General features: G+C 48.7%; 1 protein-coding gene, 2 long non-coding RNA genes and 2 pseudogenes across 3 annotated transcripts; 3 read left to right on the top strand and 2 right to left on the bottom strand.

Moving 5' to 3' along the window:
* The first annotated feature begins 9,345 nt into the window (after positions 1 to 9,345).
* On the top strand, positions 9,346 to 73,424 carry Tfcp2l1 (transcription factor CP2 like 1). Its single transcript, XM_040738224.1, has 15 exons — positions 9,346 to 9,490; positions 13,806 to 13,957; positions 39,269 to 39,345; positions 39,810 to 39,915; positions 41,044 to 41,150; positions 44,022 to 44,174; positions 47,929 to 48,039; positions 50,636 to 50,727; positions 53,024 to 53,072; positions 53,157 to 53,250; positions 55,333 to 55,423; positions 57,814 to 57,917; positions 58,501 to 58,643; positions 64,209 to 64,260; positions 65,927 to 73,424. The coding sequence occupies exons 1-15, from the start codon at positions 9,429 to 9,431 to the stop codon at positions 65,971 to 65,973; spliced, it is 1,440 nt and encodes a 479-aa protein (XP_040594158.1). The 5' UTR covers positions 9,346 to 9,428; the 3' UTR covers positions 65,974 to 73,424.
* Positions 20,808 to 28,943, bottom strand: LOC106021142 (annotated as a pseudogene).
* On the bottom strand, positions 47,624 to 49,975 carry LOC121136833. The gene is made up of 2 exons (XR_005873991.1): positions 49,894 to 49,975; positions 47,624 to 47,938 (listed from the first exon to the last, which is right to left on the bottom strand). It is a non-coding gene; the product is annotated as an uncharacterized LOC121136833 (long non-coding RNA).
* Positions 70,053 to 70,186, top strand: LOC121137379 (annotated as a pseudogene).
* A 3,696-nt stretch (positions 73,425 to 77,120) lies between the features above and the next one.
* Positions 77,121 to 105,451, top strand: LOC121137175. The gene is made up of 3 exons (XR_005874409.1): positions 77,121 to 77,455; positions 104,202 to 104,376; positions 104,931 to 105,451. It is a non-coding gene; the product is annotated as an uncharacterized LOC121137175 (long non-coding RNA).
* The last annotated feature ends 25,434 nt before the right edge of the window (positions 105,452 to 130,885 follow it).

Genomic DNA, 130,885 nt, shown 5'->3' with positions numbered 1-130,885 from the left:
ATTTAAAGTACAACTGGAGTCAATGGTCATGTTGTATCTTTTATGTTTCCCTTCCAAACAAAAAAACCAACAACTACAAGGGTCATCTTGAGCTATTTCCTGCCCTAACTTCTGCAAAGGCACTGGCCAATTTGTGCTCAGGGCCACGGGCACCTGCAGAGAGTAGGGTCAGGTTCAGGGCCCAGGCAGAGCCAAGAGTGACTTCTTCCCCTGCAGACAGTCTCTATGTGTTGTGTGAAAGCTAAGATTTTCTACCAATGTGCCCATACCCTAATTCCAAATGTGCATTTCAGGTGTGATTGTGTGTATTTCAGGTGTGATTGTGTGTATTTCAGATGTGATTGTGTGTATTTCAGGGTGTGATTGTGTGTATTTCAGGTGTGATTGTGTGTATTTCAGATGTGATTGTGTGTATTTCAGGGTGTGATTGTGTGTATTTCAGGGTGTGATTGTATATATTCCAGGTGTGATTGTACATATTTCAGGGTACAATTGTATATGTTGCAGGGTATGGTCGTGTGTATTTCAGGTGTGGTTGTGTGTATTCCAGGGTGTGATTGTGTGTACTTCAGGTATTCCAGGGTGTGATTGTGTGTACTTCAGGTATTCCAGGGTATGATTGTGTGTACTTCAGGTATGATTATATGTATTCCAGGTGTGATTATATGTATTCCAGGGTGTGATTGTGTGTATTCCAGGTGTGATTGTGTATACTTCAGGTGTGATTGTGTGTATTCCAGGGTCTGATTTTTTTGTGTATTTCATGTTTGATTATGTGTATTCTAGGTATGATTGTATTATTCCAGGGTGTGATTTTTGTGTATTTCAGGTGTAATTGTGTGTATTTTAGGGTATGATTTTGTTTGTAAAACTTCTTCCCTGAATACATGCCTAATGGGTGCAATGAACAAAAATATGGTGAACTATAGTAACCCATACAGTGCCCGTGAGGGAGGGCCCTGGCTTTGGAGGACACACTGAGTCAGCTCACCTTTGGTGGGATTTTCCCATAACCTCCACCACCCATGACATGGAGGTCAGAATTGCCTTCTATACTTACCTGGCTATGACAGGGTCTGGGAAATGTAGTTTTGGTCTTTTACTTTTTTAATCTCAGTGAATATTGCTTACATCCCAAGAAGATCAGGATTTTCAACTGAGGATGTAGCTCTGTGGTAGAAGACTTGTTTATCAGGGACCAGGCCTTGGGTTCCATCTCCAGCACTATCCACATGGCAGGCATTCCTTCCTGGGAAGACATGACATCTACATCCACTCCGTAAGGTCATAAAATCAAACCAAAGTACAATCCCAACAGAAGTCACCCTGGGGAACAATGCATTTATTGGTTGTATTTACGAGCATATGTGGGTTGCCAACATGAGTGGGTTCCCAAGACAGTTCCACTGGAAAGTTTTCACCGAGTATGGTGATGACTTTCCCACAGCTGCACACAAGGACTCAGTTCAGTCAACCTTCCCTGCCTACATACCCTAACCTCCCAAGACCTCAGGCTAAATAGGGCAAAACTGCATACAAATGGTTAGGCTAGGAGGAGTGACAAGAATCTCAAGTGAGAGTCCAATGACTGTCCCCACCCCACCCCCTTCTATGAGGGAATGTAAACAAGTCCCCAAGTCTGATTAGGATGGACTCTTTGGGGGTTGCACAGCTGACTTTTTTTGGAGAGAGGTCCTTGTTATATAACAACACCCCAAAGAAAAATCAATGCAGGGAAAGGATAAAAAAGAAACCAACAAGGGAGAGGTCTTCTGTAGGCACCTCTAACCTTTCCCCAAGGACTTCATCTCCCAAAGAATTTCTAGAAGGAGAAAGAGGGTCTGGCAGGGAAGCCAGGGAGCTTCTCTCTGTCAAGGAGAAAGAGAAATGTAGTGGGTTTGTTTTTGGTTTTTGTTTGTTTTATTTTTTGCTTCTTGTTGTTTTCATTTATTCTGAAATTCAGATTGAGGATATAACCCAGTTGGTAGTGATCACCTAGTAGTTTCAAAGTCTTGGATTCACTGCATACATCAGACATGGTGGTACAACCTATAATCCCAGCATTCGGGAGGTGGACAGAGGAGAATCCAGAGTCCAAGGTTGTTGTCAGCTACATAATGAGTTTGAGGCAAACCCAAGATACATGAGACCCTGTAAAACAAACTCTACCTCTATGGAGGGGGGCACCCCTCCACCTACACACACACACACACACACACACACACACACACACACACACACAAATTGTGTGGAGTTAGTATATCTCATTGATTCTCAGATATGAGTTTTTTTTCCTACATGTCCTATCTCCACAGTGCAGATGCTGCTGACAGTTGGTGTAACTTGTTTGGTGGACTGTTTGTTATGAAAGCATTCTGTCCAGCTGGTCCTGTGGCCCTTGAGCCCCAAATAAACACACGGATGCTATATTAATTATAAATCTATTGGCCAGTGACTAGGGCTTCTTATTGGCTAGCTCTGTCTTAAATATTAACCCATTTATATTAATCTAAGTGTATCTACAGGGTCTTATCTTACCAGAGAAGGGTCCGGACCATTAACTCCTTTGATGGCTCACATGGCGACTGTCTCTCATGGGTCCTCTCTGCCTACCTTTCACAGAATTCTCCTCGTCCTAGTCCCGCCCATCTTCCTGTCACAGTGTTTTATTCATCGACCAATAAGAGAAACATATACATAGAAGGAAATCTCCCATCAGCTGTTTTGTGATATTCTTGGTATTGTTTGAAGCTCTTAAATTTCCTTGGAAGATGGAGAGAGTCCATACTGAGTAATGAGGAGGAAGGATAGTATCGTTGACTTCAAAGAAACTTTTAGCAGTAACCGAAGCCAACAGTTAAGCTCTGTCTATGAGTGATGGCCATACATGGCTCTTTTGGAGGGTTGGTGGTTGAGATGACCAGTAAGGACTGGAGATCCTCCTGCCTCAGCTTACCGAATGCTAAGCTGTGTTGGTATCCTATCCCGTGACCTATTTTAAAAGGAATGGTTTTTGCTTTTAGAATATGGTTTACTTATTAGTTGACACTTTCATGCCTGCATGTAAGGCATATGAACCTTACCACCCCCAAATTCCCTTCCACTCTCATGCTCCCCTAGTACCAACCCCTTCAGATCCTTGAGTCCAGTTGGTGCTGCCTGCTGGGATGCTGATTAAGCTGACTGGCTGGATCCAGTGATAGTAATAATAACTGCAGGGAGTTCACGTGTGCAGTGGGCATGGAGTCCAAAAGAGCATTTCACGCCGGGCGTTGGTGGCGCACACCTTTAATCCCAGCACTCGGGAGGCAGAGGCAGGAGGATCTTTGTGAGTTCGAGGCCAGCCTGGTCTACAGAGCGAGTTCCAGGACAGCCTCCAAAGCCACAGAGAAACCCTGTCTCGAAAAACCAAAAAAAAAAAAAAAAAAAAAAAAAAAAGAGCATTTCACAGCCTTCCTCCCATCTTCTGGCTCCTACATCCTCTCTGCCTCCTCTTCCAAAATGTTGTCTCCCCTGAGGCTGGGAGAGGGTGTTCTTCCAGTTTAGGGCTGAACATGTAACAGTCATTTGCTCTTAGCACTTTGGCCAATTAAGAGTCTCTGTATCCACTGCTGTTCAGTGCACCTCGTGGTTTTTGTTGTCTTGTTTTTGGAGAGGGGTCTTATTTAGCCCTGGGTGTCCTCTAATGTAACTCAACTTCATTATATTGTAGCCAAAGCTAGCCTTAGACTTCTGACACTTCCACCCCTCAAGTGCTGGGGTCTCAGGAGTGTGCCTTCGTGTCTGTCTCTTCTTTCCTTTTCCTGCTTCTCATTCTTTCTTTCTTTGCTGAGATACAGGGTCTCACTCTGTGGTCCAGGCAAGGCTGAACCCACAGTGAGCTCCGTGCCTCAGCATCCTAAATGCTGGGATGACAAGCATGAGCCACCACACTTGGTTCCCCCAAATGCTCTTGATGGCCCAAAGCACAGCCCAGCTTATAAAACCAGCAACCTGCACAAACTGCATTAAACAGGGACTGGGGAGAACAGGGCACTAATCTGCACTTGGGCCCTCTGGAAGAGCTGCAAATGCCCTTAACCATTGAGCTATCTCTGTAGCCCCTAAATGGTACCTTTTTATAAGAACAAGATGGCTGGGATGGGCAAGCCTCTCAGTGGGTGGAGTGCTTGCTCAGCCTGCACCAAGCCCTGGGTTTCATCTTCAACACTGTGTAAAAGTGAGAGGATCAGATGTTCAAAGTCATCCTTGGCTATACAATAGAGTTCAAGGACAGTTTGAGCTCAGGCTGAGATAAGTGAGAACCCACGGCAGGGGAATGAGGGGGAGAAGATCCACAATTAATAAGAAAGTGTCTTTATGGCCCTCAAGCCTTACAGGTTTGGAAAGCTGTCCAGCCTCAGAGCTTGGGATTTCTCATCAGTGATGTGGGCCTCAGGTGTGTGAGGGGTTACTTCTGCCTTCTCAAACTTCCCTCCCACCGCTCCCCGTTCCTGTGAAAGAGGTCCTGCTCATGGTCCCTCCTAGAGGCTGGCACTTGCAACTAGGGACATTTGCAAAAGGAGGTGTGAAGCTGATAACAGGTCCTTGTTTGGCCCCAGAGGGAAGGCAGCATGCCAAAGTACAAGTGGCCAACTCCACCCAGGACTATTTGCTGGGTCTGCCCCGGAAGGCGTGGCAGCCCTGTGAGAATGAGGAGGTCCGGGGCTGAGGGTGATGCTCAGCTGCTGAAGTACCAATCTTGTACGCTGGAGGCCTGGGTGTCGTCCCCACTCCCGAAGCTTGAGCGGTGACAGTTGTCTGTATCCCAGTGGGAGGTGGAGGCGGGAGGATCAGAAGTTCAAGACAATCAGGCTGTATGAGAATTCAAGGCGAGCCTAGGCTACATGAGACCCTTTTTCAAAAAATAACCGTCTCTTACACAGTTGGTATATGAGTTATTAACAGGTTATGGCATAGTTTTGTGTTTCTTGGTTTGTCCTGCTTTTGTCAGACTGGGGATGGACCCGGGGCCTTGTACATTCTAAGATCACACTATCCAATTGAGCTACATCCTCAGCCCACTTCTTCATACACATATTCGCAGTTAGTGTGTAAGCCTTTGTCCTTTCTGAGGTAGTGCCTCACATATCCCAGGAAGGCCTCAAACTCTCTGAGGATGACCTTGAACTTCTGATCCTCCTGCTCGCACCCCAGGGTGCTGGGATTATAGCCATGCATCACTGTGACTGGGTTTTTTTTTTTTTTTTTTGGTTTTTCGAGACAGGGTTTCTCTGTATTGTTTTGGAGGCTGTCCTGGAACTCACTCTGTAGACCAGGCTGGCCTCGAATTCACAGAGATCCGCCTGCCTCTGCCTCCCGAGTGCTGGGATTAAAGGCTCACTGTGACTGGTTTTATGGAATTCTGAGGATTGAATCCAGGGCTTCTTCACGCTAGGCAAGTACCCTACCAGCTGTGCTATGTTGCACTTGTAAGTAAGTATAACGCAGTAAGTCCCTGTTTTGTACACAAATAAGTCTCTTACACTTACTTATGGTTTCGTTTTTATTCCATTTTATGATTTATTGTGTGTGTGTATATGTGCTGGTGTGTGTACTCATGGCATGTGGTAGTCAGAGGACAGGTGGCATGAGTCAGTTTTCTCCTTCTACCTTGTGGGTCCCAGGGATAGAACTCAGATGGTCAGGCTTGGCAACAAGCACCTTTATCTTCTGAGCTATCTTGCCTGCCCTTATTTTGGGTTTCTGTTCCTTGCAACAGAAAATAACAGTAATCAGCTCATGAGGAGCTACCCTGGTGACAGCTGCTGAAGTAACCAGACCAGGGCTTAGAGGTGCGCAGAAGAGGAGCCTCTAGCAAAGTTCACTCTACTTCACACATGCACCTCTACCCAAAGACACTCGACCCCTCCCACAGGCTTCAGCATTCTTCTCAAAAGTGATGACTCCAAGTTCAGAGGGCATGGCAGGTGCCAACATGTCCAGTCGACTGATGTGCCTCATCCAGGGCAGGGCACTTGGTGCCCTGGTGCCATTTGGTCTCTGGAGTCCCTGAGGCATCCCCCGGGAGGCCTTGTGGCTTGACTGGACCCCCTGCCCACTGCTTCCCTGACTCCTTCACAGCTGCCGGCCCTTGAACACCTGATACCTCCATTAAAATGCTTACAGTCTTCTTCCCATCAAATCCCAGCTCTCCCCGCCCCCCCCCGCCCCAGGCCGCCATGTGCTCATTCACCCATTCAAATAATATTCTTAGAGGACAGGCTCTGAGTCATGGTGGTGTCCAAGAAAAACTGGGAGACCCTTGTGAACTGTTAAATGGGTGGCTCCTGGGGACTCTGAAGGAATGGAGGCTCTATTTTTGTTCTTGAAGGACCCTGGGGATGAGTCCTGGGGCAGAAACACATGTTGATGAAGCTTTTTCCAGTACCAGGTGAGGGCATGAGGACAGGGACTGTGGTCATCAAACAGCAGGGCCCTGGGTGCACAGACTAGACCCAAGTCCCTATGGTGTCCGCCCCCTGAACCTCACTCCTTATAAGATGGGAGAATGTATCAAGAAGATCCCAGCCACTGGGCTGGTGAGGTGGCTCAATGAGTAGGGTGCCTGCCTCCAAGCCTGACAACCTAGGCTAGATCCCTGGCACCCACAGACTGAAAGGAGAGAACCCACTCTGTACAAGTTGTCCTATGACAGCCACGGGAAGGCTGTGTCATGCCCCCTCCTGCAAATACATTAATTTTTAAAAAGCAATAAAAAGTCAATATTCTGGTCATATGCAAATCACATACATTTACAAAATAAAGACAGGAAAAGATGGCTTATCTGCATATCTGTCCTCTCTATCACAGACTAATTGTGTCCCAAAAGACTGAAAAGTCAAAGCTCAGAAATTCATCCCTATCCTCCCAGCAGGAATCAAAAGGCTGCCTCTGCCCTCCGGAGAGAGGTTTTTGCGGTCACTTGCCACACACTTGGGCAATAGCATCTGTATTTCCTTTTCCCTCAAGCTTGTTACAGCCCAGAAAGTAAGACATTTTTAGGTTCTCAGAGCCAATATTCAACAAGCCACCTCCACTTGCTGTTTGGAAGGTGTTCCCACTGATCTTTGTGCTTGCTGGAGCACTGAGGGTCTGGGTTGCCTGAAGGCAGGTGAGTGCCCCCTCTCTGATGGAATACTTACTGTTATTTCAGAGTTGGAGCACAGGGAGAAGCCTCACAGAACCTAGGGACAAATCTCAAGGAGCCAGTTGGAGGGGAAGGGGAGAGAGCCCATAGAGAAGCGTGATACAAACAATCTGGGGTAAATTGGCCCCACACAGGTCACACCTGACAGCTCATCAGTGACATCTGAGCCCCTGCCACGTGCCTGCCTTTGTGGACTCCCTTTCTCTAAGCATTAGCACGTGGTGCAAGCTCACTCGGAAGCCTTCCTCTGTTCGTGGATACTACAGTTGCTGTGCTGCCACCTACCCATGTCCTGGAAACCTCCAAAGTCATGTTGTCTCCCCATCCCCCACCGTTCCCATAATAGTTTTTATTTCTTCGGGTTTTGTCTGTTTGTATTTCTCAACAGGGTTTCTCCATGTAGCCCTGGCTGTCCTAGAACTTGCTCTGTAAACCAGGCTGGCCTCGAACTCACCTGCCTGTGCCTCCTAAGTGCTGGGATTAAAGGCCTGAACCACCACATCTGACCAGTTTTTACTTATTCAGTGATATTGGCTAGTGTTACTGCTCACCCACTGGTCATGCTAGAATGGTAGGAGCCTCTGGAAGAGCTGGGTCGTTGGCGTTCTAGGTGCTCTCTCCTTGAACACACATACCTGTCATGGTCCCTAAGGGAAGCTTAGTGGTCAGGACGTTCATTACAGAGTTCTTTAGCGTCAACATCGGGGAGAGAGGGAAGGATAGACAGGTGATTGCTTCTTCCAGTTTCTCCATGGGATCTCTGGGGCTAAGATGGCCTCTGCATTGTCACACATCCAAAGAGATGGGTGTGATAGCCACAGGAATGTTGACTTGGAGACATGTGACTTCCAGGAACATCCAGTGCAGCAGAGGTGGTCCCTGAAGAGGCAGACAGGGAGTGACACAATGGTTCCTCACAGAGCGGCAACTTGCAGCTGGAGAGATAGCAGAGCCAGCGTGGAAAGGAGGACTTGTGTATCTGTGCAGTCTTCTCCAAAGACTAATTCAGTTACTTCCCATAAGCAGAAGGGATGCCTTACTGAGGTCCGAGGGCAGCCATCACTTGTGGGTCCAGCTTCCTACCTGCCAGTGCCCACTGTTCACACTCAGCCACACTCACCTTTCCAAAAGCAAATTATAAACAATGTCAAAACCTTAAAGGGCCAGAAAGACGGCACATCGGTGGCAGTACTTGCTGCCTATCCGGAAGACGTTAGTTTGTGCCTCAGACCGGCATGGTGGAAGAAATGACACCTGCAAGTTGCCCTCTGAACTTCACACACACCAAGGTACAATGTACCCCCAGGAGACTGGGGAGGGAGAGAGAGAACTGTAAACTAAAAAATCCTAGGGAAGCAAGTGGGGAAGACAGTGGAAAGGCCCCGTCACCTGTGCTTCTGTTGTCCTGGCCACTACTTCACCCCATTTCCTAAGCTCTTCCGTAGGTCCCACAAGCCCAGCTTGTCAAAGCAGGGTTGTCACAAGCATTGTGGTCTCCGTAGCTGATTTCTTTTCAGATGCTTCTTAGGCACATCTGGACTCCAACTAAGTACTGCCTGGGCTCTGAGTAACAGGGCCAGGAGTCTTTATTTGATTTTATTGAAAGGTCTGCATTTCCGTGACTTAATGTGTAGCAGAAAATGACCTTGAACTTGTGATCTTTCTGCCTCCACCCAAGCTAGGATTACAGGTCTGTTCCATCGCACCTGGGTTTAGAACCTAGGGCTTTGTGTATGTTAGGCGAGCAGTGAACTGCATAAACACCTACCCATGGAATTAAAGAAAAAAACACTGGAGAGAAAAAGACCATAACATCAATGTTTAGTGCACGGAAAAACAAAAGCAACGTTAAGGGGACCCAGAGTGCCTAGGTACTCCGGCTACTGACAACCTCCCCGTGGCTCTGGGATCTGCCCTGGGCTCAGCGTTGGGGCTGAGAGGCGAGCAGGCCGCAGAAAGAGTGGCCATGTCCCCAGGGTCAGCGGCCAGGAGCTAGCTCCCGGAAAGGCAGGGGAAGGCTCAGCCAGGTGCGGCCCAGCGCCGCCCTCCTGCCGCTAGCCGTGGGGGCGGACCTGCAATAACCACGCCCCAGAATGCCACGCCCACCTGGGGCCCATAAAAGGCACCGCCCGTTGGCAGCTCGGGTTCGAGTGCTGCTTTGGGGGTGGACTGCTGGCAGCCAGCGTCGCCGCGGTCAGCTCGGTGCCACGCCCCGGCCGGTGCTGCGGGAGCCCCAGCCATGCTGTTCTGGCACACGCAGCCCGAACACTACAACCAGCACAACTCTGGCAGCTACCTGCGGTAAGACCGGACAGCACCTGCCTGCGATCGGATCGGGGTCAGGGCGCCGAGGACCAGTGCGGCCTCCAGGGAGGGACCCTCCGGGAAACCCCAGTGGGGTTAATCGGGGAGGCGGCGCGCTGGTGCCGGAGGGGCGACTCTCCGAGGTCTCCCTGACGCTCGTAGCGTCCCCGGCCCGGTCCTGCAGCCTACCCTCTCCCTTCTCCAGTTGGAGAAATAAACTTGCTACATCCATCAGGAGCTCGTGTGTCCCGGGAAGCCAGGCCCCGCTCCTTGCTCTTCGTGGCCGGCGGGCCCACAGGTGGGTGGCGGGAGCCGGTCTGCGCTGCAACCTTGCGGGCCCGGGCTTCTGGAGGCTGGCCGTCCCTGTCATGGTGAGCTTGGTGTGGCCCCCGGGTCCCGGCTTCACCGAAATCTGTTGCGGGGATTTCTCTAGCGCGCTTCAAGGGAAAAAGGTTCCGCAGAGGGTCCCGCGGGTTTCCCAAAGTTCTCTGAACTCCCTATTTCTGGAAGTAGACCCCACCCCCACCTCCTTGGCTTCGGTGACTACGGGATTCTTTTTTCCACCCTTGGTGCAGCTGACTGGAGGGCTAATAGGCAGGCATTTCATTTTCTGAACTCGCTAAAACCAGCTTCAACCTGCCTTTATTCCATCCAAGTCACAGTTTATTATATGTGCCTTACTTAACCAAAAAGGTGTTGGACATGGGCTCAGGAAAAAGTAAACTGGCAAGCAAGCAGAAGTCAGCCCCAACTACAGAACCTTAATTGCGTCTTTGGACCCCCCCAAATGTCCCTGCTTGGATTTTCTGTTATTTGTACTTCCTGGCTTCTAATTTATGTATGTCCAGAACTCTGGGAAGACATCCCCTTCTTAGAAAGCCGAGGGCTGACCAGGTTTCCCTGGTGTATGTTCAGCTTTTGTTTGTTCTAACGCTAAGTCATAGAAAGTGGCAATCAATGGGGTTTTGACTGTGTTAAGGGTTATGCAAAGCCCACAGTTAAAATGCTACAGAATAAATACCTACTAACCGCACAACACTCCAGCGGCACTTGCAGCTTCTTTTGAATTGTTGTGAATGGCCATTAGGTATCTCATCCTGTCTTAAAAATGAATTTGAAGGTGACCTTGAGCTGCAGTAAGCGTATTCGAAACCTGGATGCATGATCCTGTTAGGGGTCAGTTTTACGGGAGAAGAGGTGTGCTTTTTGCATCTGTGCCTGAGATGGTAGTTTGTAAGCCAACCCTGATACTTTTAGGATTTGGACTTTGCATGGGAGGAGGAAGGCAAACATTGGGCTGAGAGCCGCTGCAAACCGCACTGGCTCCTTTGAGGAAGCGATGGGTGAAGACAGTTCATACTCCCCTCTTGGAAGCTGGTTCATTATTTTTTTCTTTTTACTTCCAAATAGTTTGACCTCCTTGAAGGCCTGCGCCCCCATGCTAAAGTGAGGATATTTTTCTTTGTTTTGCTTTTCTTTCTCTTTAAAACTTTTTAAAATTTAATGTTTTTTTACAGTGTGGGATGAACCCTAGGACTTACACTTGTTCTTCTGTTTTGATAACTTCCGGTCCTCCTTTTTATTATTATTATTATCATTGTTCTACGAAGTTCTGCAAGCCATCTGACTTCACCAAACAGCTAGTGAGTGGCCTTCAAGTCCCTCCCTCTCCTTTCTGTTTGATGTTCTGGTAACTTTTATTCCTTGGCAAATAAGGACACCAGGCCAGAAACAAGTTAGTGTTGAGTGACAGTTCTTAACAAATCCCCCCCCCCTCTTTTTTTAATTTAAAAGTAACAGTGCATGGATTATTAACTTAACATGGTCTGGACAAACATGAAATTATGCAATTCCTAGGTGAGCAGGACGGCTTGCTCCTTCCTGAGCTCCTTAATAACTGCCCGGGCTCCTCTCTCTCTCTCTCTCTCTCTCTCTCTCTCTCTCTCTCTCTCTCTCTCTCTCTCTCTCTCTCTCTCTCTCTCTCGTGTGTGTGTGTGTGTGTGTGTGTGTGTGTGTGTGTGTGTGTGTGTGTGTGTGTGTGTCGGTCTCTGTCTCTCTCTGTCTCTCTTTCTGGGCAGCAGACAGGAATAGCAGAAGAACCCACGCTGGGAAGGTTTCCCAGGTGTGCCCAAAGGCAGGCTTTCTGAGGGTTTGTTGGACACTGTTGGGGTGTGTGCTGGTTTATATTTTGTGAACACTCATTTATGATGCTGTACAGGGAACACATAGTACTGGTAACTGTGCAGTGAAGTGAGGTCAGCTGATCTGATTCATAGCCCAGACCCATGGAGGGAGGAGGGTTATCAAATAGGGCGGGACACCTTTCCGTAGCTGTTTCTGTGGCAACATAGTTTAGAATCTTTAAGCAGGTCTTGCCTGCCTGCTGGTCATTCTGATCCTCAGAGATTTCATTGTTCCTTGCAGACTGAGGTAAGACAGTTCCTTGAGTCTGGGAGTTCAAGGTTAGCCTGGCAACGTACCGATACCTTCCTGAAAAGTCTAGAAACAAGTTTCTCTGTCACAGGGTAATTGGAGGCTGATGTGTACATGTATGCTCATGTGTGTAGGGACCAGAGGATTACCTTCAGTATTGCTTTGTTTTTGTTTTTGTTTTTTTTTTTTTTTGAGACAGCATCTTACTGTCCTTACTGTAGCTCTAGCTGTCCTGTAACTCTCTATGTAGATCAGGCTGGCCTTGAACTCAGTGTTCTCCTGAGTGCTGTGATTAAAGGTGTGGGTCACTCTGGCCAACTGGTCTTTAGTGATGTTCCTCATGTACCATGCACTTTGTTTTTTGAGGCTGGGTCCCCTACTGGTCTGAAACTTGGCAAATAGGCTAAGCTGGCTGGCCGGTGAGCCTTGGGGATCATCCTGTCCCATCTCCCCAGCACTGGGATTACTAGTGTGAGCTACTACACTCAGCTTTTGTAGGCTGTGGGCTATGGGACTGATTTTATAGGTCTTCATGCTTGCATGCTTTTCTGACTGAGAGCTCTCCCCAGGCCTGGGCTAATGTTTTTGGTGGAGGGAACATTATTTAGAGGTGAAGGAAACAATTGTGAGGTTTTTGGTTTTTGGGTTTTTTTTTTTTTGGTTGTTTGTTTTGGATTTTCTTTTTCTTTTTTTTTTTTTTTTTTTGAGACAGGGTTTCTCTGTGTAGCTTTGGAGACTGTCCTGGCACTCACTCTGTAGACCAGGCTGACCTCGAACTCACAGGGATCTGCCTGCTTCTGCCTCCGGAGTGTTGGGATTAAAGGCATGTACCACCACCGCCTACCTCAACTCTGAGTATTTTAAGATTTGCTGCTTGGGTAAGAAAACTGAAATCAAGGTTTTCTATCGTCATAGTACTTTGGAGAGACCATTCTGAGCTTTAAAACAGGGACTGTGGGCTGGCAACATGGCTTAGCAGGTAAAGGTGCTTGCTACCAAGCCTAAAGACCTGAGTTCAATTCCAGGAGTCCATCCCTGTGGTAGAGGGAGAGAACCAACTCCCCTCAAATCCTCCCTTGATCTTGGTGTTAGCACACGCCGTGCACTTGCTCACATGCGCATACGCCGGTGGGAATACACACATTTACAAATAACTAACTTACTAAATAAACACATGTCAAAAATAAAAAAAAAACACACGTAGAAAATTTAAAAGAAGCCAACAGACAACAACAAAAGCCTAAAACCCCAAGTGCAGTGCACGCCTTTAATCCCAGCACTCAGGAGACAGAGGCAGTTGGAGCTCTGTGAGTTTGAGGCCAGCCTGGTCTACAGAGGGAGTTCCAGGACAGCCAGGGCTGTTGTAGTCTCCTACCCTGTAATTAAATAAATTTAATGTAAAAAAAATAGATGACTGTTCTCAAAGATGTTTGAGTGAGTACTTACAGATAGAAAAGAAGCAGGTGCCCCTGTTGGAGCTACAGCTCAGTGGTACAGCACTTGTTTAACACGGACATGGTTCTGGGTTCAGCCCCTGAGCACTGTAACCCTCCCCCCAGAAGAAAGGAGAAAAACAAAGAAGTAGCTTTCTAAGAGAAAAAGAAAGAAATAGCTGCCGGTTTCTGTTGCTTAGTTTTCAGACACTTTCCCTTCTCCAGGCCTTGGGTGACTGGATCTCATGAGGGCCATTGAGTGGGGCCAGGACCATGCGGTAGTGGTTGCATCTGAGATTTGGGCCACGCGGGTGAGGAGCTAGGTCAGCTTGTCTCACCCTGGATTCTGAAGTCATCTTTGGTACCATGGCCTGCATCCATCTCGCCTGACATTGCTCTGAGTTCCTGGGCTTTGCTTCTGACCACCTGCTTCCTGTGTTTTACAGCGATGTGCTGGCTCTGCCCATCTTCAAGCAGGAGGAGCCACAGCTGTCTCCTGAGAATGGGGCCCGCCTGCCGCCCCTACAGTATGTGCTCTGTGCCGCCACCTCTCCTGCAGTGAAGCTACATGAAGAGACCTTGACGTACCTCAATCAAGGTAGAGGCCTCCACAGGGATGGAGCCTGGTGGGTGGACAAGTGGGGGTAGTTAGCAGATGGTGTGTAAGACCCTGTTGGGCCTCTTTTAGCTGTGACATGGGAAGGAGCACAGACTTAGGGGTCAGGCACAGGTTCCGACTCTGTAGCGTAGCTGTGTTGTGTGGCTTCCCACACAGGACTGCCATGACTTCACTGGGTAAATGGAAATATTGCAAACTGAGCTAGGAGTAGTGACATGAGTCTGTAGTCCATAGGCAGCGGCAGCCTGAACTCCATGGGCAGAGACAGAGGCAGCCTGAACTCCATGGGCAGAGGCAGCCTGAACAACAGAATTAGACTCCTGAAAAGGAGGGAAGTAAGAGAAGGCCAAGTGCGGGTCATCTTGTAACATCCCTTCTCAAGATTGCTATTACTGTTTGGTGCTTTTGTTAGCTTTTGGCACCTGGTCTGCTGTCCTTTTCATGGGTGGTCCACATCCTCCTCAGCTCAGGGTCTGGCTTCCACCCACTGGAGAGCAGTTGTCCTTGGCTGCCCAGGTCACCATGACGCCAGCACCTATTTCTTATTCTCAGTAGTGATCTCTTTTTTTATTTTTTTTATTTTGAGATAGGATTTCTTTTTGTAACCCTGGCGGATCTGGAACTTTCTCTGTAGACCAGGTTGGCCTCTAACTCACAGAGATCTGCCTGACTCTGCCTCCTAAGTGCTGGGATTAAAGGCATGTGCCACGACCACCTATCCCTCAGTAATTTCTTGTGTAAAATAAGGAAGTTTAGTTTGGGGGGTGGTGTTTAAAAGAGTGAAGGTAAGCCGGGCGTTGGTGGCGCACGCCTTTAATCCCAGCACTTGGGAGGCAGAGGCAGGCAGATCTCTGTGAGTTCGAGACCAGCCTGGTCTATAAGAGCTAGTTCCAGGACAGCCTCCAAAGCCACAGAGGAACCCTGCCTTGAAAAACCAAAAAAAAAAAAAAAAAAAAGAGTGAAGGTAAGTGATCTGTATGATGGCAGTCACTAGTCCTTCCGGTTTTTGTTTGTTGTCTTTCAAGTTGGAGTCTTCCTGTGTAGCCCAGGCTAGTCTGGGACTCAAGATCCTCCTGCCTCAACCTCCTATGTGCAGAGACTGTGGATAGGCTTGTACTCTGTGTCTAGCTTTCAATACGCCTTTAAAGTTTTTTCATTTCCTTTATGTGTGTGTGATTACATTATATATGTGTATAAGTGTATGTGATTACATTATATGTATATATATGTGTGTGATTACTTTATGTATGTGTATAATATGTGTGTGATTACATTTATGTATATGTATAACTGTATGTGATTGTGATTACATTATGTGTGTGTGATTACGTTTTTGTATATTTGTGTGTGTGTGTGTGTGTGTGTGTGTTTTGAGGAGCTTGTTCTCTTTAACCATGAGGAACTCAGGTCATCGACTTGGCAGCAGAGGCCTTTGCCCAATCAGCCATCTCACCACCCCCATGTTCCCAGTTTTGAGTGTTTCGTTTGTCAGACACAGGAGCCGAGTCCTGGTGAATAGGGTTTTACTGGTCCCTGTCTTGATGACAGGACTGTATTTAGCACTGCCTCCTGGATTGCCTCAGAATGAATCTGGTTGCCATCACCCAGTGCACTGGTTCCTCTTCTGCTGTGAGCTGGAATCTGGGAGAGGCAGGCCTGAGCCCTGGTAGAAAGCTCTCTCCTGGGCAGAGTTGCCTCTTGGGTTTGACCTTGCCCACGTCCCTAGCTCACAATGAATGGAAGTGACTGGGCTACTTCTGCATGGAATCTGCCCATTATTGCTGGTGTGTCCCCGAGGAAGGCAGGGTTCACCCCTGTGGGCCGAACACTCACTACTCCATCAGTGGTGGCTGATGGCCATTGATGGCAGGTGACAAGCCAGTTGGAAGCAGTCCCTTGTGTGTTTGCACACTGGCTTCTGTCATTGTCCTTTCTTACTTGTTGAAGGTTAAATGCTGCCAACTTCTCTCTGAGTAGTTTCTTTCCTCATCAGTCCCCCCGCCCCTTGCTTAAACTTGAGAGTGAAGGAATGAGGCCACTGAGCTGATGTGGGTCTTGTTTGGGGCCATGCCCCATGTGAGCTGATGAGTGAGCAGTGTGAGGTCTTGCTGCCGAACAGGGACATTGTGTGTTTGTCCCCTGCCCCCATTTTAAGGCCTTTCTTTGGTTGTGTTCATTGTGCCCCTCCCTATTATTTAGTGAACAGTAAAAAGTGTTTGATAGCATACAGGTCTTCCTAACAAGTTTAAAAGAGAACATCTTCTCCATCATAGATGTTAAAGGGCCCATCCCATGGTTCCATCTGCCTGCCTGTGTTAACTTGGTATATTTCCTATGGACATTTACAGATCTATTTATTATTTTACAGCAATGGGAGTTGAGTCCAGGACCCGCTGTACAATAGGCTAGTGCTCTAGCACAGAACCATGCTCCCTCGTTCCCTGCATATGTGAAGCTATGCATTCTTTAATATTATGAGAAAGAGTGTACTTGTGGACCTCCTGTCTAGACTGATGAGTAATGTAATAGATGCTCATTACAGAAATGTTCACTGTTCAGAAGATAAAACTGTTCAGAAGGGCTGGGACCCAGCACAGTTGCTTGAGTGCCTGCCTGGCAAGAAGAAAGCCCTGCTTCTGACCCCCAGCACCTCATAAACCAAGTGTGGTGGTACACACTTGTAATCCCAGCTCTCTGAGATGCAGGAGATTCAGAAGTTCAAGGTCATCCTCGGCTACATAGAGAGTGAGGATAGCTGGGGGAGGCTTGAGACCCTGTCTTTAAAAAGAAAGAAACGAAGAAAGGGAAGAAATTCTTAGAATTATAGTTTTTAAAATGAGTTATTTGGGCTTGGTGTAGTGGCGCATGCCTTCAGAGTTTGAGACCAGCCTGGTCTACATTGTGAGTTCTGGGCCAGCCAGAATTACATAGAAACCCTGTCTTTAAGCCGGGCGGTGGTGGCGCATGTCTTTAATCCCAGCACTCAGGAGGCAGAGGCAGGCAAATCTCTGTGAGTTTGAGACCAGCCTGGTCTACAAGAGCTAGTTCCAGGATAGCCTCCAAAGCCACAGAGAAACCCTGCCTCGAAAAACCAAAAAAGAAAAAAAAAAGAAAAGAAAAGAAAAAAAGAAACCCTGTCTTTAAAGAAGTGACTATTCACATTCTGTGCTTTCATCTTTGTAGTAACTGCAATATAACAATATCCATACAATATGCTTTGCTGCTAATTTGCATGTTTCTGCCAAATTAAAATAGTATCCAACTGAAATTCAAGTAACTGGAAAACAAGAGCAAACGGCAGAAAATTTTTAAAAATGAAATAAAACTTAAGTCCTCTCTAACATCCCTTTTGTGTGTGTGTTTATTTAACCCATGTATTTAGTATGGGGGCACTTTCTTGCTATGGCACACACACTGAGGTCAGAGGGCAGCTTTCAGAGGTCAGTTTTCTCCTACCACATGGGTTCTGGTGGTGGGAATGGTCGGACTGAGCTATCTTGCCAGCCTAGCCACTAATCATCTATGGTTTTTTGTTTGTTTTGGTTTTGGTTTTTTTAATTTTTATTTTTTTTTCAGGGCAGGATTTCTCTGTGTGACAACCCTAGCTGTCCTGGAACTAGCTCTGTAAACCAGGTTGGACTCAAACACACAGATATCCACCTGCCTTTGCCTCCCAAGTGCCTGGGATTAAAACCGTGTGCCTCCACTGCCTGGCTGTCTATGTATTTTATATATGCATCTTTTAAAATTGGAATAATATGTTATGTCAGTTTTATATTGTTGTTGTTGTGTCAGAAATTGGACATCGAAGGGCAATGAGATGACTCAACAGTAAGGACACTTGCCACCAAGACCACCCTGCGTTCAATCCCCAAGCCCCACACAGTGGAAGGAGAGAACTGGTTCTGAAAGGTTGTCCTCTGACATGGCATGAGCATGTGCACACACACATACAAATAAATGTGGTTTGTTTTTGTTTGTTTTTTCAAGACAGGGTTTCCCTGTACAGCTTTGGAGCTTGTTGTAGAACTAGCTCTTGTAGACCAGGCTGGCCTCGAGCTCACGGAGATCTGTAAAGGCATGTACCACCACTGCCTAGCATAAATGTAATAATTTTTTAAAAATTATCTTTGAGGACTGGGGATAAGGCTCAGTGGGAGAACACTTGTCTAGAAATTAAACATTGATAAACATTCTAGTGTGTACGGCTTGATTTTTTTAAGTTATAAGTAACAAATAGAAATATAGCATTAAAATGTTATACATTATCTTCTTGGCAGACTGTCTCATATGCTACCCAGCCCTGTGTATCTCATGGTCTCTCCCAAAGTCAGGTGTTGCCAATTTTCACGTGAGATTTTGGCTTTTTATTTTTTTAAATAAAAGTCATTGTGTAGTACCTTAGTTCTGTTGCTGTGAAGAGACACCATCAACAAGACAACTCTTGTAAAAGAAAGCATTAATTAGGGCTTGCTTAGCATGTTCAGGACCCTCAGACCTTACAGGCTACACTCCATTATCCTCATGGAGAGCATGGCAGTCCGCATGGCTAGCCTGGTGCTGGAGTTGAGTGCTACATCCTAATCTGCAGGCAGAGAGACATTGGCTTGGCATGGGCTTTTGAAACATCAAAGTTCAACCCCAGTGACCCGCTTCCTCCAACAAGGCCACACCTCCTGATCCTTCTGATCCTTTTAAACAGGGCCACTCCCTGGTGACTAAGCATTCAAATATATGAGCCTATAGGGGTCACTCTTATCCAACTTCCCCAGCTCTCCCACCTACACATACAACAACACTGGGTGACTGATCTCACCTTCTATCTTGTTTGAGACAGGGTCTCAGTTGTTTGCCATAAGCTTCTGGGATTCTCCTGTCTCCGTTTCCCATCCACCATAGAAGAATTGAAGTTACAGATCCTACTGCTGCCCTGCTTTATGTGGGTTCTGGGGATCCAAACTCAGGTCCTCTTGCTTGCATGGCAAGAGCAAGTGAAGTGCCCATAGAGGGTTGTAGGCGTCAGATACCCAGGAGATGGTGTCATGGGTGGCTGTGAACTGCCTGATGTTGGTACCGGGAACTGAATGGGGGTCCTGATGTTGGTACCAGGAACTGAATGCAGGTCCTCTGTAAGCACAGTAAGTGCTCTTTACCTCCGAGCTGTGTTGACTCCAGCCCTCAAAATGTTAGCATTCTTTTTTAAATTTTATTTTTTATTACTTTTTTTGGGGGGGCAGCTTCAAGACAGGGTTTCTCTGTGTAGCAATCCTATCTTGGAACTCCCTTTGTAGACTAGGCTGGTCTCAGACTCACTGAGATCCCCCTGCCTCTGCCTCCTGAGAGTTGAGTGTTGGGATTAAAGAGGTGCACCACCATCGCCTGGCTTTTTTGCTGTTGTTGTTGTTTTAAAGCTGTGGTCCCAGTCTTTATGGGTCCTAGACTGGCCTCAAACTTGTGATCCTCCTGTCTCAGCTTCCAGAGTATAGGTGAATACCAGCTTGCTTATTCTATGCTTTAATGACTCACATGATGAAATGCCTAATGTGAAGCATTTAGTGGCATATGCTGTGATATTTAGCTGTCAGTCATTTAGCTGTATTTTGTGATAATTACATTCATGGTGTGTGGCCTGTAAGGTCTGAGGGTCCTGGACATACTAAGCAAGCCCTCTACCACTGGACCTACACTCCCAGACCAATGATTACATTTTTGTTGTTGTTGTTTTTGTTTTTTGAGACAGTGTTTCTCTGTATTGTTTTGGAGTCTGTCCTGGAACTCGCTCTGTAGACCAGGCTGTCCTCAAACTCACAGAGATCTGCCTGCCTCTGCCTTCCGAGTACTGGGATTAAAGGCATGCGCCACCAACGCCTGGCACTAATGATTAAATTTTATTATTGCATTTATTTATTTGTTAATCTACCTATTTGTTTGTGTGAGTGTATGCAAACCATGCATATAAGTGGAGATCAGAGGAGACTTGGGCATTCTGTCTTTCAATTGTGTGCATCCTGGGGGTCAGCACAGGTTGTCAGGCTTGGCGGCAGGTGGCCTTACCTGCTTAGTAATCTTGCCTACCCATGGCTTATCTGTCTGTCTGTCTGTCTACTTGGTGCCTTATGGTATGTGAGCAATAATTAGAGAACTTATGGATCTTTTTCTTTTGCTCTAATTAATGACACTATAGTAGGTGTTTTCAGTACAGTTTCCAAGGACTTAACCAGGACCTGCCTTGACTAGTTTGAGATCAGATAAGATGGAGCACCTTCTGGGTTAATCAGTATTACATCTGTAATCTCAGCACTGAACTGAGGCAGGAGGATCATGAGTTGGAGGCCAGCTTAAAAAAACATGTCATTATTGTCAACGGCATGTCATTCAAGACCCTTTTAGTCCATTGGAAGCTTTTCTCCAGTTATATCTATTGTGTTGGCCCTATAATATTTATTGCTCCCCCTCCCCTCCTTGATGGTACTGAGAAGAAACCAGGGCCTCGTGTGTGCTAGGTAAGAGTGTGCTAGGTAAGCGCGCTATCTTTGAACTATGTTTTCAGTTCCTCGCTGTTTCCTGTGTGAAGCCATCCATGTGTTTAAAGTTCTCTGAGAACAACAACAAAAACTCCACACTATGTATATCCAAATCTCTTACTGAATCACTGGACCACCTTTTCCTGGAGTGCCTTGGCAGTAGGAGTACTCCGGTAGTCATGTCATGCTACACAGGGGTGTCCTGTCACCAAGCCTGGTGGCTGGTTTTAGATGTGGGGAAAATGGTTTGAAAACAAGTGCCTCTTCTGAGAAAAGTCTTGTAAAGGAGCGGAATAGACTGAGGTCTACAAGTTCCTGTTGGGGTCAAAGGTCCCTGAGGACACAGCTTTCCTGATACCCCTAAGGGGAGGGAGGAGGTTCAGAGGTAGTGGAGGTCAGCCCCAGGTGCCTCAGGCCTGGAGATAAGAGGCTCTTTTCTGAGTGCTTGCTGAGGAGAAGGCTTTGGTATTTTCCACCCAAACAACTCTTAATGGTTTTTTCTTTATTACATTTATTTATTTCTGTGCTTCTGAGATCAGACAAGGGGGAACTAATGAGGGGGAGGGCAGACTTTTGTGTGCCCACAGGTGGGGGTCAGAGGGCAACCTGCTGGGGCTGGTTCTCTGCTGCCGTGAGGGGGTCCCAGGATTGAATTCAGATCATCAGGCTCAGCAGCCTCAAAACAACCTTGAATCTAGTGACAAAATGCCACTAGAGCCTTGATTTCATCCACCCAGGAACTAAAGCCAACGGGGGTCGAAGGTTCTGGGAAGAAAAACTGAAGGAGGGCAAGAATGGAGGGCCAGAGAGGCTGACACACCTGTCTTCCAGGAAGTCATGGAAGCTCTCTCCCCATGATTTACCTTAAACTGGACAAAGAAAATCTCCACACCTAGGTGCTCCCAGGGCGATACATGGAGCCGGGGATTGCAGAGCTTGAAGCCGGGCGCCTGGCTCCCAAAAGCCCGTTACTGTTTATACAGAGGAAATGCGGGCTGGTGAGTTGGCTCAGCTGGGAAAGTATTTCCTGCTAAACATGGCAGGATCAGGATCAGGCCTCCCGTCCTGCTCTGATACTCTCTTTAGGTACACTCTAAAATAAATTGTTCTCGGTTTTCTTCAGGTGATGGCTTGATAGGTGTCTTTAAACTCCCTACTCTCCTCACCTGGCCAGACAGGAGTCTGGGGAGTGATGGATCTAGAGTGGGTCATGAAGAAGAACTTTCTGGAAGGGGAAGGAGTCATTTGGGAGTCATTTGTTTTGGGAGGGTCTAGGCCCTGCACTTTCTGTAGCCTCTGAGGAACTGTAGGAAAAATATCTCCAGGGAAAGAAGAAGCACCCTCCCTTCGGGCAGGGAGATTAGAGTGTGCCTGCTAGTAAAATGGAGTTTAGTTTTTTTTTCTCTAGCCCCTGGGAACTCCTTTAATCTCTGGGCTCCTGGCTGTCCTCTCCAGGACAACCTCCCCTGCCTGAAGAATTAAGTGTTCACAAATGTCTGGTTGCACTTTCCCTTCTTCTCAAGTCTCTCAGTGACTGGATTTAAAGAGTGATGTGGGATTATCCCCTCTGTTTGCTTTCCTTCAAAGCTGAGGTTTTTTTCTTTTCAGATTAATTTTTAGCTCAAAGTTTGGGAATAATATAAACTACAGAAGACAAAATGACCCTGAAGTACATTGCTTAAAAACATAAAAAAAAAATGCTTTTCCTCACGCTTACCATAACAGAGCAGAGAGTCATGCCTGCTCTAGAAAATGTGAAAATGTTCCAGTCTCCTGTCTTCCTGGCTTTTTTTCTTGGTCACACTGGCATGGGCGTATGTATATGTGTTTGTTTTTGTTTTTGAGACTTTTTTTTTTTTTTTTTTTGGTTTTTTTCGAGACAGGGTTTCTCTGTGGCTTTGGAGGCTGTCCTGGAACTCGCTTGGTAGTCCAACCTGGTCTCGAACTCACAGAGATCCGCCTGCCTCTGCCTCCCGAGTGCTGGGATTAAAGGCATGCGCCACCAACGCCCGGCAGTCTTAGTATGTAGTCCTGGCTAGCCTGGAACTCACTATGTAGACCAGGCTGGCCTCAAACTCTTGGAGATCTGCCTGCTTTACCTTCCAGAGTGCTGAGATTAAAATCAAACAGATCACTACATCTGAATGTCTGGATCATTTATAATTTCTTACGATGTAAGCCCCCCTCCTTTCAAAACAGGGTTTTCTTTGAGTAATCCTGGCTGTCCTGTAGCTTACTCTGTAGACCAGACTGGCCTCAGACAGATCTACCTGCCTTAGCCTCCTAAGTGCTGGAATTAAAGGAGTGCATTAGCACCGCCTGGCTTGAGCTTTTTCCTTTAGAAGATAAATGAGGTTATGTTATAAATACCACCTGAAAAAGTGCAAACCACCAAACATTCCCTTTCGTAAGGGTACACCATTGGCTAGAGGTATGGATCTGTGACCATTTGCCTTCAATGCTCAATCAGAAATTTGATGATCAAATCCTCTCACTTATTATATAGTATTTAAATCTCTGCTTAATTAATTAATTTACTTTAAACAATTTTATTTCTTATTTATTTATTGGTTTTTGGTTTTTCAAGACAGGGTTTCTTTGTGTAGCCACTCTGGCTGTCCTGGAACTCATTCTGTAGACCAGGCTGAGGCACTCACAGAAATCCACCTGCCTCTGCCTCCTAAGTACTGGTATTAAAGACCTGCGCCACCACCACATGCTACTTTTTAAATTTATTTATTTTTAAAGATTTCTTTATTTATTATGTATACACACACCAGAGAAGAAAGTATCAGATCCCATTATAGATGGTTGTGGGCCACCATGTGGTTGCTGGGAATTGAACTCAGGTCCTCTGGAAGAGCAGCCACTGCTTTTAACCTCTGAGCCATCTCTCCAGCCCCTAAACTTATGTATTTTCTTAATGTGCATTAGTGTTTGCCGTGGGTTTCAGGTCCCTTGGAACTGGAGTTACAGACAAGTGAGAGCTGCCCTGTGGGTGCTGGGAGTTGAACCTGGGTCCTCTAGAAAAGCAGCCAGTGCTCTTAACCACTGAGCCATCTCTCTAGCCCCTATACTTTCTTAATTTTTAAAAATTACACAGCGTACTATGATGCCACTATGGAGGTTTGAGACAACTTAGACGAATTGGTTCTCTCCTTCTACAATTGGGTCTCCAGGATGGAAATCGGGTCACCAGGGCTTGTTGGGAGGCTCCTCTCACCAGCCTGTCTCTCACTAGCCTCTGCGTTTTTGAGACAGGGTCTCATGTAGTCCATGATTGCCTTGAACCTGCTAGTAGCTGAATCTGTCATTAACTCCAGGTCTGCTCGCCTCTGTCTCCAAGAGCTGGAGGTACAGGAGTGCACCACCATGCCCTTCTCTGTTCATTTATTATATCTGTCCAGTTAATGTCTTTGAACTCACTGTGTAGCTAAGGATGATTTTAAGCTCCTCCTCTTTCTGCCTCTCCCTCCTAAGTGCTGGGATTGCACCAGGCTCGGTTACTATGGTTCTGGGGATCAAACCTAGTTCAATATGTGTGCTAAGCAGGCACCTCACAGCTGACCTTCATCCCCGGTCCCCTCCACAGGCCTTTAATTTTAAGGCATTCATTTATGTGTGTGTGGAGTGAGTGTGTGCATGCCTGTGTGAGTACAGGTGCCCATGGGGGCTGTAAGAGGGAGACCGATGCCCTAGAGGTGGTTGTGAGCCACCTGATGTAGGTGATGGGAACTGAACTCTGGTCTTCTGGAAGAGCAGCAAGTGCCCTTAACCACTAAGTTATCTCTCCAGCTGCTTCTGCATATCTTCAAATAGGAAAGACCTCTGAGTAACTTGAGGGCCACTTCTCCCATCTAATTGATGGGAAAACTGAGGCCTGGAGGGGGAATAACACTTTTCAACATACACAGTGTGAGTACAGCCCTGGTTTCTCTTTGGGACTCAAGGGTGGCATTCATGTGGCACCTAGAGTGTGAGCCTCGGACAGAAGGCTAGGGATCTGCCTTTGCAGTACGGGCTAGAATGAAGTAGAGAAGATGGGATTGAGTACACATGGGTCTGTTGTCTCCTTGCTGGCTGAAGACCACTCTGTGCTCAGAGCTCTCTGTGCCTGATAGAACCTGGGGTGTTCTTGATCTGCCATTCTCCAGCTTGTTACCAAGGATCCTGTGGATCCAGAATGGGAGGGGGAGGCCGGGTACTCTAGGAATCCAGAGTCGAACATTAGAACTCTCCACCCTCAAGCACAGGACGTTTGTACTACCTTGCTTTCAAAATGCCTGTGCACCAGTGTCCCTACAGAAAAATGCAGAGTCCTGGGTGTCTGGCACCAGGACAACTGATCGGATTGCTGGCGATTAGAACTGTATCCAGATTACAGAAGCATGAGCTAGCCCTTCACCTCAGCTGTCCGTTTCATAGTGGGCAAACCAGGCTTAGAGAGGCTGCATGACTTGCCCCAGAACACGCGGTGGTACCCTTCCCTTCCCTTTCCTTCCTCCTGTACCTCTTACTTCCTCCCCTTCTTTCTCCAGGTCTCTCTCCCCTTTTCTAGGACCTCATATAGGCCAGGCTAAGGGATGGCCTTGAACTGCTGATCTTCCCAAGTGCTGGGATTACAGACATGCACACAGGCCACACCCACTTTTATGAGTTTCTGGAGATTATAGGCATGCTCCACCGAACCTGGCTTTTGTTTGTCTTTTTTTTTTTGAGATTTATCTTTACAATATTTTACACTATGTCTCAGCCAGTGTTCTATTGCTGTGAAGAGACACCATGACCAAGACAACTCTTATAAAAGAAGGCATTTAACTGGAGGCTAGCTTACAGTTAGAGGGTGTTAATCCATGAATCACGGCAGGAAGCAGACAGGCATGGTGCTGTGGAAGTAGCTGCGAGCTTTACAGCCTGATCGAGAGAGAGAGAGAGAGAGAGAGAGAGAGAGAGAGAGAGAGAGAGAGAGAGAGAGAGAGAGAGAGACAGACAGACAGACAGACAGAGAGACAGAGAGACAGAGAGACAGAGAGACAGAGAGAGAGATAGAGAGAGACACAGAGAGAGACAGAGAGAGAGAGAGAGAGAGAGAGAGAGAGACAGAGAGACAGAGAGACAGAGAGACAGAGAGACAGAGACAGAGAGAGACAGAGAGAGAGACAGAGAGAGAGAGAGAGAGAGACAGAGTTTCAAAGCCCATGTCCAGTGTCACACCTCCTCTAACAAGGCCACGCCTCCTAATCCTTCCCCAAAGTTCCACTGACTGGGGACAGATCATTCAAACATGAGCCTATGGGGGCCATTCTCATCCCGACCACCACCCTGGTTTGTATGTGCACCACACCCTGAGTGTCTGTTCACTCACCATGTGTGTGCCTGGTGCTGGCGGAGGGCAGAAGAGGGCATCAAATCCATTGGAACTAGAGGTAGAGATGGCTATGAGCTGCCTCATGGGTGAAACCAAGTTCAGTTCTCTGTAAGAACAGCAAGCTCTCTGAACTACTGAGCCGTCTTTCTAGCCCTTGGACTGCCTTTTAAAAGTATTCTTAGAAAACAGCTTTATTGGAATGTAATTTCTACAACATGCAAACCACCCATTTAAAGTGTACAATTCAGTTAGGTGTGGTGGCAAGTCTCAACTTGTCACTGTGTCCCAGCATGTCACTCCCAGTACAGGGAAAGCAGAGGCAGCAGGATTTCCAGTCTGAGACTATCTAAAAAAGGCAATTTAATGTTTTTTTATATAATCTACTAAATATACCAACATCATTTTGATTAATTTTAGAACACCTTTGTCCTTGGCATCCATGAGCAGTCATCACCACCCCCAACCCTTCTGAAGTACCCAGTGCCCAGCTGTCCAACTCCCCTCCTCCCTCTGATAGATTTTTTTGTGGGAAATGATAGTGCTAGGGACGGAACCTAAGGCTTTGAACTGTTTGCTTGTTTGCATTTGTTTTTGAGACAGGGCTTCTTTGTGTAGCCCTGGCTGTCCTGGACACTTGCTCTGTAGATCAGGCTGGCCTAGAACTTTCACAGACCTGCCTGCCTCTTCCTCCTGGGTGCTGGGATTAGAGGTGTGCACCACCAATGCCTGGCTGGTTTCAAACATGTTTAGCACATCCTCTCCTACTGCTCTCCCAGCTTCCTCTGAGGTTTTCTATGCATCTGTGTGTGCCATGTACGTGAATGTGGAAACCAGAGGACACCTGTGGATGCCCTTCCTCCAAGCACCTTCCACTTGCTTTTTGACTTATGGTCTAACTCTTCCTCCGGAACTCACACAGTCAGTTGGGCTAGCCAGCAAGCACCAAGGACTCTGTGTCTTGTTGTTTTGTTGGTTGTTTTGTTTTCTTTTGGGGTTGTAGTCTCTTTGTACAGCCCTGGCACCTGGAACTCTCACAGAGCTACAGAGCTGCCTCCTTACTGTTGAGTTTAACGGTGTGTGTATTCAAACTATGGCCTCCATGCCTCCCCCCACACACACCCTTTTTTTAAACAAAACATTGATTCCAGGAATCAAACTCAGGCCCTCATGCTTGCACAGCAAGTACTTAATTCACTGAACCATCTCCTGAATCCCTCTGAGTTTTGTAGGATGACATTTAGACTCTGTATTTCTGGCCCGAGTGTCATGGAAGCCACAAGTGCTTTAGCAGGGCATATCACTGGGAATCACCTTACTGTGTTTCTTAGGGCTAGTGATGTTAGCCTCGAAGACTGAATTAAGACAGTGTGTTGGGTTTCTGTGCAGTTACTTGTCACCCCTACGTAGCTGATAAATACCTTGAGCTGAGGAAGCTGCTTAGGCTGTGCTGATAGCTTGACCCCCTTTCTGCCTGTTGTGGAGCAAACGATTGCTGCTGTAGTTGCCTGATAGTGCTTTCCTATTTATTTCCTTCTGCCTACACTGTATTAGGAATGCTCTGTAAGGAGTTTTCTCCGTCTGGGGAGATACGATAGTGCACTCAGTAAAAAGCTTGTCAAACAAGTGTGAGGACCCAAGTTCAATCCCCAACACCCATGGGAAAAAAAAATTCAGGCGAGTTCTCGTATACTTTCAATCCCAGTGTTGGGAAGATAAAGACAAATGATTCCCAAGAGCTCACTGGCCAGTCAGCCTCCCCAAATCAGTGAGCTCCGGTTCAGTGAGAGACCTTGTCTCAAAACAACTGGAGAATGATAGAGGACAACACCTGACATTGACCTCTGGCCACATAGGTCATGGACCTTCTGGGTGAGGACTTGGGTCCCTGGTCAGAAAGGCCTTTGTCCCCGAGTGTGCTCTCTCCTTGACTGAGTATACTCCATCATGGTCATGGGTGCTCGAGTGGTGTCATATGCACTGGGTGACAAGACAGATTACCCATGCCAGACTGCATGGCCGCCTCCTCACTGTGCTTTTCCTTCTCTGCCTTATTTTGTTTTTTGTTTTTTGTTTTTTTCCCCGAGACAAGCTTTCCTTTTTATTTATTTATTTTTGTTTTTTGAGTCAGGGTTTCTCTGTATTGTTTTGGAGTCTGTCCTGGAAATCTCTCTGTAGACCAGGCTGGCCTCAAACTCACGGAAATCCACCTGCCTCTGCCTTCCAAGAGCTGGGATTAAAGACATGCGACACCACTGCCCAGAACCTTCTCTGTCATTTTTTTTAATAAGAAGTCATAACTTTATTAGTGACAGAAATAGTACAAATTTCAAACCATGCTGTAGTTCTACTATTGAAACACCAAAAAGGGGGTGGGGGTGGGAGAAGGGGAGTGTCCTTGCTGTCAAATAGTTGCATTGTTAATTCCATAGCACTTACCATATCATTACTGTTGGTTTTCAGGGCTCTGACTGCCTTTGCTCTTGACACATTTCCTTGTCACATGACCAATTCTGTGTCCTTAACCTGGTTCACCAACCTCTTCCTCCTCGGTCATCGGAGTCTGCGTGTTTTCCTGAATGTTTGAAATGGCTTCACCTTGAACTTTGAATGTCCCGTAGCTGTTAACTGTGCTTACTGAGACGAATCTTGGCTTCTCCAAAGACTATGCTGGTGTCTGAAGCTGGACTCTTGTAGACGCTTGGTTTTGTGATGATGAAGAGGATGTTTTTGGATTTCCGGATAGTGACTCTAGTAACCCCTGGAACCTGTTGAAGACCCACTTTGGACCTAGACTTCCTTGCCTTCTTTTCACTCCGACTCCGTTTTGCTTTACTGACCGGGTTCTTCATCTGTTCCAGCTGTTGCCGCAGCTGGCCTTGTTGTGTGGTTGTCTGTGTGAAGTTTTGTTCTGCTCCTGACTCTGTCTCAGCCTGAGGCTGTGGCAACTCCCCTGCTCTGTAGCGGGGGCGGTTTCTGGGGCTTCACCAGGGGTTCTGTGCAGAGGACTCGGAACCAAGATGGTGGCGGGTGAGAGGGTGACCTCTCTGTCATTCTTATAGGACTCTTGGCACATTGCCCTTCTTTCTCTGGGGTGATAATGGCCTCTTATAGTTTACGTGGCATTCATTACCCAAACCAGCAACTGTTGGAAAGTAAACAATCTGTAAATCTTGGCTGACCCAGGTAATTGACTCCTGTTCTTGGGAACATGGTGATCTGGGCAGAAGGCCCTGCTCTGGGTTCTGCCCATTGGATAGAGCTATTCTAGTTTTGTATGCCATTTTTGCAAAGGCACCTGCTAGGCTCTGCCCAGTGGAGGCCAGCTGGGATAGGCTGCTCTGGGCAGCACTGTGCACATAGGAGTTGGCCTCCGGGAGACACTTGGGCTGCCCGTTGGAGTCCCAAGTTCTGGGGATGGTTCTCTGCTAGGCTGCCTCCTGGCTTAGTGACCTTGAGTGATGGATCATTTGTTGTATAGGGTGGTGATGCTGCAGGAACGTTCATTTGTGCAGTTTAGAGTGACTAGCAGAGGGGCGGGGCAGGTAAGGAAAGTGCAGCCCTTACCTTGCTGGTGTGGTCATGGAGAATGCTCACAGAAGTACTGCGGACCATATTGTGCAGGTGTTAAGAAAGAGACACAGGGAGGTTGAAGACTTGCCTTTGGAAGCTGGGGAGACGGCTCAATGGGTAAAATGCTTACTGGGCCAACGTGAGGACCAGAGTTCAGATCCCCAGCCCACAGGTAAAATGATGGGTGTGATTGACTACTTGTATCAGTAACCCCAGGGCTGTAAGAGGTGGAGACAGGAGGATACCTGGGGCTTGCTGGCCGCCAGCCTAGCTCCAGATGAGATCCTGCTTCAAGGGAATAAGACAGAGTGATAGAGCCGAACACCCAGTGTCCTTTGTGTCCTCTGCGTGGTACCCAGGAACCTGTACACACTTGTTTTTTTTTTGTTTGTTTGTTTGTTTTTTTGTTTTTTCGAGACAGGGTTTCTCTATGGCTTTGGAGGCTGTCCTGGAACTAGCTCTTGTAGACCCTGTACACACTTGTATATGCAACACATATACATTTAAACTCTCTCTCTCCCTCCCTCCCTCTCTCTCTCCCCACAAACTTGCCTGAGAGACTAGGGGTGTAGTTCGGTGGTAGATGACTTGCCTAAGACACACCAGAACTCTGGTTCTATCACACCAAAAAAAATCAAAACCCAAACCAGAAATTTCTTGGTCACATAGAACAAACTTGGGAGGGTCTGGACTCAACTCGGGTGTCTGCCCAGATCCTGTCTTCTTGTTTTGGTCTAGGCTTCGGGCTGATGAGTCTGCCACTGACCTACAATAGACCTCAGCCTTGGGCATGTTAGCACCCCCCTGGACTCCTGTCACATTGCACTGTGGACTCTGGTTTTCAAGACAGGGTCTCAGGGGTCCCAGGTCCACTTACTACACTGTAGTCTGAAAGGATCTTGAACATGAGCTCCTGATCCTCATGCCTCTCCTAACTTCTGGGAAGATTACAGGTGTGCACCTCTGCCCTATTTGTACGGTGCTGAGTTGCAAACCCAGGGCCTCATGCACACTAGGTGAGTAGTTGACCAACTGAGCTATTGCATCTCCTGCTGCTGTATTTCCTGCAGCTGCACTGGTAGAGTCTTAGCTCCTTGGGCGGGAGCTTCCTTCTGTTTGCTTGATATGACTCGACCACATTCTGTACCTTTTAGTTGGTTCTCTTCTCTCAAATGCCCACCTGTCTGATGAGCCTTGGGGTACCATCTTGACCCTGAAAGAATAAATAGCAGCCACTGTTGTCTTGAGCATCACCTGTGACCTGGAATCGAGGCACTTGCCAGGCTTCTCGGCTTGTGTTTCTTCAGATTTACTCATAATATACTCCAATTTTGTATGTTCTTACTGCTTTCTTCAGGCATTTGGAATTTTAGTATTTTATTTATTCTTAGTGTGCATAGATTTGTATGTGTCTGGGTGTATGTGCATGCTGGTGACAAATGGAGGTCAGAAGACAGCTTGTGTGAGTCTATCTGTATGTTTATCTGCCTCTGCATCTATAATAGGTAGGTGTGTGTGTGTGTGTTTGGGTATGTGACAGTGCGTGTCAACATGTGTGCGCCTGTGTGTGAAGACCAAAGGCTGATGTCAAATGTCTTTCTTGAATCATTTTGGAGTTTTCATTAATGCAACATAACCTTTATTTCCATTTACCATACATTTCCTGAGAACAAGGACTTTTTTTACATTTTAGAAATTTACTTATTTATGTGTGTATGCATATACATGTGCGGGTCAGTCAACAACCAGTGGGTTGTTGGTTCTGTCCTCCTACCCTGTGAGTCCCAAACTTGGAACTCAGGTGTTCAGGGTTAGTGGCAGGCATCTTTACCAGCTGAGCCATCCTGATGCCCCCAAGGATATTAATTTATATCCCCAAACTGGGGCAGTTTAGCACAGATACTATAGCAGCACCTGCCGTATGCCTCAACCGTGTTGAGAAGGTCCTGGCATGGTGGTGCACACCTTTAAGTCCAGCGCTCAAGAGGCAAAGACTGGTGGATGTTTGTGAGCTGGAGGCCAGCCAGGGCTGCATAGTGAGACCCTGCCCTGCCACTGCTGGGAATCAAACCCAGGGTCTTAATCATGCTAGGTGAGGATTCTTTCACAGGGCCACACCCCAGCCCTTGGTAGTATCTTGTTTTAATCGGGTTTCTGGCCTGATTGAAGGTTCCTTGAGGGATGAGGCTTTGTATTCAGCTGCTTAGCTTGTACCTGTTTTGATCTCCCCCGTCTACCATTATACTAAAGGATGCTTACTCCATTTAGGTTTGCCTCCTCTGTGCCCAGATGATGTCACCTTGGGCCGAAGTGAATGTGTGTGCCTGTTCTCTGCTTCTCTGTTACAGTTTCCTGGGAACACAGTGGTGGATCATTTTAGTATGTTTCCAGGGTTTAGCTATCAGTACTGCTGCTCAATGCAGCCGTGTGCAAGTGTTTTCCTTTTGCGTTGTTTTTTGTTTGCTTGTGTTTGTGTGTGCATGTGTTCATATGTGTATGTATGTGTTTGTGTATATGGGTGTGTGTTTGCATGTGTGTGTATTATATGTATGTGTATTATGTATGTATTATATGTTTATGAGTATATTGTGTGTATTATGTGTACACGTATTATGTGTGTATATTGTGTGTATGTGTGTGTTCTGTCTATGTATTGTGTGTATATTATGTATGTGTGTGTATTGTGTGTATGTGTGTTTGTGTATATGGTTGTGTGTGTGCATGTGTGTGTATTATGTGTATATATCTATGTATTATGTGTGAGTGTAGTGTGTGTATTATGTGTATGTGTATTGTGTGTATGTGTGTGTTCTGTGTATGTATTGTGGGGGTGGGGGTGTGTATTTATAGATGTCCAAGGCAGACTGAGGTTCAGTCAGTACCTTCCTTTACCGTGTCCCACCTCACTGAACCTGAGTTTGAGGCTCGGTTGTTTTTGACTCACCAGCTTGCTCCAGGGTCGGCACCTCTCACGAGTTGAGATACAGACGGGCTTCCATGCCTACCTGGGTTCTACACGAGCAAGCACTTTACCTGCTGAGCCGTCTCCCTAGCCCTGTGCAAATATTTTTAAGCACCAATGTGCACCCTGTAAACTGTGTGCGTGGTGGTGGGGTATCTGAGGCCATTAGTTACTTGTCTTGTTGCTGTGACAAAATGCCCGGTAAGAGCAGCTTATGGGAAGAAGGGTTGTTTTGGCTCCCAGTCCATCACGGCAGGGAAGGCACAGTGGTAGGAGGGTGAGGCAGCTGGGCACGCTGCCAGGAGGCAGGGACAGATGTCACCGGAGCTCAGCAAACCCTGTACTTGGAATTCACTTAGACCCCTGCCCGTGGAATGGTGCTGTCCACATTAGGTTAGGCCTTCCCACCCTAGTTAACCTAACTTAGACAGTTCCTCACAGACATGCCCAAAGATTTGCCTCCTGGGTGATTCTAGATACTGATCAATCTTCCTGTAATGTGGTAAGATAATGACCTGTTCCTCCTATCTGTGTCTTGTGGACTATCAGCAGTCTGCTGTGTTTGTTTACTTACTGATAACCTGATGTGAACCAGGTTATCAAATGTTATTTTTCCTTAGCATTTTTAAATCTTCTTGGTTCCGGTCACCAACTCCAGCTCCTTTATTTGCGTTAGGTGTGTTACGGTAGAATTGACTATTAACAGGAAACTCGGGAAAGCTGCTGAGGAGAGCTGGTAGACTTTTCCGGGGATAGCTGCCACTAGGACCTGTGACTTCACCGTGATTCAGGACTGGCAAAATGGCCAAGAAATGGAGAGAAGAGTGTCTACAGGAAGGATGTAGGATTCTATGAAAGTCCACAGTGCTGAGACCAGGAGGGTGCCTCAGCAGGTACAGGCTCTGGTTGACCTGAGTTCAGTCCCACAACCTACACGGGAGAGGGAGAACCTAGTCCTTCAGGTTAACTTCTGACCGCCACTGGGACGCCTCTAAAATTTTTTGTTGAAACTCAGTCTTGACCTTTCTCTACCTGCATGGTCCTGCGCTGCACCCTCCTCCCAACGGCAGGGTCCTAGCCACTGTGACTTGACTATCTAGCTGTATTCCCTGATGGCCTCAGGCCGCCCCTGTTAAAATGTCATTTGAGAACTACTTCTTTAAGGAAAAGAAGAAAATAAGATTTATGTAGCTGGGGGATAGGGGCCACCACCCTTCCACCACCTGTCCTCAAGTGGATCACGTGAGGAGAGGAAAGGGAAAGGGGGCCAGCAGGCAGCACCAACCGAATCTGGAAACGTCCTTGCCCGTTCTGGTGGCCCAGGCCCCTTTGGGCATGTTCCAAGCTATCCCTCTGAGGTAGAGGTGAAGTCAGACTGAACTTCAGTTACTCTAGGGATCCCTACCCTCCTTTGGGAGGAACAGTACTGCTTAGAGCTCTGAGATTGAAGAAGGAAGGGGGTCACTGTTTGAGTGGGCGTGAGTCCTGCCTCAGTTCCTGCCACTCCCAGGTCACCTTGGCTCCCTCCCTGGGTTGGGCTGGGAACCACCTGCCAAGGGCTAGTTTACATCACAAAGTGACCTGGAGCTCTTTCCCCCTGTCCTTTGGCAGGCCTTTAACAATTGCAAAAGTGGAGGGCTGGGCTGGGTCTTCCCAAGGAGTTTCCTTGAAGCTTCTTGCTGGTGTAGCCTGCCTGTCTGTTTTTCAATATATTTCCTCCTATAGAATATTTGAGTTAGAGGCTCAACCGCCAGGCTGGGACCCTCAGCGCTCCCAGCACCAGATTCCCTGCTGGATACACTTTGCACAAGTTAAATGTAAGTGTTGTCACATTTGAGAGTGCAGAGACCAGAATGGGGAGGTAGGCTCCCTGAGACCCCACAAGAACAATGGTTCCCCATGATTATTTTTCTATGGTGCATGATTATGAGTTTGTTTTGTTTTTGCCTTTTAAGACAGGGTTTCTCTGTGTAGCCCTGACTGTCCTGGAACTCACTCTGTAGACCAGACTGGCCTTGAACTCAGATATCTGCCTGTCTCTGCTTCCTGAGTGTTGGGACTAAAGGTGTGCACCACTTCCCGCTGATTAAGATTTCTTATGTGAAGATGTGATATGTGCTTTAAAATATTGATTCAGGTTTAAAGTAATGAGTGACTGAGGATGTAATTTGGTTGGTTGAGTGTTCACCTAACATGAACAAAGCCTGGTGACTGACCCCAGTGCCCCATAACCCTATGCATGGAGGGTAATGGTGCATCTATAAACTGTAATCTCATTGCTCTGGAGGTGGAGGCAGGCTCAAGGTCATTCTCAGTTATCTGGGAACCCTGTGACAGAAACAAACAAAACAGCACAAGAACCCCTCTGATTCGTAACTCTGAGATCAAAACTCCCATTTCCTGTAAGGATTCTTTCCTCTTCTCCATTCTCAATTAATTGCTTAGGATGTTGGAAAAGATCTTAACTTGGCAGAAGGATGTTGTAGGATGCTTGGGGTAGCCTTAAGCACATGCCTTCCAGATAGCAACAGTTGAAAGAGAATCACACACAGCTGCCTGGCTTGTCCTGGGAACCTCTGTGGGCCTCTGCTTCTATCCAATGGGACTCCTGCCTGATCCAGAGTGCTGCTATTGGCTAGTTGCCACACCTTGGCAAATCTTTATCCCAGGAGTCTGTGCCACCGGTATGCTCCCTGAGTGAAGTTGTTGGTCCTCATTCTCCAGAGGAAACCCCCATGCCTGCTGTACTTCTCCTTGGAGTCTGTGTGGGATTCGTTCCTTCCCCTGACATCCCAGACACCCTGCCTGCTCTTCATAGTCCTCTCCTGTGCTAACTGCATGCTCCAGTCTCGTTTCGCATGCCCTGTCCATCTTCAGGACGAGTGCACCCAGCCTTCCCATCTCCTTGCTTCTGAAGGAGTTAATCAAATTCTGTTTCATCTCCCTTTCCATGCAGATGTACCTGGGACATTACAAACCTTTGGGGGCAGGAGTGTGTTAAACCCTTTGCAAAACCCCGTAGTTGTAGCATAGAAGAGCATTGTAAAGAATTTGAAGTTGGGGCTGGGGAAGTGGCTTGATTGGTAGGATGTTTGCTGTGCAAGCATGAGGATTTTAGTGGGACCCCCTAGGACCCACATAACAAGCTGGGCATGATGGGGCTGGAGAGATGACTCTGGCTATAAGCACCTGATACTCTTTCTGAGGACCCAGCATCTGCACCAGGAGGCTCACAACTGGCAGTGAATCTGACATGCTTTATTGCCCTCTACAGACACACATAAGCAAAAATTTAAGCTAAATCTTAAAAAAGAATGAACAAAGAGCTGGTGCTGCTCTTCCCGGTACTGAGAAGGTGGAGACAGGTGGCCCCCAGGGCATGTTTACCAGCCTAGCAGAATTGCTCAACTCCCAAGTTCAGTGAGAGACTCTTGTCTCAAAAGAGGTGGGGAAGCCGGGCGTTGGTGGCGCACGCCTTTAATCCCAGCACTTGGGAGGCAGAGGCAGGCGGAGCTCTGTGAGTTCGAGGCCAGCCTGGTCTACAAGAGCTAGTTCCAGGACAGCCTCCAAAGCCACAGAGAAACCCTGTCTCGAAAAACCAAAAAAAAAAAAAAAAAAAAAAAAAATGTGGGGAAGAAACAGGTGTCATAGCACATTCATTTCATCCCAGAATTTGAGAGAGAGACAGGCAGATCTCGGTGAGTTCAAGCCCAGCCTGCTCTGTATAGGAAGTCACAAGAGAGTCAGAGCTAAATAGAGAGACCCTGTCTCAGAGAAACCAATACCAACCAACCAGCCAGTCAAACAAACAAAAACCAAACCAGTCAAAAAGATAAGGTGGGGAGTGATTGACAGGGAGGACACCATCTAGCCTCCATGTATGTGCACTCATTTGCACATAAGAAAACTATGCGTATACGCACTAGTTTATGAAACCACACTGAAGCTTTTGTACAGCACCTACTGTGCGTCAAGTAGTGCAAAAGAAAACAGCAGTTAGGCTGGGTGGTGGTGGCACGAACCTGGGGAGACAGAGGCAGGAGAATCTCTGAGTTTGAGGCCAGCCTGGCCTACGGAGTAGTAGTACAAGGATGGCCAGGGCAAGGCAGAGAAACCCTGTCTCAAAAAAGCAACCCTTCCCCCAAAACAAGCACCCCAAAAATTACACACAGAGACCCCCAGATATGGTCCAGGCCTTCAGAGATCCAGTTCCCTTCCTCGCATGCAAGTACAAGAATGGTACAAAATAGCACCCAAGGTGAATTTGGTCTGTGTGACCATGCTCATCCAGTCTGGTTCTGTGTGCTAGTCTTGAGGCACCATGGGCAGGGCAGCTGCTGAGGAAGGATAGGATGACTCCGGAGGGGCAGGTGGGTAGAAAGCATCCTTGGCATGTATGTTTGAGAGAGGGAGGATCAGGGAGACTGCATGGGAAGTGCATAGGCTAGATTCCCCTTGTGATGGAGAAACTCACCTTGTGATCCTGGCCATCAAACCACACAAAGGGTCTGACCTGCCAGTGCTGCCTCCTGGTGCAGACTTGAAACTAATTCTCTATCTGGCAGGAGTGGCCTCTGCTTGGCCTGCGTAGAGGTCACCCTGCCAGAGCCCGGGGCCAGTGCTAATTGCCCCCCTGGGGCTCCTGTAAACTCATGTAATGACCACTTGGGCCTTGGGCTTCTGCCAACACCTTTTACATTCTTCAGCAAGGGGAAGGACACTGGAAAAACCAGTTAGGGTGTGGAAGGCTCTTAGTGTGTCCAGGCCTAGGGAGTGCGGGACTCCTGTTTCACGGGCCTAGAAGCAGACAGAGCTCTGAAAAGTCTTAGTTGTTGAGAACATACCTCAGCCAATAAAAATGCTTCGTGCTAAGTTTGGTTCCCAGTCCTCGCATTAAAAAGCTGGGCGTTAAAAAGCTCTAGGGAGGCAAAGACAGGTGGATCCCTGGGACTCTCTGGCCAGCCAATCTAGTCAGCTTGACAAGCCACAGGTCAGCGAGAGACTCTCGAAACACGTTGGCTGATGCCGGAGGGAGGGCGGCTGTTGTCCTCTGGCCTCCACACTTCAGTGCGTACACCGCACTTCTGTGCTACGAATACTGAAGAGCACCCACACTCACAGACACGCCCCCCACAGGCACACAGCAGTGAATAGAGAAGGGTGCGTGACTGTGCACAGCCAGCTTCGGGTCCAGGTCCAGAGGCTGTGGTCAGGAAACTCTGTGGTCCACATGTGGCGGGGGCCCTTCCACTTACTCTCAAGATCCCAGGGTTTGCAGAGTGCTCCCTGTGTAGTTGCTACTCAGCAAATATTTGCACCAAATGGGTTGATTTCCAGTTCTTTGCCCATTCTGGAATCCTTGCTTTGGCTTGTTTCCTTGGCAGCTGGTTCTCGAAGCTTTGAAGACTGGAAGAGAAGAGTCACAGGGCTGGGCACCTATGGGAGGTGCCACTGTTGGCCATCCACCTCTGGTGTCTCCAGGCAGTTCTTGGCCATATCAGTTTTCTCCACCTCTGACCCTCTCTGCCACTCCTGTGTGTCCCTGTGCATGCCGCTGAATTTGGGGCCCAGGGCTTTTTCTCTGATTGTCCCCTTATCCTTAGTTTAATTGTCTGCTGCGACTGTCTGTCCTGCTTAAGGCCACATTTCCAGTTTTCATAACTGGATGAAGGACATGTAGGTATTTCTCTAACTGGTTGCCTCTTTTGTTTAAAATGGTGCGTGCGTGTGTGCGTGCGTGCGTGCGTGTGTGTGTGTGTGTGTGTGTGTGTGTGTGTGTGAAGGTCAGAAGACAGTTTGTGGGAGTCTGTTCTTTCCTTCTTCCATCTCACCAGCTCCTTGTTTTCTTTTTTGACTAAGAATCTCACTACATGAGCTGTCAGTCCTCCTGCCCCAGCTTTCCCTACACTGGGATTCTAGGCTGCATCACCCTTCTCTGCTAGTAAAAATAGCTGCTTGGAAAGCCGTCCAGTGGTCACTGGGCTTGCCGTCCCTGCTTTGTTCTGGGATTAGGTTCACATTTATATACATGTGGCTTTAGAGCCATGTCACCTCTTTGTCTTTGACTTCGGGTTGGGAAAGTCTTTCCCTGGTAAGCAGCTTATAGCAGCTTCTTGTGTTAAAATAAGGCCTTGAGAAATGGATTGTTTATTCTGAGACAGGATCTTACCCTGGCTGGCTTGCAACTCATAGTGGTCTACCTGCCTTTGTCTCCCAAGTGCCAACATGCCTGGCCTGGCTGAGAATTTGAGTTTTAATTTTTAAAAATTATTTTATGTGCCAGGCAGTGGTAATGCATGCCTTTCATCCCAGCACTCAAGAGACAGAGTGAGTTCTCTGTGAGTTCCAGACTGCCTGGTCTACATAGTGAGTTCCAGGACAGCCAGGGCTGTCACACTGAAAAACCCTATCTCAAAAAACAAAACAAAAATTTTTTATTTTATGTGCATGGGTGTTCTGGCTGCATGTGTCTGCACACCACACATGTACCGGGTGTCTTCAGGGTCTAGATCTTCTGGAACTGTAGTTATAGATGGTTATGAGCCACCATATAAGAGCTGGGAATTGAACTGAGGTCCTTTGAATAAGCAGTCAGTGCTCTTAACTGCTGAGCCATTTCTCTGGCTCTGAGAGATTGAATTTTTTAAAATTGCATGTGTAAAGTCTTTGGAAGCATGTGAACCGGGCTCTGGCCCTGGAACCCGTGAGTAAACTGGATGTGGTTTGCAGGCAGAAGCAGGAGGGTTGGGAGTTCACAGTCCTCCTTAGCTACCCAGCAAGTTGGAGGCCAGCTCAGGCTACATGAGATCCTGTTTCAAAATAAAATTACAGAAAGACATGAAAAAATGTACTGCCCTTTCCCCCAGGTCAGTCATATGAAATCCGGCTGCTGGAGAACCGGAAGCTAGGGGACTTCCAAGATCTGAACACAAAGTATGTGAAGGTGAGTGAGTCTTTACTTCACTTGCTGGAGGAGGAGTACTGTGGGGTTTGAGTGCCTGGTAGGAAGGAATTCAAGGAAGAGGCAGCTTCCTTTTCATCCCTGAACTACAGTCCCATCCCAGTTTCTGGAGTGCACTGTCCCTTGAGATGGTAGGCAGTGGGTCAGGATAGAGTGGCTTCTGTTGGTGGTGTGTGCTCTGGGTTACCTAATTTTGTCCTCAATTGGGCCTTTCTTACCTGTACAGAACAGCACATTAGTTAGACATGTATGTGAAGCTGTTCATAACACTGGAAGTCATGGAAAGCGATACCCTTTTCATCATTGCCCATGTTCTTGGGGTTCTGAGGAAAGGAAGCCTCAAAAAGAGGAGCAGAGGTTTTCCCTGGCTAGGGACAGGGATGCACTCTTTTCTTGGGGTACCCCAATCCGTACACACAACCATCTCCAACATCTGTCTTTCACAGAGTATCATCCGTGTAGTTTTCCATGACCGCCGGCTGCAGTACACAGAGCACCAGCAGTTGGAGGGTTGGCGGTGGAGCAGGCCTGGGGACCGTATCCTGGACATTGGTGAGTCTCCTTAGCCAGTACCAACCCTGAACACTTGGGCCATCGGGGGTACAGTTCTTTGTGGATGTCACTTAGATTTATGCACACAGGGAAGCCCAGCATGATGGCACATGCATGCAGTCCAGTGTTGGAGATGCACAGGCAGAGACATCGAGGTTGAGGCCATGCTGGTCTGTATATAGTGAGTCCGAAAGAAAAAGGACTGACGAGATAGCTCAGCTGGTAAAATGCAAGCATGAGGACCTGAGTTCAATCCCTAGATCATACTTAAAAAGAAACCACGTGTGGTGGTGAGCTCTTGTAATCCCAGCTATGGGGACACAGAAACAGGCCGATCCCTAGTGCTTGTTGGCCAGCTAGCTGGGCTGAGTTGATGAGCTTCAGGTACAATGAAAGACCCTGTTCTGAAAACCATGGTGAAGAATGACAACCAAGGTTTACCTCTGACCTTCCTGTATGTGCACATACAAACAAATGCCCGGGCATGAGTACCCCATACACACATGGAAGGGAGGGAGAGAGGGAAGGAAGGAAGAAAGGACGGAAAGAAAGAAGGAAGGAAATATCATGAGAGCTGTCAGTGGTGACTCAAGCCACTGGGTCCTACCTTTAGGGAGTTCTCTGTAGAAGAGTGCAGAGCTTTAAAGGGTGATGAAACCGGCTAGTTTGAAACTCTATGTAGACCATGATGAATTCAAACTCACAGAAATCCCCCTGCCTCTGCCTCCTGAGTGTATCATGTGCCATCATGCCTGGATCCTTCAAGGGTTTTGATAAGTGGTTAGGGAAGGGTGGGCATATCACAGAGCTGGGGGGCTCAGGTACTGACTTTGCCCACAGTCCTCAGTTGTGCATGGGAAAAGCTAAGGTGATGATAGGGTATGCATACCAGGACATCAGCCTGTCCTTCTAGATGGAAACCAAGGGAAACTTTTCATAAGAAAGGATAAAGACAGCAAGCAATTCACAGCAGTTCCTCCCAGACTATCTGCTAGCAGAGAGGGCAAAGCATACTTTGAGAACAGCTGTGGTTTCACACTCCAGGAGTTTGGGCCCATGTCTGGGATCCTTCCCCTCAGTATTTGGGAGAGGCTGACGGTCGCACTTTGTGTGTGTATCTGTGTGCAGATATTCCACTATCTGTTGGTATCTTGGACCCCAGGGCCAGCCCAACCCAACTGAATGCCGTGGAGTTTTTGTGGGATCCAGCAAAAAGGGCATCTGCGTTCATTCAGGTGAGCAGACATGAGAGCTTCGGGGAGTAGACCATTGGCCAGCCAAGATGACTACCTGTTGAACGGAAAGTAGCTGAGGGAGAACAAAGGATGGGTGGTCTTGGGTCAGGAGAGTTGAAGCAAGGACTTGGAATGTTGTAGAATTATGTTTGGGTTCTTGCTTATAGATTGCTGTGAAGTTAAGATCTGGTATTTCCAAGGCTAGGGGGATTGCTCAGTCTGTAAAATACTAGTCACAAAAGCTTGAGGACTTGAGTTCAATCCTCCACATAAGAAAGACTAGAATGGTGATGCACTGGGCTGGGGGCGGGGGCGGGGGCCCCCCGCTGGTGAAAGCAGGTAGACCAGTTAGCCTTGTTCAATTAGTGAGTCCCAGGCCAGTGAGAGACCCTAGCTCCAAAAGCCAAGGAAGACTGCATCTGAGGGATCACACCTGAGGCTGACCTTTGATCTCTGTGGATACACACAAGCACACACATGCACCACCCCATTAAAACATAAATCAGGGTTTTAGAGCCTGGAGATGATTTGAGGTAAAGGCACCTGGTGCTAAGCCTGATGACCTAAATGGTGAGAGGATTGAACCGACTCCCAAAAGCTCCAGTGATCTTCTGCATGGGCCATTTACACACACACACACACACACACACACACACACACACACACACACACACACACACACACACACACACACACAGAGAGAATAAAAATGTAACGAGTTGGGGTTTTTGTTTTGTTTTTTGAGATAGTGTCTCTATGAAGCCCTGACTGTCCTGGAATACTCCGTCAGTGGTTCTTAACCTATGGGTCACAATTCTTTTTGTAACAAGCCTCTATCTCCAAAGATATTTACATTAAGATTCATTACAGTAGGAAAATTACAGTTATGAAATATCAAGGAAAATAATTTTATGGTTGACAGTCACTACAACCTGAATAACTATATTAAAGGGTCACAACATTAGGAAGGTTGAGAACCACCGTTCTAAGTAGACCAAGCTGGCCTCAAACTCACAGAGATCCACCTACCCCTGCCTCCCAAGTGCTGGGATGAAAGATGTGTGCCGCTATGCCTAGCAACAACAAAAGTTTTTAAAGTCAGTGTTTGCTGGTGTGAATAACTGGGAGAGGAACATCCATCCCCCATTCTAGTTGTTGAGTTCATTTTTTGCACCTGATGTGGCTTCTGCCTTGTGTTACCTACTGTCTGGGTTCAGATGGCCAAGGGCATGACCATGGTCTATTATGGCTCTGGGCTAGCCTGGCTATATGGTTTTTTTATACAAGCTTTTCCCCCCATTATTTGTTTGTTTTTGAGACAAGGTCTTTCTATGGAGATTCAAGCTGGCCTTGAACACATACTAGCTGCCTCAGTTTCCTGAATGCTAGGTGTGTGCCAGCACACTTTGCCTCCCCATTTTAAGTCTTAGATAGTCCATGTGTTTTATAAAGTACATAAAAAATATTCCAGGTCCGTAAGAATAGCTCAAGGAAAACTAGTGACAGTTGGTAAAATGCTTTCTGTGTGTACATGAGGGTTTGAATTTGATGCTCAGCATGTAAAAGCTGGACACAGCCACGTATGCCTGACCCCAGTGCTGAAGTGGAGAGATAACAGGATTCATAGGGCTTGACCACCAGCTAGCCTATCCAAATCTAGGTTCAGGGAGAGACCCTGGCTTCAAAAATTAAGTGGAAGCCGGGCGTTGGTGGCGCACGCCTTTAATCCCAGCACTCGGGAGGCAGAGACAGGCGGATCTTTGTGAGTTCGAGACCAGCCTGGTCTATAAGAGCTAGTTCCAGGACAGCCTCCAAAGCCACAGAGGAACCCTGTCTCGAAAAAACAAGAAAAACAAAAACAAAAACAAAAAAGTTAAGTGGAGTCCCGCATGGTGGGCCTTTATCATCCCATGCCTTTAATCCCAGCACTCAGGAGATGGAGATAGGTGGAACTCTGAGTTTGAGACCAGCTTAGTCTGCATAGTGAGTCCCAGGACTGCCATAGCTATCAGTCTCAAACAACAACAAAACAAAAACAGACACCCCCGCCCCCACTGAAACAATAGGTATAAAAAGTCGAGTGGAGAGCAACTGACGAAGACACACATGTTAACATGTCTTCCAGGTGCACATGCACATGCGTGCACACATACATTGGCGCACACTGACACGGCTTTTAAGAACAAATAGTAGCCAGGCCGTGGTGGCACACATCTTTAATCCCAGCAGAGGCAGGCAGATCTCTGTGAGTTCGAGGTCAGCTTGCCTGGTCTGCAGAGTGAATTCCAGGACAGCCAGAACTGTTTCACAGAGAAACAACCAACCAAACCAAACCAAACTAAACCAAAACAAAATAACAAATAATATTCTTGTTGCAAAATTTAGTTATATGTATTTCAGTAATACTGTATTTTAAAACATTGCAGTATTAGAACAATGCATAGCTATCCAGCTCCTTCTCTGTAGGATGTGCTCAGAAATAGCAGAGATGAGTTTGGCATTCTGTCTGTGGCTCCAGACTTGTTCAGTAGCCATGATACCAGGATTTCAGAGCGTAACAAGACTTGCTCATCTGCCCTGCAAGTCTAGAATTTACCAAGGGAGTGGTGATGCTGTGGCTGCTATGTTTAGTGGCCTAAAACAATCTAAATAAGGATTTAACTGATCAGACAAAGCCCCAAATAAAGGGAAAGAGGTGTGTTCTGTGACTAGATGGCTGGGAGGCCTTGTTTGGCCTGATGTGGGGTTAAGCAGAGCAGGGAATTGAAGCAGGGATGGTCACCTCCTTGGGGGAGAGGAGCCCTAGGGCCATTCAGACTCCCTTCTCCTAGCTGACTTTGGGTCTCACCCCTTCTCCTGCTCCCCTCGCAGGTGCACTGTATCAGCACAGAATTCACCCCCAGGAAGCATGGGGGCGAGAAGGGAGTGCCTTTTCGGGTGCAGATCGACACATTTAAGCAGAACGAGAATGGGGAATACACGGAGCATCTACACTCTGCCAGCTGCCAGATCAAAGTGTTCAAGGTAGGCTGCACCACACAGCCAACCCTGGTCAAACCCGCCTGCAAACGACCCTTCACCGTTCTTGACCCAGCTGGGTGTGTGGCCTCCTGGGCTTCTCTTTGGATTCCAGTTCACGGACCTGGGCCTGTCCCTGCCCTGCCTGCTGTAGTCACTCACAAGTGTTGGAAGGGGTGTCTCCCCATACCAATGCGAGGCTCTGCTTTTGTAAGAATGACTGACTTTGTTTAGAGTTGTATTTTCCCAGACTCCAAGCATTTTACAGGCATTCATATGTTCTCCTATGCAGTGTCTCCTTAAACATGAGGGCAAATGTAGGAGTGCCAGTGTCTTTAATTCCAGGCAGAGGCAAGTGGATCTCTGCGCGTTTCAGCCCAGCCTGGTCTGCAAAGTGAGCAAAGTGAGCTCCAGGCCAGCCAGGGCAACAAACAAAAAAGAAGTAAACATGAGGTCTAGGGGGCCATTCTTGGAGGTCTAGCTCAAGGCCATTTTTCTCTTCATTGGTTGGCTGTGTGTGTGTGTGTGTGTGTGTGTGTGAGAGAGAGAGAGAGAGAGAGAGAGAGAGAGAGAGAGAGAGAGAGAGAGAGAGAGAGGGAGGGAGGGAGGGAGGGAGGGAGGGAGGGGGGAGAGAGGGAGAGGGGGAGGGACAGAGAGAGAGGGAGGAACAGAGACAGAGAGAGGGAGGGACAGAGACAGAGAGAGAGAGACTGCACAATTATAGATGTCAGAGGATAGAAATCAGCTCTCTCCCTCGTAAGTCCTGGGGATTGTACCCAATATCAGGCTTTGTCTCTCTACCCACTGAGCAATATCACCAGTTCATTGTCTGCCTTAGATTTTGAGACAGCTGGCTAAAATAGTATGACTAGCTGACCACTGAGCTCCAGGGATCCTCCTGTCTCTGCCTCCTCAGCACCAGTATTCTGGTGTGTGTCACCATGCCTGGAGTTTTCTGTGGGTGTTGGTTCTATATTAGGCTCTCACACTTGTATGATGGGCACTCTATAAGAACTCTACCATTGAGAAGACCCTCAGGCCGGCTTTCTTTTCAAAAAGAAGGTTGTGTGGCTCAGTGATAGATTGGCTCTAGTCAGGCTGTGGCGACCCACACCTTTAATCCCAGCACTCAGGAGGCAGAAGCAGGCAGATCTCTGTGAGTTCGAGACCAGCCTGGTCTACAAGAGCTAGTTCCAGGACAGCCTCCAAAGCCACAGAGAAACCCTGTCTTGAAACCGCCCCCACCCCCCACCCTGTCTCCCCAAAAGAGAAGAAGATTCCCTCTAATGCGTAAGGAGGTCCTGAGTTCTGTCTCAAGTACCAGGAAAACAAATTCATCATAGAGAAAGAAACATCTTCAGAAGTCTACTCAGACTCTTGCTATCCTGATTCATGCAGCAGTCTCTCACTGCTGGTTCTTATCTCCTCAATCTGGATTGATTATTTCCTGAAGATTATGCACTGTCCCTATATCCTCAGGCCCTCAGGGACATGGAAGGTGCAGCAGATTCGTGTCAGTAACTTTTTTTTTAGGATGGGGTTTCTCTGTGCAACAACCCTAGATGTCCTGGAACTCACTCTGTAGACCAGGCTGGCCTTGAACTCACAGAGATCTGCCTGCCTCTGACTCCTGAGTGCTGGGATTAAAGGTGTGTGCCACCACTGCCTGTCTGTGTCATTCTTAAGAGCATGAGGCTAGCCCATGACCAGCAGGCTAAACTTCTGTCCATCTGTAGAATATTGGAGCCCCTCCCATCAGGGGTCACTTTGGGACCAGCCTTCTTCGTACCCAGGTGAATTTGGAACCTGCTGGAAACATCTGCTGGCACTGGAGACCAGGGGAGAGTCTATTTCAGATCGGGATGTATTAGAGGGACCGCAGGGTCATGCTGATCTTCCCGAACAGGGATAGGCAGCAACTAAATATTCATAGGTATAACCACAGACCTGGAGACTGGGCAGTTGAGGCTGCCCCCCCAACTGGCTTTGTGCCCCCAGAAAGCAAGACTGCCTCTGCCCACTGTGTGGCCTGGAATTTTGAGTTCATGGCAGGCATGTTACCTATAGGATATTTTCTCTCTTTGTATAAGGGGTGTTTGTATGTGTATGTGAGGGCTGAGTATACTTGTGTAGCATGTGGAGGTCAGGGGTCAACCTTAGGTTCCCCAGGAGTCCTCTACCCTATTTTTGATATAGGTTCTCTCACTGAATGTGGAACTGACCGATTAGGCTAAAGGATCTACTGGTCTGCTTCCTCTCCTCTGGAATTATGTGTTTGTCACTGTGCCCTGTTTTTTACATATTTTCAGGGGGATCAAGTTCAGGTTCTTTTTTTTTTTTTTTTTTCGAGACAGGGTTTCTCTGTATTGTTTTGGAGGCTATCCTGGAACTCGCTCTGTAGACCAGGCTGGCCTTGAACTCACAGAGATCTTCCTGCCTCTGCCTCCCAAGTGCTGGGATTAAAGGCGTGCACCACCAACGCCTGGCTCAAATTCAGGTTCTTGAAGTGTCAGGTTTCTGAAAGAAAAAAAGCTAGTGTGTTCTGACCAGCCAGTCTCTTGAAGGGCATGAGGTGGAGAGCTTTACCCCACAAGCATACTAGTTGATGGTCCGGCTGTACCTACCTCACCTATGGCCTCTGAGGCAGGGCGGAGAGGCTGAGACTTTAGTACTAGAGCAGGAGGCTACATGGGGCTGCCATGACCCTAACAGTTTCTTTCTTTTTTTTTTAAAGATTTATTTATTTATTACATATACACCAGATTGAATTGTAGATGGTTGTCAGCCACCATGTGGTTGCTGGGAATTGAACTCAAGACCTCTGGAAGAGCAGTCAGTGCTCTTAACCTCTGAGCCATCTCTCCAGCCCCCAGACCCTAACAGTTTCTTTGGTGCTCACATTGAACACTGTGCCTGCTGTTAAGTGTCCCTGTGAGGCTCACTGCAAGCTTATCTTGATCTGAGATTGGTGTCACCCTGAATGAGGCTTCCCTAACAGCCCTTGAGCAGGGAACCATAAGGCATCCCCCGAGGAAGGCACACACTGGAATGAAAGTTCTGTGGGGCCACTAGACCTGAACTAATTGTTAGTATTTGCGCATCGCAGGTGGGTAATAAAATTGCTCAGCGCCGAGGGGCTCTGAGTCTTGTATCTGTGCTTGCCAAGCAGGGTGGGAGAAACAAGGAAGGTGACACAGGAGAGAGGGACTGTACCCTCAGGCCTCTCCTACCAACTCAGGCCCTGAGCCTCTGGTTTGCCTGTGGGGCTGGGGCACTCTTGTAGGCAGCACATAAAATGGATTCTGTGGTGGCTGTGGGGTTGGGACAGGACACTCTTTGTAGGCAGCACATAGAATAGATCCTATGGTGGCTGTGGGGCTGGGACACTCTTTGTAGGCAGCACCTGGATTCTGCAGCCTCTTGCACTGTCATTTACCCACAGCAGAGACAGAGAGGCCATTGAGAGTGACATGTATTTGAGGGCTGGGTGTGCTGTGGTGTTTCCCGTCTTGGTTCGCCCTGGCTCCATCCAGAAGCAAGTGGCCATTGGTAGCAATCTTTCCTAAGCACCCACTGAGCTGCCACGTAGTAGGTTCAAGATCCCAGGGTTGGAAAGAAAACATGCCACTCGGGAGGCTCAAGAGCTGTCCTTCCTGGTCTTCAGGCACGGGTTGAGGTGAGAGCCTGCAGGCCTCTGTCTTCCTTCCCCAGCCGATGGCGGCTTTCTGGTCTAAGTGGACCCTGTATTCTGTACTTGCAGCCAAAGGGAGCTGACCGGAAACAGAAAACCGACCGGGAAAAGATGGAGAAAAGAACAGCTCAGGAGAAGGAGAAGTACCAGCCATCCTACGAAACCACCATCCTCACTGAGGTGGGCTGGGGCTGGGGCTGGGGACATGTGCAGTCAGAAAATCGCCCATCGGGTGTGCCCAGTGCACACATCAGTGGGGCTGTTGGTGGGTGACTCTGAGGTCACTTTGAGCTCCTTGCTGCCTTTGAATATGTTAGTGCTTTTGAAAATGTGGGTGAACAGGTTATACATTCAGTCAATGTGGTTCAAAATGTGAAAGAGTGCAACCAAAAGCATCTCCCCATTGACCGATCTATGCCTTGACTCTCCCCACTCTCAGCATCTCTCTCCAGGCACCCAGGGCCTCTGGCTCTGTGGAGCATCTGTCTTTCCCTGCAGTTAAGGCTGTATGTACACACTTTAGCCCATACCCATGTCTGTATGTCAGCAATACACACGCTTCTGCACTGTGTCTGTTGTGTCTAATGGCTCATCTTGCACGCGACTCCTGCTGTCTCTCCACAACAACTTTCCAGTTCCTTGTCCAGCTGTGCAGTGCCCTGAGGAGGCCTGTTGTGGACATGCACATGGCAGAGCTATGTACCATGTTCTACTCATCTATGTGAGCTCACTGGCTGGTTGTGTAAGCACTGGCTTTTGCTTGTTTGTTTGGTTGTTTTTGTTTTGTTTTGTTTGAGACAGGGTCCTCATGTATCCCTGGCTGTCCTCGAACCTTTGATGTAGACCAGGCTGGTCTCCAATTCACAGAGATACTGCCTCTGTTTCTTGAGTGCTGGGATTAAAGGTGTGTGCCACTATGCCCAGCAGGCAGACTTTTTATAATTCAGTGCTAGGGCCTGAGAGATGGCTCAGTGGGTAAGATCCCCAGATCCCAGGTGGAAGGAAAGAGCTGCCTTCTGGGCGTTGTCCTCTGACCTCCATACACAAGCCATGCTATACGCACACCAGAACACACACATGTACACATGAGAGAGCACATGTGTGTGCGCGCATGCACACACACATGTTCATATAATAAAATAAATACACAAGTACATTTAAGGTAAGATCCGGTGTCAAGTTGGAACCCAGGATCTCAGGTGCATACAATGAGCACCTGAGGCCGTTGAGCCCTAGCCCAGCCCCAGCACTTGCTATTTTCTTCCTTGGAGAGATTCAGAAATGTACACCACAGAGACAGCCCTCTGGAACCATCCATGGGTTCAGGGAGCTCCTCAGAGTCTGTCACCAGCTCCTCTGTTTCCTTCAGTGGCTTTTCTTTTGCTGGCCTGTTTTCTTTAAGAGGTCATTCCTCATTGTGTTGGGGGTTTTGACTAGTTCGATTCCCTCTGAAGGCATGTATAAGACTCAGGATGGCCATGCAAGGTCAAGGCTATGTTGATGGTGAGATTTGTGTATAGATATCCAAGAGGAGGGTGGCCAGCAGGTCCCAGCTGTGCATATGCCAGTGCATGTATGTGCTAAGCCACATGTGAGGGTAAAGAGCTGATGTGGCTTACACATGTGTGCTGGCACTTTATTTTTCCTGAGGGTGACAGTGGGCAGGGAGCCCGGAACAGGAAAACTTCCTTTTGCTCTCCGCCAGCAGAAGGACACAAGGACTGTGTTTCATGCAATTTCTTCCCATGCCTGGTCCATGCCTGACTGATGACGCTGCCAGGAATACCCCATCTGGTGCTGTTTCTCATACTGGCTGAGCCCCAACTTCTCTGTTCTAACCCTGACTTCCTTGAAAGAAGGGAGTGTGTCGTGGCAGTGCAGGCTCTCCAAAGCACAGCACAGCATAAAGAACCCAGGCTTTGACCTTGGGATGCCAGCATGCCCCTTCTATCAGCTCATCAGATTTCCTCCCTCGGTAGGATTTAGCATCAACAAATTCCAGCCCACACTCACAACGGTTAAATATTTACCAACCTGGCATTTGGTGGGGGATAGTCAGTCTTGAGTTATGCTGCAGCCTGGCCCTCTCCAAGCGAAGTCACTGAGTCACTGCCCTCCAAGGGAGGGAAGGGAAGAAACACAGACTTGGGACACGCCCTTTCCCTTGAGGTCTGTGTTCTCTCTCCAACACCCCTAACTGGCCTGCGCATTGGAATGTCCACCAGGGGAAGGCTTACATCATGTGTGTTTCTGTCTTTTGGAGCCCAGATGGGTGCTAAATGGAGTAACTGTACAAGTCGGCTGGGAGGAGCTACTCTTGGAAGAGTTCAGGATCCCTCCTGCCTGCTAAGCCCTGCATGCAGTCTCCTCGCTTCATAGAATGGGTTTTTAGCTCTGAATTGTACTGTTTTTTTTTTCCTTTAGAAATCATCTATGCCCTGTACGATGCATCTTTAAATATATTTGACCAGTTGAACCCAAATGATTGTCTTCATTTGACGGTTTAGGCATTACATGATGCTTCTTTCCACCTCTGGTTTGTACCAGGAAGCTCAAAGGGGTACATTTCATGGTTTGCCTGTTACGTGTCATGTTGGGTGACCCTAGCAGTCTGGCTGGCTATGGCTCTTTGTGAGTCAGTATGGGCTCTGTGTTGACACAACAGAATCTTAGGCTGATGAATACTTACTTTGAGAGGCCCAAGGAGCATGGGCTGTCTCTTGAGCTTATCCCAAGACCACTGTTGAGTCACATTGTCTCGAATCTTTTCCCACAGTGCTCTCCATGGCCTGATGTAGCCTACCAGGTGAACAATGTTCCATCTCCAAGCTACAATGGCTCTCCCAACAGCTTTGGACTTGGGGAAGGGTATGTCCAACCTTCCTTTCCTTGGGGATCCTGGCATACAGTGGGGTAGAGGTTCCTTTTTTTGGTCTTCTTTAGTCCCACGGCCTGGCATCTATTTGGGTTTTAGTGTGGCTAACTGGCATAGCAATTGTAGCTATATTTATCTATTCCTTGCCTACACCCCATGTTGGGGGTGGAAATCCAGGGCCTGATACATGCTAGGCAAGAGATCTACCCCTGAGCTACATCCCCTCAGCTCCCATATTTAGCTTTGGGTTTTTAAAGCAGGGTTGTATATCACTCAGATTGACCTTGAGCTTGTTGGTTAGCACAGGCTGGCCTTGAACTTGCAATCCTACTTTTTTAGCCTCTTGTATGCCATCACACCTGGCTATGTGCTCTCCCCCCATCCAGTGTGTGTGTGTGTGTGTGTGTGTGTGTGTGTTCTTTTGTGTATACTTTCACGAGTGCTGACATGTTGTGAGAATTTACCTTGAAAACCAGTGTTCACCTGAGGTGGGTGCTGGGTGGCTGAGGCATTCAGAAGATTCCTCTTAGTTTTCTCTCTACCTCTTGTGAATGCCTTCTGAAGAGACCGTTCAGGTAGGAGCCTCCACCCTGGCTTCAGCGTTTGTACCACCGAAGCTTGATGAACTTGGCTGACTCTGCAGATAGACCATGTGACCCCAAGGACATGGTGATAGGACAGTGAAGACATCATAGGCAGATTCTAACTGGCAGGTGCAGACGGAGGCTCTTGACATCGCTAGGTGGCTTTGCAGGGATGTCCTGGGAGTGAGAAGAGGACTCCAGCCTGGATGCTGATAACCCTTGAAAACAGAACCTGTGTTTTGTGCCTTGAGCCCCTGCTCAGCCGCCCATCTATAATGGAATGTGGGGGTTGGGGATGGAGCTGGAGCTCATTTAGTAGAGGAAATGCTGTGTTTGATCTCCAGCATCTGGTGCAGTGGCACCTGTAAGGCCAGTATTCTGGAGGTAGAGGAAGAGGATCAGCAGTTCAAAGTTACGTAGCAAGTTCAAAGCCAGCCCAAACTAAAGGAGATATGCTCCAAAAAATAAAATAAAGAAATAAAATAAAGAAAAAAAGAAGCCAGGCGTTGGTGGCACACGCCTTTAATCCCAGCACTCAGGAGGCAGAGGCAGGCGGATCTCTGTGAGTTCGAGGCCAGCCTGGTCTACAGAGTGAGTTCCAGGACAGCCTCCAAAACAATACAGAGAAACCCTATCTCAAAAAAACAAACAAAAAAAGAAAGAAAGAAAGAAAGAAATGAAGGAAGAAAGAGAGAGAGAGAGACAGAAAGAAAGAAAGAAAGAAAGAAAGAAAGAAAGAAAGAAAGAAAGAAAGAAAGGCTGTCTGAGCTTGGCTTTGCTGTTGTGAAATGTCTTCTCGTGATCATAGAATAAAAAGAGTCATTTAGATCAGACAGACCTGCTCTTTAATGTCTGCCCTCCCCAGTGCAGAAGGGGAGGGAGTTAGGAGTTCAGTACAGGCTTGTGAGGAACCCTGTGCCTGTGATACAGACAGTGGAAGGGATGCTGTTGTGACTGATGGCCAGGTTGAGGGCCACCTCTGCAAGGGGCCTGCATGTGCATGTGAATGTGTGGGTGTGTGTGTGGAAGCCAGAATCTGATGTCAGGAGGCCTCTTCACTGGTTCTTTACCTCGCCTTTTGAGTCAGAGTCTCCCTGGACCTGGAGCTCACTGACTTGGTGAGTGAGGCTGGCTGGCCAGTGCTCTCGAGTGAAGCTTCTATCTCATTTCCCAGGACAGGGATTAGAGGCATGCCATGCTGCACCAGCTTTTATGTAGGTGTTGGGACTTGAACATGCTTGCATGGCAAGTGCTTCTGTACCTTCCTATTAGGAAAACCCAGACCACGTTTTCCTTCCTAAGTGGGTACCGACCTGTGGATTCAGTGATGATGGCATGGGAATTAAGGACTCACCAGACCAGTATGAATGGTTAGTGGAGTTTTATTGGTTGAAGAACAATTTTATTGGTTGAATAGAAAACAGCAAGTGAGTTTGGCGGTGGTCCTGCTCCAAGGACACAGTCCTGCCTCCCCAAGCTCTCGGCAACCTCTGGGGCTTCTGAACCCTGATCCTTTCCCTTTAATCACCTGTAACCACACCCAAAAGGCGTGGTCACTGTTCCAAGTGTGGAGGCAAATATATCGCTATACAGCCCAGTCACCCTTATGTGTCCCCTGGCTAGGATTTGGTTCACGTAGGTTCTGGAACCTTCTTCGTGTCCTTGGAAGCCCTCATGTTCATCTACCATCTCTTTTCCATTACAGCAACAGCTCACCTACCCACCCAGTGGAGCCCTTACCCTTGGGCAGTGATGTAAGTGTGCGTGGGTGTTGGCGGGCTGGTGGTTGGTTCCTCTGGCTCGGTGGCCATTTTGAGCCTCCTTTCTCTTGTTTGCAGCACCTGCTTCCCTCCGCCTCTATCCAGGATGCCCAGCAGTGGCTGCACCGCAACCGCTTCTCACAGTTCTGCAGGCTCTTCGCCAGCTTCTCGGGTGAGCATCGTGGGGTTAGGTGTCCTGGCTTGCTCTTGGTCCCATGTGTCCAGGAGAACCCTCAGTGTGGGTTCCCTTTCTTACGGCTTGTGGTATGACATTCTGTCCCTAGACAACCCTTGACAAGTTCAATTTGAGGGGCTGTTGAGTGACTGTACTCACATCTTCTCCCTGTGGGTATGGTTGGGCTCTGACCTGCCCAGGTAGGGCTCTTATTGGCTGCTCTTCTCGTCAATGTGGCGTGTGGGGAGGGCTATTGTGTCTCACAGTTCCGAAGACACAGTTCACCAAGACAGGCGGGCTGTGGCAGCAGAGTGTGAGGCAGCTGCTCACGGGGCAGGGGCATCCACCGTCAGGAAACTGTGCTGAATGCTGGCACTCAGCTCCCTCCCCCTTTTCCTTCAGCTGGGAAGCCCAGCCCGTGGGGTGGTGCTGCCTGCATTCACGGTGGGTCTTCCCACCTAGGTTAACCAAATCAAGACTCTCCCGCACAGACATGTCCAAAGGTTAGTGTCCTAAGTGAGTCTAGATCCTGGTGAGTTGACAGCATCAACCATCTCAGGCCCTCTTGGCCAATCAGGGCAATGCATACCCGTCACATGGGCCCCACACCTTTCCTCTAGTGCTATCCACTGGAGCTGGAGGTGAACTTCAGGTGGGATGGGAGAGAAAACCCATTTACACCCTCCACAAAGGTTTCTGAGGGTTTGGCTGAGGGAAGGCCCGCAGATGAATCTTGTAAATGGGGTGCTGTGGGGTACAACGGTGAACAAAGCAGTGATCCCGACCCCCCTAAGCAGTTAACCCGGATTGAGGGAGGGTAAAGGTCCCTTGCAATTTGAGGGGAGCAGCTGTCTGCAGCAGTAGGAACAAAGGGATCTCTAGCTGCCTCAGCTTCATTTCCAAGAACATTCCGACTGGAAGGTAGAAGGTGCAAGGACAGCCAGGGACCTGATACCACAGTGGGAACTGGCCGCTTCAGGGCACCGTGACCTGTGCTGGGCCAAGGAGGGCAGAAATGGCTCCTGACCTATGCTGGGAGGGGAGCAGAGCAGGGGAGAGCTTCCCCAGGGTCCTTGAGTGGTAGAGAGGCCAGAGTGTCAGGGGAGAGCTCTGCAGGCAGAGAGAAAGTGCAGAGGCTGTGAGGTAGGTGCTACAGAATGGAACAGAGAAGGCAGTAAGGTCAGTGGGGAGGGGGGGGCTGACACGGATTCTGGTAGGACCATAGGAGGATATTGGCTTTTAACCCCAATACAAAGCCAACCATTCCGGATTGGAACTGTAGCTCAGTTAGATTGCTTGCCTAGCATGCACGAGGCCCCAGCACCACATAAACCTGGGTATAGTGCACTCAGTAGGTAGAAGAATGAAGTTCAAGGTTACCTCAGCTATACAGCTTAAGGCCACCCAGGTACATGAAACCATGTCTCAAAGAAAAGAAAAAGTAAGGGTTGGATGTAGGGAGCCATTGTGTTTGCAGAGCTACTCCTGACATCCCACCTGAGAGAGATGAAGGAGATGACTGGAGACCTCTGGGATCCAGGGCCTCAGTCTTTCACACTGCTGGCATTCCCGTTAACCACCATCCTCTTCTGTTCTTGCCAGACGCTGGCCTTCCTCTTCCCCTTCAAGTGGGGTGGTAGGTCTGGCCATGCCTGTGTCTCTTGGGAGGCCAGTGCTCTGCCTCTTGGTTTGTGCTGGTCTCAGGAGTGTGTTTGTATTGTCCACCTCCAGCAAGCTGTATGTTTCTGCACAGAGACACACACATGTTGCTGGTGGCAGCATGCTGGCAAAATCTGTGTGGATAGAATAGTTGGTGCTGGTGGAAAGTTCAGAGAGCTGGGTGGGCAGGCGGGTGGACGGGGCGGATGGGCGGGGTGGGTGGACTATCTCCTTGTACTTGTGAGCACACTAGCTTTTAGCGTCTGACATTGTACGGCTCCTGGGGTTGTTTGGTCATGCCATTCCTCTCTGTGGAAGGTCTAGTGCCCACTGAGGGTGAGGCTGGCCCTACTTTCTCCATCCCTGCTGTGGGGTCTGTGGGTATATGCCATGTGACCGGTGGCGCGTGTCTCCACTTAGGTGCTGACCTGCTGAAAATGTCCAGAGATGATTTGGTCCAGGTCTGTGGCCCTGCAGATGGGATTCGGCTCTTCAATGCCATCAAGGGCAGGTAGGTGTCAGTTTAGAGAAGGCAGCCAAAGACTGTGGCCACTGGGCTGCCTGTGTATAGCAAGAAGCCTCATCTCGGCCTCTTGAACCGTGGGGGAGCCTGCTGGTGGGACTAGGTGATGGAAGGGACCCCTATTAAGCGTGGGGATAAATAAATGCTGGAGGTGTTAGGGGGGTGGGACAGTGAATGAGATGCCATGTGGAGATCACTCAACACCTGGCTGGACACACCTCAGTGTTAGTAATTTTCTCATTGCCATGACAAAATGCCTGACAAAGGCAGCTTGTGAGAAGAAAGAAGGTACAGTGCTATGTTCAGCACTGCTTGAGCGATGGACCAGAGTGCGGCAGCTAGGGAATGAAGAAAGGGCAGACTCACATACCGGAAAGATGGGTGCGGGTAGACTGGTTTCCCTGAAGGAGGGAGGCTCGGTGCGTACTTCAGAGCTGAACACGGAGGTGGGTTATTGCATGCAGGTGAACAAGGCTTAGTACATGCAGACAAACAGGAAGGAGGATTACAGTGTACAGCTGAACAAGATGATTTAGCTAATCTCACTAGGAACTGACTCTCAGGGGAGCAGTCTTCAGTCCATAAATATCAAGGGGGTGGCGCCACAGTGGTTGTTTTATGAACTCACTATCAATATTCATACAACGACTCTGAGCCTCACTTCAGGGCAAGGCTTTGCCGTTTCCCCATGGGTCTGAGGCTTGGGTCCTTGGTATGGTCAGTTTATTTCGTTACGCATATTTTTAGATATGAGTTTTCTGCGTGCCAGAAGAGGGCATCAGATCCCATTATAGATGGTTGTGAGCTATGGTATGGTTGCTGGGAATTGAACTCAGGACCTCTGCAAGAGTAGCCAGTATTCTTAACCGCAAGCCATCTCTCCAGCCCCAACATGGCCAGCTTATGGCAACAACACACATTCACTCAGGGCTTCACACACTCTGCTCCCCACAGTTCAGTCCATCAAGGAAGCCATGGCTGAAGTAGCAGAAGGTAGCTGGTCACGTTATGTCTGTAAGTCAGGAAGCAGAAAGAGGAGACTGCTGTCGGTTCAGATTGTGGCTTCTTTGTGTGACATGTGAGATCCCGGTTCATGAGATGGAGCTGCCCGTGTTTATGGTAGGGCCTCTTGCCTCAGTTAACCCAAGCTAGAAATTCCCTCCCTCACAGAAGTTTGTCACCTATGTGATTCCAGATCCCCAATTAATATTAACCATCACATCCTCCCTCTCCTCCATTGGACCCAGAGTCTGTGAATCTTGGCCTTTAGTCACTAGCCCAGACTCTGGACACTTGCAGAGTCCTGACTGAGAGCTGACACCCCAGGGGCGGGGTTTGGCCTTGAAAACCACAGTGGAGTTTTCAGGGCGATACTGTGTGAGAGAACTCTTTGCCACCATGGAAATGGAACACTCTACGATAGTCCGGAAACCTGGCCATGTGGGACCCTGTACTGTGGCACTTAACATCACAGTCAAACCAAATTTAAGTTTTTTTTGTTTTTGTTTTTTTTTGTTTTTTTTGGTTTTTCGAGACAGGGTTTCTCTGTGGCCTTGGAGGCTGTCCTGGAACTCGCTCTGTAGACCAGGCTGGCCTCGAACTCACAGAGATCCGCCTGCCTCTGCCTCCCGAGTGCTGGGATTAAAGGTGTGCGCCACCAACGCCTGGCTCCAAATTTAAGTTTTTATTGAGATTTTGTGCTCTTTGTTTTTTCTGGGGCTGAGACCAGAACCCAGAGCTTGTGTATGCCAACATGTGCTCTGTCGTTGAACTGCTCCTGAGCCCTGAAGTGAAAACACAATAGCCAGCTGGGGAGGGTACAGTTGTAGATGGAGAGGACACAAATGAGAGGCTGGGTCCTAGATCTGCCTCCTGGGAGCCGTGCGATGAAAAAAAAAAAGCCATTTGTCCCTCTGAGCCTCAGTTTCCCTATATGTGAAATGGGGATGAGCCAGGCTCATTTTTGGGTGAGGAACTCTGTATATCAAAATCTCTCTGTCTCTTCTCTTCTCCCCCTTGGGGGATGAAGCCCGGGGCTGCACACGTGCCGAGCACAAGCTCTGCCACCAGGCTACACTCCCTACCACCTCTTGAGATCCTCATCTTGAGATTCAGGTCTACAGAAAAGCTTCAGCTTGGCAGGTTGCAAAGAGTCCTCTATCCCTTTCCTCCAGAACATCCTGAATGAAGCCGTAAAGATGCGTCAGGACTGGACTCTATCCCTGGGCACCTGTCCATGAGAGGCATACTGCATCCTCGCCGCCGGCTTCTTCCCTAAAACCCTCCATCCTGCGAATTCTACTCTAGGTTCTGGAATATTCCAGCACATTCTAGAGCAACAGCCCATCATGTCTGCTGGTTATTTCCTCTTTTGCCAGGAATGTGAGGCCAAAGATGACCATCTATGTCTGTCAGGAGCTGGAGCAGAACCGAGTACCCTTGCCCCAGAAGCAGGATGGCAGTGGGGACAATAGCCTGTGTGGTGAGTGGAGCAGAGCCTGCAGCCTGCTCAGTTTCTGCTCTCAGTGTTTGAGTTTTCTCTTGCCGTGACACAATACCCGACCCAAGTCACAGCAACATAAGGAAGGCGGTTTGTTATGCCTCTCAGTCTGAGGGCACAGTCCGTGTGGCAGGGAAGTCACGGCACCAAGAATGAGATGCACCTGGTCATGTAGCATCCACTAATAATGGTCTTTAAATGTCCTTCTGCCACCAGAAGCCACCGAGTAACCCCTGGGAAGGTGGCATGGCACTCTCTCCTCTCACAGTGCAGGGTGTGCACACACCAGGCACCACGTCTGAATTCCACTGCTCCTCTAGGGCCTCCCCTCCCCTAGCTGGGTGCCTTGGGGTCTGGTTGGGTCTAGCACATGTGCCCAGGAGAGACAAGTCAGCCAGCCTATGCTTACCTGTCAGTAGGCTGCCGCAGCCTTCTCGGCTTCCAGCGGAATCCGCAGCCCTGGGCATGAGCATCCACACGTGGAGGCGTGCGGCTTCTCAGGATGGGGTAGGGACACGTGGACGGATTGTTGTTCATTTAAAAGAATGCGCTTGGCCCTTCCCAGTGTACCACGCCATCTTTCTGGAAGAGCTGACCACCCTGGAGCTGATGGAGAAGATCGCCAGCCTGTACAGCATCCCCCCGCAGCACATTCACAGGATTTATCGGCAGGGCCCCACTGGCATCCATGTGGTGGTAAGCAACGAGGTGAGCCTGGCCCTCAGGAGCCCCAGATCCCGCACAGAAACAGACTCCACGCCAGCGGTCACAGCCTGTGGGTCACAACCCCTCCATCAAACCTCGATCTCTTTTCCTGGAAAAGCATGAACAAATGTCCTCTCTCCCGAGATGAGGCATCAGCCACAGACTAAAGTCACAACTCCAGGACTGATTAATGTATTAGGTTTACTTACAGGAGTGTAGGTGACCCCATAAGGAAAAGTCTTCTCCTCATAGCTGTATAGACAGGATCTTTCTTTCAGTTAACCTTCGAAACTAAGTATATAAACCTGGGAGGAGGGTGTAGGAAGAATCAGCTTCGTGTGAGGAGTATGAGGAGCCAAGAACCCGCCCTCCCCCCCTCTATAAGGGACTGGCAACAAGTCTTATAATTGAAACCATCTTACTACATTTATTTGTTATTTTGTGAGGGGTGGTAGGTGGGTGAGTGGGTGCTACTGCACACACGAAGATCAGAGGAAGACTTTCAGGAGTCAGTTCTCTCTCGCCACCATATGGGACTTGGCAAACACTGTTAATAGCCCAGCCATCTCCACAGTCCTACTGGCTCATTCTTGAGAGTTCCTTGTGGGTAGTCCCTTGTGCTGTGACTAAAATGGTAATAGTAGTCTGTTATGCTCAGAGGACAGCTTTCTCCACATGTCCTTGGCTGGGTGCTTTGGGACACATGCACAGTCAGAAGAATGTGCCACCCATCAAGTGGGGAGCAGGTCTGAAGAGGCCAGTAGTTAAATGAGGATGGTTCATGGGAGACACTAGCAAAGCCTCCTTCAGCGATGGAGCTACATACCACTGAATTGGTGCTCAACACAATCCCATGGAAGGAAAGTGGAAATGGCTGCTAGCAGAAGGCCTAGCAAGTGACAGAGCCCTGCTGCCCCAGCCCTTTGGGGAGCGCTGTGGTGAGCAGACTTGCCCACCGAATTGGGCGTCCCGTGTCCATTATGGAACAGATGATCTTAAATTAAGCTTGTGTCCTGTATCTTCCTTCCACTGAGTGTCTGGTATTATATTGGTTAGCTTTCTGGCACAGTAACGAATACGTGGGATCATGAACTTAAGAAGAAAGGTTCAGTCTGAGGAAAAGCTCATTCAGTAAAGAGCTCACCTTGAAAGTGTGAGTACCTGGGTTCAGTTTCCTGAACCCATGTCAAAAGCTGGACATGGTGGTACATCCCAGGGTAATCTCAGTGCTAGAGAGAAAGTGCGCACACACACACACACACACACACACACACACACACACACACACACGACTATGCCTCACAGTTTGAGAGATTTTGAGATTTTGACCCGTCCTGGTGTTTGGGGGCTAGTGGGAGATAACCCATCGTGGTAGGGGTGTGGCTGAGCAAATTGTTCTCACTATGGCCAAGAAAGAAGCAGGTTGGGTAAGGCGCTAAGGTCACAATATTCCCTTCAATATTAACCCCGGTGACCCAACTTCTTTTCAGTGGACCCCACCTCTTATCCAGTAGCACCAGAGGCTAAGACAAAGCTTTGAACACAGGGGCCTTGGGGAAGACACTCCAGATCCAAAGCTGTCAATGCTGCTGTGCCCTGGCTGCTGTGTGTGTGTGTGTGTGTGTGTGTGTGTGTGTGTGTGTGTGTGTGTGTGTACACAAGTCCAGGCTAGCAGCCTATGTCACACATAGGAGACCGAGGCACAGAGACACTGAGTAGTTACCTGCAGATGCCACAGCTGAGATGGGCTAGAGATACGGGAGGAACCCGGATGAACCAGCTGTTGGAGGCCTTATGAAATGGGAGCTGTGGTTCTGTTTTGTTTGTGACAAAGTCTCCTTATGAAAGCCTGGCGGTCCCGAAACTAATGCTGTAGACCAGGCTGGCTCTTGTCCTTGCCCCAGTGCTTCTCTTGCCTCTGCCTACCGAGTGCCAGGGTTACAGGAGTGCACCCCAGGCCCAGCTTAATGCAGCTATGCGTCCTTGTTCTTTTTTGTTTTGTGGCAGGGCTTCAGGGCAAACCCTGACGGGTCCAGCACTCACTGTGTAGATCAGGTTAGCCTCGATCGTGCTCTAGTCATCCAGCCACTACCCGGTGAGTACTGGAACTGCAGACATGTACCGCCGGGTCTAGCTGAAAGCAGCCACTTTCTGCTCCTGTTTCACAGAAAGTGGAAATGGAGCCTGCCTCTAGAGCTGACTAAGAGAAGCTAGGAGGGCACAAGCCTCTGAGTGGTAGACTGCTCTAGTGAGAGAAGCCGTGCCACTTTGTACCTCAAAGAGAATTGCTTGCTTAAGGCAGGATCTGTAGCCCAGGCTGGCCTTGAGCTTGCTGTGTAGCCAAGGATAACCTTCACCTCCACCTCCCCAGGGCTGGGATCATAGCATGCTGGGATTACAGCCCTGCACCAGGTTTGTGCAGCGCTGGAGATGGAACCCAGGGCTCTGTACATGCTAGCTAAGCAAGCACTCTCAACAATGGAGCCACGTCCTCAGGCCCCCGTGGGTTTCTTTTTGAGAAGATAAAAACCATGAATGCGCCTTGCAACTTTCCAGGTCCCTGAGGAAGCCCCTCCCCCATGCGCCCTGTGCCCTCAACAACAGGCGCTTAAGCAAGTGAAGCAGAGAGCAGACCTCAAACGCCACCTTGGCTAAGTAGGCCATTCTTGCTCCCCCAGTCTCCTTCCCACTCAACCTGAATCAATTTGGAAACCTTCAGCCCAGAATTACCCAGAGCGCTGGAGGCAGCCTGGCCAGCGCGGAGCCGGCCCCCGGGGTGCAAGGGCACTCAATTAAACAAGGGAGTTACTGATTAAGCCCTTGTGGGCCCTGCTTAGGGCTTTTCATGCCCAAGTGGCTGGGCGGCCAAGAGTCCGAGCTGGAGCAGGCTGAGGTATAGAATAAATGTGCTTCATGCACCATTAGGCCCTGCAGGGAGGGTCAGGGTCGACAGGTGGGTGCATTTGTAGGATTTGAGGCAGAGTCCAGAGCAGGCAATAAAAAGTGAGTTTTTTTTTTTAATTGAAAGGAGCTTTACTATTGTGTTGGGTTTGGCGCTCATGTCTATGTACATGTTTATACTTTTTCTGAAGTGTATATTGGGAAATACAGCCTGCACATGCAAAGATTTTATAAAATTAATGTACATTTTGTTTTTAAATCTGGTTTTACATACGTGCATGCTTGCACACAGGTATTTATTTGTATGCTCCAGTGTGTGTGGTGTGTGTGTGTGTGTGTGTGTGTGTGTGTGTGTGTGTGTGTGTGTGAGAGTGGTTTCCCTCCTTCCCTCCCTCTGTGGGTTCTGTGAATCAAACTCAGGGCTCCCAGGCTCATACGGCAAGTGCTTTTACGGGCTCATCCACCTCTCGGGCCCTGACGTACACATTTAAATAGGTAGCCAAGTTCTTGTACCCAGTTTACTACAACAGGAGGTTATAACCCCTTTGACCCTTGCCTGTTTATGTGTATTTTATAGTAATCATTTCTTCTTTTTTTTCCTGACATGCTGTTTAGGGGTGGGGGTAGTACACGTGTGTGCTGTGGAGACGGAAGGGTAGCCTTGGCTTTGTTCCTCAGGCACCACTCTTAACACGAAGACAGGGTCTCTTCATGTCTTAGAGCTGGCCATGCAGGCTGTGGTGGCTGGTCAGGGAGCCTGAACAATCCTCTTGTCTTCATCTGCCCAGCCTGGAGTTAGAAGCCCACAGCATCGTGCCTGTTTTGTTTGGTGGGTTTTTAACCTCCGTCTGGGGATCAAACTCAGCTCTTCAAGCCTGAAAAGCAAGCATGTGACCAACCAGGGATCTCCTCAGTCTGGTAGGCTACTTCCTTCTGCCTACTTTGAAACTAGGTGTGGAATAAATAGCCATGCATTCCTCTGGGACCCCTTTTTTTTCACTCCACCGTGTCTTTGATTCACAAATGCTGATGTGTGCAGCTGAGGGTCACTATACCTCCAAGTGCCATGCATGGCTGGATCCCAGGTGGCTCACACTCCTGCCGCTGGCAATGTTGGGATGGTATGAGCTTGAGGGTGCACATGTGGAGGAGTTTGTCTAGGGCACACGCCTTGCAGGGGAACTCCAGGGGTGACCTCCAATAGATGAAGTTTCCTAAAGATCTGTCGCCCTCCGGAAGTGCTAGTTCCCTTGTATATCCTGGTTACATTTTTATCATCACGATGCTCCATTTCACAGATGGGGCCATGGAGCGAGAAATTTTTTTTTCTCTCATCACTGGTTAGAAATCACAGTGAGAGCTTGGGATAGGTGGCTACGGGTCGTCGTTCTCGCACACATGGGGAGTGCAGCAGCTTCTTTCTGTTTGGTCTTTGCAAGCCACTGACCCACAAATCATTCAATCACTGCTGGTTACTTTCTTGTGTCTGTAACAAAACAGCCAGTGGGAAACAGTGCAAGAGAGGAAGGGTTTGTTGTGCTGCACTGAGGTGAGGAACGTATGACAACAGGATCCAGGGAGGCTGCTGGGCCCTTCAGGAAACAGGATGACCAGAAAGTGGTACCCAGCTATAAACGCTCAAGACTACCCACTGACTCTACCTCCTAAAGGTCACGCAAGTTCCCCAACGGTGCCACCAGTCCTGACCCAAGTGACATGGATCTAGAGAAGATATTTTGCATTCAGGCACAATTGTTCCATTTAAAAACACGTTCTAGTCATGAGCCTCTGGACCAATGAAATTGCTTTTCTAAGTGATTTTATCACTGTGGAAACCCCCTAGCTTACAGGTACTCAAAACCTGGATGGTGCATGTGAGTCACTAACATGGCATTGATGCAGCCAAGGGACCTGGTGTGTGAGAGCATGGTGTGGCGGATGTGTGTACTGTGTGTCATCATCTGTACCATACTGGCAATGTAGTAGGGTGTTTACAGTATCCCACAGATATGAGTAATGTTACCAGGACCACAGTGCCACTAAGCAATGAGAATTGTTCAGTTCTATCCATTGTATATGTGTCCTGTTGTTGACCAAAATGGGATTTTTGTGGTATGTGACTTAATTTTTCTTATTTGTTATTGAGACAGTCTCACTATGTAGTCCTGGTGTTCCTGGAACTAACTATGTAGACCAGGCTGGCCTCAAACTCAAAGGGATCCATCTGCCTCTGCCTTCAGAGTGCTGGGATTAAGACTGCACACTAATAGCTGGGCAGTGGTGACACACATTTAATCCAAGCACTCAGGAGGGAGAGGCAGGTGGATCTCTGTGAGTTCCAGGACAGCCAAGGCTGTTACACAGAGTATATAACCACCATGCTTGTTTTTGTGTTTAGTTTTTTAAAAATACAGTTTTATTGTAACATAAAGCCTTCCTTTAGTCCAATACAGGCCCTAGATGACCCATCAAATAAACAAGTAAATGTCCTGTCTTTTGCTTTGTGCTTGTGGGCATGTGGAGGTCAGAGGAGAGCCGGACATTGTTCTAGTGCTGCTCATGCTCCCGCAGCAGTCCCTGACTGGGCCGTGTCTCCATCCCCTTCAGCTGGCAGTGATACATGGGAAGACACCATTGAGAAGAGCATGTCTCTCTTTTGCCTTTCAGATGGTCCAGAATTTCCAAGATGAGTCTTGTTTTACTCTCAGCACATTAAAAGGTAAGCCCGGCCCTGCCATCCTGATAGAAGTGTGTGTCTGTGTTCCCTGCCATCGTAGGGTGACAGGTGGGATCTGCCTGGCCAGGGTCCTTCCAGAAGATGCTGAACTTGGAGCAGCCTTTGGGAGCACCAGGCTTTGTCATACCTAGTCCTAGCCATGCCAGGATGAGTGACATCTCCAGGGAGCAGGCCTGGACATTTGATCTCCATGACCTTGGTGTTTGAGCTTTCATGAAAGGTCTCTGGGAGCCCAAGCAAGGACTGCAATGGCAGGCAGAGCAAATCAGGGACTTGGAGGACACATCTGAGCTAGATGGCTTGAGAGAATGTCAGGATGCCTGTACTCAGCTGACAGGGAACCTACAAACCAGGAGTCACATTTATTTGCACAAGGCAGAGGAAGACCAGCTGGGACGGTTCTTGGGGCCGGGAGGGCAAGTGGGTGGGTTTCATCAAAACAGAAGGCTGAGGCTGGAGAGGTGGCCAGTGGATGAGAGCACTTATTGCTCCTGTGGAGAACCCAAGTAACCACTTGTAAATCCAGCTTCATGGGATCCAAAGTCTGTTTCTGGCCTCTTCAGGCACACACACACACACACACACACACACACACACACACACACACACACACACACACACACACACACAATTAAGACAAACAGGAGACTGGGTCCCAGACTATGCTGCAACCACTTCCTGCCTCATTCTGTGAATCTAGGTTATGTTAGTTAGCTTTTTGTTACTGTAACAAGTCTGAGATAACCAAAAATGAAGAGGGGCTTGTTCGGGCTCAGTTTTGGAAACTTTAGTCTATGGCCGATTGGCTTTATTTTGCTTTTGGGCCCATGGCAAGGCAACATATGATGGCGTGAGTGTGGCGACTGCTCTGCTCTCTTCAAGACAGCCGGCAAGTAAATAAGAGGAAGAGCTAAGATCAGTGTTGCCTCCAAGGATGTCTTCTTTGATGTCACTTTCTCCCACTAGGCTCCACCCCTTCAAGGTCCCACCATCATTCACTAGTGCCATAGACCGGAGGCTAAACCTTTCACAACATCGGCTTTATCCTAAATGTCACAGATAATGGATTACAGGCCCCTGAGCCTGCACAAAGCCACCATTTGCCCATGCCTCCTTGGGCCTAGGGTTATGGTGAAAAGGCTGGGAGGATCAGCTACTCAAGCATGAGGACCCAAGTTCAGTCTGCAGAGTTCAAAAGCTGGGCACCAGTGGTGATGCTTAAAACAGTGCTAGCACTGGTGAGACAGATGGGTGGATCCTGGGGCTCACACCAGCCCAGCTTACTTGGTGAGCTCCAGATACCCGAGATTGCCCTTTGGTCCTTTGGCCTCTGCACAGGTGCATGCACACACACACACACACACACACACACACACACACACACACACACACAGAGAGAGAGAGAGAGAGAGAGAGAGAGAGAGAGAGAGAGAGAGAGAGAGAGAGAGAGAGAGAGAGAGAGAGAGAAATTATATAAAGTAGATGCTAAAACCTGGTTGAAATCTCTGCTTCTGTAGACATACTCTTATGTAGCTATTTAGTGGGCTTGGGGCTGTCCTAGTACATGCTATGGTAGACTTTGGGGACCTTGAAGGGGTACCACCTCTCTTCCTGTGACGCATGCCCACGCCCAGTGTTTCTCTTGCAGCAGAGAGCAATGACGGCTACCACATCATCCTGAAGTGTGGGCTCTGAGCGGCCGAGACCTGTACCTGTTTCCACCCGTGAATCCCCTGGCTGTAGAAGTTGCACCATTGTCAGCTGCTGTTTCAACCAACAAGCTCAGACTCGGAGGCACTCTGGCCAGACCAGGAAAGCTAACGACAACCATGGACACAAAGTCTGGCATGTAGAAAGCCAGTGGCTCCTTTCTGTCTTTCGGCTTTGAGCTTTTTAACAGTTCCTTACTCTGTTTCCCAGGCAGACATTGGGGACATACCTCTTAAACACTGGAGCCCCTGTAGTTGGAGGCCCTTAGATGTCCTGGTCCCTCCTGCTATTCTTTTGCCTCGCACTGTTCCTGTGCCTCTTTCTTCGGTCACTGGCTTCATGTCTAGCCCTGCCAGCCTGCCAGGGACAACTTGCACAACTCTCCTATTCTAATATCATCTCAGTGGCCCTGGTGGCGACCTCTCTCCTGCTCTGGATGAATTACTAGGACTGGGTCTATTTATTTTGTGCCTTTCACCTCCTCTCAGTTGCCTTGTTTCTAAGGATCTGCCACATTCAAGCCTAGAGGCATGTGTATGTCTCTGCCTTGACATGGTAGATGTCACAGTACAACTGTGTGACTTCTCGTGGGCATTGTATTTGTTACTTTTCTATTGCTGTGATGAAATACCCTAAAAAAAGCAACTAAATGTGGATAGGGCTTGTTTGGGCTTTTAGAGTTTTAGGGGGATAGACTCTTTTTTTATTTAAATTTAAATTAGAAATGAGGTTGCTTCACATGTCAATCCCAGGTCCCTCTCCCTTTCTCTCCCCTCCTCCTTTTATGGTGAGGAAGGTATAGAGTAGAAAGCTAGTTGATCTCACTTTCATATACATAGGGAGAGAGACAGAGAGAGAGAGAGAGAGAGAGAGAGAGAGAGAGAGAGAGAGAGAGAGAGAGAGAGAGAGAGAGAGAGAGAGAGCACATACAAACAGGGGTGGTACAAGGTTACAAACCCTCGAGGTCCACCCCCAGTGATCTCCTTCCCACACCAACTGCATCTTCCAAAGACCACAACCTCTTCAGACAACATGGTTCACATGTTCAAATACATGAGCCTATGGGACACATTTCTCATTCAAACCACACATTTTGCCCCTGTGTGACCTCTCACAGCTAGTTGCTGATGAGGGCAGCAGTGGACTGGGAGATAATATGGATGAGGACATGATTCCTCTTGGGCAACTGCAGTGTAATTTCAATTTCTGATGAGAAAAGAGTACTGAAGAGGTGAGGATCTCATCCAGTGGCCTTGACCATCAGTTTAGAACTGTGGGTTGGGGTATGGCTCGATAGATCATAGATCGCTTGCCTGGCAAGTATGAGGTACTGGGTACAGTCCCAGTACTGCAGCCGAGGGTTTATAGCGCTCCCTTTTTGAGACAACCCTGCTTAACCAATCCTGTTTGCCAAGTCTCCTAGGGGAAGTGTATTCTCTGCAGTGTTCTCATCTTAGAGTTCATCTTTTCCCGATTGTAGGCGTATATTGAGGGTACTTTGTCTTGTTTGGTATGGTTGAATCGCCTTCCTTAACTGTGGGAGAATTTGAGAATTGATAGCTGTGGTGGACTTAAGAATTCATCTTCATGTTGCCAGGGTTCTGTGCTGACCCATGGCTCCAACTCTTTCTTAACTCAAGTTCTCCCAAAGTGTGGTGAGCCCTCTGACCACCAGAGCTCCTGTGGGATATACTTCTATTCTCACAGATCACCAGGTTTTGGCAAACATTATTTTATAGGCAGAGAAACTATTCTTACAGCCAGGCTGGGCTCTCAGTTCCTTGTCTTTTGGGAGTGTGTGGACAGGGCTGACAGCTTTATAGAGATGTTGGTGCTGTGAACACATTGGCACAGGTTTTCTTGTGGAAGGGCTTCATTTTGGGAGTGTTCCTGATAGTAGAGTGGATGGATCCTAAAATATCTTCCCCTCTTTGAGGGCCTCCCCTGTGTTTCCCACATAGCCGCTGCCTCTGTTTACATTCCCACAGCAATGGAGGATGGTTCCGGTTTCTCTGCCTCCTCCCTCTCTCTCTGCCTCCTTCTCTCCCTCTCTCCCTCTCTCCCTCTCTCGCTCTCTCCCTCTCTCCCTCTCTTTTCCCCCTCCCTCCCTCTCTCAATTCTTTCCACACAGTTTAGTCTAGCCTCACAGTCACTAGGTAGGAGAGGATGATTGAACTTGTGATCTCCTGCCTCTGTCTGCTGAGTGCTAAGAATACAGACAAGTACCTCCACAGCTAGTTTATGCAGTGCTGGAGCGGAATCCGGGGCTTTGTTCTTGCTAGGCAAGCGCTCTACCAACTGAATTCCTTCCCTGGCGTTGATCTTTGTGTTACAATATCCTGCAGGTGTCTTGCATTTCTCTGATGGCTGGTGATGTTCAGCCAACCTCTTCATGTGTTGATTGGCCATTTGTATGTCTTTAGGGGCAATGTCTGTTCAGGTCCTTTGCCCATTTTAAAATTGTGCTGTCTCTTCATTGATTGTCCAAGTTGTTGGTAAATTCTAGGAGAAGTCCTTTATCAGTTTTACTCCATTCTGCAGGCTGTCTTCACCCTTGTAATGATGTCATTTGAGGTGTACAAGTTTGTAACTTGGTTGGCCTTGGTGGTATGTGCCAGCATCCCCAATACTCAAAAGGCTGAGGCTCCCAAGTTCAAGGTCAGCCCAGCCTACATAGTAAAACCATGTCTCAAAAACAGTTATTATTATTACTTTAATTTGGGTGATGACTGAGTTAACCTACTTTTCCTATTGCTTGTGCTTTTGATGTGGATGCTAAGAAACCAAATTCAGGAAAATCAATGTGTGTTTTCTTCTAAGAATCTTTGAAGTTTTTTTTTTCTTTTTTTGGTTTTTCAAGACAGGGTTTCTCTGTCACTTTGGAAGCTGCGCTGGAACTAGCTCTGTAGACCATGCCATGCTGGTCTCGAACTCACAGAGATCCACCTGTCTCTGCCTCCCGAATGTTGGGATTAAAGGCATGCACCACCATCGCCTGGCTGAAGTTGTAATTGTTACAATGACGTCTGCTTCATTTTAAAATGGTTTTATGTGTATGGTGTGTAGCAGGGGGTCTGGTTCCATCCTTTTCCATGTGAGTATCTGCTTTCTTACTTCTAATTACTGAAAGGCCTAGTCCTTCCCATTGCCAGTCATTTTGCCGGAGGCCTCTGACACCTGGATCTCTCTGGGATGATGTAGCCGCTGGTGATCTCTTGCCCCCCCCAGTCTGCATTTGGGTCTACTGCTCTTACAGTCACCTCCCTACTCTGCCCCTGCATCCTCTCTGTCTTACAGTCAGCAGGACTGTTCTGCCATCTTTCCTGGTACATGACCTATCACTCCCTAGTTCTAGAAGAAGGTCACAACCAATCATTTCCATGTTTCCATGTTTGGATTGAGAGGCAACTGAGTCACTTGGGATAATTTGCTCAGAGTCAGATGCTGGAAGAAACAGTGCTAGATTTGGGGCCTGTGACTTCCACTGGGATTATCTGCGGCCGCTGTACTCAGGTGATGGCTCTACACTGGCCATGCGAAGAGAAACTAAAATTTAACCCTTAAGAAATGGGGTTGTTGATAACTTTCTCAGTTCCAAAGTGTGTCCAAATGAGGAGTAAAAGATGACACGCTGCAGAAAGGGCAGATGGCGTGAGAAGTTCCAAGTCTTTTTTTTTTTTTTTTTGGTTTTTCGAGACAGGGTTTCTCTGTAGCTTTGGAAGCTGTCCTAGAACTCACTTTGTAGACCAGGCTTGCCTCGAACTCACAGAGATCCACCTGCCTCTGCCTCCCGAGTGCTGGGATTAAAGGCGTGCACCACCAACGCCCGGCTGAGAAGTTCCAAGTCTTAGTATTAGCTTCTCCCCCCTCACAGTCTTGAGTGTGCAGACCATCATGGCAGGGGAGGCATGGCAGCGGAAGTGGGGCAGCTGCTCACACCGCATCACAGTCAGGAAGCAGAGACGGACGAACACTCTCCTTTTTATTCAGGGCGGAACCCTAGTCCGTGAAACTTTAGGGTGGGTATTCCCACCTCACTGAGCTAATCTGGAAAACTCCTTAACACACTTACCTGGAAGAGGAGAGACCATGACCAAGAAGATGGTTTTCCCAGGCGAGATTGCCTCTTTGCACTCCGGATGTCCTAGTTTCCGATTTCCCCCAAACACAGGAAACCTGACTGCATAATTTTTCTTGCTCTTGCTTAGTAAATTAGAAGAACAGAAAAGAAAGCCCCTCATAGACATACCCAGAGGTTTGTTTCCATGGTGATACTAAATCCCATCAAGTTGGCAATCAAAATCAATCATCCTGGGGGTCTAGGAAAAGGTCAGACATTGCCCTAGTGACCTCTTACCCAGTCTGCCTGGAGCCCCTTGAGCAGAGCTATTAACCTAGAGAGATCTTTACCAGGGAAAAAAGCTGGAACCCACAAGTGCGTCACCGGTTCCTAAGTCCAGTGTTGCTTCAGGGGCTGGCCCAAGTGGCTGGAGCTCTGAAAATCATTAACGTGCCAGTGGAAGAAACAGACCAGCTCTTTAGCTGTTGTCAGTGGAAAGTTAAGGTTGGTGGGGGCATGGGGAATTGGATGTGGGTACTGTCTTAGGTACCCTGGAGGGACAGGAGCAAAAGTCAAGGGTCCCAGGCTGCATCATAAGTGCCTGTCTCCAATTAATACAAAGTATATCCCCTTGGCAGAGTGTTTGTCCCTGGGTTTGAACTCCAGCACTTCCCCCGAATGACATAAGCAGCCTTGACTTGGAGCCCTCAGGACCCTGAACTGATACTCAGGAGATGAACCTAAGCCACGGCAAGGCTTTACCATTACTTCCCGTTCATCAAAGGCAGGCAGTAGACAGGTGACCTTTGCTTGTCCCGGGCACCGCCCCCGGTGCTGCAACTTCACCAAACCCGGGGCCTTCCCCGCTGACTGAAGCTAGATGAGTGTGTGCAGGTGTGGGCTTCACAGGGCCGTGCTGCCGCCGCTGTCATCCAAGCTAGTCTGCTCGGCCCGTATGGGAAATTCATACTCTTTCTCTTCTCCCCTTCCCTCCCTTCACCCCTTGAAGACAGGGCCACTGGGCCTGAGAACCAGTGAGATCCTGGGGAGCACCCTGACTCCCTGCCCAGGGCCAACTCTGTTTATAAGCTCCCCAAACCCCATTAGGCTTATGGAAGATTCTGCGGGGGGGGGAGGTCCCTTCCAGGCATTTCTGTCACCTGGTAAAGCCCTAACAGACCCTGGCCTGGGTCATCAGGCTACTCTTCCTAAGGGCTAGAGTGACAAGGTCTGTGTTCCCTTCTTTCCAGAGAGCCACCCCACTCTGCTTCATGTTTGGGAACGGGAACTGAACACTACGCTGTCTGTCTGTTTTGCCATCAGTTGGATAATAGAGAACATTGTCTTCAAACCTACTTTAGGAAATGATAGCCCTGCCATCAAATTACACTAAATTACTATATTTTGAATTACTTAAGTTAAATCACGCAGGACTGGGGTGTGGCTCAATGGCAGAGCACTTGTCAACCACGATCGAGGCCCTGGGTTCTATCCCTAGCACCATAAACCATACATTGTGGAGAGCTGGGTATGGTGGTGCAAACCTATAATGCTGACCCACGGGTGATGCTGGGACCGGGTCGTAAAAGAACTATGACTGGATTTGAGGCCACTCTGGGCAATTTTTAAAAAATGGAATTGTGTTTTCTCTTGTGCCAACGTAATTTTACCTCTTGGCTCTTAAATACTGAAATAGTTACTCCCTAACCCCTCCTTTCTTATATGTTTAATGTGTTGTATTGTTTTGCAGTGATAGGGAACAAACCTAGAATCCTGAGGCCTTACACATTGAAGCAGGTGTTATATCAATGAGCCAGCTCCTAGCTCCTGGGTTTAAACCCACAGCCCAGACAGCCTCAACCCTGCCACTGAGCTGCACACCCAGTCTCAGCTGCCTTCTCTCGCCTTCAGGTTGTTTAAAGGCAGTCTCAGCTGTTAGGACTGTCTTAAATAACAAATGCATTTTGCATAAACTTAGAAGTAGAGGGTATACTCAGAGAAGTCTGGAAGGTTCCTTGCCTTCTGGGTGTCTCACTTCTGGAAAGTTCTGGTCCTCACTTGGCTCCCAAGGACTCTGCCCAGCCTCTCCATGGGAGTACAGAGGTCTCTTCCTCAAATGCCCCCTGCTACCTGGATCCCTGCTCAGCCTTTGTCATGGTCCCTTGGCCAGGGTTTGATAGAAGAAAGGACTTTTGTGCAGTATTCACAGGCTGCTGAGCTGGGGGTGGGGTAGGGTTGGCCTGAGTTGCTCACTAGAACCTGTCCTGGAAGGCATAGGCTGATTTCAGCTGGTGCCTTGTTAGCTTAGTGTCTCCAGAGCCTGCAGACACCTCCCATGTGTTCAGGTCCCCTCTCTGTGCAGGGTTGTGAGTGCCTGGGCAGCTTCCTGCCTTCCTTGGACTCAGATTTCTAGGTCAGTTCTTGCAGGGGAGAGTTGTGTCCTCCAGGGTGCTCATCTTCCGTGGCTTGTCTGCTGTCTGTAGCTCCCTCAGGTCTTCTAGGCACTCAGAAACCTGCCTCCCCTGTGTCCCACTTAGGCAAACCTCATTGAGTTTTCCCCAGCCTTCTGCCCAGACTTCTAGCTGGGGTTGAAAAGTAAGCAGCTAGGACAGGCCTGGTCCTTACACTACAGCATGTTGAACATCCTGTTTCCCAAATCCAAAATTCTGTAACAGGCCTCATGGGACAGGTCACATTCAAAACAAAATTACCTGTAGGCCGTGTGTACAGCATATGCAGAAACAGGAATGGGTTTTGTATTTAGATGTAAGTCCCATCCCAAGATAGCTCCATTATGTATATATCAGTAGCTCAAGATTGAAACCCACCTGATCTAGGGTTTGACCTGGGATGTGCAACCTGCAATGGGCTGAGCCTGGATGAGTGTCTGGTATCCAGTCTAGGTTCCATCCAGGCCACATCTGTTAGGCATGTGGACAAGCTCATTCCCATGCAGCTGTCCTGAGGCTGTGTCCCTGGGTTGGCAGTACTACTGGAGAGAACTTTGTGGGGCTAGAACACTAAGAATGAGCGAAGGGGGACTGTTTTGTGCACTGACCCAGCTTCTGCTGGGTAGAAGTCTTGGTTAGTCACTGTGTTCTTCTATGTCCAAGCTTTAAAGTGATTCTTTCCTGAGATACCTTCTTCCTCTTGATCGGGTGGTTATTTCCTAAAGGTGGTGGGGGACTTTGGGGGGGTGACAGATCGGTCAAATGTGTGTGACAGGTCATCGGGGAGGTGGCCATGGAAACCCAAGTTGTCATAATGCCATGTTGTTTTTGTACCTGAAATAAAGCATATTTTGCACTTGTAAATGAGAAATCTGTATGTGGGCTCTGTGCTGGGTCAGAATGCAAATAAAACCATTTGTACTAAACCCCTGTGGCTGGGACCTCAAGTTGCTTTGTTATTGAACTGTAGCAAATGAGTTGACTATTGAAGAGTATGTGGAGACAACTCGGTAGCAGTAGATGCTCCATGCTGCCCCATGCTCCAGCTTTAGTGCTCTTTCCTTCTTGCAGAACTGCAACTCTAGCCATTAAACAGTTGCAGCTCCTAAGTCCCTTCCCCCAGCCCTTAGCTGCTACCACCTACTTTGTGTCTGAGTCTGTAAATGAGGAGCTTCATTTAAGTGAAATCCAGCATGAGTCATGTATAGGAGATGTATTTGGATCTCCTCCATCTTCAAAGCTAAGTGATACTCCATTGTGTTACTGGACCATGTATGTGTCTATTCACTCTCAGTGGACATGGGTAACTCCCACCCTTGGGTATAGTGAATGACACTGCTGCGTATGAGTTTTCCTACTTATAATTCCTTTGGGTACAGATCCAAAAATCCAGAGGTAAAAGTGTTAGGTCATGTGGTATTCTGTTTGATTTTGTAGCTAGAGGTAGAAACCATTGTACCCCTGTATTACTTGAGCTTCCGAACTTTAACTCTGTGTAATTAGGATGACCTTAAACTTCCAACACTGTTAAACACCTGTAATCTCAGCTGTGAATCATGGAGGCAGGAGGATCAGGAGTCACCCTTGGCCATATACCAAGGTTGAGACCAGGCTTGGTTAAATGAGTTACTGTCTCAAAACAAAAAACCGTGATGACCACTCTGGGTCCCTGCAGAGTCCCCTCTTCTAAAGACCCCACAGACCTCTGATGTCCAAGGTTTGGCCCGAGCAATCTTCTCTCCTATTACTTCTGGTCCTAGACCTACTGTTGATCTTGCTGATGCCCCTCTCTAATGGCTGGGAAGGCCTGTGACTTCCTGCTACCCCTGTGTCCCTGCCACCCATTGCTCTTTACCCTCCCAGAGAGACATGGAGCTGGCAGAGCCAGCTTGGCAAGGCCTGGTTTAAACACCATGACATATGTCCTCTAGTCTCCAAAATCTTAAGCCTATGGCTTTATTGTACTTATAAATTTTTAAGTGGGGACTGCTAATTTCTGCTTCAAACCAACACATCAAGATAAATTATTTAATTCTGGCACTTTTGACCTGGGCTTTCCAATATGACTATGGTTACTCTACATACAATTTCTCTTCCTAGGGCTGGTGACATAGCTCAGCAATAAAGTGTTTGTCGTTTGCACATGAGAACCAGAGTTTGACCCACTGGAACATCATTAAAACAAACCAGAGGTAGTGTCTCACTACTGTAATCCCAGCATTGAGGAAGTGGAGACAGGCAGGTCCCTGGGATGCTGACTAGTTTAATCAGTGAGTTCCAAGTTCAGTGAGAGATACCATTTCAATAAATTAGGGATGCTGGATATGATGGCATATGTCCAGCACTTGAGATAGGAAGTCAGAGGTAGGTAGATCTCTGAATTTGAGCCAGGCTGGTCTCTACATAATGAGGGAGTCCAGGACAGCAAGGGCTATATAGAGATATCCTGTCTCAAAAAATTGGGGGGGGCAAATAATGATAAAGTAGGACCCTAGAATTGACCTCTGGCCTTTACAAGTACACACATACTAGTGCACACATGTGTATACCCACCCGTATACACATGTGAGGGGGAAGGAGGGAAGGAAGAAAGCTTAGCAGGAAAAGATGAAAACAAGAAAGATGCCAATGCTAAGAACACTGGTTCTGCTGAACTGCATTCCGAGTCTGGTACCAAGGTCCATGGCATCCCTATTTAGGCACCATAATCAGCACTTCTTTACAAAAGGAGGCTGAGGCTGGGCATGCGGTACGGTCGGTAGAATGCTTGCCTAGCGTGTTCGAAGCCTTGAGTGTGAGCCTCAGCACTGTATGAACTAGGCATGGTAATACATGCCTGTAATCCCAGAATTTGGAGAGTAACGGCAGAAAGACCAGCCATTCATGTAAATTCTCCACTACATAGAGAGTTCAAGGCCAACCTGGGTTACCGGAGACCCTGTTCAAACGATGACAATAACAGCAAGGCAACTCTTCCTTGGGGAGACCATACCAATGACCCGGCATGAGTCCTCCTTCCTTTCTGTGTTAACTTTCACACTTAAAACCTATATTAAACCAGGTGTGATGGTGCGCACTTTAATCCCAGCGCTCAAGAGGCAGATCTCTGAGAGATTCAAGTGAAGCCTTACTATATATCAAATTTCAGGTCAGCCAAAGCTATACAGTGAAACCCTGACTCAAAAAAAAAAAAAAAAGGTACAATACCTTACTAAATTAAAGTTATGGGCTGGAGGGATGGCTCAGGGGTTAAGAACACTGAAGACTCTCCCAGAGGACCTGGCTTTGATTCCCAGCACCCACATGGCAGCTTACAACTGTCTGAGTTCCAGTTCCATGGCAAAATACCAATGCACTTAGAAATAATTTTGAAAAAGAAAATATAAAAGATTACAGTCATGCTTCCTTAAAAGCAGCGGGGAGGAGAGGCCATTGGAGCAGAAGGGCCTTGACTTGGAAGGGGATGGGGAGATAAAAGAAAAGACGAGCCGTAAACAGATGGATTTTTAGGAGCTATTTATTCATAATCCCTTCATTCTCTTTCTCAACCGGTGAGTCTACAGTCTAGAGCGCCAGACACGACAGTAGCTAGCTGCTGGACACATGAGCTGAGAGAGGGTGACTGTCTCCTTCTACTTCCAGAATTTTCCAAGGCCCCTACCTGGGTGGCAAACTCATCCTCTCACTGTCACCTTTAAGAAAAAAAAAGTGCGTTGTTGTTGAAAAGACAAAGTGAGTGTGCAGCTTCCAAAGCCCCAAGGGCAATGTTTCTATACAAAACAGGAGGCCAGGCTGGGGACACGGAGGCCCCTGCCGGGCAGGGCATAGGAGGATGGGCACCAGGCTCCCGTGTGACACAGCTGGGGCACTGTGGTGGGATTTCAGGCTGACTGGAGACTGGCCGACCCGGGAAGCTGGAAGCAAGCAGGCTCGCCCACCCTTCCACACCCTCATTAGGAAAACCACTCAGGCCTGCTAGTCTAATCTCTGCGGCTCCGACTGCTGCTGGGGAAACCGAGGCCCACTGAAAGGAGGCAAAGGATGCAGGTGCCCACACCATAAGGTGTATAGGTTGAACTACGTTCTCCTTGTAGCCTGGGCTGGCCTTGAACTCCATTTGTAGTTGAGGATGACCTTGAACTTCTGACCCTCCAACTCCACTTCCTAAGTGCTGTGAATACAGAAATGCATACCAAGACCAATTTGAGTGGTGCTAGGGGGATCGAACCCAGGGCCGCGTGCATGCTAGGCAAACGTTCTGCCGACTGAACTACACCCTCAGTGCTATACCCTGTTTTCCTCTATACCACGCACAATGCTTCACATCTGGCACCGGCCAGTGCTCCGTCCCTCTGGACACCAACTGGGTATCCTACAAATCAACCAGCAGCAAGAGAGTAGAAATTGGAAATTGCATAATGAGGATTAACACGAAGCCAGCTAGCAGGAAAACCCAGGAAGCCCGTCCTCAGCTGGGCTCCACACAGGAAGCGTGTGGGAGAAAAGCCTGCAATGCGCAAATGCGGAAGGGGTGGGCGTTATGCACGTGACCCTCTCGGCCCAGGGTGTTCTCGTTAATGACACGTGTTTGTTTTCTGTGTGAGTATACGCGCACGCACACCATGCACACACACGCTACATCATGTACGAGGAAGTCAGAGGAAAACTTGCGGTGGCAGGTCTCTCCTTCTGGGACTCAAACTCAGGTCTTCAAGCTTGGCCGCAAGCATCTTTATCTGCCGAGCCACATTGCTGGCTCTTGGGCCAGGACTTTGGAGTGCCTGCCTTTCCCCCAGCTCACTAGCCTGCTTTCGTTTTCTTACTAACCAGTCTCGATTCTATTTTAATGTCTAATAACTAGTCTCTGGTCAAATTCATTGTCCTGGGACACAAGAGCCTGGAAACTTCTACCACTCGTTGTGAGACCTGAGTTAATATATCACAGAGTGAAGACAAGGTAAGAGCTACCAGACTCCAGATGCCAAACATGAATGAGTCTCCAGGCACCCCCTCTTCAACTTCAGTATTTCTCTGATGCCTCACAAAAGTAAGGGCATCACTCAGTCAATGATTTGTTCATTCTATTTCCTTAAAATATGTTTAATTTGTTATAGTGTGTGTATGAGGGGTGGTGTCAGTTGTGTCTGTGTGTGTGTGAATATCTGTGCATCTAAGCATGTCTGTGTGTGTCTGTGTGTATGTCTGTGTGTGTCTGTGTGTGTATATGTCTGTGTGTCTGTGTGTGCATATGTCTGTATGTGTCTGTGTATATGTCTGTGTGTCTGTGTGTACATATGTCTGTGTGTGCATATGTCTGTGTGTGTATATGTCTGTGTGTGTCTGTGTGTGCATATGTCTGTGTGTGTCTGTGTGTGCATATGTCTGTGTGTGCATATGTCTGTGTGTCTGTGTGTGCATATGTCTGTGTGTATGTGTGTGTTTGTGTGTGCATATGTCTGTGTGTCTGTGTGTATATGTGTGTGTACCATGTCTGTGTGTCTCTGTGTGTATATGTCTGTGTGCGCATATGTCTGTGTGTATATGTGTGTGTCTGTGTGTGCATATGTCTGTGTGTGTCTGTGTGTGTTTCTCTCTGTGTATAACTTGCAGGAAGCAGTTCTTGCTTTCCATCCTATCCCAGGGATTGAACTCAGGTCATCAGGCTTGGCAGCTGGCACCTTTAGCCACTGAGCCATCTCATCTGCCTCTGTTTATTTTATATTAGGACATGATGAATGACACAGATAGGCTGCCACATGAAAACGCCCATGAAATTTGTCAGGCTGAGTGTAAAGTCCAGGAGCTTCTCTTACCCTGGGAGGGTGGCATATGAACAAGTTCACTAGCGTGGGAATTCTCTGAGCCCCCCCCACTTCAGGAATTTGTGGGGAGGAACTAAGGATAGAGTCCAGGACCCTGAGTGTTAGGCAAGCTCTACCCCTAGGCACACCAACTCTCTATAGGGGTCTCATAGAGGCATTGCCACAATGCCACAGTCTCTAGCTCTGCTCTGCTATAGGATGGGGTGGGGCTGAAAATTGCCTGTTCAAAACTGTGACTGGTCATCCTTGTGATCAACATATGGGCCATCTGGGAGGCCTCCAAGAATCATCTTTTTTTTTTGGTTTTTACGAGGCAGGGTTTCTCTGTATTGTTTTGGAGGCTATTGGTCCAGCCGGCCTCGAACTCACAGAGATCGGACTGCCTCTGCCTCCCGAGTGCTGGGATTAAAGGCATGCGCCACCACTGCCCGGCCCAAGAATCTTCTTATTGTAGCGAAAGATGCTTCTGTCACACCAAAAATGGCATGGGTTTCATTTTTAAAAATGCATTAATTGAGCCGGGCATTGGTGGCACACGCCTTTAATCCCAGAACTCGGGAGGCAGGGGCAGGCGGATCTCCGTGAGTTTTAGGCCAGCCTGGTCTACAGAGAGAGTTCCAGGACAGCCTCCAAAACAATACAGAGAAACCCTTTCTCGAAAACACAACAACAACAACAAAAAAATGCATTAATTGCTGAGCGTGATGACACCTTTAAATCCCAGTACTCAGGAGATAGAGACAGGCAGGTCTCTGAGTCGGAGGCCAGCCTGGCCTACATAGAGAATTCCAAGCCTTCCAGGACTACATAGTGAGATTCTGTCTAAAAAACAATACTTATTTTAAATTATCTTTATTATCGTTGTTGCATATAAGGGGTGCAGGTGCCTGCCTCTGTGTGTCTGCAGAGGTCAGAGGAGGATTTCAGGTGTCCTCTGTCACTCTATCCACAGCTGAAGGCCCACAAAGTGGATATCTAAGGTGTCATGGTGATGCCAGGTCAATGGGCAAGCTACCCAAAGTCATGAGGGCGGCTTCCTCTGGGAGGGAGGAGCCATTTGAGGGGTAAGGCGTGGCGGGAACACAAAGGTATCTATTTCTGGACTGGGCGGCGACTGGGTGGCTTTGTGCTAAGTCACTGAGCTGTGGCCCTGTTTTGTACTTTTCTGCATGTGAATTCCACTGCACAATGGGGAGCCTGGCAGAGGATGAGGGTAGATGAAATAAGCCACACGTGCCACTCTGCAGAAGGACCTGCCCCTGGGGCATGTCCAGCTGGGGAGCAGGTCCTGAGACCTAGGGTGATTCTGCCTTATCACCTCTCTTCCTGGCAGAAGTGTGAATGGGGTGCTAGGCTCCCTCCCCCCTCCCTCCCTCCCTCCCTCCCCCCTCCCTCCCTCCCTCCCTCGTCTCTGCCACACACTGTGCAGTCACTTCCAGGCCAAGCCTGGTGTAGTTTCTCCATTGTCCCTTCCCATGGGTCCTGAGAGCTCTGGAGCTGGGGCCTCAAGGTGGTGTGTGGAGAGATAACCCTTTACTGTCCTTATCTTCACTTAGTGTGTGTGTGTGTGTGTGTGTGTGTGTGTGTGTGTGTGTGTGTGTGAGTGTGTGTGTGTGAGTGTGTGTGAGAGAGAGAGAGCATGTTATCCACACCCGCATTTGATGTACCCCTCCCTTCTTCACAGGTTTGGGTTCAGCAGACCCCTCCATGCCTCACTCCTGACCCAGGCAGGCCCAGACACTTCCTTAGATTTTGTGACGCCATAAGGAATCCCTGGATTACAGATTCTTTTTCTTGGTCACCTGATCCCAAGAGCTCCTGCATCTGCCCAGAGTCTGGACTTCATAGGTCTGTCTGTCCGTTATCTTTAATAAAAACAATCCCAGGAAGACAGATATGGTGGCTTAAGCCTGTAATCATGCCACTGAGGCAGAAGGATCATGAGTTTCCAGGTTAACCTGGGCCACACAGTGGTGTATGCATGTATGTTCATGTGTGTATACATATGGGTGTCCACATGTGGAGGCCAACCAGAGGTTGACAATGGGTGTCTTCCTCCACTTTTTTTTTGTTTTGAGGAAGGGTCTCTCTCTGAACCTGGAGCTCACTATTTAAGGATGGCTGGCCTTGCCAGCCATTGAACCCCAGAGATCCTCCTGACTTTACCTCCTCAGTACTGGGAGTACACCTGTACTCTGCCTGGTATCTATGGGTGCTTGGGATCCGAACCCAGCTCCTCAGGCCTGAGCACCAAGCACTGTTACTCTGAATCATGTCCCCAGCCCCCACTTCCCATGAGGCTTTTCTTTCTGAGAACTTTAGTTTACAGTGTGAATGGCTTCCAGCAATCTAGTGACCCACCGAGGCCTCGCCACCTCTGTCTGCCGAAGGTTCTCCACCTCTGTCTGTTGAAGGTCTCTCCACCTCTGTCTGTCTTTGGCCCTGTGGATGGGTATTAGGATGCCACTCCCGGAATGTAGGCCTTCTTTGTTACCTGGCTTGTACAGCCACCCGGAGCAGAGCCCAGACAAGAAGATGCTCAATAGAGTGACCGAGCTAGGGAGAAGACTCGGTAAGAGTGTTAATTGAGTGACAGTTGTGTTCCAGTCCCCAGAACGCCCATGTAAACCCTAGGTGTGACTGTGCACATGGCCCTGTAACTCCAGTGCTGGGGCAGGTGGGGGAGGCAGACACAAGTGGCTGGCTGGCCTTCTCCAGCTTCCAGCCTGGCTCCAGGTTGGGGAAGCGGGTGATACAGAAGGACACCGGTCCTACCCCTCTGACCTCCACGGATGTGCACCGTGGGGTGAACCGCCTGCCCTTGCGTTCATGCACAGCTTGGCCCCCAACATACACGCAGGGTGTCCAGGCTGGGCCTCCCCTCATGTCTTATACCTGTGTGCTCTCTTACGCTTTCTGTGATTCTGTCTGACACTGAGACCTGATGGCTGGGACGGACTGCCCACCTCCCTCCCTCAGCTGCCTGGCTCTCCCCTGAATGTTTCCTCTCAGAGCCTCAGAGGGACACTGGGCTCTCCCAGAATCTGCTCCCAATTCACAGGTGAGAGAAAAGGCATGGTCTCAAGGTTCAAGAGAGTGGGCTTTAGGTGTGGGCCTCCAATGGACTCCCCGGCGGTGGCTCAGTGACACTTACCTCCTTTCCCTGGCCACCTCTGGGTGCCATCCTCACGTAGCAGAGCCCAGAGGGTGGAGTAATACTCCCACACCATGAGCCTCAGATCTGAAAAGAGCTTACCCATCCCCCTCAGGGCATGAAGTGAGGGGTCGTCTAGAGGGCATGGAAGGAGCTGCCCAGAAAGGACTCCATAGACCAGCTTGAAGGTTTGGGGTGTTTTCTGGACATCATATATAAGACTAATATGTGTGTGCTTGCTCCCTCCCTCCCTCTCTCTCTCTCTCTCTCTCTCTCTCTATCTCGTGTGTGTGAGAACACAGGATTCTTTCTGTGTCTCTGTGTGTGTGTCTCCTCTGTGTGCACATGTATTCTTTCTGTGTGTCCATAGGATTCTGTGTGTGTGTGTGTGTGTGTGTGTGTGTGTGTGTGTGTGTGTCCACAGGATGCTGGATCCTCTAGAATTGGGACACAGTCAGATGTGTACCACCTAACATGGGTTCTGGGAATTGAACCTGGGTCCTTTAGAAGAAGAACAAACATTCTTAGCTGTTGAGCCATCTCTCTAGTCTCATTTTCTTATATCCATGCATGTATGCATGTATGTGTGGAGGCCAGGAGTCAACGTCAGGTTTCTTTCTCAATTGCTCTTCACCTTATACTTTGAGACAAGTCCTCTCCCCAAACCTGGAGCTCACTATTTGGACTAAAGTGGCCAGCGAGCTCTGGGATCTGCCTGTATCTGCACCCCTCTTTCCCTTAGCACTGGGGTTATGTGGGTACTAGAGATCGGAACTCCTACGTGCGTAGTTAAGTACCTGAACCACCTAAGCATCTCCCTAGTGTCCCGTGTATTCTCAAGCAGAGTCTCCCGCAGCCCAGGCTTACCCTGAACTCACGACATAAGTAAGGAAGACCGTGAGCCTGCCCCTCGTGCTTCTACCTCTCTCTCTCGTGTGACTACAGGTGTGCACATCATGACCCTTTGTGTGGCACTGGGGATTGAACCTAGGACTTTGTATATGTCAGGCAAACACTCTACCAACTGAGCCATGTCCCCTACTGACGACATTTTAAGATGGGACCTCAGCAACATGCCCCACCCCCCGGGCAATTGGTTGAGGTACAAGGAATTAATTTGCATTGTTTTGAGCCTCTAAGGGTGTTGGCAGGAGGGACGGACTGGTGGGGTGCAGGGTGGGCAGAGGAGGCTCTGGTGTGGCTCCCGGAGAGGGAGGAAGAGACCCGACTGCAGAGTTGGTAGCACCCCTCACGAAGGCCTGGGGTGAAGCCCGAGGCTGAGCCTAACTGAACTAGAGTGGGGATCGGTGTGACTCACAGGGGGGATCAGGCGAGTGCTTCCGCCCTGTGTCCAGGATCCTACACAAAGCCAGGCTCCAAACTGAGCTCACAATCCCAGTCCACAAAGATCCTGGCTCCACAGGAGTCACTCGGTTCAGTGAGAACAGAATGTCCCCAGGCAGGGCACAGGGAGTGGAGGGCAGAAAGGAACATAAAAATCAAGTCAGGGATAGCATCTGGCAGTGCCAGGTTTGTTTTGTAACCACCAGGTGAGTCACCCTTTCTCTCGGGACCCATCCTCTGTGTCACATCACCTACCTATGTCTCATGTCTTGTTCAAGCCACATCATTTTGTCCCCTTCCTATTTGCAATGGTGATGTTTCTGGACCTGGGTTGCAGAACTGGATTGGAATCCTCCTGGGCTGGTGTATGAGCTTGGAGAAGGACCCCTTCGGGTTGCAGCGTGGGCCTCACTGTGTGGTGGGAGCTCTGGGTAGGATGACAGGCAGCTTACTCAAAGCAGCCTCAGGGGCCTGTATCTGTCAGGCTGGCCCCTGAGTGTTCCAGTGGGCAATGTCTACTTTCCTATCTGCCTCTCTCTCTCTCTCTCTCTCTCTCTCTCTCTCTCTCTCTCTCTCTCTCTCTCTCTCTCTCTCTCTCTCTCTCTCTGTCTGTCTGTGTTATGCAGGTACATATGAATGTCTTTGCAATTGAGTATGGAGGCCACAGGATACCCCTGCTATTGCTCCCCAGGTATCATCCATGCTACCTTTCTTAATGTTTTTGTTTTGTTTCTGAGAATACTGGTTTGAAACTCACTTGGCTGACCAGCTAGCCGTCTCTGTCTCCCCAGTCTGGGAGTTAAGTACACCACCACAAAAGCTTTTTTTCTCTTATGTGGGTTCTTGGGATTAAGCAGAGGGCCACACACTTGCCAGACAAGCACGTTATTGACTGAGCCATCTCCTCAGCCAGGACATTCATGCCAGGCTTTGCAGCACATGGAAAGGACCCAGGCCTTTGCTATAACAACTTTTGCCAAAGTTCCATTGAGCTGAACCATATGCCTAGCACCCAACAGAGCCCTGGAATCGTCGTGTCTCCTGCAAGGCCTTTAGGCCAAAAGTGTGTGTCAGAGTACCCATTCAGAGGCAAGAAACCTCATGATGAGCTCTCATGTTGGAGTTGATGGGCAGGGCAAAGTGAGCTCAACAGTCTTGGGAGATTCCTGCACCCATGAGGCTTAAGAGTAGAGAGCTGGAGCAGCGGCAGCCAGAGTGTGCCTGTGGGGTGAGGAAGGAGGTCATCATAGCTGAAGCTGCTGTGCAGGCCAGGCACTGCATGGGGAATGCTTGGGCTTGCAGACGAGGCAGGGAGTGCGGTACAACACAGCCTTGCCCCTGTGTCTCACCTGTCTCCCCTAGCTGCTCCAATTGCAGTTTCGAAGGTGCTGCCAACTGCTCAGTGATGTTCTGGGGCCAAACTATGTCCCTGGCCTACTGCCGCCACCACAGGGCTTGGTGCCAGCTGCATTGTCTCTGGAAGACAAACCGCCTTTAAGGCCTTGGAGTCTTGAGGCTGACAGCATCTTCACAGGTTGGCACAGGGAGGAGCAGGCTGGGGCTCAGAAGAGTCAGGTGTTCCTGGGCTAGGCTCTGAAGCCAGCCTGATGCCTCTTACTAGTTGGGGGACTGGACAACTGACTGAGCCTCTAGGGGCCTCAGCTAACCCATCGGTGAAATGGGGCTGCTGCTTGCCCAGCAATGATGCTGTGTTAGGTTAATTGAACTCATCTGGATAACTGCTCAGAGTAGCCCTGACCTGGTATGAGTAGCCCTGGCCTGGTATGTGTGTCATACTAACAGGAACCCTTATTACAAGGATGCTGTCCCCTTTCTGAGGGTAAATAAGGCCAGCTTCCTCTTGCCTGGTCTTGTAGCACAGTGTGATTTGACCTCTGTGCACCATTCAAACCTTGCTGCAGTATGTACCCCAAGCCTCCAGCCATACCTAGGGTCTCAGCCTGGAGCAGTGCTCCCCATCAGGCAGGGCCAGTACCCCATTCCTTAGCTTATGTATCTCCTCCTGCAAGAAGGATTGAAGAAGCTGGATCCTTGGCTGCCCGAACCTGGTTATAGACATGGTTGACTGAGACTGGATCCAAGGTTGGTGTTGTCTCCTCCAGACATGCTGCTTCTTGTAGTTAACGTTTTGGGGGATTCTGAAATGAGCAACCTGGTCCATCTTAGTTCTCAGCTGCTGGGACTAAGCATTATCATGGCTAAGATCCCCTTAGCCAAGACTTGGCCTCCTTCCTGCCAGAGGATGGATGCTTGTCTTCTGCATGTTTGGACCTTGAATGATGACTGTATGGAGGTATAAAGATGTGGCTCTGGTTCCTACCTGAGACAGCTCTGCAGGGTCATCTATCTCCAGCTCCACAGCTGCCTGTGTGGTGGGGATGGACTTTCTTCCCTGCCTCCAGGAGATACTACTCAGCAACCACTTCTCTGCTCCCTCTCCTCTCTCCTGCTCTGCCCTGCCCATGTCGAACCCCAGAGCAAGTGCTCTTCAAGTCTCTCAAGCTACTTTCCTACCCAGCCATCTGAAGCCCTGCTGGGTGACATCAGAGCACTCCTGTAGCCCAGGGGAGTAGGACCAGGTGGGAGCAGTGCACCCAGAATCCTTTGGGCACCAGAATGGTGCCAGATGGTGCTCCCCAGAGTTCCAGATGTCCCAAGCAGAGTCCGACTCCTGAAGCGGGTAGTACCTGGCTCCCATTGGTGGACTCAAGGAGTGAGAGGCTAGGCTGACCCAGGAATATGGAGGAAGGGTATCTGGGAGCTTGGGTTAGGGAAACACATTTCAAGTCTTCTTTGCAATGCCCCAGGCCATTAGCAGCAGCTCCGAGCAGGGACCACAGGCACTGTACAGCCCGTGTGCCCTGAACTAGTGATAGGTGACAGGTACCTTTAAATAAAACACCTGTGCGTGTATGCATGTGGGGGCCAGAGGAAAAACTCAACCATTAGGTTAAAGCAGTTGGTAATGAGCCCCAGGGATCTGCCTGTTTTATATACCTGGATTTTTGGTGGGGTTTCTAGGGATTGAACCCAGGTCCTCATGTTTGTAAGGCTGAAGCTGCATTTATCTTTCCAGCCCCTGGAAGCTGCCCTTTGAAACTCTTCTGCCTTTGCCAGCATCTTCTCCCCAAATTTGTTATGTGGGCTTTTGGCTGTCATTTCTTGAGCCTCTTGTATGGGAAAAGTGTAGTGTCTGGGTTCAGATTTGACCCCAGGCTGGAACTTCATATATGTTGGAACAGCTCAGAGTTAGTCACGGAATAAGGCTATGGTTGGGTTTAGGCCTGGGGTGATTGTTCCATCAATAAAATGCTTGCCTTACAGGGTCTGGGAACTGAGTTCTGTCCCTGAACCCATGTAAAATAGCTGGGTGTGGTGGCATATATTGTAATCCCAGTACTAGGGAGCTGGAGACAGGAGCATCCTCAGATCTCAATGTCTAGCCAGCCTAGCCTACTCAGTGAGCTCCAGGCTAGCGAGACCCTCTCTCAAATGAAAGATACAAGTCACCTGGGCAACCAAACATGAGACACACACGTGTGTGCAGGCAATTGCACATTCAAGGCATCTGCACACATGCAAACTCACACCCAAAGGTTCGATTAGACAAGGTCAGAGGCCAGGGCTGCAGGGGCAGCTTGCAACTTTAGTCATGTCCATATCTCTCATGGGATAAGAGTGTTGAGTTGAGGAGGATTTCAAGTCCTAAGAGTTTGAGTGCCCAACGCAGAGCAGCTCAGGGTCCTCTTCGCTGTACCAGCCACCTGGTCAGTGGGGAGCCCACTGCACCTCAGGATTTATGATACACCAGGCTGGCCTTCTTGCAGACAAAGCCATGGTCTTTGTTTTGCTGGGCATTCTTCCTCCTTTGGCAATAAATGCTGATTGTGTGAACAAGGCCAGCATCTGGGAGAGAGGTGTGTGTGTGTGTGTGTGTGTGTGTGTGTGTGTAATTCCCTTCCCCTTAGGGGCCTTGCAATTCAATTTCATCTTATTGTTTAAAGTTTGTATTGACTGAATGAGAAAGGAAATTCAGGAGCTTTCTCCATTTACAGGTATCTACCATTTACGTCTATCTGTCCGCTCAGCTGTCCACCCATCCACCCATTCCATAAACGGTTCATTTTTTTCAGTCCTGTAATGTTCTGAGACTGTGCTGAGCCCCCGAGACCAATGGAGACAGGTGGCCTATCGTCAGAGAGCCCTGTCTGTAGGTGGGGTGGGAACACAAGCACATGGTAGGCACAATAGGACAGAGAGGCCTGCGCCTCTGAGGGACCTGAAGGAGACGCCCCACTTGGCCTGGGGGATTTTTTTTTTATCTAGGAAGTTTCCTGGTATCATTTAGATACAAAATGACTCCCTGAGACTCCCACGTTTGGACACTTGGTTCTGGCTGGCAGTGCTGTTTCAGGAGGCTGTGTGGGACCTTTATGAGGTAGGGCCTCATGGGAGGAGGAAAGGCCTTATGGGTGATAGTCAGCCCCTATTGCCTTCCCTTAAGTTCTTGCCCAGCATTTGGCCCCAGTGAGGAGAAAAGTAGCACATTTCCCTAGAGGTGAAGCTTGAGTCTTGTGAGATAAATAGGTGGCCGTTAGTCAGAGAAGAAGCAAGCATCCCGGTGGACAGGAACACAGCGCACTGCAACTCATGTTGAGATAGTGTGGCACAGCCTCTGGGCATTGGTTATCGTTCTCATTATGTATCCTATGCCATTATTTTATATTGGATTATTATCTATTATGTATTCTCAAATATTATCTTTCTCATTCTGTGGTGTCAAACAACAAGGAGCAGCCTAAGGCAGGAAGGACTTATCTGGCTCACAGTTTGAGGGTACAGTCTATCACAGTGGGGAGGGCGTGGCGGCCAGAGACTGACTGGTCACATTGCATCCGCAGTCAGGAACCAGAGTGAACAGGAAGTGGGGGCCTGGCTACCAGATCTCAAGGCTCACCCCCCTTTTCTCCAAGCAGCGTTCAAGAAAGAGCCTTCCCATTCAGTGCCACTATCTGGGCACCAAGTGTCCTAATATTCAAGATTATAGAGGATATTTCACACTTGAACCAGAATGGGTGGTGAGGTGGCAAGATGTGGCCATTGGGCAAGCCAGAGGTCTCATGGCACTTTCCCCACTGATGGCTTTGGAAGGGTTCTGACCACAGCGGTGGTCCAGTGTGAGCTTCAGTCTGTAAGTACCCCACTGAGGCTCTCAGTTGGCGAGCTCAGCTCTCGGCATCCCTGTAAGGAGGGAGTGGGGGCAGGAGAAATGTGATTCTGAGGATGTAAGCCACATGGCCCTGACTCCAAAGTCCCACAGAGACCTGTGGCTTGTGGGTGCAGGGAGGCAGGGCGTAGGGGAGGAGATGGACACAGAGAGGCCTCCCTGGGGAGATGCATGTGGAAGCTGACAAGGGATTGTAGCTGACTCAGGAACCCACATGGATCAACAGCTCTAAGAGGGTTGTGTTGGGTAAACTGCAGCTTTTAACCAGAGGGCTGGGGGCAATGTCAGGGCATAACAGCCCGGCCACAAATACCAGGCTTCGTTCATGCCAGCCTTTCAACCCCCAGAACAGCCAGAGGTGAAAAGCAGTTGCCATCAGTGGTCCTGTGGCGCCTGGTGCTACCCAGGGCTAGATGCTGGCTCTGCAGAGTGTAGATGCTGTTTCTTCAGGCTGAGTGGGGCTTGTTGCTCATCCATGTGGACAGGCAGAGTCCATGGAGGTGGAAACTGAGGGCAGAGGGCAGGGAGGGGGCAGAGTGTTGGAGAAGTACCAGGGCTGTGGTGCTGAGTTCTGTGGCCCCACCCCCACCCCCGCCTTTTTGGAAAGAGGGAACACGTTGTTCAAGTGTGACCTCAAGCAGGAAACCTGAGGCTTGTTGATCTTGAATGCTTGCCGGAATCTTGGCCACGGATCTGGGCTTGAGACCCAGGGCATACATCGTTCAGCTCAGGGCATAGATCATTTAGCTCAGGGCATACATCGTTCAGCCTATGGAGGGAGAAAGATGAAGTCTGATGCTATGGGGGATGTGGCTCCCTTGCATTGCTTCCTGAGGAACAGATGGGACCTTTGGGGGACTCTGCTTGCTGCCACTGCCCTAGGCACCCCATGCAAACTTCAGATGGTAGTTGTTTCTGTTTAAAGTGTTCCCATAGGGTGCATGGCCTGCTGTAGGGGATGCCATAGCCACTATTTTACTGACCCCGGGAGCTCAGCTCCATGTCACAGAGGAAGGGATTATGGATCAGATATCCAAAGAGCAGAGCAGACAACACACACATAGTGTGGTGTGAATGACTCAGATCTTGCCCAGTGTTTCCTAAAGAACACACTCCCTGTGTCACAGACAGACGCCTGAGACATCCCCAAAGCTGCCGTTCTCTAAGAAGCAGAGATAACTGTCCCTCCTCCTGTTGCTGTTGCTGTTCCTTCTCTTTAGCCCAGGCTGGTCTTGAACTTGCTATGTAGCTGAGGATGACTTTAAAATCCTGATCTACCCACCTTCCAAGTTCTAGGATTACGGATGTGTACCGCTATAGTCCATGTGGCGCTCAGGGCCTCATGAATGCTAGGCAAGCGTTCTACAGCTGAGCTATGTCCAGGCCCGGAGCTTGTAGCTTCGGGGTGGGGTCTTGTAAGAAGTGTGGCCTTGGGGAAGAAGAGTCAGGGCATGCTATGAGAAAGAAGAAAATGGCGTCAGACCTCAGAGGCAGAGCCTGGCCTTGTCTCTGACTAGAGCCCTGCCCCTGCTCTTGCCTGCTGTCCTTTCAACTGGAGATGTGTGACCTAACAGGATAGGCATGTACACAGGACTGTCCCACGAGGACAGGGGGGTAACCAGAGCAGGTCACCAGAGACACGCAGAGGCCTGGGGTTTGGTGTAATGCGTTTCCTGTCTTACAGATAGAGAGACATTGAGGTCCTGGAAGGTGTTAGAAGATCATGTATCAGTGGCCAAATCAGGACTTGCTCAAGGTCACCGGCTTCCTCGTCTCCTGCGGTGACTGTGCTAGAAAAGACAGGAAGTTACTTTTCTCCTTGCTGGGACAAAATACCTTACCAAAGCCGCTTAAGGAAGGACGGTTCATTTTGGTTCACAGCTGGAGGGTGCAGTCCGCCACAGCAGGGAAATAGACAGCAGAGGCATGAGGCAGCTGGTCACAGGGCATCCACAGTCAGGAAGAGGGGGATAGATGCTCACTCTCCCCTCTTTCTCAGTCCTGGACCCCACCCCATGGGGCAATTCCTCCCGTTAAGATGAATCTCCCTCTTCTGGAAACACACTCATAAACATACCTAGAGGTGCCTTGCCATGGTGGCTTAAAATCCTGTTAAGGTGACAACAAGAGGAAGAACTGCCACGCCCTCCTTGCAGTCACCCATGCTAAAATAGTCAGTTACAATGGCTGTCATTTGCTCCGCACATCTCCATGTCAGTGACTGCAGCTTCCCAATGTCTCACATCGTTTGATTGTTGCCAAACCTATCATTGAGTTGTTAGGAAGGTTTCCTATTATTAAACTAACTGTATAAAATGGACCGGTTAAGTACCTGTGTGCTGTGCACACACAGGGCTGAGGCTGGAATGTGGGTATGTCTGACCTGAACCCATGGCTCCAGGGTATTGCTATGGCTGGGAACCCATGGCCTCAGGCTACTGCTATGTTCTGCTCTTGTAGACAAATCCTGCATGTGGCCAACATTTGGAGGAAAGAGATGACACTTGAGTTGTCCCAAAATGCCAAGGCTTCCTGGGGAGGTGGTACCTGAACCAAATGTTTTAAAATATCACTGTTTGGTCTGGGAAGGTGGCTCAGTCAGTAAGTGCTTGCCATAGAGGCAGCAGGACATGAGTTTGATTCCAAGCACCCACGTAAAAAGACTGGGTACATCAGCATGGCCTTGCATCCCCAGCACTAGGGAAACAAAGGAGGCGAGTGGACCCCTGGAGCAGGCTCATCAGCCAGTCAAGCACAATTGGTGAGTTCTTGCTTCAGTGAGAGATCCTGTCTCCAAAGCTAATGTGGAGAGAGACTGAGGAAGACACCATCATCAACCTCTGACCCTCACATTCACACAGATGTACAATTACACGTCACCAGCACACAAATATGACTCTTTTAAATAGACATTTCCCAGCACCCACAAAAATAATGACAACATGAACTGAATCCAGAAGGAATGAGGCAGAGGAGATGACTATTGGAGCCTGGGATTGTCAATCTCCCTAGTAGGCGGGCTCTATAAATCCTGAGCAGCAGCACCATTGGGGATGGGAGCACAGAAGTAGGGGAAGACACCTTGGAGCTGACTTTCACAGTCTGGAGGATGACCCCTTCTTGTCTTTGGACTGCTGCCCCTGAAGCCTCTACCTGTGGCCATAGCAGATGAAGGGCTTGCTGTTGAGGGGAGCCACAGCAGTGGACGGATAACAGCTTGTAGTCGTTGGCTCAGATGGGTTCACAGTGGGGCTTCAATCTTTCAGCACTGATAGTCCTAGAATGGGCATGAGAACCTAAGTCACCAGAGACCTGTGGGTGACACTGTTATAGGACCTCATAGGAGCAAGAGCAGACAACAACTGACTCATGGCCAGGGTCAAGGTCATGTTCGTTTACACAACAGATATGGTTGTTGCTTGGACTGGAACATTTTATAGTAGGTGAACATTTTGACATTGAACATGTCCCCACATGAGATTGGAGAGGTGGCTTGGTGAGTAAAGGGCTTGCTGTGCAAGCCTGGTGACCTGAGTTTGAATTCCCAGAACTCATGAAAAGTCAGACACAGTAGTACCAGTGGCCTTTGGGGAGACATGAGCATCCCCGAAAGCTCTGGGAACGGCTACAGTGGTGTGCATGGCAGTGGCATGTCTTCCGACGTGTGCACTAGGGCATTCATACACACACACACACACACACACACACACACACACACACACACACACACATGAAATGTCCTCGGGTGTCATACAGCAAGCAGTTAAACCTCCTGAGGGTAGAGGATAAAAGACTCCCAGAGATGCCTCTGGCATCAGAAGTTGTCACTCTGCCATAGCCAGGGTCACCGTGGATGTGGTCTACAAATAACTCTGCAGTGTCTGGCCTAGGTGCTCTCCCCTCCATTCATTCACACGCTTGTTTGTTCTGCCTCCTTCCATTGCATGACTCTTCCCTTTCCTGGTGACCCTCATGACTTTCCCATCTCCTAGATGAAGAGAGACATGACCAGGAAAGCAAGCTCTCTGACACCCTTTTATCAATTACCTGATTATTTATTTATTGCGTGTGCATGTGTGGTATATGCAGGTTAAGCATGTGTACGCATCTGTATATGTACATGGATAGAGGTACCCAAGCACATGCAAACACATGCATGAGAAGACCACCAGAGGCAGTCTCCTTGATCACCATCTATGTCTTTGAGACAGGGTCTCCCACCAAACCTGGAGTTGGAGGATTGGCTAGGTTGGCTGACCACTGAGTTCAGAGGAGCCACGTATCTCTGCCCCCTGTGCCCAGCTTTGACATGAATGTTGAGGATCCAAATTCAGGTCCTCATCCTTGTGTGGTAAGAACGCTACCCACTGAGCCATCTCCACAGTCCCTTCTGACATCCTTCCTGATTTCCATCTTGCATCCATCTTTCTCAGGCAGGCTTACAAAAAGGGAAGTGTTCTGGAGCCTTTCTAACACATGTGACAAGAAAAATCCCTGGACCCTTATGCGGGAGATGGAGGGCAGCTGTCAGGCACTTGAGTATTGCCATTTCCCAGCTGTATAGCCTTGGCAATTACTTAATGTCTGTGACTACCCACTCCCTCAGCTCAGAAAGTAAGAATGGAGTATCTCCCTACATTGCAACTGTAGGACCGTGGTGAGCACACTCATTTGCAGTCTTATTTTGTCTCATGGCAACCATATGAGGTCGTCCCTCTGCTAAATCGCTGAGTTCTTGTCACAGAGTGGGAAACTGAGAGACTGGAGAGACAGTCAGTCATCCCCCAGAACCCAGGGCAAATAAAAACAGTAGATACAGAAGCATGCACTGGTAGTCCCAGCTTGGGGGTGGAGACAGGTAGATCCCAGGGACTTGCTGGCCAGCCAACATAGACTTCTTGCTGAATCCTAGGCCAACGGGAGACCCTGCCTCCCAAAACCAGGTGGCTGGTGCCTGAAAAATAATAACTGAGGCTGATTCAATGTCTGTTTCCTGTTTGTAACTCAGCAATAGATTCTTTTGTCCCTCCAAAGTCAGAACTTGGACTCATACAGCAGTTGCCTTGACTATAAGCTAAAAAGGGGGGACGTGGCAGCGGAGCACAGCGGTCACAGATTGAGACTCCATCAGAGAGCACAGATGGCTGCTGTAGGAGGGGATGTGCTACCTCCTCTTGCTGGCTCAGCCCTGGGGCAAAACAGGATTGCATAGACACACCTGTGCAGCGCATTCAGAAAAGAGAGGGAGTATGACACCATACTCCTCAAGGAGGAAGCCACTAGGAAGAGTCACTGGGCAAAGAGAAGACTCAGTAGGACCGTCACCTTCAGATGCCTGTGCCCAAGGGAAGTAAACAGACTTGGCTATGCTTCTGTGTGAGGACTTTTCTTCCCAGTAGAGGAGGAATTAGCTACTTTTCTCATCATACCGCCGTGGCAAAAATCCCCAACAAAAGCAACTTAAGGGAGATGGGATTCTCTCAGGGTCACAGTTTAAGAGTGTGGTCTATCATGGCGGTGGAAGCATGGGGACAGGTGGTCGAGGCAGCTGATGACATTGCAGTCGCTAGTTGCATGGCACCCACAGGAAGCTGAGTGGCATACGAGCCTTTTTATTCAGCCCATGGGGATGGTGCTGACCGTACTTAGGGTGGGGCTTCCTAACTCCATTATCTCAACCTAGAAAGTCCCTCACAGACGAGCCTGGGACTTGTCTCCTTGGTGACTTTAGGTCCATCAAGTGGATGATCAATTTTAACCCTCTCAAGGATATATAGCAGTCCAGTGGACACATTGTGAGGATGCCCAGCAGTTGTGGCATCCATGACAGTGCTTCCTCTCCAGGACAAGCCTTAGCCTTTCCACTCTAAAGCCGTGGGCTGGGGTACGTCTCCACGGTAGGGCACTTGCCTAACATATGCAAGGCCCTGGGCTAATCTTCAGTATCGCAAAAAACCCAAACCAACTGTAAAACATATTTATTTTATTTTTAATTGTGTGTGTGTGTGTGTATGTGTGTGTATGTGTGTGTGTGTGTAAACACAGATGCTAAAAAAATCCAGAAAAGGGCGTCAGACCTCTGGAGCTGGAGTTGCAGGCAGTTGTGAGCCACTCAGTGTGGGTGCTTGGAACAAAATTTGACTTCTTTACAAGAACCCTACACATTCTTAATTGCTGAGCCATCCCTCCATCCCCTCAAGTCCTAATGCTTATTCAGATTTAACGACATACACCTACCTTGTACTAGATTTCACTGAATATTAAGCTGTCAGCAGGATTAAAAGAACTAAGAGAGGACTTTAACCTGAGTATGATCAGTGTGTTTATGGGATGCGAAGCAAGCACAAGTCTCGTATGGTGGTGCACGCCTCTAATCCCAGCACTTGGGAGACAAAGGCAGGAGGATCACCATGGGTTCAAGGCCAGCCCTAGCTACATATGCCGTGAGCCCAAAACTATAAGAGGAGTGTGCATGCAAAACCATACATATCTCAGTGGTAGAGGTCTGTCTAACATGTAAAAAGCCCCGAGTTAGACCTCCAGCGCACCACAAACTGGGTGTTATTGCCCATGCCTGTTATTGCAGCACTTGATCATGGGAGCTGAAGGATCAGGAGTTCAAGGTCATCCTCTATTACACATCAAGGATGAGGCCAGCCTGAGCTACATGAGGTCCTGTCTCAAAAGGGAAGGATTAAGAGAGGGCAAGGGGTGGGTGATAAATATGATCAAAATATAGCATATACATGGTAAAGTTGTCAAATAGTTTTTAAAGCAGCAAGCAGCAGAGCTGACAGCCACGGTTTCATGTATGCTGCTGCTCTCCACGGAAGCTTAGGAATAAGCAACACCTAATGCAATGCTTGGCAGGTCTGGGAAGTTTAATGATCAATGTCGCTGGCATGCAGAATCCAGTGAAGATTTTTATGATGCTGAGGACTGAACTCGGGACCTTGTGTATACTAGACAAATGCTCTACCACTGAACAACACCTCTAGCTCATGGCTTTCAGAGCTGGGAAGGCTCAAGGTCTCACTGTGTAGCCCAGGCTGACCTCAGCTTTTCAACAAGCACTGTTGTTACTTCCACAGGCCGTGAGAGGAGAGCCAAGCTGCCCAAGGCAATCTATATAGCAGGAAGTAGAACTTGGACCCAAGCACAACTCTATTTGTCTACAAACATGTGCACTTGAATATTTCTCCAGGGAAAGTGGAAGATTTTTGAAAATTTGAAAATGACTTTATGGGTGACCTGAGGAAGGGTTGAAGACTCCCTACATAGTAAATGCCATGTCAAGGTCATCTGACTACACCCTGAGAAAGCAATAAAAACATGTGTCATTTAGCCCAAGGAGTTGGACCAGCCAGGTAGCACGGACAACAGACAACATTCTTTTTCTAAAATAGGGTTTCTTTGTGTATCTCTGGCTGTCCTAGAACTAACTCTGTAGATCAGTCTGGCTTGAAACCCACAGAGATCCACCTGCCTTTGCCTCTCAAGTGCTGAGTGGGACTACAGGCCTGCACCACCCCCGCCAGGCATACAGACATCAGTTTTTATAAATTTACCTCTTTTTTTTTTTGTTTTGTCTTCTAGACAGTTCCTCTGTATAACAGTTCTGGCTGTCTTGGAATTAGCTTTGTAGACCAGGCTGGCTTCAAACTTAAAGAGGTCTGCCTGCCTCTGCCTTCCTGTGCTGGGATTAAAGGTGTGCACCACCTCCCCACTCAGACATCAGGTTTTACAAAGAACTTAAACAGGATTTTGTTCATTCCTAATGCTTGTGCATATGTGTATGTGGGTGTGCATGTTTATGTATATGCAGGCACACGTGTAAACATGAATGTGGAGCTTGGAGGACAACCATTAAGTGTCATCCTTAGGACTGTTGTCCATGTTCTTACATAGACGGTCTCTCACTGGCAATAGTGAGCCAGAAACAAACTGTTTCCATCTCTCTGCTTTCACAGGTTCTGGGATCAAATTCTTGTCTTTCTGCTTGCAAAACAAGCGCTTTACCAACTGAGCCATCCCCTAGGCTCTGTTTGCTTGTTGTTGACATAGGATCTCACATAGCTCATGCCGGTCTCAAATTCACCATGTAGTTAAAGATCTGATCCTTCTGCCGCTACCCTCCAAGTTCGGGGGTTACGGACACACACACACACACACACACACACACACACACACACACACACACACACCATACCTCAGAAACTTAAGTAGTGTTAACCAGGTATAAAGTTGTTAGTTAAGTAACTGAAGGCAAAAGAATACCAACTTCTAGTGGAGGTGATGACTCCGGAAGTGTCCACCTGTGGGGAGGAGAAGCCGGGAAGAGTCTAGAATTAGAACAACACAAGGGAGCAAACATGCTGAAGGAGGAGGAAGTGTTCAGCTGGAGACAGACACCGAGAGGCCGGCCTCTTGTGCTGGCTGTTTTTATGTCAACTTGACACAAGCTAGTCACTGGAGAGGAGGGAGCTTCAATGAGACTGAGCTATAGGCAGACCTGTAGGCCTTTTTTAAATTAATGATTGGTGGGGAGGACCCAGCCCATTATGGGTGGTGCCATCCCTAGGCGCGGAGTCCTGGGTTCTGTAAGAACACAGGTTGAAGGAGTCTTTGGGAGCAAGAGAGTAGGCAGCACCCTCCATGGCCTCGGCATCAGCTCCTGCCTCCAGGTTCCTGCTCTGTTTGAGTTCCTGTCCTGACTTCTTTCTTCAGTGGTGAATATCATTATGGAAGTGTAAGCTAAATAAGCCCTTTCCTCCCCAAGTTCCTTTTTGGTCATGGTGTTTCATCACAGCAATAGTAACCCTGACTAAGACCCCCCCTGCCCTCCCACCATGCACACATACGAAATTGAGAATGAGGACCTGAAGATGCCTCAGGTGTTAATGCTGGTGGACCATACACACCCTGCCCCGATGCCCAGATGGTGGCTTCATTTTTAGTGTCTTCTGCTCATCTGCGGAGCAGTTCCAGGATGACCTGGTCCCTGGTACTCTCTGCCCTTGGCAGCAGCTCTCCCATTGGTGGGCAGCATAGCTCATTTTGACAGCTGTTCCTCTCTTGGAATCTCTGGTCTCACTCTCTCCCCCTGTCCTGGCAGGCCCAACCTGGCAGTGGTAACTGGCAAACATCACTCCCCTGTCTCAAAGCTACAAACAAAGAAGTGGCCTAGCCTGAGCAGCAACCTGCCCCTCAGAGGCCTCAGGAACTCTGGCTGGGATGAGCCCAGGGCCAGCTTCCCAGAAACCAGGTCTAGCGGGAGGGAGTGGTGTGCAGGCATGTCTGGCTTGCATTCTGAGGAAGACAGGTTCCAAGGAAAAGGGAACTCTCCCCGTGGTGTGCTGGAGTGGGAGTGTGGCTCATTTCAGTTCACCCATTCTGGAAAGCCAAACCAAGAGTATATTTATTCTGTTGCTCATTCAAACTTTCATTTTATTGTTTTTTCTTTCCTTTCTTCCTCCCATCTCATTCTTCCTGTCCCCCTTCTGTTCCTCTCTCCTCTTCCTTCTCCTCTCCTCTCCCTCCCTTCCTTTGTCTCTTCCTTTTTCTTCCTTTCTGTCTTTCCCTCCTCTTTCTCTTTCTTTGGTGGTCTCACTGTGTAGACTAGGCTTTTAGCGATCCTCCTGCCTCAAGATCTGGGACTGTAGGCATGTGCAACTATAAGTAATTTGGTTTATTTCTTCCTTTGAGTTGGTTTTCTTTCTTTTTTTAATTGTTTTGTAGGGTGTGTGTGTGTGTGTGTGTTTGTGTGTGTGTATTGCTTTGCTTTCTGAGAGAGCATTTCACTGTACACACACTGGCCTCAAACTTGTCTCCTCCTGGCTCTGTCAGTCTGAGTCTGAGATTACAGGAGAACATCACCACACTCAGTGTTTATCATCATCATCATCATCATCTGTCTGTGCTCCCTCCCTCCCTCCCTCTCTTTTTTCCTTCCTTCCTTTTTTTGTGTATGCATATGCTTGCTTGTGTATGGATGTACATGTTATTCAGGTGTGTGTACATGTCTGATGTGCATTCCTGTGGAGATCAGAGCTCAACCTTGGATGTTGTTCCTTGGAGACCACCCATCTTGCTTTTTGGTACTGGGTCTCTCACTGGTCTGGAACTCACCACTCACCAAATGGGCTAGACTGGCTGGTGTCCAGTCTCTCTGTGTCCACCTCGGCACTGGACTCACGCTTAGCTTTTTACATGGGTTCTGGGGTTTGAACTCACTCCCCATGCTTGTGCCACAGTACTTAGCCAGCGGAACCATCTCTATAGCCCACCGTCTTCTAAGTCCTTCCCAGACTCACTGTAGTGGCTGTGTTGTTATTTATTCCCTCATTGGAGTTGAAAACAAGGTACAGAGAAGCTGAGAGAAGCATCTCTCAGCACAGGAGGGACTCTGTCAGGTTCCAACCCTTTCTCCTCACTGTCTTATCCTTCTGTCTTTTTAGTCTATTTAGTTTTTTGTTTTTAGAGATGGGGCTTCTGTATGCAACAGCTCTGGCTGTCCTGGAACTCACTCTGTAGACCAGGCTGGCCTCAAACTCAGAGGTCCACCTACCTCTGCCTCTCGTGTTCTGGCATTAAAGGCGTGCACCAATACTGCCTGGCTCAGCTATATCCTGCTTCTTAAACATAGTAACCGCTATCCCAGAGGGGTCACCTCTGGAAGCTGGCAGACACAGGACCATGGGCTGCTCCCATGGGTTCTCATGGCCTGGGCTCAGCTCAAGGAGGGTGACAGCATGGATTAACAGCTCCCCAGGTGTTTGGTGGCCTGGTGGAGCAGGGCATGCTAGGGACTTGGCTCTTAACCAAAGCACCTGAGCCATCAGAGATGGAAGGGACTCAAATGTGTGGTTTTCCTGGTGCATGAGCAGGCAGGGCTGGGATGCCAGGGAGGGAACAGGGCTTGGTGTCACCCGAACCTCAGGGAAAGGGTGGCACCTCTCCTCTCTACCTGGCTATGCCCTGGGGACATTTGGCACCCACCCTACAAGGCTGACATGGGATGCCTGAGTGAGTGAGCTCTGAGTTCCAGACTTCCTCCTGCAGACGGGAGAAAAGTGGGCTAGAAATCCAAGGCACAGTGTCTCTCAGGTCTGGAGCCTAGAAATTTCCAAACTCAGCATGTGAAACCCCCTTGAAGAGTGTCAATAAGGGACTCAGGAGATGACGCAGCCAGTAATGTGCTTGTGCAGACACGAGAACTTGAGTCCAGTCCTCCAGAACCCACGGGAAGATCCAGGCAGAGCTGTGCATGGTCACTGGGTCTTCTGCCTGGGGATGGATGGTGTAAGTGGGGGCTGAGGTGTACCTCCACTGGAGGAGCACTTACCTACTATGCACAAAGTTCTAGCTTTGATTCCCAGCTCCAGGCATCGCTGTGTACCTGTGATCCCAACACTCAGGAGATGGCAGTAAGAGGATTGGAAGTTCAAGGCCATTCTAGGATACAAGAGAGACAGAGACAGAGATGGGTAGGGGGAGAAAGGGAAAAGGAAGGGAAGGGGAAGGGAGGGGAGGGGACAAAAAGGAAGAGCAAACTAATAGGAACCAAGTTAGCCAATCACCTGTTAAGGTATGTGAAGCAACAGTTTGTGGCAAAATGTCAATGAGGCAATATTTCCAAGACATAGACACAGAAGTAACCTTTGCTACCATTCAGCTTATGAGCTCAAGGGCATCAAAGCAGAGACGAAGGAGGCTGGGACCCCTGGCTTGAGATGGTGCTGATGGTCCCGGAAGAACCAGGTAGCCAGAGCTCACAACCAGGTAGCCAGACCTCACAGGGCAGTGCAGACAGGGGCTGTGCAGTTGGGCCTGGAGGACTATAGCAAGCATGTGGTCCTCTGCTGGCCATCCCACAGCAGCTCAGAGAAATAACCGACCCCAGCACAGATGATCTCCGCCCTTCTCGGAGTTGTCTGAATCTTCAAGGGTGTGAACAGGACCTTCAGATCTACTGTCCGAGGCTGACCTTCGGTGAACTTTGGGTGTCTGTCTCTTTAGGACCCTGGGTCAAGCACAAGTAGATGGAGAAAGGACCCGCTGTCCTAAAGAACCCTGTATCCCCTTCAAGTTGACAGTCAAGGTCAACTGTCACACCCATTGAAGTTGGGGGAGAAGGGAGAGGGAGGAGCCCCAGCAGGAACCCAGGGTGAGCCATCAAGCCTGCTTCCACACAACAAACTGGGAGACCACACAGTTCACAGCATATTTGATGCAGTACTCAGAGAGTGGTGCAGCAAGACTGCCCCAAGTCATCTCAGCTGTGAAAAGAGGCTCCTAAGGGAAAGGAAAAGGGCCTGGGGAGATGGTTCAGCTGGTGAAGTACTTGCCTCCCAAACAAGAGTTCAGTCCCTAGCACCCAGTACTGGAGGTGTAGACCCGCAGACCTCTGAGGTTCACTGCCTAGGAAAATCAGTGAGCTCCAGGCCAGTGAGCCCTTTTCTCACTGAACAATGGGACGGTGTCCTGAGAGATGACTTCTGCTTTAGTTTGCTTTCTGGTTCTGTGACAAACACCAAGAACAAAGGCAACAGTGCACACTGAAGGAAGCCAGCACAGGAACTCAAACAGGGCAGCCCTGGAGGCAGGAGCCGATACAGAGGCCATGAGGGATGCTGCTTACTGGATTGCTCTCCATGACTTTCTCAGCCTGCTTTATTATAGAACCTTGGACCACTTGCCAGGGATAGCACTGCACCTTTAATAATTAAGAAAACATCCCACAGACGTGGCTTATGGGCCAATCTGATGGGGCTCTGGTGTGAAAGCATTCACACAGTCAAGGAAACCTTTTGTTCTTATAGTCAGATCTAGGTAACTTAGAAGCTAGCTCCCTACGATTATCTCTTACAGCAGGATATCCCACAAGGAGAGGAGCCTTGCAAAGAGACGACATTCAGAGCTTCAAAGACAGTCACTGAGTAGGAGACACAAACATCTGCCCCCACTGACAAGCAGGACTGGGTGACACTGATTCCTCTAAAAGCCAACTCAGGAGAGTGCAGCCTACTGGCCCCTGCTCTGCCTTACAAACTACCAATATTCTGTACTCACCTCCACCTCAATTCTATTGACAGAAGATCTTAGCATAGGAAATCAACTGTTTGTTCCTAAGATCCATAAGAAAGCATCTGATTGGAACACTTAGCCAGCCCCAGAGAAAGGAATCCTTTCTCACATGGGTGTCAGGGATGCCAATGGCCCCCTCCACTTAGCCCGAGGCTCAGCTAGCTGGTAGCTGCAGCCTCTGAGATCTCAAGCAGCTTCTCCATTTGAGCTAGTGTTGAGAGAATTCACTAGCAATTGGCAAAAATGCTAATACAGATTAAGGGCCCATTTTCTTTCCACAGTTATCCAAGTCGCCATGACAACAGTGATACTGTGTTTTCAACTACCTCGAAATCAAAAGCAAAATCCAACACATACAGTGTTTCTTACTTGTTTTACATTTATCAACTATAGACTTCTAGGTTAACCACATAAATGTAGTTTTATGCAGTAGCATTTTTCTCCCTTCTTAGTGATAATAAGCCCCTTGCTTCATTTAACCCCTTCCCCACCTCTTGAGTTTTGCCCAGGTGCTTCACAAGTCACATGCCTGCTGAGATGTGAGGTTTCTGATTTTCTCAAGATTTTATCTGCCTTCCTGGTTCTGAGAGATATGCATGCCTGAAATCCTTGCTATTGTCAAAAAGTTATTAATTGTATCTGTATTGGGTATATAAACTGGAAACCTTGTGGGACAAAAGATCTCCCCTTTATTGAAGAATAAAGAGCCAGGAGAGGAATGTGTGTGAGCTGGTTGTTTCCCTTCACCCTCAGATCCCTATTTTGCCAAGCTTTACCAGCTTGTTGTAAGCCTGGGCCCTGGGAGAGCATCAAGGCTGGAACTCCATGTGCTCACTGTGATCCCTCACATGCATGCCCAGAGGCTTTGCTCCGAATGATTCTCGATCCTGTCAAGTTGGCAATATTAACCACCTCAACGTCACCCTTTGCTAACTTGACACTCAGGTACATCATTTTAAGCTAAACCCTTCAACCCCTTGCCCCCATAAATTCATGTCCACCTAGCTTCAAAAGTGCCTGCAATCTTTAACAGCGCCAACACTGTTTAAAAGTCCAAATCTCAGCTGAAACTCAAGGCTCCCATTCTAAAAGGTAGAATGGGGGTGACAGCAAGGAAAGATCAGACCAAAGCAAGAATGAAACCAGAAGGGAAATTACCATGTCCTACAGCTCCATGTCTGTCATCTGGGGCTCAAAGGGGAATCATCTGGGCTCCAAAGGGCTTAGGCAGCCCCATCCCTCAAGCTTTGTCACCCAGAGCACATATATTCTCCATCTTGGGCTAGATCCACTCCATACCTGCGTCTTTTCTTAGTGGGCATCCCATGGTCCTGGTATCGCCAACGTCCTGGGGTCTCAACTGTAACTTAGGTCTCACCTTCATAACTTCATGCAGTGGCCCCTTTGGGCCTCCTTGCAGGGACTCTGACTCTGTTGCACATTGCTTAGCCTCAGAGCCTCTCAGGAACCACAGAGCTTGCTTCTTTCATTCCTGAAAAATCGTTACCATCTGGACAATGCTGCCAGCTCTTCATGAGGCCTGCCCGACCTGGACCGGAGTTGCACTGGTCTTTCTATGTTTTCCAGCCAGACCTTGGGGAAACACTTCCTTAGATGGCTGTCTTCCTCTTTCCGCCAGACCCTGGGAAAACACTTCCCTAGGTGGTGGTTTTCCTCAGAGGAAGCCTTCAACTTCATTCTCAGCCTAGGCTCTCCTTTCAAATGACTTTGTATATTTGTGAGTTGGAGCCTCTGCGCTTGGTCACTGGCCCTGAAGGTACATTCCTCTTGCCTTGGTGCAGTTTGAGGTTTTTCTATACAGTTACAGTCTCTTTCTCAGCACCCACCTCAGCTGCAGCCTTAACCCTTGCTTGTTTCCTCAACAAACTGACATTCACATTTTTCCCCAATCCTACATTTTGCTCCATTTCACCGCAGACCTGGATGGGAGCAGGGAGCAGGGAGCAGGGAGCAGGGAGCAGTAGCCATGTTGCAGTCTGAATGAACACCTTAAAATTTCCTCTGCCAAACAAATTAGAACATTATCTTTAAACACAACCTTGTACAAGTTCTCAGGACCCGGGCCAAATGAAGCCAGTGTTTTCTTGTTGTTTTGTTTAGTTTTGGGGTGGGGGCTGGAATATCACATGAATGGCCTCTATCCCAGTCCCCAGTACGGCCTATTTCCCTGTGAAACCTTATGAGCCAGGCCTCCACTCCCCTTTCTCTCAACCTTCTTGTCTTCTGGCTCACAATGGAATAGCCCATTAAGCTCTGTGTACAATGTTGGAGGAGGGTTTTGATAACCCAGCACTATTGAGGGTGTAAATGGGAGGATTGCTGGGACTTAAAGGATTTATTTTAGCTCATAATTCCAGGTTACAGTTCATCACTGGGGGAAAGTCAAGGCCCCAAGAACTAGAAGCAGCACGTTACATCCATAGTTAAGAGCAGAGAGAGAATGCATACTTGCTTCCTGTTCTGCTTTCTCCTCTTTTACACAGTCTAGGACTCAAGCGTAGGGAGTGACGCTGCCCGCTGTTAGACTGGGTCTTCCCACATCAATTGATAGTACCTAGACAAGCCTTCACAGATATGCCCATAGGTTTACTGCCTCTCATTGAGAATTTCTTCCTACTCTTTATGTCAGGTTGATAGTTAAAACTAACCATCACACGCCCTAAGTAGTCAGTCCTCTCAAGACTGAGTGATGCAGAATCCAAGATCCAGGAACAGTTAAGAGAAGATGGAGTATGCAGTTCCCATGGTAATACCCTGGAATTCTCTACTCACCTAGGAGAATAGACAGAAGGGCCAACGAGATGGCTTAGTGGGTAGAAGAGTTTTTCTAAGCCTGATGACTTGGGTTCGATCCCCGGGACCCCATGTGGTGGGAAGGAAAAGCAATTACTCCAAGTTGTCCTCTGACCTCCACCTGTGGCCATGACATGTGTGCATACGCAGGAATGCAATTCAAATAAATATGTGGATGGGAAAAGTAATATTAATGTAGACACAAGGATGAAGTAGTCTTTTGTTTACATACCAGTGTCTCCTCATTCCCCTTTTCCTCGTGATTGGCTGAGGACGGAGTTTCACGCACCATTAACTTGAAGTCCTCGCCACACGTCCCTGTGCCTCACAGGCTGGTGGTGACCCGAGAGTTGACAGTGTTCCTTTGGCACAAGAAACTTCAAGTATCTTAAACATGGAATGTGGAAAAAGTAAGAACAATGGAACCTTGTTGCTGAGCCATCTGGCCCCAAGTTTCGTGGTGGAGGGTGGGGCTGAGCTCTGGCGGAGGGAGCCGGGGACAGCCCACTTGCGCTTGGCAGTGGTCTGCATGATGTACTTCAGTGCCCGCCCCACTGAAAAGCACCCTGGTCTGCACACACTCAATCACACACACCTCATAACAGCTAAGGTATTTACATTGGACCCTTTTTGTTTATGCTGGAGCACTTTTACTTTAATAACAATGGCTGACACACATCAGGTGGTGTTGTTTCTATTGTGTATAACAATCGTATGAGTTGGTTTCGGTCATTTCCATCTTACAGCGGCCACAAGAGAGCAAGAGCCTCCCAGCTTCGTATAGTTTAGGGAATCTGGCTAGTAAGTGTTTCCATGGGGGCTTATGTCTAAGATAGTCCAGCTTCCTGGGGAGACACAAACAAGTATCTACTTACCCCTCTTACAGTACTGATTACAGATTGAAGCAACGATTCTAAAGTTCACCTTGCCAAACCAATGCTTTGTTTTGTTTTGTTTCTTACAGGAGCATGGGTGACTCACAGCAGCTGCCTCACTGAAAAAGCCCACCCCAGCATGAGTGACCCTAGTTCAGGGAACTCCATCACCCGAACCTCTACTTCCAGAGACTGGAGCACATTAATGGAGTGTAACTGATGGTCAGGGGTCAGTCCTGAAGGGGCTGGTAGGGCACTGGGAAATATCCAAGTCTTAATCTGAAAGTACTGGGGACCCATGATCACATCTGACAGTACTGGGGACCCATGATCACATCTGACAGTACTGGGGACACATGCGGATCACATAGGAGGGATGGATACAACTTGGATTTTAGTCCTTGCTCTGGCTCTGGTATGGAGGTCTCAGAATTAGTGCAGAGGCCACCCTAGTGCAGATTGCTACAAGCACCTCTTCCTTTCTCCCCCTCTCTCTCCCTCAGTCCCTCTGTCCCTCTATCCCGACAGTGTTTCACGTGTCCAAGAGTAACCTTGAACTTGATCTGTCATGGTCTTGAACTTTTTTAATTAAAAATTTTCTTTAGATTTATTTTATTTGGACTAGTATTTATTTATTTTTGCTTACATGTAGATCTGTGTATCATGTACATCCTGGGACTGGAGTTATGACCATGTGGGTGCTGAGACTTGAACCCAGGTCCTCTGCAAGAACAAGTACTCTTAACCATGGAGCCATCTCTCCTGCCTCCACACCTCTGTGCTGGGGTTAGAGGAATGAGTTCCCACACCTGGTTCAGGTAATGCTAGGGATCCCATCCAGACCTGTATGCACTCTGAGCAAGCACTCTACCCACTGAGCAACACCCCCAGCTCTGCAAGCATTTCTGTACCAGCTGTCACAAGTAAATGTGTCAGCCCCCTGCCTAGTGGCTTAGCTTCAAGAGTTCCTCTCCCCTGAGTGCCCTGTCTGTGACAGGCTGAGTTCAGAAGGCTACAGACCAGCCTGTTCAGGACTGAACATAGATGGGCAGGGGCCAGTGAAAGGAAAAGTCTTTGTTGGGCTGGGCCTGGGTGGGCCCTATCTGCAAAGCCAGGGCTGCTGTAAGTTCAGAGAAAATCTTCAGCCCCTCCAGTCTCCAAGACAAGCTTGGGTTCCCTGCAGGTGGGCAAGAGGGGGTAGACAGGAACCAGGATTGAGGAATGGAGAGAGAGAAGGGGCGGAGCCGTGTGGGATCAGATGGGGTTGAGGCAGGCATGAGAGGAGGGCGGGGCTGTGGCTGCTCCCTGGGCAGTGACTGGTTATTGCCTCCATGAGTCTTCAGGGTGGGCAGATGCTGCTCTGGTTTGGGGTGGCTAAGACTGGACTTGTCCCAGGGCATGCTAGCGAGATGAACGCCATGACTCTGCAATCACCAAACAGAACAGGCACAGTGGGAGCTGCTGGTCCAGGGATACAGGGAAGGAGAATCTTCTGGAAATAGTCAGAGAGCCTGGGAAAGCTCTGGGAATGGTAATCACAGAGCAGGGATTTGAGACCAGGTACCCGCAAAGCCCAGGTTTTATCCCTGGATATAGTGGCCCTCACCTGTAATCCCAGCACTAGGGAGGCGGAGTCAGGACAGTTCAGCTACAAAGTGAGTCCTGTCTAAAACAACGAAGTGTTCTGTGCAGCCACACTGAAGTTGGGGTCCCAGCAGGTGTTTTCCTCAGGTCCCCAAACCTAACTTAGTGAGCCTTTCACCACCTTCATTCACGTCTAAAGAGCTTGTTGAGTGCCTGCTGGTGACAGACATGAGTCTCAGCACAGGACTGCAGCTGAGATGGAGGCAGGTGGAACTCTCTGCCCAGCAGGGCCTCACCGCTGAGGATGGATGACATCTACAATGAAGGAATGAAGCAGAAGACTGGGGATGTGGCTCAGTGGGTAGAGACTTGCCTGGCAAACAGGAAGCTGTGTTCTATCCCTGTGTGGTGTAAGTAGCTCATATCTGTAATCCCGGCACTGATTAAAGGTTGTCTTCGGCTACATAGAATGTTTGAAGCCAGCCTGGGCTCCAGAAAACTCAGTCTCAAAACCTCTCCAGGCAAAAGGAGAAATTTCTGTCAGCTGTGCTTCTTCCAGAAAACCCCTGGGCCTATACCACACCACCCTGAATGCACCCCTCTTGTTTGCTCTCACAAGCTAACTGGGGTCCAACCCACGCAATGGTGGGTACCTGGATGAGAATAAGTCTCTCAGTGACTGCTATGATGACATCTACTCCTTTCTGTCCCGTCTCTCGGATGCCTCCTGAGACCAGTCTAACACTCCATGCATGTCTGGGGATCCACCAGGAACACTTCAAGAAAGAGAAGAGGCATCCCCAGCACCAGAGAAAAGCAAGGAGGCCAGACTCAGCCAGCCCAATGATGGGCATGCTCTTGGAGGGAGGGACATGAGCTGGAAGAGGGCACAGGTGAGATCTCTGGGCAGAGATAGGGAGTGTATCCACAGTCAGATGGCATCAAAGTCCTACCCTGCCAGTATGCTGGTTAGTTTTTCTGGTTATATTTTTGTTACGTGTGTGTGTGTGTGTGTGTGATGCGATGCACATTCAGACCTTGCTGTGTGTGGAGGTAAGAGGACAACTTGCAGAAGTCATTCCTCTCTCTTCATCTTATGGTTTCCGGGATCGAACTCAGGTTGTCAGGGTTAGCGGCAGGTGACTTTACTGGCTAAGCCATGTCGCCAGCCTGTGCCAGTTAGTTTTAATTGTCAACTTGCCAGGATCTAGGATCACTTGAGGAGAGCATTTCAATGAGGGACTGTCTAGGTCAAGTCCCATGAGCATGCTTGTGGGAGATCCTTTTTTTCTTAAATGGCTTAATGGATGCGGGAAGACAGCAGCCCATGCTGAGTGGTGCCATCTCCTTGGGTTTGAGTCCTGGATTCTATAAGAGTAGAGAAAGCAAGCCCGGTACTCAGGTGTGTGTGCCTTTGTCTCTCCCCGCTCTTGACTGTGGATGGGGTGTGACAGCTGCTTCAAGCTCCTGCACCTGACTTCCCTGCAGTGATGGACTGTGACCTGGAACTGTGAGTCGAAACAAGCCCTGTCTTCCCTAAGCTGTTCTTTTGCTGGGATCTCTTATCACAGCAACAGAAAAAAATACATTGAGCCTGTAAAATGGGGAAAGCAGCACCCACCTTGCAGGGCTGTTGCTATTACTAGGTGGGATGGTTCGTGGAGAACTCTAGGATGGAGCAAGCCCTCACCACACCTTACCATTCACCCCAGATGCGCAGCATGGGCCAGCTACACATGGCTTCCGCCTCTGCAGGGCCAGCCAACTGTGACTGGAAAACATTCAAAACAAAGTCATGTTTGCACTGAACCCACATTTTTTCCCTTATCATTATTTCCTAAACAATACAACTATTTCCATAGCATTCCCATTGTACTCAAGATTATGAGCAATCTAGGAGCAATTTAAAGTATATGAGAGGACGTGTATAGACTCTACAGAAACATTAGCCACTAAGAAAAAAAAGCATGCATGTGCATGAGTGAGGAGGCCAGAGGACAACCACGCAGTGCCATCCATCTTGATGTTTAAGACAAGATTTTTCACAGGCTTGGAAATCAGCAGGCTAGGTAAGTTAGCTGGTCAGTGAGTCCCAGAGACCCTCACTGGGATTGTAAACTCACACCACCATATCCAGCTTTTTACTTGGGTTCTGTGGATGGAACTCATGTCCCCAGTCTTGCAAAGTGAAAACTTTAATGACTGAGCCACAGACCTACATTGTTCACTTTCTATACCGAACCCAAGCATCAACAGACAGTGGGGAATGGTCCTGGAACCAACCAGGGCAGAGAGAGACTATTGTCACTGATCTTTCTTCCTTCCTTTTCTTCATTCTCTTTATTTTTCTCTTTCCTCCCCCCCCCTCTGTCTCTGTCTGTCTCTGTCTCTCTGTCTGTCTCTGTCTCTCTGTCTGTCTCTGTCTCTCTTTCTCTGTCTCTCTGTCTCTGTCTCTCTGTCTCTCTCTCTCTCTGTCTCTCTCTCTCTCTCTCCTTTTCTTTTTGAGGCAAAGTTTCTCTGTGTAGCCCTGGCTGTCCTGGGATTCACTCTGTAGATCACCCTGGCCTCTGCCTCCCAAATGCTGGAATTAAAGGAGTGAACCACCACAGCCCAGCTTTCTTTTTCTTTTTTTTTAAATGTCTGGCAGTGCCAGTACTTAGCCTAGGGCATCAGACATGCTAGGAAAGTGCTCCACCACAGAGTGTAAGTCCCCTCCTAACCACCATATATGCGCACGTAGGAGCTTTTGTCCCATCTCTGTCTTCCCACCTCTCTGAGTCTCAGACATGTGTCAAGAGAGAAAATTCCATTTCAAAGACACAAGGGAAAAGCAGGTATTTAACTGCTGACAGGTCTTTAGCAAAGGTTTAGGCAGTGAGAGCCAAGGCCTTCTGGTGGCTTGGACAGAGTGAGGGGCTGTGGCACCTGGCAAGGGTTCTGAGCTCTTCTTGGGGTTGACAGCTTGAAGATGATGACAGCAAGAGAGTTCAGGACAAAGACAGGTTTGTGAGCCTTTGCATCTCTTCTCCCCCAGCCTCTTAGAACATCTGGTATACCTCCAGGTGCAGTAGACAGACCCTGGTCTAGCATACTAGTCCCCTCTGGACTCACTGGGTAAGGACAAATATGTGCTTCTAGTTTGTAGCTGTAGATGCACAAAGAATCAGTCTATCTCTCTCTGATCCTCTCTCTTTCCATCTCCACCCCTCCCCTCTCTGACAAAATCTGATGTAGACCAGGCTGACCTCGAACTCATTATGTGGCTGGTGAAGACTACTTAAACCTCTGATCTTTGTGCCTTCACTGCTCCAGTGTTGGGACTACAGGTATTCACCACCATATCTGGTTTCATGCAGTGCTGGGGATTAAACCCAACAGGCAGGCTTTTCTTAAGATGATGGGAGTCCAGTACCAGTGGAGAAACAGATGGCTTAGTGGGCCAAGTGCTGGTCTTGCAAGCATGAAAACATGACTTTGATCCACAGAACCTATGTAAGAAAATCTAGGTTCAGTCAGGCAGTGGTGGTGCACACCTTTAATTCTAGTACTCAGGAGACAGAAGCAGGTGAATCTCTCTGAGTTCAAGGCCAGCCTGGCCTACAGAGTGAGTTCCAAGACATCCAGAGCTACATAGAGAAACCCTGCCTTGAAAAAAAAAGTAAGGAAGAAGAAGGAGGAGGAGGAGGAGGTGAAGGAGGAAGAGGAAGAGGAGAAGGAGGAGGAGAAAAAAGAAAGAAAGAAAGAAAGAAAGAAAGAAAGAAAGAAAGAAAGAAAGAAAATATTGATTTGGTAGCAAACAATTGCAATCTCAGTACTGGCAGGGCAGAGACTCAATGGCAATCCAGCTTGCATAGCCTACCCTCTCAAACTCCTGGATAGAGAGAGACCCTGTCTCAGAGAACAAGGTGGGTAGCTGTATTGGTTGCTTTTCTGTTGCTGTGATAAAATATTCTTACCAAAAAATGTTTTTAGAGGGAAATGATTTATTTTAGTCCCAGAGGTATGGAGTCCTTCACAGTGGAGAAGGCACCGCAGCAGTCAGGAAGAGCTTGACCTTGGGATCTGGAGTCTGCTCCATTACATTTGCATCCACACATAGGAAGCTGAGAGTGAACAGGAAGTGGGGTGAGGCTATGGTCCTCAGTGACATACTTCTTCCAGGCAGGCTCTACCTCCTAAAGATTCCTTAACCTCGCCACAAAATGACACCAGCTGGGTACCAAGTTTTCAAACATATGAGCCTATGGGGGATATTTCTTGTTCAAAACACCATAATAGCATGTCTGAGGAACAATAGGCAAGGTTGGCCTCTACATGCACATATATGCACATGAAAATACGTGTGTGTGTGTGTGTGTGTGTGAGAGAGAGAGAGAGAGACAGAGAGACAGAGACAGAGACAGAGAGAGAGACAGAGAGAGAGAGAGAGATCACAGGAAGTCCAGCTTCCTCCTGGGGTCAGAAGGACTCAGAGAAAAGCACTGGTTGACGAAGTGTCTTGTCCCTGGTGGGCTGTCTGCTGTCCACAACTCTCTGCCACTCCTGGGATACGTGATAACTGGCAACTTTCTCAAGAGCAGAGGATTCTGTAGTCCTAAAGAGTGGCCAGTGCACATCTCCACTCTCCTTCCTATCCTCAGAATCTGTGTTTTCACTCCCAGTGTGAAGCTGGGGTCATTCTCCAGGGTCACTCAGTACCTTGGAAGAGAGTACAGTGAGCCCACCCCTGAGGAGTCTGTCAGCTCCTAGTAATCACAAATCTCCTTCACTAATGTTTTGCTAGCTTGGAAATCTTGTATGAATAGAGTATATGATGTGTGACATTCGAGATTGCCTTTTCTCAGAGTAGTATAATGAATTTGAGAACTGTGTTACTGTTCTGGAAGAAAAATAGAATCAATTGAATTCATGCGTGTATTAACTGAGGATGTGGCTCAGTGGGTAGAGCTCTTGCTTAGCATGTAGGAAAGCCCTGGATTCTCTCCTAAATACCACACTAATTGAATATGGTGGTACACGCTTGTAATCCCAGGAATCAAGAGGTTGAGGCAGGAGAACCAGAAGTTCAAAGTCATTCTTAGATCATAGTGAGTTAGAGGCCAGTCTGGGCTAGGTGAGACCTTGTTCCCCCCTAAAAGTATTAGTATAAAAATAAACAAATGTACACCTGAAATAGAGACCGACTCACTTGGTCGTAGGGACACCAAGTCCAAAGTATGCAGGGCAGGTCAAAAGGCTTGAGCCTTGAGGAAGAGCTGACCCTAAAGATGAAACCCAAAGGTAGCCTGAGGTGGGATCACTCACTCTTCTTTAGGGGCTTTGCCTTTTTTCTTTAGGTCTTCAACTTGTTGTCAAGACCCACCTACATTACAGAAGAGGATCTGTTCCACATACAGGATACTGACTTCACATCTGCCTCATGTAAAAGATGTGCTCCCAGAGACACCTGACTTGTATTGGACCAAATGATAGGGTACTATGGCCTGGAAAATGGGCAATCCAAGTAATTATCACACCAATTAATTATCACACACACACACACACACAACATATCCAAGGGATTGTGTGTGATCTGTGTTGTGTGTGTTGATGTCTCATTTCATTGCTATTCTGTAATCTGCACTGACTTATTTAACCATTGAAAGATGTTTTGATGGCTAGAGTCTACATAACCTAGGCTGCTCTGAAACTCACCGTGCAGCTGAGGAGGACCTTGAACTCCTGATCCCCTTGCCTTCCCCTCCCAAGTGCTGATTACAGGAATGGACCACCACACTTGGGTTAAGCAGGGGTAGGAAGGGAACCCATGGCTTTGTGTGGACAATCATCCTAGCAGCTGGGGTGTGCTATTACTGTCAGAAGTCACTGCACTGACCACACTGCACTCCATCATGACTGACCACACACAGAACCCGCGCCCCGTCATGCTGAGCATGTGGTACTAGCTCAGGCCCTAGCAGCTCTCCTCCCAGATGCTAGGGGAAGATAGAGAACTGGCTCCGTCCAGCCAAGCCACCTGCGGCAGGCTTCTGTTCTGAGAGGAACTGCACTTGGCAGTGTGACCTTGTCCCAGCCCTGCTGTGGATGCGGGCCAGCCAATGGCAGTCCCTCTGGCTATTGGGTCACCTTTCTGCAGGGGACATACAGGGACCAGAGTACTCAGACACAGACATACAGACAGACATACACCCATCACACACTCATAGAAACCGCACACACACATACCACATACATTCATCACACTTACACACATATAAACCCCAAATACACACACACACACACACACACACACACACACGCATGCACATACACGCATCCCTACAATGCTCACACACACCCTTTCACATGAGCACCCACCCTCACACGCTGTGGACTCAACTCCCACACCCTCACTCACATACTACGACACACACTCTCACACAGGTTCACAAACACAGACAACATCACATCCACTCCCATGCTCACACACACACACACACACACACACACACACACACACACACACACACACTTGTGTTTTTCTGTAGGAACCCAGAGGGCAGAAGTGGCTTTGTGTCTCCATGTGCCTTCCCTGCACCGGGCTAGGCACAGTGCTCGGCAGTGGGGCATTTGCAGCGGTGCTGAGGGGGAGGGACAGGTGTCTATGGGGACACGTAGTGATGACCATCCACACTTCAGACCAGCCTTAGTGTACTGGGCACCCACCACAGGCTGTTCTTCTCTGGGCTCTTGCTTGGGTCAGTGGGTAGGTGAACAGCGGTGAGTCATTGCAGCGAGGGAGAAAAGGTATTTCTACCCTGCCCCATCCTCCAGGGTACAACAGAGGACATCCTTGGTGGGTTGTCACACCTCCCTTCCCTCCCTCCCTCCCTCCCTCCCGCCCCCCTCCCTCCCTCCCTCTCATGTGTCTGTAAAATTGATGCACATGTCTATGTCTATTTGTGTTGGGGGTGCATGTGTGTTCCTATGTATGTGTGTGCACGTGTGTGTGCATGCGTGCATGCATGCACCTGCATGTGGAGGCCCAAAGCTGATATCAGGAATCTTCTTCAGCTTCTTCACTGAGCTGGGTCCACTTGGTTGACTCCAGAGCTCACGATATAGCTAATCCAGCTCCCCAATGTGCTCCAGAGACCTGTGCTGCTTTCCAAGTGCTGGAATTACAGGGGAGCCCTCCCAGAGGCCCAGCTTGCACACCAGTGCTGGCTCTCTGAACTCCGTGTTCACACTTGCAGGACAAGCGCTTTGCCTGCTCAGCCATCCCGCCTCTTCTAGCGGTGAAGGTGAATGCGGCCTCAGACAAGGAGTGAGCTGGCCCCGCCTCTGTTGCCCCAGGAGCTCCTCTCTGAGCATGGGGCTGTAGGACAACCAGATGAAGTGCAGACAAGGATGAAGGAAGTGGCATGTAGTTCGTCACGGCTGAACTCTGGCTGGTGCTGTTGAAAGATGGCCAGCAGCTTGAGTTTGCTTACACAGAGAGGAAGAGATAAGCTGGAAGGCCAAGCGCTGCAGTCTGATCCTTTGCTGTCTGCAAAATGTGGCTACCAGGGCTGGAGGCTTGGCTCGGCGTGACAGAGTGCTTGCCTAGCATGGGACCCAGTTCAGTACCACGTAAATTGGACATAGCTGTACACCCCCCCCAAATGGAATGCCAGCACCTGGAACCGTACCCAGGGGGATCAGAAATCCAAAGTCATTCTCTGCTATATAATTCAGGACCAGCCTGGGCTTAACTGTTACCAGATAAGGATGACTGGAAGGATCCAGGTTCCCTACCCTCTCTCTTCATTTTTTAATAAAAAAAATTTTTTTTGGAGACAAGATCCCACATGTGTGAGCCACACCCTTGCAACGCTCTAACACAAGGGCTACGGATGTGCTGCCACGCCCAGCTCATGCAGTGCTGGCGGTGGAACACGGCTCTCTGAGAGAGGAAGCTGGACTTTGAGGAACGACCCATTTGGTGGGCTTGCGAGGCGGTGGACGAGAGGCGTTGGGGGGGGGGAGGTACCAACTTATCATGTGTGGGCGAGGCTGCTCCAGAGCCGGAGGGGTGCCTGACAGTGCCTGGGAACAGTGGCCAAATGATTAACTCAGCCGGTACTCACAGCAGGCAACAAGGGCAGAGATACCTGTCTCAGAGGTCACGGGGCCATGAAGAGCCAAGACTTAGTGTTTCCTCATCCTTGGTCACAGCGAACAAAGCAAAACCAAACCAGATTGACAACCCAAGTGACATTCAGTTCTCTGCGCCTGTACAGCTGGGGGGAAACCAAGCCACCCAGGCATTGGAAAGGCCTGCACTCCCTTTTCTTTGCAGGAAGGCCACCAGGCCCCTCCTGTTCTGCCCCTCCCTCCCTCTTTTACACCCAAGGCCCAAGGGGACAAACTGGAAACCTCAGGTCTTGAGCTGAAAGTCAAGTTGTCAAAACAAACTCCCTTTGTCTCTTTTACTCCTTCCGTGTTTAAACAATAACCATCCGAAAATGCAGTCATTGTATACCCTGCTATTCCCCCAGCCCTCTGACTACTGGCCAGGCCGGCCGCTCTAAGTCCTGCGTGTGGCGAGAAGGCAATGGTTGGCTGGTGCTGTGGCCCGTGTCACACCTTCATTTCTCGAATCCCCTCCGCAGTCGCCTGGCCCCTCGTTATCAACTTTTGCTCATCAAAATACAGTCACATGTCTCTTTTTTTTTAATTATTTACTACATTTTTTTATTTATCTGTTTTGTGTTCACACGTGTGGAACATGTAGATTCAGAGGACTTGACTTAGAGACACCATAGCCTCTGTGGCTTTCTTGAAGCAAAGGATGGGACGGGAAAGGACCCTCAGCCCGGAGTCTGGTGTGAGCCTCTCCAAGAGCTAGAACCCCAGTATAGTGAACAGTGTCTGTTGGAGACATTCTCCCAGCAGCTGAAAAATCTGAATTTTTTAAGAATCTTCTCAGAAATCTCCTTTCCCCGGTCAGGCGTGTCCTAAGTTCCTCATGCAACCCTAGCGGCTTCTGTTTTACCTGTCAGGCTATAGCTCCGTTGGAGCTGTCCATAGAGCACCTACTAATGGTCCATCACAAAGAGATGGAATAAGAAGTTCCTTGCCATCCTTTGAGGTATCATTTCAGAGCCCACAAAATCACCTATATGGCTGACCTTAAGACTCTCGCTGCTATTCTCCTTTGAGAAAGCCCGTGCCCATATTTGGATGTCTGATTTCCTCCTTTTTCTCAAGCCCTAAGATTAAAATCTGTGTGTGAAGTACCTTTAAATTAGCTGTGGATATTCTCTGAGAAGCTCACGTCAGGCTCTTAGCTAAGTTTTATTCTCCCCTGAGGACCTTTCTTTCTTTTTTTTTTTTTTTTCGAGACAGGGTTTTTCTGTATTGTTTTGGAGGCTGTCCTGGAACTCACTCTGTAGACCGGGCTGGCCTCGAACTCACAGAGATCCACCTGTCTCTGCCTCCCGAGTGCTGGGAGGCTTCCCGGCTTCCCTGAGGACCTTTCTATTTTTATTTTAGATATATGAAATTTTTTTGTCTGTATGTGTGTATATTACCATGTACATGCCTGGTGCTTACACAGGCCAGGAGAGGATATAAGATCCCCTGGAAGGAGTTACAAACAGTTGTGAGACACCATGTGGGTGTTGGGAACTGGGCCTGGGTCCTCTGGGGGAACAACAAAGGCTCTTAACCACTGGCTCATCTCCAGCCCCGTTGCGCTACTTTTAATAAACCCTAGCTATGCTGTGGTGGTTTGAGAAGAAATGTCCCCATAGGCTCACATATTAGGCCACTGGGTCCCAGCTGGTGACACTGTTTGGGGGAGCTGTGGAACCTTTAGGAGGTGAAGCCTTGCTGGAGGAAGCCCGTGATGGGGGTGGGCTCCGGGAATTTATGGCCCCACCCCATTTCCAGTTCACTCTGCTTCATATTTCAATTGAGGACGCAACCTCTCAGCTTATTGCTCTGGCTGCCTGTTGCCATGCCTTCCTCGCCATTATGGATTCCCCCTCTGAAACTGTAAGCCCAAATGAACTCTTTCTTCCTTAAGTTGCCTTGGCCATGGTGTCCTACCACAGCAACATACTGGCTCATTCTGAAACTCTTCTCGGCATCATCACAACCAAGGATCTGATTTTACTTGAGTCTAGGTCTCTGTAGCCGTGGATCTCAACCTTCCTAATGCTGCAGCCCTTTAATACAGTTCCTCATGTGCTGGCCTCAACCATAACATTATTTTCGTTGCCACTTCATAACTGTAATTTTGTTATTGTTATGAACCGTAACGTAAATATCTGGCATGCAAGATATCCAATGTGTGATCCCTATGAAAGGGATTTTTGACCCCACCCAAAGGGGTCATGACCCACAAGTTGAAAACCACTGGATTAGGAGAACTCAGGCTGCAGAGGGCAATGGCATGGAACTGTGCCCTTAGCCCTGACATGACTGGCACTCTGAATTTACCTCCACACCTTATTGGTGACAAACCAGCACTAGCCTGTCTGACCCACCCTGGAGACAGGAACCTGCTGAATTCCATTTTGTCATGTTGTCAACCAAGTGCTTTGCCTATGCCATTCAAACTGCAGCTTCAAAGCTTTGGTTTGTGGCTCACACCTATTATCCCAGCCCGCAAGAGACTGAGGGGAGAGGATTGCTACAGCTTTAAGGCAAGCCTGGGCTCTTAGTGGAACTCACTAGTTCCAGGCCAGCCTGTCTCAGAAAATAAAAGAAAACACAAAACACCAAGAAGGAAGGAAGGATGAACAGAATGAAGATTTAAAAAGAAAGAAGAATCTACAGAAACTCACCTCAAGGAGAGACGGTGAGGACAGGCGTCCTCGTGCCCATGACACCATGTTTTCTGGAGCTAAAAGAGAAGTCACCTTGAGACATCAGGCTCCAGGCAGCTTGTTTACAAGACTAACCGTCCTCCCTCCTGGTTATGGTCACTTCTGACATTATTGTACATGTCTTTATATATTGATTTTGCCTTGTTTTTATCTTTACCCATCATTAACCAAAAAAGCAAAACAAGATAACCAACCAACCAACCAACCCACATACAGGATCTTGGAGACGGTTTTGTCAGTAAAGTGTTTGTCATGCAAACCTGATCACCTGAGTTTTAGTCCTAGAACACACAGAAAAGGCCAGGGAGATGGAGATGGGGATGTCTGGGGCTCGCTGGTCAGCCTGTCCAGCTGAATTGGCGAGGTTTGGATTCAGTGAGAGACCTTGTCTCAAAATGTAAGGCGAAGATCTGGTGAGACGGCACAGCAGGTGAGGGGATCAGCTGCCAATCCTGACGACCCCAGGTCAGTTCCCAGGACCCATATGGTAGAAGAGCTCTGACTCCAAAGGGCTGCCTTCCGACCTCTACATGTGTGGTATGGTGTGAATGCACTCATACATGCATGCATATACAAACATGTTGTCTATCTATCTAATAATCTATCTATCTATCTAATCTATCTATCATGTATCTATGTATCTGTCTCCAATCTATCACCTATCCATCTATCACCTATCTATCTATCTATCTATCATCTATGTATCTAACTGAATGAATCAGTGAATCAACAAATAAGGTTTTTTTGGTTTTTTTAACAAATAAGTTTTAAAAGTAGTAATGTGGAGAAAGCTCAAAGCACTCCTGTAGTCTCTGGGGGCTACATTTCCCCTGCAGGTTCTCTTCAACCATTCATATTAGCAGTCAGTCTTTGGTGGTTGCATTCTGTGTATGATCCAGACTAGGAGGGAGGTGACCACACCAGAATGAAGCTCACGAGATTCTTAATGAAACTGAATCATGAAACTGCAACATCTGAAGGCTAAGGGAAAGACCCTGAGGAACACAGGACCTGTGTCCTGAAAGCATTCAGTAGCAGAGGAAACAGCATTTGATACCATGTTCTACTAGACAGCTTACCTCTGCATGTGCCTCTTGTGGATGTTGACCTAAGTGACATCTTACAAAAGGGAAGCTGTTACAAGAAGGCATCAGCGTTGAGGGAGAGGAAGAGGCTGTGGCTATAGCAGAGGAAGAAGAGGTCCAAGGTGATAACATCTGTCTAGATGGCTGTTTCAAAGTGATGAGCAATTTGAAATATTTTTGCATAGGTTTTGTTGGTTGGTTTTCCTGTTTGTTTTGTTTGTGTTTTGAGACAGGGTTTCTCTATATAATAGCTTTGTCTTAGAATTCATAGAATCCATTCTGTAGACCAGGCTGGCCTCAAACTCAAAAAGATCCACCTGCCCCTGCCTCCTGGGTGCTGGGATTAAAGGTGTACACCACCACTGCCTGGCTGTTGTTGTTATTTTTTTTACTTTAATTTTAAATAGCTTGCTTCACATGTCAATCAATCTCAGTTCCCTGTCCCTCCCCTCCTCCCGCACTCCCCCACCATCCCCCCCCAGCCTCCCACCCTATCCCCACTCCCTTCCACATAGGGGATATCCAGAGTCTGTCATTGCGCTCAGGGCAGGGTCCAGGCACTCCCCTAAGAGTCCAGGCTGAGAGAGCATCCCTCTTGGTGTTATGGACACACAAAGTCCGTTTATATGCCAGGGATAAACACTGATCCACTGCCCAGGGCCCCATAGGTTGCCCAGGCCTCCTCACTGACTTTCACACTCAGGGGGTCTGGATCAGTCCCATTCTGGCCTCCCAGCTGTCGGTCTGGGGTCCAAGAGCTCCCCCCTTGTTCAGATCAGCTGTCTCTGCTGGTTTTGCCAGCCCATTCTTTGCCCATTTGCTCATCGCTCCTCTCTCTCTGTCACTGGGTTCCATGGGTTCAGTTCAGTGTTTAGCTGTGGGTGCTTGCTGTTGGTTTTTAATAAACATAAATGTGAGGGAAAATAATAAGGTGAAAAAGGGTTGAAGAAGACATCCAGTGTTAACTGCTGACCTCCGTGCACACTGCTCTCCCACATGTACACATGTGCCTGAGCACGCACATGCATGTGTGCGCGTGCGCGCGCGCGCGTGCACACGCGCACACACACACACACACACACACACACACACACACACGAGGGCACACGTGCAATTAGATGATCAGGTTTGCATCTCAGGAAGACCTCTCAGGTACAGACAGAGAGAAGCTAGCCTGGAGACAGAGGAACATTTATCTGCAGTAGGCCAGGGAAGATGGGATGTTGATCACAGCTGGGGCCTGAAGAAGGGTCAGGCTGTGTACAATGGACTTGCCACATTATTTTTCTCTTAGCACTGGAGAGGTACCAAAACATTTCTAAACAGACACATCTCAGAAGAGGGGCTCAGTGGTTAAGAGCACTTGCCGTTCTTACAGAGGACCTTACTTCACGCCCCACATTATGCTGATCATAACTGCTTATAACTCCAGATGTAGGGGATCCAAAGCTCTCTTCTGGACTCTGAGGACATCTGCACGCATGCCCACATACCCCCATACAGGCAGGTGCATATACACATAACTTGAAATAAAATATTTTTAATATAAACATTTTGGAAGTTTTTGCTGTTGTTGCTGCTATTGCCTATGGTACTGGGCATTGAACCCAGGGACTTGTGCATACTAGCTGAGTGTTTACCGTGGAGCCACACCATACCTGTTAAGCATGGAAAAATACCAGCTAGCAAATAAGGAATGAAGGAGAATCTGTGTAGTTGCTGTGCAGAGAAATCATTACACTTCATAGCAAACTAGTTGTCTCCACAATAAAACTCCTGTGTGTGTGTGTGTGTGTGTGTGTGTGTTGCATGCAGACGAGCATGATATACCTATAACCACACATGCAGAAGCCAAAGCAGGGCATCTAGGACCTTCCTCTATTACTCTCTGCTTTATTGTCTTAAGACAGGGTCTCCCAATGAACTGAAAACTTACCACTTCAGTTAAAGGGGCATAGCCATGTCCAGCTTTTTATGTAGGTCCTAAGGATTTGAACTCAGGCCCTAACGCTTGTGCCTTTACCCACTGAGTCATTTCCTCAGCCACCTAACTTCTGTTTAATATCGTATTTTTTCTTTTCTTTTGGTATGCATATTCATGTGTTGTTATGAGAAGCTTTTTCCTTTGCTAGCCGCTTTGGTTTATCCCCCGCCAGTCGCCTGGGCTCTGCCGCGCCAGCCTGGTTCTAGATCCGCATGAGTCCCAAATAAACACACAGGAGGCTATATTCATTATGAAGCTGTTGGCCTTGCTTGTCTCTTACTGGCTAACTCTGCCTTAAGTAATTACCCCATAATTGTTAATCTAAGTATGTCTCTTACCGGAGAATAGTTCCAGGCTTCCTACCCCCAATGGCGTTACATGTTGACTCTCCTGTGTTTCCCCTTCCCAGAATCCTCCTCGACTCCTAGTCCCTCCTATCTAGGTTTCCTATAGGCTCAACAGTACTTTATTGACAAATGCACAGGACTTCCCCCAACAATGTGTGTATTCATGTCTGCGTGTGCCGGTGTGCAAGCACATGTGGGTCCATGTGCAAGCTAGAGCATTACCTCCAGTGAGCGATGTTCCTCGGGTGCTGTTCTTGAGGCAGGGTCTCACTCTGTAGCCCTGGCTGGCCTGGGACTTACAGAGCTCAACCTGCCTCTGCTGGCATTAAAGGCTGCAGCACTGGTTTTTGGAGACAGGATCTCTCATTGGCCTGGAATTTGCCAGTTAGGCTAGGTGGGTTGGCAAGTCTGCCTCAGGGGTCCTCCTGTCTCCATCAGCCCAGAGTTGGGATTACCACAGTCTGCACTTTTATAGGTTCTGGAGTCCAGAAAGAAGGGAGATCTGTAATGTGAGAGATACCAGTACCCCCTAACTTCAGAGTTTGAGTTTCCCTGGATGTGTAGCCACTGTTAGTCACACCAACTGACCACATTAAACTATATATATATATAAATTAAATATATAATATACATATATATTTAAACACTTCCTAATGTTTTGAGGGGGGAGGACTTTCCTCTACCTCCCAGGTGCTGGGATCACAGGCATGCACCAACAAGCCTGGTTTGTGCAGTTCTGGGGATGGAATGAGGGCTTTTTGAGTGCCAGAAAAGTTCTCTGCCCACTGAGCTACACTCCCAGCTCCAGTGTGTTCCAATGTTGTTTCAAGGGTTTGCCTATGATTTTTGCATAAACGGACCCTGGCCCATTATTTCCAGGATAAATACTGGAGTCTGATTACGTATTGACTGTAATAAAGGCTGCCATCCTAACTTGTTTAAACCAACTCCATACTGTTTTACGGTGTGGAATTTCCCCCTAACACAGCCCAGAACAAGAATCGTTGGGTAAACAGAAGCCCAGAAAAAACACTCCCCTCACCCTGACAATGACATCTGCTTTCCCAGGCAGCAAAATCACAGCCGTTCACAGTCAGGGGTGCAGGCAGCACACCTGGGGCTGGGCCTCTTTCTCCTCACCAGTGTGATCCAGTGGGGCACGCTGGGGCTCTCCTAGAGGATGCCAAGCCAAACCCAACTGGCACTCCATCTGGAGGTTTAGACCTGCTGGCCAAGCCAGGAGCCACAAGCAGGCCTTACCTTCTGCATGACCTTGTACAGGAGACCTGGCCTTTGCCCTAAGTACTTGGCACCTGCCTGGTACCATGTAGGACTCAGTAGATGGGTTCCCCAAAATAGGGTCAGTGGGCTTTAGCACATGAGTCTGGGAGGAAGTGAGGAAGCTAACTGTGGTGGCACATGCTCCATCCAGCCATAGGCAAGGTCCTGCGTGGATGCCCGCCATGTGACTACTCTGGGGCAGTGATTGAGGTTGGAATAGTTTGTTCAAAGGTGGGATTTGTTTTTCTTTTTGTGTGTGTGTTCATGTGTGAAGGTGAGTGTGCATTTGGGGTTGTGGAGACAGGGTTTCTTGCAGATCAGAGACTTGCCAGTTCAGGTAATCTGGCTAGCCAGCAAGCCCCTGGGATCTGCCTGTCTCTGCCTCCCCAGCTCTGAGATTACTAGTGCATGCCTCTATGCCTGGTGTTGTGCATGGGTTCTGGGGACCAAACTTAGTTCATCTGCTTTTGAGGCAGATGCTTTACCCGCTGAGCCGTTTTCCCAGTTCCAAGGGATTCCTTTTCCTTAACTGCTTCACTGGGGTAGAGTGGGCTTTACAACGGGCTGCACAGATTTTTAAGTGTCTGCCACTGGCTGTAGAATTCACACTTTCATGGAAACACTACTGCCTGCCACTCACAGTAACCGACATGTCCCTCACCTCCAAACCTATCCTGTGACCCTTTGCAGTCTTTACCCGATCCCCTGGCAATACCAACCTACTTTCTCTCAGTCTGGATTGCTCTGAACTTTCTAGAACTAGGTGTCAGTAGGATTACACAGTAGGTCCCTTCATCCTCATTTTGCAGTGTTAGGGCCTTTAGTGTTTTCTTAAACATATTTTCAAAATTTTATTCTGTGTCTATCTATCTCTTTATCTATCTATCCATCCATCCATTTGATTGTGTGTATGTCCTAGTTATGGTTACTATTGCTGTGATAAACACCATGACCAAAGCAACTTAGGGAGGAGAGTGTTTATTTCAGCTTCCAGTTCCACATCACACTTTATCACCTAGGGAAGTCAGGGCAGGAACTCAATCAGGGCAGGAACCTGGAGGCAGGAGCTGATGCAGAGGCCATGGAGGAGTGCTGCTTACTGACTTGCTCTCTCTGGCTTGCTCAGCCTGCTTTCTTATGGACCTAGGACTTCCAACCCAGGGGTGGTCCCATCCACAATGGATTGGGCTCTCCCTCATTGACCTACCAATAAGGAAAATGACTTACAGGCTTGCCTACAGTCCCATATTACTGGCAACATTTTCTCAGCTGAGGCTTCCTCCTTTCAGACGACTTTAGCTTATGTCAAGTTCACATAAAACCACCTGGCACAGTGCGTGTGTGTGTGTGTGTGTGTGTGTGTGTGTGTGTGTGTGTGAAAAGAGAGAGAGAGAGAGAAAGAGAGAGAGGGAGAGAGAGAGAGAGATGCACTTGCCAACACGCATATCAGGAAGTCAAAAGGCAACTTGCTAGAGTCTGTTGTCTCCTTCCTTGTGAGGCCTGGGGTTAGAACTCAGGTTGCCAGAGTCGGCAGAAAGCGCCTCACACTCTGAGCCAGCCACCAGCCTAACCTAGTGCTTTTTGTACTCCAGACAAGCGTCTGCCTACCCTTGAGTCAACTCTGACCCTAGATAGGCTCCTTAGCTTGGTGTCTTCCATGACTTTGAGAGTTCACTTCTTAGCAAGCTCCAGCAGGTTGTGTCATCGTTGTCACGTCAAACCCCTGGGGCTGGCAGGCGCTCAGCCAGTCACAGATGTCACCCGTGTAGAGAGTGTAGGGATGGAGTCTGGCCCGGATCCATCTTCTCATTCCACCACAGCCTCTGTGAGGAGCCCCAGCATGCGATCCACCGCTGTGTGGCCACTGCCGGCTTCCCCTCAGGCCTCCTGGCCTCCTGCTCTGCCACCTTTCCACACCCCGTCCTGGGGATTCGGAGTCCTGCTCCCTGAGCCAGAAGCCTTCCCGGTCCCAGGGAGGGAGTGGACAGACACCCCTACTCCCCCAGCTGGACTGTAAGGAGCCAAGGTGGAGACAGAGCTCACGTTTGCTCCCAGGCACCCAACACAACTTACAATACTGGGTTTACATCTTGCATAGATTTGTACTGCATTCTTTGTGTGTATGTGTATGCATGTGTGTGTATGTGTATGCATGTGTGTATGTGTATGCATGTGTGTGTATGTGTATGCATGTGTGTGCGTATGTATCTATGCCTGTAGAGGCCAGAGCACATTCCTCCTCAGCTGCTGTCCACCTTGGTTTTTTTTAATCTTTAAAAAGGATTTATTTTAATTATGTGTATGTGCATGTATATGTACATGAGTACAGGTACCCATGGAAGCCAAAAGAGGGTGTTGGTTTCCTGGAGCTGGAGTTACAGGTGGTTGTGAGACACTCGCCATGTGTGCTCGGAACTAAACTCAGGATCTCGGAAGAACCCGCTGGGCCACCTCTACAGTCCCATTTTGTTTTGTTTTGCCTCTGCAGTCTGAGAGCTGGGATTAAAGGTGTGAGCCACCAGGCCAAGGTCACACTTGTTGAGATGGTACCTGGCAGGGAACTTAGCAATTAGGCAAGTCTGGTGTGGTGCTTGAAAGAAAATGCACCCCCCCAAGGGAGTGGCACTATTAGGAGGTATAGCTTTGTTGAAGTAAGTATGGCCTTATTTGAAGAAATATGTCACTGTGGGGGTGGGCTTTGAGGTCTCCTATGCTCTAGCTATGCCCAGTGATACAATTCATTTCCTGCAGCCTGCGGATCAAGATGAAGATCTCTCAGCTCCTTCTCCTGCCCCATGTTTACCTGCGTGTTGCCATGAGCAACCATGATAATAATGGACTAAACCTCTGAAACTGTAAGCCACTCAATTAGATGTTTTCCTTTATAAGAGTTGCCGTGGTCACCGAGCAGTGGTTGTGCACACCTTTGATCTCAGCACACGGGAGGCAGAGGCAGGGGGAGCCTCTGTGAGTTTGAAGCCAGCCTGGTCTACAGAGTGAGTTCCAGGACAGCCAGGACTGTTTCACAGATAAACCCCTGTCTCGAAAAAACAAACAAACAAACAAAAAACCAAAAAAGGGAAAGGAAGGGAGGAAGGAAGGGAGGAAGGGAGGGAGGGAGGGAGGGAGGGAGGGAGGGAGGAAGGAAGGAAGGAAGGAAGGAAGGAAGGAAGGAAGGAAGGAAGGAAGGAAAGAGTTGCCGTGGTCACAGTGACTCTACAGCAATAGAAACCTAACTAAGACAGCTGGGTAGCAAGTGAGTGCTGAGAATACAAGTGTGCACCACCTTTTCTGTGGCTTCTGGGGGCTTCAACTCAGGTCCTCATGTTTGCATGACAGGTGCTTTCCCACCTCACTGGACTCCTGCCCTGTGTTTATATTCTTTAAGCTTCCTTTACATCACTCCTGAGGAGTTCATGCTGGCCAGGAAACCCCACTTCAAATTTGCAGGGTCCCTAAGGTTCCCGAAGGATAGGGTCTGTCCTTGTGTCTCCAGAGCATGGGTGGGACCTCCCTGGCAGCCCTAAGCCCATCCTGCTGTGTTCATGTCTCCTGAGCCTAAAAGGAGGCTCATGACATGCAGAGCCGGAGCCTAGAATAGAAACAGACGACCGTAGCTAGCTCTCTCCCTCCCCTTTCCCTCACACCCTTCTTCCTCTCCCCTCCCTCCATCCTTCGTCTCTCTACTTCCTCCATCCATCCACTCATTCCATTTACACAGGCCCCATCAGACCCACAGGTAAGATAGATCCAGGTCAGCGTACTGGACTGAAGGTTGTGTCCTACACAGACATTCCAGACAGGAGGCTGCAATGTCCTGGAGGAACGTGTGTGTGTGAGGTGGTCTTGACTCTGTCTTAGGCCTCAGGAGTCCATGGTCAAGGGTATTATGGGTAAATGACAGGAAAACATCCTTAAGACTTGACATGTGTAGACTACACGAAGGCACTGACTACCTAGGAGTTGCCACACCAGCAAGGGCCTGCCTAGGGGAGGCAAAGGCATCCCGGATAGGACGGGGGAGAAGTCTATGGAGGCAGAGCTGAGATGGCAAGATGGCCCAGACAGAAGCAGAGGCAAGCAGGCATGCTGTGACCCTTACAGAGTGGCAGACTGATAGGGACAGACTGGGTCACAGAGGACAGCAAGGATTCCTGGGAACTTCTGTTAGGGGCGTGGAAACTTTGCTTCCACTCCTTTTCCTGCAGGGATGGGCCTGGCCATCCTGCCCATCCAGCCAGTGGGACGCATCTGACACTGGCAGGTTCATGAATGAGCCTGCCCCCAACCACGAAGACAGGAGCTGGCCGGCTGGGCCTGGCTGGCACCACCTGCCTGCTCCCTGCTCTGATGCCCTGCATGTCAGGATCAAATGATGAAATCAGATCTCACTCTGGAGAAGTGGGACAATGCCTCGCCGCTACAGTCCTCCAGATGCAGCCTTCAGCCCTGACACCTGCCTCACCTCCTCTGGAACCCAGCCCTTGAGCCAGGGCCAAAGTATCTGGGCTGGGCTAGGCCAGGCAGCGTGTAGGATGGTGAGGTTTCCTGGGACTGGTGCCCAGAGACCTCAAAGGAGACAGGCATATCATCCTTCTCCCCATCCTAAGTAGGCCTGGTCAGGCTCTGCTAACAGTCGGCAGGGGTCTGGGGAGCTGACCCAGTTGTTAAAGTGCTTGCTATGCAAGGGTGAGGACCCTGGTTGAAATACCCAGCAGCACCCAAATAAATGCAATGCCAGGCAGGCATGGTGGCACCTGTAATCCCGGAACTCATGATGCAAAGGCAGGTATCCCTGGAGCAAGCTGGCTAGATAGGCTAGCTGGCTCTACATGTTCTGGCTTCCGTGAAGAGAGCCTGCCTCAGTACGTAAGGTGGAAGTGCCCAAGGAGGACCCCTACATCTACTCTAGCTTCCACATATAAACACACATGTGCAATACACCTCTCTAAGTACTTATCCACTAACACACATGTGAATGCACATATACTCACACACAGCCACATGCAAAAAACTAAAACAGAAAATCTGCAAGGTCCTAGGCCACCTACCCCTCCCCATCCATTCAGTACTCCCAGCGGCTCCACTTCTAAGTGCCCAACTTAGCAGAACTTTGTGGGGGCCCAAAGATCAGGAGACTTAACAACAGATGCTCTACACAGTCCCACAAGTGAGTAAAGTCATGCGGGCCCTTCTTGGTCGCCTGACTTTCTGGTTAAAGTAGAGATGTACTTGCATTTTAGAAGCGTGGAGAAATACAAACAAGTAGGGAGAAAACAGAAAGAAATGGCCTCATCACCAGAGATCAGCACTATTCTATTAACGGCAGCATTCTCCACATGCTGTGGGGACATGTTTCTGTACTCAGCCCTTGTGTGTGTGTGTGTGTGTGTGTGTGTGTGTGTGTGTGTGTGTGTGTGTGTGTGTGTGCACCAGAGTTGCCTGTGGAAGTCAGAGGACAACTTTCAGGAGCCAGTTCTCTCCTACTACAGCGTGGGTCCAGGGGATCGAACTGAGGTCATCAGTCTTGGTGGCAGATGCCTGTGCCTGCTGAGCCATCTCACCAACCCTGTATCCCGCATTTTTTTTTTCCTTCTATTTTATCATGGATTGGATGTCTTCACTAGTTGTTAAAGATGTGTGAACGTACTTCAAGGCACTGGGGATGTAGCTTGGTTGGTAGAGTGTTTGCCTTGCATGCATGGGGGCCTGGGTTTGGTTTCTAGTACTGCAATACAAACACCAGAAAGGTCAAGCATTGGGGGATGTGGTGTAGTGGTAGAGGCTTTACCTACCCTGCTCAAGGTCCTGTGTTCTGTCTCAGGCAGAGAGGGGAAAGGACATTCCAGTTACGATGGTTAACATTGACTTGATAGACTCTAGAATCAGCTGGGAGACAAATGTTTGGTTACATCTCTGAAGGGAGTTTTACAATTAGGTTAATTAAGGTAGAAAGAATCACCCTAAATGTGGGTGATACCATTCCATTCTCTGGGGTCCTGGACTGAATAAAAAAAGGAGAAAGTGAGCCGAGCACAGCATTTGTCTTCTGCTTCCTGACTGTGGCTGCCATGTGACCAGCTGCCTCACACTCCTGCTGCCATGCCTTCCCACCATGATGGACTGGGAACCCTCAAACTGTGAGCCAGAGCAAAGCCTCCCTCCATGGAGTTACCTGTGTCAGGTATTTTGTCCCAGTAACAAGAAAAGCACCTAATGTATCAGTGTTTCTCTATGAAACATTTAAAATATACATGTCTCAGTTGAGGTTTCTATTGCTGCAACAAAACACCATGACTGAAAAGCAAGCTGAAGAGGAAAGGGTGTATTCAGCTTACACTTCCATATCACTGTTCATCTATAAAGGAAGTCAGGACAGGAACTCAGAGCAGGAACCTGGAGACAGGAGCTGATGCAGAGGCCATGGATGGGGAGCTGCTTACTGGCTTGCTTTTAATGGCTTACTCAGCCTGCTTCCATATAGAACCCAAGACCACCTGCCCAAGGGTGTCCACACCTACAATGGTCCAGGCCCTCCCCCATCCACCACTAGTTTAAAAAATGCCCTTCAGGTCTGCCTACAGTTGGATCTTATGGAGTCCTTTTTTAAATTGAGGTTCCCTCCTTGGAGGACACCAGCTTTTGTCAATTTGACATAAAACCATCCAGCACAATGCTCAAGATGGGGGGAGCTGTATAAGGTCCCATGTGCTGCCACCAGTCTGCTGATGAGTCCCTTTTCCCACCAGCACTTTGGGGTGTCTTCTGCAATGTTTTAGAGTTATTTATGTGGGCATTGGAAGGATGGCTCCTTGCTGCTCAGGTTAGACGGCTCACAATCACCATAGCAGAGTCCAACAACCTCTTCTGGCCCCATGTGGCATGCATACACACAGGCACACAGACACAGACACAAAGACACACAGACACATGGGCACAAAGACACAGACACAGACACATGGGCACAAAGACACAGACACAGACACACACACACACACACACACAGAGGCACAAATAACAACAATACAAAATTAAGATATAAAGTCAATTACGTTTTTTTGCCCATTAGCATCATTTTAAAATGTTCATTTATTTATTTAGTATTTTACATGGTTCTATTATTTAGTATTTTTAAAGCCATTGGAGGGTCGAGGATCTGGCTCAGTTGGTAAATGCTCACCCAGTATGAATGAAGTCCTGGGTTCCATCAGGTAGAGGCACGAAGTTCAGAAGCTTGTGGTAATGGTAATCACAGGCTATAGAGCAAACACAGGGCATGTGGGCTACCCGAGACCCACTCTCAAAGAACAAATCGTGGTGAGACAAAATTGCCCTATGTCCTATGTCTCTTTAGGAACTTGCCCCAGTGGCTCATTTTACAAATTAGTATAGATGGGGCAGAGAAATGTAGCACGTATTGGAAACTTCTTGAGTGTCAAGCAGGAGGCATTCTTTCCCTTGTAATCCCCAGGAGGCCTGTGGAGGCTTCACAGATGACAGACACGGTCTTGTTTAAGGCCCTGGAGGCCGGAATTGACACTCAAGAAACTACTGAGAGGACTGGCAGGAATCTGGTCAAGCAGAAACCCACCACCATGCTACCCTGGGGCAGCCGCTGGGAGGCCTGTGTACAGAGCCCTGGGGACAGCTTAGCCTTTCCATGCATTCTTTGAACTGCACAGGAAGGACCTGAGTGGTGGCTGTGCTTCCTTTCTCCCGGCTCTGGAGGCTGTAGTCTAACCCTGAGGTGTTGGCTGACTCTAGTTTCTGGAGGCCGCAGAGTGTGCCCTGGTTTGGGCCACACCACTGTGATCTCAACACTGTAATCACAACACAGGTCTGTTATTTTAAAGCTGTTTCTTCTGAGTCTGGCCCCAAAGTTCCCTCTGTCTTTGGCTTATCGGTGTGGCCATCCTGGCAGGAATAAGGATGCTCTAAATACACTGTACACCTCCCTTTGGCTATCAGAATATCCAGGATTGCCAAGAAATGGGAATTTCCCGGAACTTTCCCAGGGGAAGGAAAAGACTGGAGCCTGGTGCCAGTCGGAGGAGCCTGTCTCCCAGGAGGAGGGCTCACACTGTACTGACAGCCGGTCATACCACCTTGCCAGAGAGACTGGAGCTGAGCCGCAGATGGGCCAATGATGAGCAAGACACTCTGTGACCAGGACTACTTATACATGTGTAATTTTGCCCTTCATTTAAAACCTGAATCTCATGTGAGGACCGTGAAAACGGACTTGGTGGGGTAGGGGTGGGGTAGGGGTGGGGTAAGGGTGGGGTAGGGGTAGGGAGTGAGATTGGGTGGGGGTGGGGTGGAGTTGAGTGATCTCTTTATTTGTTCCCCTTCCTGATGTGGTCTACGTTGACTAAATCTTCCTTTTCCACTTTCTGGTGTTAATTATGTTAATTGGATGATTAAAGACAGGTGAGCAACTGTTAGGAGGGTGGGTTACAGGCCAAGGCTCTGACTGACTCTGTTTACAGTGCCACCTCCGGAGTGTTCTGCCCACTGGGACCAAGTCTTCAACACATGGGCCTCTGGAGAATATTCTAGATTTTTAACCGCCATTGCATTATGCTGGCCTGCCCCTGTCACCTGGCAGAATGCACTCAGGCAGTGCCCTGGTCAGCCCAGGGTACTACTAGTCTGCACGCAGGTGCAAAGGACCCTTTGAAAGAAAGATGCTGGGGCTGGAGAGATGGCTCAGTGGTTAAGAACATTGGCTGCTCTTCCAGAGGACCAGGGTTCAATTCCCAGCACCCACATGGCAGCTCACAGCTGTCTGTAACTCGTTTCAGGTGATCTGATACCTTTACACAGACATACATGAATGCACATGAAACCAAAATAAATTATAAAAAACAAAAACAAAAAAGAAAGATGCTGCCCACTTACACTCCC

The sequence above is a fragment of the Mesocricetus auratus genome, unplaced genomic scaffold (assembly GCF_017639785.1).
Source record: "Mesocricetus auratus isolate SY011 unplaced genomic scaffold, BCM_Maur_2.0 Super-Scaffold_100676, whole genome shotgun sequence".
In the NCBI taxonomy this organism is placed as follows: Eukaryota; Metazoa; Chordata; class Mammalia; order Rodentia; family Cricetidae; genus Mesocricetus; species Mesocricetus auratus.
Note: the sequence above shows the minus strand (reverse complement) of the source record. Positions and strands in the feature narration are given on the sequence as shown.

Excerpts from the sequence above, each read along its gene's own strand:
- Tfcp2l1 (XM_040738224.1), top strand. The coding sequence starts at position 9,429 with ATGCTGTTCTGGCACACGCAGCCCGAACACTACAACCAGCACAACTCT. Across the intron at positions 39,916-41,043 it reads GGACCGTATCCTGGACATTG|ATATTCCACTATCTGTTGGT; the intron begins GTGAGTCTCCTT and ends ATCTGTGTGCAG. Across the intron at positions 58,644-64,208 it reads ATGTGGTGGTAAGCAACGAG|ATGGTCCAGAATTTCCAAGA; the intron begins GTGAGCCTGGCC and ends TTTGCCTTTCAG.